The sequence below is a fragment of the Corvus cornix genome, chromosome 1 (genome assembly GCF_000738735.6).
Source record: "Corvus cornix cornix isolate S_Up_H32 chromosome 1, ASM73873v5, whole genome shotgun sequence".
Taxonomy (NCBI): domain Eukaryota; kingdom Metazoa; phylum Chordata; class Aves; order Passeriformes; family Corvidae; genus Corvus; species Corvus cornix.
The window spans coordinates 113,577,800-113,711,548 of record NC_046332.1 but is presented as its reverse complement, the minus strand read 5'-3'; the positions used below and the strand labels follow the sequence as shown (position 1 = coordinate 113,711,548).

General features: G+C 43.7%; 4 protein-coding genes across 7 annotated transcripts; 3 read left to right on the top strand and 1 right to left on the bottom strand.

The window, feature by feature from the left end:
- Positions 1-20,104: 20,104 nt before the first annotated feature.
- On the top strand, positions 20,105-23,611 carry LOC120410369 (mucin-5AC-like; the record flags this gene model as incomplete). Its single annotated transcript, XM_039555755.1, has 2 exons — positions 20,105-20,201; positions 22,014-23,611. Coding segments are annotated over exons 1-2 (1,647 nt in total), but the record flags the coding sequence as incomplete, so codon positions are not given.
- Position 23,612: 1 nt separating this feature from the next.
- On the top strand, positions 23,613-36,396 carry LOC104686364 (uromodulin-like 1). Its single transcript, XM_019282670.3, has 12 exons — positions 23,613-24,222; positions 26,047-26,301; positions 26,670-26,782; positions 27,094-27,313; positions 27,479-27,631; positions 27,935-28,042; positions 28,804-29,046; positions 30,673-30,756; positions 31,361-31,473; positions 33,546-33,744; positions 34,237-34,374; positions 34,611-36,396. Exons 1-12 carry the CDS (start codon positions 24,000-24,002, stop codon positions 34,640-34,642), a joined length of 1,881 nt encoding a protein of 626 aa, XP_019138215.2. The 5' UTR covers positions 23,613-23,999; the 3' UTR covers positions 34,643-36,396.
- A 17,592-nt stretch (positions 36,397-53,988) lies between these two features.
- ABCG1 (ATP binding cassette subfamily G member 1) lies at positions 53,989-106,896 on the top strand. Of its 4 annotated transcripts, none has more exons than XM_039553098.1 (15): positions 54,126-54,235; positions 57,177-57,420; positions 87,128-87,245; positions 87,991-88,123; positions 89,535-89,585; positions 91,633-91,778; positions 92,435-92,558; positions 93,649-93,763; positions 94,466-94,614; positions 94,796-94,897; positions 96,026-96,194; positions 96,960-97,060; positions 97,493-97,651; positions 98,502-98,620; positions 99,965-106,896. In XM_039553098.1, the coding sequence occupies exons 1-15, from the start codon at positions 54,194-54,196 to the stop codon at positions 100,191-100,193; spliced, it is 2,001 nt and encodes a 666-aa protein (XP_039409032.1). In that variant the 5' UTR covers positions 54,126-54,193; the 3' UTR covers positions 100,194-106,896. The 4 variants fall into 4 exon arrangements, with proteins under 4 accessions (XP_039409045.1, XP_039409032.1, XP_039409037.1 ...); XM_039553103.1 differs by lacking the exon at positions 54,126-54,235 and adding an exon at positions 54,601-54,792; XM_039553111.1 differs by lacking the exon at positions 57,177-57,420 and having other exon boundaries at positions 53,989-54,235.
- An 8,984-nt stretch (positions 106,897-115,880) lies between these two features.
- On the bottom strand, positions 115,881-119,180 carry LOC104686363 (trefoil factor 1-like). The gene is made up of 4 exons (XM_019282730.3): positions 119,099-119,180; positions 118,010-118,156; positions 116,513-116,662; positions 115,881-115,888 (listed from the first exon to the last, which is right to left on the bottom strand). The coding sequence occupies exons 1-4, from the start codon at positions 119,178-119,180 to the stop codon at positions 115,881-115,883; spliced, it is 387 nt and encodes a 128-aa protein (XP_019138275.3).
- Positions 119,181-133,749: the final 14,569 nt, after the last annotated feature.

Genomic DNA, 133,749 nt, shown 5'->3' with positions numbered 1-133,749 from the left:
TAAATATAAACAAAGCCCCCAACATTTATTTTATCTATGCTGGTAAGCAACGGGTGTAGTAATGCTTCCTCTCTTTTCGCACTATCACCTGGATTAAGAAATTATCCTCGTTGCATTCCAAGAGTGTCATGGATTGCTTTCAGATCCTGTGCTGCTTTTTCCCCTTTCCAATCTGGCATTGCCCATATTTTGTTCTTTCAACGAAGCACTGGCTCTAAATAATTATTTAAAACAATGGATGAAAAATACGTAGAAATGAAGATTTAGTTTTGACTTCTCACACTGTTTCCTAAGAACCACTTCAGGCCAGTGGTGTGCGTGTCCAATGTCCCCATTGCTCACTGAGAACACAACACTGCTGACACCTGATGCAAAACATCACTATTCCTATCCCCCATATCATAATGCTGCCAAATTCTGGCCCCAGTGGGGTCGGGAAAAAGCTGAGATAATTGGAAAATTTCCTCGTCCATTAAAATATAAACAAGACTGGTTTTTAATGCCTGTTTGGAGAGTTTTCTTGCAGGCTGCGGAAGGAAACAAGTTAAAGGAACTGAGAAAGTTTGGCTGCAAGTGAGCTAAAACCATGATGTTGGCCATGATTTAGTCAAAGCCTAGAGCAGAGAGCCGCCTAATGGCTTCCCTGATCCACAGGTAGAAAATTCCCTTCCCTGCCTCTCCTGCCCTTCTTTCCCCGGTGATTTTCCCTCTGAAATCCACAGAAAGAAGAGTTTCAGAGACCTAACACAAAGATTTATACACTAAAAACAATCATAGCACAAATGTAAAAGAAGAATTGAGAAAAAGCAAGAATATTTGGAGATGGAAAGGAAAAGATCAGAGCAATGAAGTTCAAATTCTGTGTGGAAGTTTCACTAATAAAACACTGGTGTAGTGCTTGCAATGGATCTCAAAACATCCACTCACAATATTCCCTTAAAATCAGCTGGTGCTCCATCCTATCTGTGAGGAAGGCTAAAGGAATTGGGATGGTCAGGGTAAATGAGTGTTTCTGCCTAGAAACTGGATTTGTTGAAATAATAACTGTAAGGGAAAATACCAGTTTTATCAAACTACCTTTTTGTGTGTTTAGGTGTGTGTTAGAGAAAGTTCAGCACATTTAGGAATACTGCAATTTTACAGTGCAGTATTTCCCTTTCCCTCTCCCTGACCTTACAGAGGAAATATTAGTAAAAGTGTTTTTTCCCTAGGTAATTTTCTCACATATAAAAATATTTAATACCTTCTGGAAAATTACAAGTATTTGTAGGAACAGTTGAGGTAATAAACCTTTATTTAAACAGTGATTTTCTGCTTTTCCTGCTTTGCTACAGAAGTAATCAATTTCAAAAGGGACGTGGCATTTCTCTTCCACACTATTTCTGTTTAAGCCCATAAAGAACACAATCATTTGGCAGTGGCTTTTCTTTGAGATATCTGGTGTCTGGTTTTGCTGCAGGTAACTCTGAGGGGGACCAGAACCTGAGGAAAATGAGAAGAGAAAATAAGCTTTGATTAGTTTATTACTGATGCAGTGAATGTTTGGCAAATTGCTGCAGGGGACTTTTTACTCTTTCCTCACCTGGATGGAGCCTTTGGGAAAATCCAAGGAAAAAGTTGATATAAGCATTGAGGAGTTCTTGGGACCTCCAGGTATGGTGGCATTAAGGAGTTACTTTCACTGGTATTTGGAAGCAGATCAGACAGGTTTTGGTAGGATGTGAGGAGCGGCATTCTCAGCAGGCTGGCACAAATCCATCCCAAAAACCTTGCTCCCTCCAGGGCTGTGAAGGTGACTCTGAATTCCAGGAAGAGGCTGCCTTCCTGACAGTCATTTGGGTAGAATTTTCATTTAGGTATAATCATTCCTGCAAACAATATCACCACATCCTTGGGAATGTGCTGGCAGCTAGTAATACTACAGACAGTGTGGATTCCTCATGGCTTATGCTCAGTAATACTGAAATGCTGCAAATCCACTCAGGAAATGTCTGGCTTTGCCTCTCAGAGTGTCTGGAGCTTTGATACAGAACACTGGCCACAAACAGTCCTCTCATTTATTAGCTGCCTTTGGCATCTGGCAATTTGAAAAGATGAAGGAAGGGATTCACAGCAATATTTTGAACAAATACAGCTGTTATTGGTACATGGAGACAGAAGGGTCTTGTGTTTGTTCTAGTGCCAACCTTGAGAGGCTAATTACTGACTGTTACATATGAATAGCATTCTCAGCCTTGTTCCAGCACATTTAGTTGTGCTCTGTATCATACCTGCCCAGTGAGCAAAGTTGTCCACTGGGTTACTCAGCCAGAAAAGTGGAAATATGGAGGAACTGGAATTCAGAACGTCATGTTTACTGAATCCAACTTTAATTTTTACCAAGCAGCTCTGGGGCCACACCTTTGTCTGTGTCTGTAAGGAAACGTCAGGAGTTACAGCTGAACAAGATGCTATTTGCTTCTGGGCATGTTTCTATTGACCCAGCAAGATTTTCAGCTGATAAGTTGTTTGAGATTGTATTTTGAAGCCCATATAAAAATCAGCTTAGTCACAGGAAATGGTAGATACTGCCACAAATTTCCTGAGTTTCTTGGCATTTATTTGACTACCTGTTAGCATTTAATTGACTACCTGCTCTCCTCCTTTTCATTTGTTTGGCTACAGCTGTGACATCAAATTCTTGAACAAGAGAAAGGCACCTCTGTTTTCTGAAAGATCTATGAGAAGCACGATCTTGTAAAGTTTAGCCTCGTCCCTGGAAGGGCATCCAACTCTCACCTGACTTCTAAGAGAGCCAAAGTCAGTATGCCAGCATGTCCAGGCTGTGTTCTTGTCCTGTATCTTGGTTGTCCTGTATCCTCGAATTCTCTTATGAGAGAATACTGCCAAAGATAATGTATTTCTTATGTTCTTATGTACCTCTTCTGGTACTCCCTCTACAGACCACTGGAGGCTGTGTGGCCTCCCTGAGAAAATACATATTTAGCATCTTACAGGTTTGTTATTTCTAGCACTTCCCCCAACATTTTATTTCTTAAACTGATACTGGGATTTTCATGGAATAAAGTCATACACACCAGAGAAAGGAACACCTGGGGTAGCCTAAGCTACTGATTTACTGCCTTCTTTTGTTGTGACCACAAATGGAAGTGTCTTCCCCTTCATATGAGCAACTGATACTTGTGCCATGTCTTGGTGTGGTGGTCCTTTGCTCCTTTGCTTTGAGTTCCCCAGCAAAGCACCAGTGCCACTCAGATCCATTCAGCTGCTGTGAGTGCCTCAGGCACTTGTCACTGAAAGCAAGATGTGACACACATTTGCCTTACAGCAGCCTTCATTCAGGCATGTGCAGGCATCTGCTCAACTTTTTCAAGGAAATTCAAAATTAAGTGTAAGAGATGCAATTTGAGGTTAATGTGATGGTGCCTGGGCTTTTTGAAAGTGGGGTGCTGAGTGAAAATACAACCTCCCTTTGTGCAAGTTACTGATATTTGAGGTTAAGTCTTCATGGCAGCTTCTTACTGGAATTCCTGCTGCGTTTGGCAGATGATGGATGAAGCAGGAGATACCATAAAGGATGAAACAAGGCCTTAACTTGTTTCTGTGATTGTACAGCTTTTGTTTGCTTCAGAACAGGTATTAGTGACTGTCAGCTGAACAAATTGTATCTGTGTTCTAAAGACACTTGCTTGGAGTTTGTTTTCTTTCCCAGTCTCCATAAAGACACAAACAGATCTGTCTCTATTTTAGCACTTCCTCGGGGAGTCAGATGGACCCTGCTAGCCTACATCTGACAGAATCCCTTAGCCACGCTCTGCACATTGAGTGACACAGGTTTACTCACTTGCAAGTGTCTAGTTACACACAAAATCTGCAATTACTGCTGCTGGAGTTAATAAGTGCTTCATGGTGTCCTTGCAAACCAACCTTACATTATTAATATGTCCAAATAAAATCTCATGGAAGGTTTTACTGCATTTTGCCAGCCAACGCAGCCTTGACCAATTCACTCAGCACAACCAGGTGAGTTAATTTTGTGTACCTGTTTCCCAGTGCTCTGAGCTCTCTCCTGGGAACTCAGAGCGGTGCCTTTGGCCTCCGCTTTGCTAGGAGAGGATCTGCAGCCCCCAGAAACAGCCCGTCACAGTTGTAAGCAGCTGTTTTGAATACTCAGAGGGATTTGAACTGGCAGAGACCAGGAATCTGGCAGCTGATAAAACACCTTCCTCTGAGGTCACACCTGATAAAACACACCTTCCTCCTGGAGATGCCCTGGTTGAGGATCAGCCATCCAGCCCCTGACCCCTGGGCTGGCAGTGAGTGGTGAAGGGAGAGGGCAACTCTTCCTCTAACTTTTCACACAGAAAATGTTTTCCCTCCTGCCAACAGGGTTTGGGTTTGGGGTTTTTTTCCCTAACCCTGCCATTGCTTTGCCATGTGCAGGTGCCAGTGGTAGGGGAGCACCCAAGGCAGGCAGAGGATACTGTGAGGGTGGTGAGGCCCTGGCAGAGAATGCCCAGAGAAGCTGTGGCTGCCCCATCCCTGGAAGTGCCCAAGGCCAGGTTGGACAGGGCTCTCAGAAACCTGTCCTAGTGGAAGATGTTCCTGCCCATGGCAGGAGGCTGGAAATAGGTGATTTTTATGGTCTCTTCCAACACAAATCATTTTATGATTCTAAGTCCTAAAACTAATCTCCTATGTTTAATTCTTGCCCTGTTGTGTGACATTGCAAAGTCAATTTCCTCCTTTTCTTTCACAGATTTCATAATCACAAAACCAGGGGCAGGCAGCTGTACTACACATGCCAAGGTGAGCCAGCACTGAGTTACACATGGACAAAGTGCTTTTGTCACATTTCTTCCTTGTCACATGATTTGGCACTGATGAACTTTCCTTCCCAGCAGAAGGTGGAAGCTGCTCAGCATCTGAAACGAAACTGTTGTTTCATTCTCAGTACAGTATTTCATTCTGCAGTGAGAACTCTTTAGCAATCTGGCCAATTATTCCTGTTTATCTACCAAGCAGAAGAAGACATATAAATAACTGTTCAAAGTAGTTTGAAAGCATGTCCCAAGAATACCACAGGTTCCTACATTTTTTTACAGGCAAGCAATAAAAGGTTTGGGTTTTGGTAGGGTTACTTTTTCCTGTTGTGACCATACTTATATTTCACATTCAAACTTCTCAAAATATTATAATTTCTGCCGTATTTTAAAGCTCAATGACTGTCCATGTCTTGGCAGAATGCATTTATTACTGCACACTGTATGTCATATTCTTTTGTACCACAGATATATGTAAATTCTCAATGTGTGGTTTTAGCTGACAAAGAGAGTTATGGAGTCGTGCACAAGAAATGCACGTGTGATCAAGAGATCACACACAAAACATATAAAGAGCATTCTTCCAGAGATGCCTGACCTGTAACTCCCTCCTAAGTCTGTGCAGGTGGTTCTGACCACAGCACAGAATTTTTTTACTCATTCCTCCACACCTTTCTCAAGTGCTCCCTTTAAAACAGCAACATATACAATAATTCAGTTTTTCACAGTTTGTTGCTACTCTCTGTGTACTTTTATCTGGTTAACACACATTGCCTGTGGTTTTCTCTTTCTTTGCCCAGTGGAAAATGACACATTCCCATAGAGATCAAAAGCCATATCACTTTCTTTATAGAACTGGATACTCAGTTATTTCTATGTTTCTTCACGTGGAAATGGCTTTTGTAATACAGATCCTGTTCTGTGGCTTGAGTCACTCAACTGGGCAAATAGACTTTATATAGGAGCATGTAGTGATAGGACAAGGGGGAATGGCTTCAAAGGGAAGGAAAGTTGGTTTAGGTTGGATATTAGGAAGAAATTCTTCCCTGTGAGGGTGGTGAGGCCCTGCCACAGGTTGCCCAGAGAAGCTGTGGATGCCTCATCCCTGGAAGTATTCAAGATGAGGTTGGAGGGGGCTCTGACCAATCTGGGATAGTGGAAGGTGTCCCGGCCCATGGCAGGGAGTTGGAACAAAATGATCTTTAAGGTCCCTTCCAACCAAACCATTCTATGATTCCATGAAATAACTCATCTCTAATTGCAGCCAGTGGTATGATCTGAGAATTCGTGGTCAGATGGGTTGAACTCAAAGAGGAAATGCAGCCCTCTGTAACTCACAGGATGACCTCTGGTAGCAGTGAAGGCCCAAAGCTTGGAGAGAAAGGGTAGTGCAAGTCTTCCTTCCTGTGGCTTTTTCTCTGCTGTGCACTTGAATCTACTCTCAGGAATATACCTGAGTACACTCTCAGGAGACATTCCTGCTCATCTGTCCATGACCTCTCTGGAATGCATCCCATGGCCTAACGAGGATTTGAGACCTGATGCATGTGGGCAATATTTTAGCTCTTCCAACTACTGCATTCACAGAGGTGCATGAGCTTGCACTTTGTACTTTCCCTTATTTATATGCAATGATGAATTTATTTGTAACTGATCCTTAGAGATGACGTAATTACTCTTTTTATAGTTCCAGTTTCTGTTGATAACCATCTGGTGAAGCTGTTGGCTCTCTCCTCACATTGCTGCAGGGAATTTCCCCAGGTTGGGGGGACAAGTCAAGGACAGGCATAAATGAGGTGTGTCATTATTTCTGTCCTTCCCCTCCGCATTTTTTACCCAGTTTTGACCAGCTAGAAGGGCAACAGAAACTTTCTTGATTAGAACTGCATTATAGGTGTGCCTTTTTGAGGTATCTTACTGTGCGATTGCATCACTACTGAAAACTGCTTTTTCATTTCTGCTCATTCAAAACTCTTCCTGTTCACCTCTTTCCCCCTTTCACCTGGGGTAGACTCCTCTCCCTCTTCAGCCAACAACTGTTTGGCTGAAAATACTTTGAAAAACTGTAATACTGGGTTGTCACAAGGCTGAAGTGTAGCTGGTAAATTCACTATCCCAGCAAGATGAACCCACTCATGGTGTCAAGAAGCCAGAGTTTGGGTGGTAAATTTAAACAAAACCAGAACTCTCCTTGGTTTTATTATTTTATATACAGAAAATCAAAGGTATTCTTTACTTGGAGAAAGGAGGAAAAGCTTTGGGATTTTAAGGGAGTTTGAAGAGCCAGCCACGAAGAGCCAGATCTCAGCCTTCATGGGATAAGAGTGAGTCCTTTCTGGAATCCTGCAAGAATATCTTTGCATCAATTGCTTAGTGGAGAGAAGACCAGCCTAGCTTAGAAAATATGTTTTTCCAGTCAGATAATGAACCCCTAACTGCTTCTCCCTCCACCCCCTCTATTTCTGTATTGGCAGCAATAACAATAACTATTAATTTCAAGTGTCATGAGTTTGGGAAAGTGTTGCTTTCCAGTGCTATTATGCAGGAAACAAGCAAAACCACAAGCCTGTCTATAGACAGATAATGAGACTCTTTTTCCAGCCTGACCTCATGGAGACCTGCTGTGCTGTGTACTTTATCCTGGAGATTGTTTTGTCCTGCTTACGAAGAGATCTGCCACTCCTGGCAGCTGATCTGGTTACCTGTCCCCAGGTGACCCAAAACACAGCATCTTGCCTGCATATGAAGCAGTGAGGTGAGGGGTTTTACAAAACCACATTTGGGACAGGGAGAAAAAAGCTTTTAAGTGTCTGCACGTCACAGTACAAACCCAAGTGCTTATAAAGTGACTAGAGCAAAGACAAATTTTAGCACATCACCTGGACATGCCAGTGGGACATGCTCTGTTTCCAGCTGGGATCGACCTTCTGGTGTTTGGAGAGTTGGGCTGTGACTGAGCCATGGTTTCTTTCCAAACCTTCTCTCAGGCAGTGCAGTCCTGGTCCCCTCCTTCATCCCTCACTTTTACCTTACAGTCAGCCACAACGTGCCACCACAGTAATGGACAATGGGAAAAGCCCTTAACAATCCTGCTCTCAAGCTGGGCCATGAGGCACTTACACCCAGGAGCAAGGAGAAAAGAATGTGCTGAAGAAAAAGCAAACACAGATCTGCAGTGATAAGATCAGAAATGGCAACGGTGTTTTTTGTTCTCAAATGAATGGAGGTTCTGACCTTTAGGGGTTAATTTTGGAGACTTGACATTGAATTCCAGGTAGTGTTGCTTGTTTGGAGAGCACCTGTAGTGAAAATTGGTGTCAGGTTTATGAAAATACTTTCACTTCAGCCAACAAATCCCACAGTTGAATATGAAATCTATAGGGAAATATACTTGAAGAGTATTTGAATAATTGCTTTTCATTAAATATCCAGGGTGTACCCTTTTCTTTTACATGTGTATACAAATCTGTCCCCATAAATGTTTTTTTCACCTGCTGTTTGAGGCACTCAGGTTAGAAGGTAGTTCTCACCTGACTATTAACATTGCAAAGTGATGTGTGGATTCAGGATTGCACTATAAAGGAGGGGCTCCTTCCTTGGCTTATCTCCCCCTTCCCTTTCACCTCACCCACCAGTGTAATTTCCCCCATCCCTATTACATAGCAGAGCAGAGCAGAAAGTTGTCATGGAATCAGAGAATCACTGGATGGTTTGGGTTGGAAGGGACCTTAAAGATCATCTCGTTCCAATGCCTGCCATGGGCAGGGATACCTTCCACTATTCCAGGTTGCTCAGAACCTCATCCTACCTGGCCTTGGACACATCCAGGGATGGGGTAGCCCCACCTTCTCTGGGAAACCTGTGCCAGAGCCTCACCACCCTCAAAATAAAGAATTTCTTTTAAATATCTAATTTAAACCTACCCTCTTCCACTCAGAAGCCATTTCCCCTTGCCCCATCACCACCTGCCCTCACAAAGTCTCTCTCCATCTTTCTTGTAAGCTGAATTGTCAGCAGCTTCTTACAAGACTAATTTAGAATTTGTAGCCAGTTTTCACTTCTTGAGACTGAGTTTATGGCTGCTTTTGTGTCTTCAACAGTAACTGGAAGACAAAGGCAGTAGAAATCCCAAGCAAGTGGGTTTAATCATTTGTGTCACAGTAGAGCAGGGGAGGCAGATTGGCAGTGGAGTCACTGTGCTTGGTGCTGACACTTTGTAGGACACGACTGTCCCTTCTCCAAGGAGACCACAGTGCAGTAAGTGACAGTGGAAGAAATAAGCTGTATGCAAAACACCCAGCTACTGATCTAAGGAATATTTATGGGGCTTTTTATGCCATGCAGCAACACGTCTCCCATGCGGTGATATACGTGGCATCACAGAAAAGGAAATTACTTACCAACAGCTAGAGGACTTGGTGGTTTATATTTCACATGTGCATATATTTATGTCTTTTCTCTGTGCTGTACCTGTAAGGACACACATGTCACGAAGACCTCAGCACTGAGGCTTTTTCATTTCAGAGACTTCTGGACCCACCTCCCCTTATGTTCCACACAAAGGGGCCCTTACCACCCTCCACACCCAATCTGTTTTGCACACTGGTTTTCATTCACCTTCAGAAACCTCTTGATCAGACAGACACGTGGTGGAGAATGAGCAATAAATGTGCACATGGACAATGTACCTCAAAGTACTCTAGTTAGCAGCAGATAACCATTTCTTCCCTTCTTGAGGAAATACATTTACATCTTCTCTATTTCTGTCCACCTACATCTCTCCACAACTTACCTTGCTATCATAAAAGTAAATAAATAAAATACATATCCTCACATTGTTTAGTCACTTAAATTTATTTGGATTTTAAGCTTTCTTCAGGGAAATAGAAAATTTTCCAAGTGCTTGCAATTTCAACACACCAGTTCTTCACCTCTTGTGGTACCAACTGATCTGCTGCACTAATTCATGTGAAAGCTTTCCGTGCCAGATGTGGGCAGATTTTTAGTCTCTGAGGAGTGGTATCCATAGTCTGCAGGAAATCTTTGTGGAAGTACTTGAGCCAGCTACTAACCACTAAATTTCTCTGTTAATAAAACCAGGGAAATCCATCTCAGAGAAACCCTTGGGGAAGATGAATTATGAAGTGTAGCCAGATCATGTTTCCAGAAGATTCTGAACATCTCCAATGGCAGCTGCTGTAGAGATGCAAACTTTAAGGTTGTTTCATAATCCTTTGGCCTTGAAATAAAATGACTGCCAATGTCAACACAAGCTTGGAGGACTTGAGTGGATATTTTAAATTATTTTAATATTGTTTTATTTGCTAGTGATCATAGATCCTCTCATTACCCTATGCACTCTGTACTTGAGATACAGAATCACAGAATATCCTAAGGTGAAAAGGACCCACAGGGATCATCCAGTCCAACTCCTGGCCCTGCACGGACACCCCAACAATCCCACCCTGTGCCTGAGAGTGTTGTCCAAACTCCTGGAGCTCTGGCAGCCTTTGGGCCGTAACCATTCTCTGGGGAGCCTCTTCAGTGCTCAATCACCCTCTGGAGGAGGAACTTTTTTCTAATATCCAGCCCAAACCTCTCCTGACACCACTTCATGCCATTCCCTCAAGCCCTGTCACTGATCAGAGAGAGCAGAGATTGGTGCTGCCCCTCCACTGCCGTGGTTTGCACTTTGTCACATTTATTTTCTTTGCAGGGCTCATACAGGAATTTGAAGATTTGTTTTGTGGTGATTCATTTAAAGAACTGGTGCTTTAGAGAAAGATCATTAGTTTAATTGCTTGGGATAAGATCCCTTTGTTTCTGGGTATATTCTTGCTAGATGAATGTGCCAGTTTATCATATGTTTATTTTGAAAGCTATGGACAGATCAGGCTGGTGGAGGAGAAAGTCTCCAAAGTCAGAGTCTAGGCTAGAAAATTATTGAATTAATATCCCTCTGGAAAGCAAACCAGACCAAATTATGGCAAGGAAAGAAAAGAGCATTCTAAGGAACTGAGACAGAAAAAAATAACAGCAGAGGACAAGTCTTAGTCATTGATCTCCAGCTGGAGCCCTCAAAGGAAGACAGCAACAGGGAAACAGAGCCTTCCATTATATTCAGTCCTGAAATGAAACAAAACAAGAATATGGGTCCCACCCTCCTCCCATGAATGCTGGCAGGCCCCAGAAGAATAATTTGCATTCCAGCTAAGGCCTTGTTCTCATGTCTGACTTGCAAAATGGTTTCTCACAAATAATGCTGGAACAGGCACAGAGCTGAGCCCACCTGGCACTTGGATTGACTCAGAAAGGAGCTTGATGTCTTTGAGCTGCCCCAGAGCTGCCCCAAATCACAGGCAAATCCAAAGTCATCTTAAGCTAAAACACCTTTCACAAACTTACGGGGTGGTTGCAAACAAGGCTGTTTAAACTCTCTGTACCCTTTTCACAAATGTCACCAACTTCTTGTTCCCAAAACTGTGTTGTGTAGGGACAATTTTGTGAGGCTTTGGAGCACAAAAAGGGATTGTGCTGCCATGCCAGGTATTCTGAGTGCTCATTACAGGTAATTAATTTTTTTTTTTAAGCACACAGAGGTTGGGACTGTTTTTCATCGGGAGAAAAAAGCAGCTAGAAGCATTTGATAATCCACATATTCATGGAATTAACTTTGTCACTAATTGTAGTAATTGGCACTGACATTCTGTTGTGGTGCTGAGGATAGGCAGAGAGTGGGAGAGTCATGCTGTGTATTTTTAGAGATGGAAATTTCTGTAACTCTATATCCAGGTTGGATGGGGCTCTGAGCAACCTGGTCTAGTGGAAGGTGTCCCTGCCCATGCTAGGGAGTTGGAATGAGATGATCTTTAAGGTCCTTCCCAGCCCAAATCACTCCATGATTCTATGTTGTGCACACCTTCAGGGTAATGTGTGTTATAATGCATGCAATATTCATATTTTTATAATTATATGAGTCACCTATTATCTCATTTTTGTATTTGCTCACTGCTTTGAAATGTTCATTGTGTTGTCATTTACCTGATCCACACCATTTATTTACTGTTTTTAAGGACAAATACCAAGATTTAAAGATATTTGAGTGTTTAAGGATAAATCCCAGGTTTTCCCTGGGACAATTCTACGTAAGGGATACGTGCCTAGAAAAACAGGTTGCAACTGCCTTGCTGCTAGTGAGCAAAAGTCGTAATTCTTTGTGAAAGAAAAACTGAACTAGTGGAAGAAAATTTAAAGTAACTCCCAGTGTGTTCCTCTGCAGGCTGGGCTAGTGAGTGTCAGTCCCTCTGCCAGCTCCATTGCCCTTGTGCTATTTGTGCAGAGGGATTCAACCCAGACTGGATTCCAAGGCTGTTCAAACAGGGAATATTTGGCTACTACACACAGTTGGTTAACTCAAATGTACAGAGTGAATTCTTGGAAGGAAATCACTTATTTAGCACAGCAGTTATGATCAGCATTCAGTCCTCATCCAAAAGAGATCCCCACATACCCTTAGCACAAATACATTTTATTCATGGTGGTCTCACCTCCTAATTCTGATCCTGAACCTTTTAGATCTTGCACCGGTCAGTGAGACAATGGAAAATTTGTGACTGGAGCCTTTCCTTGCAAAAAAACCAGAGAAAAGCTTCCACAAATGTCTTTTCTGAGCAAAAAGAGATAACACATTCTCCCCAGTGACATCTGTTCTTCTAAAAAAACACGGGCCAGGGAGCGAGTTGATGCACAGAACCTCTGATCTCTCACAGTGCTTAACTCTAAGCTCACTCCCTGGTTCTCCCCAAGATAAACCTGCTTTAGAAGCATGAGCTCTAAGAAGTGTAACTTTAGCCAGTTTTTGTCTCTGGCCTGGAGGCCCAGGAGCAGTCCAGAGCTTCTGTTTAGTGATGTTCATGCTGAGAGCGATCTTTTGGCACCTCCTTTCCTTCTTCACTTCCCATTTCTAGAAAAAAACACTTTGTTGTTTTTTTTTTTTTAAACCTCAACCCTTTGAAAAAGGTGGTGGAAGTCTGGAATCCTGATCCTGGCTGTGGAGGTATTTGTTGTGTTGTAGCAAAACCAATGATTTACAATGAAAAGGGTTCAGGGATGAAAAAAGGCAACATGAGATGGAGCAAATTTTCTTGCACAGTCATTGCCTAAATCACATCAAAGAAAATGGTCAGCACAGAGGAGTCACTGGCAAAAAATTGCTCCATTGAAAGGTCTTTAATTACTTTTTTTTTTCCTGAGAGAACAGACTATTGAAAAAACAAAACCTGTTTACATGAAAAGAAAATCTCCTTCAGAAATAGACTGATTTCACTGGAATTATCATGGAAAACTTATCACAACACTTCATCCCAAAATACTGTCAAATAAGTTTTACTTTGCCCTTATAATTGGGTATTTTAGATAAAATTGCCATTTTACATGATTGGGAAATCCAAGTGTTTAAATTAAAGACTTTGGCTGTTTAAACCAAACTGTTCAGCCTTAATGCAACCAGAACTTTCCTTCTGACTGAATTTTTTTTTCAGAACACTTCATTTCAGTGGCTCTTTGGAGAGCAGTGACATTTTGAGTCTTGAGGTTAAGGTTCAGAGTTTTGAAACAACACAGTGATTCCCGTGGCTCTCACACCTACTACTACTTTTGTTAACGCTGAGCCCAAATAATTTTCAAAATTTTGTGGCTCACTTCTGTGGACTAAGGCTGGGAAGAAGAAAAAGTGAATTATAACATACCCTTCATAAAAACATACTTGAAACACCCGTAGCAAAAAGGTGCTTATCGAATGAATTCCAATATCTATAGGTGAAATATAAAAACTGACCACAAGGGTTGATACAGAGCATCAGATTTGTGGTTATTGAAGTTACACTGTTACTGTTGGCAACAATCCCTGGCTCGGTGCTCTTGAATTCTACCCTGGAACCCACAGCTAATTTCTTTTTTTTCATCTGTGGTCTATGATTAATATGGGTATTTGTTCTCTGCCAGTGGGGTATTTTAATATGTTCCTGCAGCAGATGTTGTGTCAGTGATGCTGCTTCACGGAGAGCTGGAATTCCGTCTCTGGAGAAGAATTTTCTCTTCATTTTCCTGTCCAGAGTTAGGGGGACTACACAGCTTTATTCCCTGATAGAGCAAACTACTGCAAATGCACAGGACAAATGCACAGAAGAAAGTTGTAGCGGGTTGAGTTCAAAACCAGGCAGAAACACCAATTGAATGTAGTGGTTTTGGTTCAAAATATTCATTACTTACTTATTTTCCTTCTGTGAGATAAGAATTAGGAGAAAAAGCAAAGCAGGCACAAACCTTAAACAGTTGCAGTACAATGAAAGAGTTTTATTACTAATAGAATTACAGGTAAAGAGAAAATAACAAAACAAAAATAAAGCAAATCCCCCCCCTCCAGCACTTCTCTCCTTTTACCCAGCTCACACAAGGGATAACAGAACATGGGATGTTAGTCAGTGTTCCAGCTCTTGAAAAGTCTCTCTCTTATGCTTAAGGAAAAGGTTTTCCTTCAGTTGCACGTGGTTCCCAAACTGCCACTAACAGCAGATCCACCCGGAAACAATCAATCTGCTGTGTGTAGAACATCTCTCCCATGAAAAATCTCACAGTTCCTTCACACTACAAAACATGGGCCATCACATGGGGTTATTCATCTTTTTAAGGATAAGTTATTTTGGCCTGCTTCACCACAAGTCTCTAACAGCCTCTTACTACTTCTATATAGCCTGGCATAGGCATTCTTCACAATCTTCACAGGCACACGAAGATACTCCATCCCCCCACGTTCTTCAAATGGATTAAAGAGACAAACAGTTTGTGGTATTACAGTTTCTTACCACGGCATGCAAGAAGGTTTCTTTTAAGCTGCGCGCCAGAATCGCGGCACCGCCCTCTTTTCTCCCGTCGCCATGCTCAGCTCCGTCCCACGTGGCTCACTTCTCTTTCTCCCTGACTCTGAAGCTGCCATGTTGAAGGGTGTTCTTGTTCAGGCTTTATGGTGGGGAAAGCCTCGCTCCCTTTGTGCTGCTGGCTGTGTGGTGTCCTCTTCAGTTCAGCACGAAGTGTGCTGGCTGCAGACAGGAGCTCTGCTGGCTCCCGCTGGCTCCGCCGGCTCCGCATGGAGAGGAGAGGGACCCGCCTGTCCCCAGAAGCCGCGCTGGATGGGTTTAGCTGTGAGCAGTCCATGGCTGGTTTTAGCTGCCTGCGGCTCTGGGACAGTCCCCCCCAGCGACCCAGGGTCCGTGCCGCAGCGTTGGGAAAGGGGGAAAGGGGCAGTGGCCCCGGCCCGGCCCGGCGGGGCCGGGAGGCTCGGAGCCCCCCCACCTTCCAGCAGGCCACGTCCGACAAAAAGGGGCAGTCCTGCCTTTCTGTGCAGTTTAAATATGTAAATTGTGAGAAGCGTAATTGGTCTTAAAGACTGTCCATCAACTCAGGGTCAACCCAATACAAAAGTAAAGAAAAGTGGCTAATGAAGTCACAGAAACAGCATGGTGTAATTAGTATAGATCAGGATTACCAGGGTAATTTCTATTCTGGTTCTAGGGCCACCTTGGCTGCTCTTACCTGAGTTATCTCTCTGTGCAGTGCTGCTGGGTGAGGTAGCAACATCCTCTGATGATGTTGTGCTTTTGGTTTGGTGCCCTGCCCAAATGCTGAACACACCTCCCCTCTTCCAAACTCCTCTCCTGCACAGAAAGCTTCTCCCTATTTTTGCTACCCTTATTTCCAGAGCATTCTTACAAATCCATGAGATACTTGTTTGGAAGCCTCAGGGATTCCAAGCTAGACTGTGACCTGTGGGCATTGATTTATTTCAGCTGCATCTCTGATTCTTTACCTGTTCTGTTTGTCCTGGTATTTTGTACTTGATTCCTCTTCCATTTGCTCTTTTCAGGATAATCCAGTGCAAGGCTGGGAAGGAAAATGTGGGTTTTGTTTAATCAGAGCTCGTTAGAGCCCGCTCATCACCTTTGTGGCTCAGCACCATGCCTCATCAGTCCTCCACAAAGGGAACTATGCTTTGCCAACTGTAAACAGCAATGGTTTCTAGGAAACCCACTGTGCCAGCCTGGAGCTTCTTGTTTGATGACACATCGAAGATTTAAACGTATTTAAATCTTTAAGCTCCTGTCTTCAGCATTCCCTGTTCTTCTCTCCAAATTTTCGAGCAATACAACACATCAAAAGGTTTCTCGACATGAACTTCCAGTTCACTAAATCTAGGAGGCAAATAGAGATACCTTTGGATCTTGTTTCTTTCCTTTTTATTTCTCCTTCCCCCCTCCCCCCGTCCCCCCCCCATGAAAAAATAATGACTTTTCTAGCCTGGTTGGGCTGAGCTTTGGATCTTCTTTTAACCAGATCTTCAGTATGGATGATATGGGAGCAGGGACACTGCTGGAACATGATGTGCTGTTTAGGTCTCCAGTCAAGAAAATTTATACTCTTTGAACACCCAGTGCTAATACCATCTGATTTCCCTATATCTGATTAAATTTGAATCAGAAATACTTTTGTTTCCTCTGAAACATTTTAAACCCTCATGACCAATAAGTTTTGAGTGCACATTTAAAGCCAAACACTTTGTATGTTTCGGGGCTTCTGGGATTTATCATATCTGTGCTGTTTGAAATCATACCAAATTAGAAATGCATGAATTGGTTGAAAATAGGAGAGTTGTTGGGAAAAAACCCCACATTCTCTCTGGCACTGAAATTACAAAAGGTAGCTCTTCTGGAAGCAGTTTTGGACAAGGGATAATCTTGTGATTTCTTTTGATTTATTTTGATTATTTATTTATTTATTTATATATAATATTATTTAATATGATTGATGAGAGAGCAAACATAAAATAAAAACCTAAGAGACAGTCCTGAGTTACTATATAATAGGCTGATACAGAAACAAACCCAGTGATTTCTGCTGAATAATGCAGCTGTCCATTGCTCAGGGGGGCTGAGCCCTCTGAAATCAGGATCACACAATGAGGAACTGAAGGGAAAATTCAGTGGTAGGGCACTACTTACACAAGTGTGGTTGTAAATAATGCAGATTGGCAGCTGGAAATGTCACTGACTCACAGCTAGTATTAAAATTATGACAACAATAATAGTAGTACTACTAATAATAGTAATGAAAATAGAGAAAATAACAACAACAACAATAATCTTGAGCAATTTTAGAAGGCAGGAGGGTTTGAGTGTCTGAAATCCATATTGTGACCACACTTTGTGACAGTGCAGGTACATCCTGCTTCTAAGTGAGGCTGTTTCATTCACCAGCATTTCTTTATGGGACCAGGTTGGTTACAGAACCCTTTTGGGTTATTCTGAGATGAAACACATTTTGATTTTTACCAATGACAGTTGTGTGAATTTACAGACATCCTTACACACATGGGAAATACAGTTCCTACCTAAAAACCCCTTTTTCTTTCACTCCCAGCGTCCACAGAACAATGAGCATCCTCACTGACAACACTGACACACTTTTGGAAGTTCTTGGATATTGAAGTTTGGTACTACAGCATGATAAAAGAAGTTAAAACCAGCATTATTCTCTTCCCCCAAACTGTGATTTTTCCAAGAAATTCCATCTCTGACTTACAAAAGGACAAGTGAGAATCTGGAAGTGTTTGGGGATGGTTGGCAGGAGGGAAAATAAGAAAACTGAGTACCTCAGAATGGGTTGTTTATTTTTCAGCTGTCACTAGCTTATCTCCCCAACATTTGATGCTTCTGATTCAAGTTGGCAGAGCGGCTTAGAAGGCCAGAAGAGTTTTGTTTTTCTCCACATTGTATTCTTTGATTTAATAAAAGATACTGCCTTCACCAATTCACCTGACCTCTGTATTTCTTTTAGCTTAATCTTTTTTTTTTTTTTTTTGGTTTGTTTCAGGAAGTTAAACAGAGGCTTTTAAAAATGTATTCTTAAGCAGATGGAAATTAGTATCTAAAGAGGGGTTTTTTTTTAAAGTCCTGAGTCTTTGATCCTCCCAAAAGAATGCCAAGGTTTTTGCAAGTGAACTTTATGTCATTTAATCTGGTTATTTCCCTGTGTACCTTCACCTTCTAACTCCAGGTGAAATCCGAGTTTCCTCAGCATCTTTCAAAAATAAATGTAAGAAGTAAGTGATCACTTAAATCTTGAGTTTATAGATTGGTGAGGTGAGTCACAAGGCACTTAAAATATTTGAGAAGGGTCACCAGTTTCATACTGGGACGTTTCCTAGCTGTAAGGCATGTGGCAAAACTTGTTCTGTGTTTACCAGAAAGCAAGTTTTACTGTGAAGTATATGACAAGCTGAATTAAAAGTTAGTTTGGTTTTGGGGCATTGTCAAGGTGAAAGAGGAAAAACTGTAGAATTGAGGCTGCTTAACAGAGGAGCTTATCTGAACCTCAGCCCTGGTGACAGGCTCCAATGCAACATCCAGCCCCTCTGCTGTATCTATTTCCTGAAAAAAAAAAGAAGAATTTGGGGTTTTTTCTAATGCTATATGTCATTTGCTGTATGTTAGTAAAAATGGGTTTATACTGCTAAATTTAAACTTGATTTCTTCTTTTGCTTCCTAAGAGACTTCTCCCTTTACACAAGTTAAGTGTCATTGCACATTAAAAACCAGTGGTGCTTCTAAGATACTAAAAATTTGACTTAATAGACCTTGCAGACAATTTTCCATGGCTGTCATTTCATAGAAAATCCTGGTTAAGAAAGTAGGGAGTGGCATATCCCACCCTGTCCTCCATAGTTTGCAAGAGCATCAAAGGTTATTTGCATGTGAGTAGGACCTGCAGAGGTCAGGGAAGGGGTTTAGGGTCAAAAACTACTCTGGTATGTGGAATTATACCACCACAATTCCCAGCTGAGTATGAATTAGAAACTGGTTTTGGTCTTATGGCAGTCCAAGACAGAAAACTCTGAAGACACTGGCCTCCTAAGTAGAAGGAAAACATGATTTCCAATTATTTATGCGAGAAGAAATAGCTTGTGGTTATTCTTTAAGAATTCCAGTTAGATCTGTAAACAAGTGATTGCTAAGAAAAGATCTGACTGCATCAGGAGTTTCTACATCAAACAAGGCACAAAGCTGAAATTGCTGCCTCACACCAAATAACAATACCCTTAAGTTCATTTCAAGGAATATTTTTCTTTGTCTTACTTCCCTGTCAGAGTAAAACTGAAATGAAACAAATTTTACAGAACAACTGCTGAAGCAAAATCTGGAATTTATGTAGTTATAAATGGGCCAGGTCTTGCAGATCTATAAAAAAATTGAAAAAGAATTAGGTAAATAATGATCTTCTTTCTTCAGGCTTTACTCTGCCCCACTCCACTCCATCCTGCCCTACTCCAGACAACATTCCTCTCACACAGTATGACTGGAAAAAAAAACCTCACTGAAAATGAGTTAATGAAGACTTTTACCAGTATAAGCCTTAGGCAGGGCAGGGTATGAAAAAATATGACAAAATGTAAGTTGAAGTCATTGATGAGCCCCAGGCACACAGAGGCAGGTTTGACATCACTGAGTTAAAGTTGTGACCCAAATTTGGTGACCAGCAGGGACTGTTCATGGCAGCTGCCTATAGTTAGGAGGAGTTTACCTGCTATAGAAAATGGGGATAAACTCAGCTAAAAATGACAGGCCTGGTCACCCAGTATTTTCCACGTGCTTCAAAGAGGTGAAATAATGGAGGTTTACAACCACTCCAGTATCTTTACAGTATTGCAGAACCAATGACTGGCATCTGTTTGGGGCATTTCTAGCAATTTGTTGTTCCAATACAATAAAAATGCAAGTTAGGACTGAATACTTAAACATTTGCTCCTAAATAATTAATAATACAGGAAAATAAGGAGGAAAAAAAAGTGTATCTACTGATAAGGGCAAGGTTTTTGACCCAAGGCTCCTCAGTTCTGCATCTTAGTCACGCATTGCCCAGACCCAAGGTTGTTAAAATATTTCACTTATTGAATACCCTGAATAAAAGGGTGTTCAGATGTGTTGCACTGCTCACTAAATTCTTCCTGTCTTTGCCTCACCTTTGGATCACACTCAGACCTTGCTCCATTAAAGAAAAGCAAGCATGCTCCACCAGAAAACTTTGGAATTTATTAGGGGACGGGTCAGGTGTGAGATTTTCATTGCATTGGCTGCGCTCCCAGTGTGCAGGAGGGACTTGCAGGGGCTGGGAGGGACGTAACACTTGCAGCCTCGCCCCTGTTTAAATTAGCAAAGTGTTCCATTCAAAATGTTACTCTCACGCACGGGAGGAGCACTGCGAGGAGGAGAAGACTCAACATGGGCACTGGGAATTACCTCTGGCATTTCATCCTCTCTGTTTTTCTCTGTAAGTAAAAATTTATTTGGTTATTCACCGTTGCTATACGTTTAGAGGATGTCCTTGAGAAACATTGGAAATTGTAATCAGGGCAGGGGGGCTGCTAAAAATAAATATAAAATCCAATAACATGAAATATTTACAGGGTTCTGGGTTTTTTCTTCATTTATCCTGAATGCATAGGATTTCAGCAGGTATTTTAGTAGGGATATAAAGCTGTAAGTAGGTAAAAGAATGAGAGCAAAGTGTTTAGAAAACTCATCTAAAAGATTAAATATGCAGTGTCAGACCAAATTATATGACTTTTTTTACCCCTAAGCTTAGTTATGAATGATGCATTTTGCCAATTTTTCTCCTCTGAAAGACTGTTTAGGAAAAAACACATAAAACCCATGGATTAGGTTGTATTGATTGTGCTGTGTTCTCACTGCACCTCAAGAGTTTTTTAAAACAACATGTAGAAATTCAGAGGGCTGCTTTATTTTATTCTTAATGTCTGGTTTCATGCTGTTCAGTGCAGATGAACACAAGTTTCTTGACTGATCAATACCTGCTGTTAAAAAGCTGAGAGATACAAGTACAGGGTCTTAAAATTTAAGCTGTCTTTGGAAGAAAAAAGATATCAGTGTGTGAGAAAAATTTTGCAAAATATGTATTGTTACATTACAAGTTTTTATGTAGACACCAAACGATATGAAAATACCACCTTCATTTTACAGATGAGTAGAGTCAAAAGTAGTTAATAAATGTGGTTCTTAAGAATTTGATAGAGCTACTCCAGTACACCCTGTCTGAGAATCGTCTAAATTTCCTACAGTAAAACCCAAAGATCCAGGATAATAATTTAGAGTTGTTAAGGAGTAAAACTGACATAAGACAGAAGCATATGTCTGTGTTTTTAGCAGGCACAAAGCCACTTCTCAAAATCAAAGTTGAATTACCTGATCAAGTAAATTAAATAAGCCCAAATTAGCCTGACTATTTAATCACAATGGAAAATGGGTTTGATTTTCCTTTTAAAGAAGCTTTGGGAGTGTTAGAAATGTTGTCACCTTCACACTTTGGAACTTGTACAGGAGTTACAATTTATTTGTAGTTAGAAATAGAGGTAAACATGGAAGGCAATGAATTTTCGCCCACGATTATTATGATTTAGAATATCAACAGAAAGATATCCCCAGAAAAATTGTTCTCTCCTGCTTGACAGAAAGTAATTAGGAAAGGAATAAATGCCTTGCTAAATAAAGAAACTGAAACAATTAAATATATGCAAACAGGTAAGGAGAAAATTATGCTGAAAAATGCATTCTGTTAATCTTTAATTTTCCTGTTAATTCTCTAGGAATTTTAGTTTAGAGCAATCATAGGATCATAGAATCATTTAGGATGGAAAAGACCTTTAGGATGATGTAGTCCAACCTTAAACCTAACACTGCTGAGTTCACAACTAAACCCTTTCCTAACTGTAAATGAAATAATATTTACAAGAAGAAAAGAACATAAAAAGTTGAAAAAATATGTAGACTAGGAATAGAAAGGTAAATCTCTACATTTATACAGAAAAGAAGTATCACCAGGAAATCAGTAAGATCTGCTCAAATTTATGCAAATGAAAAAGGAAGTATCAGAGATTCAATGGTAGTTAAGGAATAGCTACAAAAGTGTGAAACTGGAAATGAGGAAGGAAAGGAAAAACAATGAAGATGAGAACATCAAGTGAATGTTTCACACAAGAACCAAGTTACACTTGGTAGACGATTAAAGTACTTCACAGAATTACAGGGCAGCAATCCATAATCCACATTTCTGAAATTCTGACAGGTACCAGGATTGGAATGGCATTAGAGGGAAGAGACACAACGACTACCACCCCTGAGAGCCACATAAATGTCTTGAGGAGCACAGACAACAGAGAACAGAGAACTGGCCCAGATGCAAACAGCTCAGATGCCTCTATGGCAGAGCCCAACACTCAGACAACCTATTCCCTCCTGGGCACAAGCTCGCGGTCTCCCCTCACGATGAGGATGGTGGGTGGAGATGAGAGGATGAACACTACACCCATGACACCAGCACAGAAGGAGGGCTCATCAGGGATGTCTGCCAGGAGCCCAGCACTTACAGCAGGGCCTGGCACCACTGCCTCCAGCCTGGGCACAGAGAGTGGCACTGCTTCCTCCCTGCCTCTCAGCTCAGCAGTGACGAGCCACTCCTCCTCCTCCTCCTCTTCTCCCGAGGGCTCCTCAGCTGTGACTCCCAGCCCCCAGCAAAGCAGCACCAGTGGCACCACTGAGACGCCCTTGGCCGCCACATCCCACCCACCCACAGCACTGGTGCTCTCCTCTCTGTCCTCCCCTGCTGGTATTCCAGGCATTGAGTCGGATACCGTGACAGCAGAGCCCATCATGAGCAGCCCAGCGCCCAGCACACCCAGCACCAACCCAGTGGCTTCCACCTCTGGCACCCCTTCTGAGGGCTCCTCAGCTGTGACTCCCAGCCCACAGCAAAGCAGCACCAGTGGCACCACTGAGAGGTTCTTGGCCAACACATCCCACCCACCCACAGCACTCGTGTTCTCCTCTCTGTCCTCCAGTGCTGGCTCTGCTGTGACAGCAGAGCCCACCATGACACAGGGACCAACTACCCCCAGGCCTGTGGCTTCTACCTCCAGCACCTCTCCTGCCTCAGGTACCATCGAGGACAGGCTTTCATCCACGCTGGGCAGAAGCACAGAGACATGGACAGCTGAGCTCACCTCCACACCCCTCACACATGGACAAGCCATGGTGGAGGTGACGGCCACTTCATCTCCCATGGGGAGCCCCTTACCTTCTGTGAACACAGCCCCTGTAGGCAGCAGTGCCACGATTCCTCCTGGAGAAGGGGGAAGTTCCACCATGAATCAGGGGAGCGGAACGACAACTGACCCCAATGTCCAGACCTCCCATTCCCTCCCAGCCACATCCCTGGTGTCCCCTTCCACGATGAGGACGGTGAGTGAAGAAGGGAGGACGGACACTACACTCACCACACCAGCATGGGAAGGGAGCTCACTCAGGACATCGCCTGGGAGTGGTGCAGTGAGCCCAGCGCTCCCAACAGCAGGGCCTGGCACCACTGCCCCCAGCCTGGGCACAGAGAGTGGCACTGCTTCCTCCCTGCCTCTCAGCTCAGCAGTGACGAGCCACTCCTCCTCCTCCTCCTCTTCTCCCGAGGGCTCCTCAGCTGTGACTCCCAGCCCCCAGCAAAGCAGCACCAGTGGCACCACTGAGACGCCCTTGGCCGCCACATCCCACCCACCCACAGCACTGGTGCTCTCCTCTCTGTCCTCCCCTGCTGGTATTCCAGGCATTGAGTCGGATACCGTGACAGCAGAGCCCATCATGAGCAGCCCAGCGCCCAGCACACCCAGCACCAACCCCAGTGGCTTCCACCTCTGGCACCCCTTCTGAGGGCTCCTCAGCTGTGACTCCCAGCCCACAGCAAAGCAGCACCAGTGGCACCACTGAGACCCCCTTGGCTGCCTCATCCCACCCACCCACAGCACTCGTGTTCTCCAGTGCTGGTGTTACAGGCGTGGAGTCAGGTGCTGTGACAGCAGAGGAGGTGACACCCAGCCCCGCTCTCAGCACAGCCAGCACTAATCCAGTGGCTGCTGCCCCCATCACCTCTCCTGCCTCAGGTATCACTGAGTCCATCCATTCACCCACGCTGAGCAGCAGCACAGAGACACCGGCACCTCGACACACCTCCACGCTCCTCACACAGGGACACACCACAGTGGAGGTGACGGCCACTTCATCTCCCATGGGGAGCCCTTTGTCTTCCATAACCACAGCCCCTGGAGGCAGCAGTGCCACGACTCCTCCTGGAGAAGGGGAAAGTTCCACCATGAACCAGGGGAACAGAACAACAGCTGAGCCCACTGCCAAGACCTCCCATTCCCTCTCTTCCACGACCTTGGGAAGCCCATCCACAACAAACCACAGTCTATCAACATCTGTTAATCCTTCTTTCACTGGAACTTGCTGTGAGTATTTTAACACGTTATACTAAATTTATTTTGCTCTGTGTTTGGAAGAGTTGAGTATAATTTTCTTTTATTATTGTTATATTTGGTTGGAATTTGAGCTTTTTACAATGTCTTTTTTAAGCTGGGAATTTAATCTAGGAATATGAATCCCTGCATCTACATACTTTTCTCAAAAGCTGCAGCTCCTGTCTGCAGTTCTTTTTGAAATGACACACCTTGTCTTAGGCAGTGCCACAGGGGCAAAATGCTATGTAGTTATGCTGCATAGGCCAAGTTATGCCAGTGGAAAGTTTAATTGATTTTTATTTAAGTCTTGAAATTTCCTTTTATGAAATAGTAGAGGCAGTTCCTTCATTGGGACAATCGGGTTGAATTTATTTTTGCTAACTCGATTCTTATTTGTTTCAATACTAATTATTTTCTAGCGTATATTTAAGTTTTTGCCAAAGGGCTGTCTGCCCATATTCAAAGAATATGCAGTAATGAATCTTTCATCATTTTTTAATGGATAAAAAGGTAAAGCAAAGATGGAAAAGAGGAGAATGCAGTCTTTTTGTACTCTGCACCCAAAAAAAAAAAGGCAGCATGACTTCCATTTTTAGTGCATAATAGTATTCTTCAAGATCTACAAGTCCAAGGGATTAATCCTTTCCCTGATCTGGAGTCACAGTGTTCATGGAATGCAGTAGGAGATGTGCCCATGCACAATAAGGTGCAACTTGGTCTTTGACAATGGCTCAATGGCCAAGGACAGCCTGGTGACTGACGAGTGGTTCCTCAGGGGTCACTACTGGGATCGGCGCTGTTTAATGTCTTTGTGGGTGACATGGACAGCGGGATTGAGGGTGCCCTCAGCAAATTGGCTGATGGCACCACACTGTGTGGTGCAGTTGGCATTCTGGAGGGAAGGGATGGCATCCAGAGGGACCTGGACAGGCTTCAGAGGCGGCCCTGTGTGAACCTCATGGAGTCCAACGAGGCCAAGTGCACGGTCCTGCACATGGATCAGGGCAGTGCCAAGCACAAACACAGGCTGGGCACGAATGGACTGAGAGCAGCTCTGAGGAGAAACACTTGGGGGTGTTGGTGGGTGAGAAGGGGCATCACTTGGCCATGTGCCCTCACAGCCCAGAAAGCCAAAAGCACCGTGGTCAGCAGGGAAGGGGGCATTCTGCCTCTCTGCCCCACTCAGGTGAGGCCCCACCTGGAGAGCTGCCTCCAGCCCTGGGGTCCCCAACATGAGAAGGATGTGGAGCTGCTGGAGGAGGTCCAGAGGAGGTCACAAAGGTGCTTTCACCTCTGCAGTGGAGACAGGCTGAAAGTTGGTGTTGTTCAGCCTGGAAAAGGCTCTGGGGAGACCTTAGAACCCCTTCCAGTACCTAGAGAGGACCTACAAGGGGGACTTTGTACAAGGACATGTAGTGACAGGACAAAGGAGAATGGCTTCCAATTGAAAGAGTGTAGGGTTAGAGTAAATAATAGGAAGAAGTTCTTCCCTGTGAGGGTGGGGAGGCCCTGGCACAGGTTGCCCAGAGAGGCTGTGGATGCCCCATCTCTGGAAGTGATCAAGGCCAGGTAGGATGAGGCTCTGAGCAACCTGAAGGTGTCCCTCCCATGGCAAGGGTTGGAACTGGATGATTTTTAATGTTCCTTCCAACCTCTTCTGTGACTCACTGATATGGTTCTATGTTGCATATCTTTAAAAAACATTGCAGAGACTTAATTCTTCCCTTAGGCAGTCAGTTTTTCATTAATACTTTATTCCTTAAAGACACAGACTGTAACTACATGTTTCACAAGAATTTCCTTTTTGCTTTTCAGCTCCTATCACTTTGTCCATCCAGCTGCAGGAAGTGACCAGTACAATGATACAGTTCAGCTGGGAGCCTCAAGGTGGCACAGGAGACAGTCCTTACACAGTGCGACTGCTGGGAAAATCGGGAGACATGAAGAAGAAAATCCTAAATGGAACAAGTACTGTATTTGAAAATCTGCTTTCTGGTTATCAATACCAAATATCCGTGGATGTTTCAACTTGCTCTAAGAATGTCAGCACCTCCTTGACAGTTCAGACAGGTATTTCCTCTGGAATTTTTTCTTTTTCTGTTAGCAAACTAACACATTCATGGCCTGAACATGAAGCCCTTTTACACTGAGCACCTACCTGGACATGAATAAGCCATATACTGAAATGAGTAAGCAAAAGGAGGCCAAACTTTCAGAAATTTAAAGACAGCCTGCAAATTTTCATGGGGCTAAGGTCCAGAGCCCCGCTAGTCCTCCTGCCAAATTCAAAGCTTTACTGAGCTAGAACCACAGCAGTTCAATGTTCTAGTCTCTCCCAGCTCCATACACTTTATTTCCCAAGCCTTACTTAGCTGAAATATAATTTTTAAACAATAACTTCGTTTTTTCTGGTTATTCTATCTTTCATATCTCCACAGCTGCTGAAATCTACAGTGGAACCACCAGGATTACCAGTGAAGATTTCAAGCCTGCATATCAGAACAAATCAAGTAGAGAATTTATGGAGTTTGAAAATAAGTTCATTACGGAGGTACTTTGCTTAGAAATTCTAAACTAAAATTTTATTTTCTGCTGAGCTGTTCCTAGTGTAAATAATCATGAGGATCTGGATATGAATAGCTTAAATGTGGGTGGGAAAGATTGTGTGATGGTTAGAAATGAAGAAGTGCTTACTTTTCATTTATGTTGCTGTCCTCTGAGGCCCTGATTTAAAGGAAATTCTGTCTGGAAGTTATACATATTCCCCTGTTATGAGAGTGGCTTTTAATTGAATTATGGCCAGCATGTTGCTATATATTAAAGAAAAAAAAAAGATAATAACTTAAACCTTTTACTTTGCAGATAACAAAACATCTGCCACAGAAGCTACAAGAATTAAAAAATGGAACAAAAATGCGTATTGTAATTAACAGCATCACGGAAGGAAGTGTGATTGTGCTCTTTGACATTGTGTTGGATGTTGAACAAAATATAACAAAACCAGAGGTTTCAAGTGCTTTTACAGAGGCCCTTAACAGCAGTACAGAATTTGATGTTGATCTTAGAAAGACTGTTGTAGAAGGTATGAATTTGTTCATCCCTGTGAATTCAAGTGTGTTTTTCACTGATGGTAACATCCAGTGAAATGGGATTTGGTTGGGAAAGGCAAATGGTATTTGGTTTATCTCTTTTTCCAATACTGACTTAAATCTTTGTTCTCCTCCTGTTTTGTTTAACTCCACTGTAGCAAGGAATAGCTGTCAGCCAGGTTTAAATGACTGTGGCCAAAATGCAACCTGCACTGCTGAAGGAGCCACTTACTCCTGTGGATGCAACAAAGGATTCACTGATAAGAGTCCCCAGGTTCCAGGGAGAGTTTGTCAGCAGGATCTACCTTCACGTAATTGCTTTATATAAGTTTAAAAACCCAATCCAAACCCAAGCCCAAGCTGAATCTTAAAAAATTTGCATGTTCGGTCTTTTCCCTCCCCTGGCCCTCTTTAGGTAATATCTAATTATGATTATGTACACTGGGCTTGGAGGGATTTGATGTCATGTGGTACCACAGTTAAATATTTCAGCAAACAATAGAAGAATGTTTCCTGGGCTTGTTTTTTGAAAGTTGCTTACAAAAATAAAAAGCATAAACTTGGTGAACTTTCAAATAAATTCTACTCACTGCCTCCAAATTTCTGTTTCACAGAACAGACAACTCCAGTCCCTCCAGACACCAACACCACCAAGACAACTGGATTTACAGGATCTACATCTAATTCAATTTTCACTACCACATTTACGTCAGCACCTTGCAGTAAGTAAATATTTGATACTGAATAGTAGAATGAAAATTATCCAATCAGACACAATATTCTTCTTCATTGGTCATATCAGCTGTGAGGTAAAATCCCGCAGCATAATTTCAGAAAGGAAAGACTGATAAAATCACTGGAAATACATAATTATGTAAATATCAATCGAGGCAGTTTCTACACCTTGGTAAAGCTCTCCTGGACCCAGTAAATGTTCACTGGGTGCCTGCCTGCAGGCATAAACCACTGTGATAGGTGATTTTTCTTAACCCTATTATGAAGCACATTTAATAAATGCCTCTCTACTGCTCTGAATTTAGGATTTCCTGGTGGTATTTTAATAATACATCCTCCTGAGGATATCAGGATGAGTCAAATCTCAGTCCACCTCAGAATGCTCATGTTTTTCTCAACCAGCCACATCAATTCTCCATTGTCTTAAAGCAACATTGTACAATTCTGACCATTTACCACACCTTGCCTGCAATTAGAAAGGCTAGAAGCAAGTAGAATGTCACCCATTTGTGTTTTGGAGCCATCAAACAAATGGCTCCAAACCATTAATGTATGGTTTCTGTCTATAGAGCAAAGGGTTCACCTCTGCTCTGGTGGGAGAATGAGGTGAAAAACTGAAATCAGCTCCAACAAAAGACACAAGAGTTTATATTGCTTTCATTTGTATTTTTTCTTCAGTATTAAATGTGTAGAATTGCAGAAGTGAAATGAACTGCTCTTAGCTGTATGAAACTTTCTCACTTTGCAGTGCCAGTGTCCGTCGAAGTTCAGAACGTCACTGCAGAAGAAATACAACTCAGCTGGACCAGTGGCAGCAAAGGCAGCCTTTACAACATCTCTGTCAGGGATGGAAGCCAGGAAATACACAAAACAACTACAGAAGAGACAAAAGCTGTGTTTAAACACCTGCTTCCTGGCCATGTGTACATCATTTCTGTGGCAGTGTCATCTTGTGCTGAGAAGAATCAGACTTCAGTCACTGTCCAAACAGGTACCTCCTCCATCACCCTGGCATTTCTTTTCAATTACTATAAACTCACAGAGTCTTGTTGCAATATGATCTGGATTGGATCTCACAGACTCTTATTCCTGCAAGTCATTTTTATTTATTTGACTCATCCCCTTACTTGGATAGGACTGTGTGGATTAAAGAGGAGTTTGCAAGAGTAAGAACTCACTCTGTAAAGTTTCTGATCATGTTTTATTATTGAGCCAGATAATTCTGTACAGAAGTCAGGATATTTTGGTTGTAAATTTACCAGAAAATACTCTGGTAGTGTGAAGTTTAGGTTCTACGTGCTCTTGTGGTTGCAAGCAGTCCTTAATTGTCATTGTTACCTTTTTAATTTCATCCTAGGTTACAGACATTAAAACAAATTGTTTAATTGTGTGTCTGTACTAAAACTGATTCTCAAGGGACATGACACATAATATCCCTCTACAGCAAAGTTTCTCCTTTAAAGCTCCCCATTGGCATCTCCCCCTTAGCCAATTCCTTTAGACAAAAATTTTTCCACTAAAAGAATTGCCACTTGGCACAGTATAATATTGCTTTTCTATCATTGGAAGAGATCAAAAATCAGCCTGTCAAAGGAAACCACTGGGTTATTTTGGCCTGATCCACGTTTCATAAAACTGTGCTGCACTTTATCGTTCTTTCCCAGTGGCTGAGAAAGTGTTCACAATTTCTTTTTATATAACTTAAAAGATCTAACTTGACTTTTGGCAATTGTAACTTTCTTCCAGCATTTCTTGACCTCTAAAACATTTGCAATTCTTTCTTGAGTTCTCTAGTGGATTGTCTGATTATTCTCAAAACCCTTCTAGGGCAATTATTCTGGCAGTTGACTGTGGGGGTTCCTTTTAATGGACTTATCCTCTGTCTTAGTCTTTAGGACCACAAAGCCAAGGAATTCTCATCATAATTTCCATTGAAATCTTTTAATTCTTCAGTCCACTGGCTTTCATTTATTAGTTTCTCTATTTAAAAAAAAAAAAAAAAAAAGGTTTCCTTTTGTAACCTGGAGCCATCTGCCCTACCAGAAAAGTGTTTGTAATCTAATTAAAAAGAGCAATAAAGACCAAGTCATCCATATTTCATGTGAAGTTAAAGATTATGTTCAATTCTATGAGGAGAACTGGAGATATAGCCACATAAAACCTGCTATACCACCCTTTAATGGGTTTTGACCCATTATAAATAATTCAGATTAGCCAGTCCAGGCAAGCATACTGAGGTTTTGAGACTCCAGGATGCATATTTTTTCCAAAAGAAATTGCAGGTGACTTTTACTTCTGAAAGCTCCATCTATCTTACCTGAGTTGTACGAGCATGTAGCAGCACAACCTATATCTTTAGCTCTCATAAGAAATCAGAGTTCTCAATGCTACTTCAGTGAGTTCTCACATACCAACTACCCACCCACCACCTGCCTCTCTTTTGATATGCTCCAATTTTATAACTTGCAATTCTAAGTTCTCACTGGGCCATAGGAACTTCTGCTTAGGTGACTCCTTGGCCATAATTAAAGACTTCCACTTATTCCATAATTTTCTTATTAGCAGCAATAATGCATGCACAGAAGTGATTATCTTGACTTTTAAATTTATTTTACAGATTCTGCTTCCTGTTTCGAAATGACTGAGTTTTGTTTAGCAGAAAGTACTGGCTGCTCTGAGTTAAAAGGCATGGCATGCTCCAGTAAGTTTATAGAACCTTAACATTTGTTTATCCATAACTACGGGGTATTATTTCACAATATAGTATCTTCCATGAGTATTTTGCCATCTGCTTTATGATGTCAGTTCACACAGCATCTGAAGTTCACACTGCTTTGGTGAAGAAGCTGCCTCCATCAAACTTCAGTGTCAGCTTCCAGCTCTATTTTAGTCTGGACTTTTCTATGTAAAGCCTTCTTCTTTTGGCTCAGGGCTCATCCACCTACTCGGGAGGATTTAAACACACTCAGAGCCTTGCAGATTCTAACAGACTGATGTTGCTCCTGCTGGAATCAATGGGAGAGTGGCTGTTGAATTAGTGGAGTGGGATGCACCCTGAATAATACAGGAATGGTGAGCAAGTTGTGAGCATTGTGATGGCTGACAAACTTAGAGAGATTCAGCTCTGAAGGTTCCAAAGCCAGGGCATTAGACACATATGACACACTCTATTATCATTATTTGATTAGTTTCTGGTTTTATCAATTCTTATTATAAATACATGAGATAACAAAGTCCAAAGACCAATTATGGAGTGACATCCTGGGAACCATCTCATTGTTTCTTCTTTTTTAATTTTTTTCTAGAAAACCAAGCATTTGCCTGCAGCGTTGTTTTAAAAAGCCAGATATTTAATAATACACTTTACAACTCTGAGAGTGAACACTACAAAACATTGTCTGGAAAGATCACAACAGATGTAAGTTGATGCAATCTTCTTTGTCAACTTGAATGAACCACAGAAAGGCTTGTGATTAGCAGCCTCAGACTCCTACATTCATTGTTAAATCAAGACTGGGACAGGTGAAAAAGAAAAGACAGTATAGGGAGCACAAAATCTGCCAAGGACAGACAGTTTGTTGTTCAATGAGGAGGGTTATATTCCCTAAGCCATCCTCAAATATAAGTTATGTAGTGAAAGGCACTTTAAAATTCTATTTTTGTAAGTTCAAGGAACATCCTGTTCTGCTTACTTTCTCCCACTTCGCTAAACTGATGCCTGTGGAGGCAAAAAAAGAATATTCCTCAAAAACAGCATTTCAACACAGACTTGGAAACATGAAAACTTTGCAAGTGTGTACTGTGAGTCCAGATCATTGGCAATTCACTTCATGGAAGTGGCTGCAGGACTGGACAAAGTATCAAGGGGGTCATCTCAGGGGGAAAATGAGGAGAGAAAGTGGAAGCTTTGAGCTAGCAAAGCTGACAGGCAGAAGCAGCAGTCTGGCACTTCTTTAACAGCATGTTCAAGAAAAGCACTAATAATTTCAACACCTCTCAGGAATCCTGATGTATATAAGTCTGTTGGAAAGGTAAAATTACTGGGAGATTGGGGTAGACTGCTTTAAATAACTAACACAGCTATTTTTAGTGTGATGATCATACCCTTTAGCTAAGAAACCACAGATTTCAAAAGCAGTAATTAATTTGTTCTCACCACGCCAACTCGGAGGTAACCTTGTCTTATGACTGCTAACGTCTCCACTTCATGGATAAAAAATTTACTTTAGTAAATTTAGAAGGTTTCATCCAACCTGACTGAATGCAACAGGAATCCCTTTACTGGCTTTTAAGAAGCTTTTACCTTGTGCAAAGTGTCACCTTTTCTTCAAAAAATGACAAAATCAAAGAGAGGCTGTACTAAAATGATTGGAAATATAGACAATTTATGTACTGGATTTATTTTTTCAATCTGAATGTTGAACTACTTCTTTTATATTCCACAGTACTACCACTTTGTAGTACTAGCTTTGAAATTTTACAGTTTTACCTGCATAAGTCAGGTTTCCTATCCAGACTGCTCATCAAGGTGAGGAAAAGAAAAGCATTTTTGAAGTCTCTGGCCAAAGAACTTAATGTGATGTAAAGTCTGACATTGGGATATATCTCACAGAAAAGATGGAGGCAGAAAACTGAGCAGTGACTCAGAACAAGGTCTGTTATCATCTATGAAAAATAGCAATCTTTCAGACTTTTCAGGTAAAATACCATATTTATCCACAGTGAGAAGATAACTTCTCTTAGTGGGTTGAATCAAACACTTAATTTTCTGAAAAGAACAGTCCTGACAAAAACATATCAACCAGTCTTATCTAAAAAAGGGGACTGCTTGTTCTTGCTCTATATCCTTATGGAAGCACTAAGCAAGACTCTACTTTTGGAGATATCAGTGCAATTGATTTGATTTTGATTGGTGTCATGGGATTACACTCGGTTTATGCCAGAATGATTGAGAGGCAAATCACACCCCTGTCTCTCTTTGCATAGGTATTCTCTAGCATCATGACTTTGAAAATCTGGTGGCAAAAAAAAGTTTTAGACCTCTAACATCAAGTTCTGTGCAGTTAGTGTGTGCTGGTAGTTCAAGGACCATGCTTGAAGTTTAGTTGCACATGTTAAAAAAAGTTAGGGGACACTGAACATAACTTTAGAAATATTGGGTGCTCTTTGTAGATTCCAAGTTTCGTACAGTCGGGGTCCCATATGGGTTTGTGGAGGAGGACAACTTGTTTTAATGCATTATTCATTGATAACTAGCTAAACAGATTGGAGCTTTGGAAGTCAAACTTAGATTTCACATTTTCAACCACAGACAATGCGTTGCTCCGGAATCCTCTTTCAATAAGTTTTTTATTTGTTGTTTCAAACCAATTACCTTGGAAGAATAGTAAGTGAAGAAAATTAATATCCTGATGTGTGCAGGATGTGTGCATTCCTGCTCTGCCTCAGCTGAGTGACAAGTGGAATAAATATCAATTTCACCTTGCACAGGTTGTTAGAGACATGCGCGCTGAACTGAACAATGACCGCTTCGATATCGTCGTGCTTGGGTTCAGACCTGGCAGTGTGGTTGTTGATTTTCTCTCCCTGTTGCCAAAAGAAGAGCCTGTGGATGTTTATTTTATATGGACCAGCCTGACTAAAATTATAAGGAACGAGTTTGGGAACCAAACTAAAGTAATAGTGCAACGTAAGTGATACTGAAACAGCTTCTCTGTAATGGTGTGGGGACTAAAGGGTCAGATCTACTGCTTTTAAGATGATAAATTAACTTCTTTCTTTTAAGAAGTTCAAATAGTTCAAGTAACCTACTTAAACATTCACTGAACACATAGTGATTTCATACAGATTATGGATCTATTTTAAAGAGTGATTGCGTATACCCAATTCCAGATTCAAAGGATGGGTCCTCTTCACACTAAAGGATCTAAAGACTCTCAGATTCCATCAAGAAAATCCTCAGAGCAGCTGTTATGGGTGTCACCAAGAGATCACAAGAACCCTCAGAAAAGATTTCTAGTTAACAAATCTTCACTACATACAAAAACATTTTCAATATTATTCAAAAGTTTCAAAGCTGCCAAGCAGTAAAACACAGCTGTCACTTAGGGCTCCAGGATTTCTTACACCCACTTTTTACTGTTTCGAGCTAACATTTCTAAAATGTGTTTTGAATTTTCAGCTCTGTCTGTTCAGCCATCAACTGACAACTATTCCTCCTGGAGAGTAGCAGTGATTGTCCTTGGAGTTTTACTTGGAGTTGCATTAGTGCTGATTCTCTTGGCAATACTGTTTTACATCTATGTGAGGAGAAGATCAGGTAAATACTTGGTTGAACCCTCAGGACTCATGGGAATGTTTGTCTACAAGCACTTGTAGGACAAGCCATCAGTTTCACTTAAGTATTTTGGGTAAGGCAGAAGATTAATATATTTGTCTTAAAATTCAATGTTAATTGTTTATATTAACTTGGGATAGTTCTACCCTCTCCTTCACAATGTCCATCATCAAACTCCTCAGCTTCTAACAACACCTAATGGATCTTCCTTTAAACAGGTATGGAATTTTTCACATTGTACACGTGGTAGAGTGAGAAACAGAGAAACTTCTCTTCAGCCTATCCCCTATAGGTACTGCAATGCCTCCTAACACTGGAAATCTAAGAGAGACACGATCCAAACTACTCAATACTGTCTTGTATTTAGGTGACACTGAAAACAGGGTGGCTGAGCCTGGTAGCTGTGTCAGGTCACCTGAATGCCCAGCTGAGCCCAGAGTCATCCTGTTGGGCTTTGTGTACTTGGCCAAGGGTGATTCACCTCCCCTGAGACTTTTAGCACCAAATAAAGATGCCTCTTTCTCTCCTGTGACTGCAGAATGGGCCCAGGATAACTAGTGTTCTAGCATATACATCTTGGTTAGGAGCTTGGAGAAAAATGGGATACATCTCAGTTATGTGGGCTAGCTATAGAAGTCCAGTGGACCAGAAATATGATTTGGAGGCTTCTGAATTTGGAGTTTCCTTTAATTGTTGGGCTATGAAGAAATAACTGCTTATAGGTCAAAAGCATAGCATGCTAAACACAGATGTGGCTTCACAGCATAGCCTTAATGTATTATGGGATGGGGGAAGGGAAACAATAGGTTAATTTGAGCCAAAAGTATTTTTCTCACCTGTTTTTGCCTGTTAAAAATGGTTGGCTGAGCAAGGACGTGCCATATAGTGCAATTTTGTCCTGCCCTTGGTAATTCTAAAGTAGAGTCCAGTAGAAGCAGCTCCTGTGGCATTGGAGCAGACCTTGCTTTAGATATCTTAAGCAATTAGAAGAAACGACCTTTACCTTTTCCCACCACTCTTAGCTGCAGTCCTGGTGAAGTTGCAGTCTGTTTCTCCTAGGGTGTAGTTTTTCCTGCTTGGAATGTGCTGAACAGATGACAAAGGGCAGTTTACTGCTGTACATACTTGCAGCAGGATTTATGGGTTTCATTTCAAACCAGCTCTCCCTGTATCTGTGTATTTTGTCAGTCTGCCTACACTCGGAGTTCCTGTTGAGACACTGAGTACCCCGTGATGTTGAGGCCCTGGCTCATGCCCCCTGAGCAGCCCTGGGTTTTGGGGATTATGTTATGGTTATTTGGAACAGGTTAGAGTAAGATGGTGCCAGAACTGCAGCACAGGGTGGGAGCTCAGCAGAGTGGTGGTGCACAAGCAGCTCTGCTCTGCTCCATGTGCAGCCAGTGTTCATTCTTTTTATCCCTCCTTCCCTGTGCTATAGCACAGCTCCCTGCCAAGGACCCTGTCTGGAGTATTAATTTTAGTAGCAGGGACCTATGAAACAGGGTCTTGCATGCCTTGCTCTCCCTTTGCTTCCATGTAGTGTCAATTTGTCTGTCCTGCTTAGGTCTGAGGTGGGGAGTCACGGCCACCTCACTGATGGAAAGAGAGCATGATTAGTATTTGGTAAACATATATTATGTGGCTTTTAAATATAGCTAGCTCTGGTGTTCCATTCACTGAGTAGTCACTCAACAATGTATTCTGTCAGTCAATACAAGTTCCCCAGGGAGCTCTGTTGAAAATACAAATGAGTGCTCTTGCTTATGTTAATACTCTTTTATTTGTTCTTTGAGGGATCTACTTTGAATAGCAAATCCTCATTGCCAGTAAAGCTTTCTGATGTCCTTGTAAATAGTGTTAAATAAAGACCATGTACAGCAGGCTTGTACTATAGAATCCTGGGATTGTTCATGCAAAATGTACTTAACATACCTGGAAAAAAAAAAAAGTGGTATTTTAAACTATTTTCTCAAAGATGCTTTCCAAATAAAATCTTTATTTTTACAATTGTGCATTCTGAAGGAATCTGCTGTTCTTGTTTTGTCATGTAAATTGGAGCCTCTTCTACCTGTGGGGGGGGAGGGTGGCCAGTGCAGTCCACAACAGAGCTAACCTTGGTATGATTAAACAGAGGATGATGTCTTTGAGCTAGATTAAACAAGAGAGAAGATCTACTGAATCTAGTTTTTTTACCTTCTACTTCATTAAAAATCCCCCCTACCACCACAGTGTGGAGTCTAGACTCTGCCAACTCCCTGAAAATGAGAGCAAGAGAAGCCAGATCTGCCCTTTCCACAGAGGATCCCTCCCTCCCTTCCAAACAGCATTGATGGGCTCCTCATGCATATTCCCTTCTCAGAGAGAGGCAGCAAGTGGGACAGAGAAATATATGGCTGAGGATAAGACACTCAAAAGTATCTAGTTATCCCACTCTGAATCTTGATATCAGTGGGATTTAAGCAATTCCTCCATTTTTGTGTGTCAGGATGTCTGTGACTGAGAAAGGGCATTTTGCCTGTATCAAACTCACTTTTTTCCCCCTGGAACTGACTGACACTACGATCCAGAAAAACTTGAGCTACCTACCAATCCCTCCATGCACGCTGTGATCAAGGCCAAGGTCTTAGGAAACAGTGTTCTGTTCCTATTGGAACTGAGGAGATGAGACCCAAGTCTTCAGCTGATTTTTTTTAACAATTGCACCTTTCCACAGTTTATTATTCCAGCTTCTGTCAATAACCAAAAGCTTTTGCTTCATGAGTATGAGAAAATCGTGGTGCTCTGGAGCCAGAACCACACACAGCTGTTGAATGCATTCCCAAGGGCACAGGCAGTTTAAGACTGGATAAAGCCAAGCCTTGGTTGTGCACTTGCCATCTCCTATCTAATTGGGATTATTTAGGCTATGCTAGGGATTTCCCTTAGTGCCCTAGTCATTGGAGATTTGTGATGGAACAACACCTGGAAAGGAAGGAGAAAGCAATAGGACATGATCTCAGTCTTAACAAAACAGGCCTGGGAAACACTGGGAATGCCATGTCTGCCCTGCTGTCCCCCAGCCTGTGACAAGCCAGGTGCCAAAGGAACAGAAGGAACTGGGGATGAATACAGGAGCAGAAGTTCCCTCTGCAGGGAGCTGGCTCTGCCATGTGCTGGAATAAAGACTGGAGTGAGAGACTAAAGGGTCTAGAGACACTCAAGTTACACAAATCAGCAACAAGAGGGGTCAGAGTCACAAATAACATAGCAATGTGCCTTCCCCAAACTTAGCTGCTTGCTTTCCTCTTCTCAAACAGCAAGAAAATGCTGTAGGACTTCAGGTCATCCTAAGTACACGTTGACCTATAGCCTAAGGAGTGCATGGGTGCCCTCAGCATGGCCTGGAAAAAGGAACTGTGGGATTTGGGTCAGGCAGCTGGTGCCAGGAAATGGGCACGAGCTGCTGAGACATCAGCCAGCCCCCTCCCCAGGCCCACATTCCCTGCACAGGATATTGCAGGGCTCTACCACTGGCTGTGGTTAGTCCTCATCATTGACTTGGTAATAAAAAACCTGCTGGCATCAGCTTCCAAGTGTACTAATGTGGAAAAAATCCAGGAATAGAAATATTACTGTTGGTAATCCAACAATTTTGGACACTTTTATGGGAGCTGAGCTGTCCAATGACATCACATTCTGGGGACCCAAATCAATAACATCCCTGTTTAGCTGCCATCAAATGCATCAAGCTGGTGTAGCTGCCTGCTGCAAACCCAGTTTCTCCTTTCTGAGCAGATGCAGGCTGTGCTGCTGCTGAAAAGGAGTAGGATTTAAACATTTTTGGTGTATAAACACACCAATCAGCCATTTGTTTCCAGAGTTAACTGGTTCTTTTAAGGACTCAGTTTCCAAAGAGTCAAAAAATGTAGGGCTGTGTGCAACTTCTGGTCAGAAAGCTTGCAGTGAAAAACTGGGATCTGTCCAGCTCACATCCACTTTGCTGTCACATGGCCCCAGTTAAAAGTCTGCCCTGAGGAAATGAAGTTCTTTTTGTGCTGTAGGTCACATCTCTCTCCAGTTGTCTTGATGTGGGGGACACCTGAACTTTGCATGGTCAAATATATGTGAAATTGGGCTAGAAACTGTAGCAATAATTGATGTTTTAATTCAGGAAAATAGAAGCTGTTGTTGCTGGTGTTGTACACGCCCTGTTCTAAGCCCACCACGATCCTGTACTGGCAGCAACACAACACAGGTTAGGCAGGATTAGAAACGACTCAAAATGATTTTAGGATGGCTTGGTCCTGTCAGGTGTTTGAGGCATTTCCTATACCACCATTTGACTCACAGAAGACAAGTTCAGCTTCTTTTTCTGCACTTCAGGGCTCTCCCGGTTTGGGTGAGTTGTTGCACAGTCAGCACAGCTGTGGGGTCCCACAGCAGATGTGCACAGTCAACCAAAAAATATTTAATGGATTAATTAGAAAAGGGGATGCATGTGTGTGGGCTGACTTCAAAGCCACTTCACTGCTTATTATTCCTTCTTCTCAGCTTCCAGCTTCATAAGCAAACCTTTTTTTCTTTGAAATTATTTTTAAATGTGAGGCTGAATGAATATAACACTACATCTGAGCCTCCATAAATCTTGCCAACACCTTGATTAGACATGGAAAACTCTCCATCCAGGAAGGTGTGGGGTCAGAAAGTCCTGCACTGTGCAGCTGGAGCCACCAGATAGCGCTCCCTGTACCGGCATCAGCTGCTCCAAGACCTGTTTGAACCAAAATCTTCAGTAATTCCCGAATTTTTAGCTCAGAACAGGGCAGCCTGGAAACTCACTTCCTTCCAATGGATTTTACAATGCTTACGTGCACTTCAGTTCTCTCTTCAAGCCGTGCATTCTTTCCCAGCACATAAGATAGCCGGAGAGTTGGGAAATCAATAAGTTTTACTTCTCTGGAGAGGTGACACGGAGCAAGGAGAGGCTGGGCAGACAAGGGGAGCTGCACATCCTGCAGGTCACCTTGGCTGTGCCCTGGCAGCAGCTCTGGGGCCGTGCTGTCACAGGCATGAGGAGCCATGCAGCTCTCTAGTTACACATGCACTTAAGCTCCTGGGGGAATCACAGCCGAAAAAGGCAGGGATAAAGATGTCTGTGGGAATGATCCTACCTGTCTCTCTGAGCACCTAAATACCAGCCCAAAGCAGAGCCCTGAACCCTCCGAAAATACTCAAAAAAAGGGGGTTTTTTGCTCCACAAACTTCTCTTCCACTTGCTTTTTTACATTCTGTGTTGGTACACGGTGAAATGAGGACATCACAACTCAGGGAGTCAGGGAGCCAGGAGCAGTCACCTGCCTGCCCCTGAGGCTCTGATGTGTTTGTTGGACGCTGCCAAAGCCACCTCGTTGTCACTGTGGTCAGGTATTGACAGCATTTCCTAAACTTTTATTTGTCTCATTGCTACAATAAACTACTCAACTCAGTAAAAGGCTAATTGTCTATCAAATACATTTGAAATCTTTATTTGATTTCTCTTCTCATAATCAGAAAGCTTAAGCAGCCTACAGAGTCTTTACTTTTTCAATTGTTCCTTGTGAAGATTTTCACATTGGATTCAGGGAATCAGAAATTTAAGTAAATTAATATTTTTTAAAAAATATAATTTCATGAGCCAAATGGCCAAATTATCTGTGTAAAAAACACCCAATGAATCAAAAGCATAATTAAATATTAGCTTTTGGCTAATTAAAAAATGTGATATTCCAGCTGTCACTTTCCTTCTCTGTCAGTAAGGTAATTTCCCATGTCTAATCATTCCCCTTGTCTAAGGACAGGCATAGCTGCAGAGAGAAGCTATCAGTGAGCTTCCTCTTGAGTATCACATACAAGAGACTGATTATTGTGCCATTAGTTATTAAATCCTAATTTACATTTAAGGAAAAGATCCTTTTTTTCTTCACTTCTGCTGGACAGTGCCTAAATCCGTGCCTGGTACTTGCTGAATTCATGCCTGGAACAAGGAAATAAGAAGATGGGTTGGCAACAGATGGCAACGGGAGGTCATCAAGAACTGCTGTGCTGCTCAGCTTATAGGGCAAGTGATGTGCCATAACCCTACAGCCATGGGCTAGTGAACAGCCCTAAAGTGCCAAAGGGATGAGCAGAATAATCTCTCATCTTTCTTTTCTGTCTTTCCAGAAGAAATGGACTTGGGAATAGCAGCTCATCCTTGGCCTGGGGACTGCCACCAGCAGGGCTGCCCAGGAGGAAGGAACTCCTTCTTGCAGGAATCAGAGCTTTGTCCCTTCCAGGGATGCAGCTGTGTTTGCTGTGTGATGCTGTGACAGGGGTGAGGCATCTGTCTCGCCTCGGGCTGGCCTCTGCTGTCAATAGAGAAAAATGAGCACCACCAGGACATGATTCATGTGCTTTGTGCTGTATGTCTACTTCAGATGAGATGAAATCACCCAGAAATGGCTGTTTCTCTCCCCCTGACTCTGAAGGGAACATAGAGCAACACGAATTCATAGACACCTCCATTATAACACAGGTGTAGGGGCTCAGGAAAAGACCCCCCTTCCCAAATTCCATCAGTTGGAAGAAGGTACCAGCTTTGTCTGTCATGCCAACACCTGATGAGGTGGGTCCTCAAATCTGTGGCATTACAGGCCTGGGCAGGGCATTATTTTGGGTCATGAAGAAAGAGCAGGAGTGTAGCAAGCGTGGGGAGTTGAGCAGCAGCAGCAGTACCTGGCAGGGACAAAGCTGGCACTAGAATCTTTCTCTGTTTTCCAGGTTTTTGCCATAAGAGTCTATTTACCACAGCTCCTTTTATGAGTGGTGTTTCTCCTCTCCTCTTTGCTTTGAGTATCACAGAATCACAGAACCATTTAGGTTGGAAAAGACTTCTAAGGTCATTGAGTCCAATCTGTGCCCAATCCCCACCTTGTCACCCAGCCCAGAACACTGAATGCCATGTCCAGTTGTTCCTTGAACACCTCCAGGGATGTTGACTCAACCACCTCCCTGGGCAGCTCATTCCAGTGCTTAACAATCCTTTCCATGAACAAATTGTGAGCAGCCTGAACCTCCCTTGCTACAGCTTGAGGCAATGTCCTCTAGTTCTGAATAACTGCATAAATGAGATGGGTCTTGCTAACAAGATTTTGGTCCTGTGTGGGATAGGACATAGATCCCTCATGTCTTTCCATCCCATATCCCTCTAACCATGCCTGTTGAATTCATCTTTACCTCAAGACACACACATATTACAGAAAATGCACGCCTGCACGTGCCCTTGTCCCCCCTGCACACAGAGCTGCAGCCCGATCCTGTGTTTTGGCAAAGACTGGGCAACCCAGGAGCTAACAAAGGGAAGGGTGTGTGCAGATTATGCAGGAGGAGAGGGGAAGACAGAAAAAAAGGATTAAAGCAAGGATAAGCTGAAAAATTCTTTAATGCTAAATTAGTGCATGCTGGTCGAGCTAAGAAAACTGAGGAGAGTTGTGAGGGCTTCCATCTTCATGGCAGGTCACTGCCCAGGCTCCTGCAGGGAGCCCTCGGAGCAGAGAGGAAGCAGGGGTGTGTTCTGAGTGTGAAAGCCTGACAGGAGACACCTGCTCTGGTTCCCACTGCCAGCAACCTGCCTGCCTCAGACAAGCAGCTGGCAGCAGCAGGTGGCTCAGCTGATACTGAGATGGAAACCAGATAAACCCCTCCTCCTCCTCCTTTTTTTTTTTTTTTTTTTTTTTAATATATTTTGTCTAGGTACAAAGGTTTGTGGTTGGCCTGTTGGTTACAATGAGCGTGCTCATACTGCTCTGTGAAAAATTTCCTCACTTCTAGCAAAAAGTGCTGAAAAACCTAGTTAGAAAAGAGAATGAATTTGCAGGTTTATGCCATGCTTGAAAATTCCCTTTTCTTTGAGTTGTTCAGTCTCATGCTAGGAACTGGTTCCTGCTTTGCTGTAACACCTCTGTACTCGGGTTGTCCTTAATGCCTTTTGCAACACGAGGGTGCAAAGGCATGTGAGGTATTTACAGTTCTCTCAAAGGAAAATATGGTCTAGGCTGTCACTGCCAAAACAAAAACCCTAGCAAAGGAAGCTCTTGGGTCACTGTAAAGAGGAATCTGATTTTGTTCAGCTTGTGCAATGGTCAGAAGTGACTGATATGCTAAATATGAGGAAACAGCGTTTTCTGCTTTGTCCTACAGCTTGTATTGCAATTGTCTCTGTCTCCTTCTCTTTTATTAAAAGATCTTTCCAAGGGTAGCCAGGAACAGTCGCCCTTTTCATTCTCTACATTGCACAATGCAGTCTGTAATTATTTCATTATGACTTTAATTAGTCTTTCTTTCATTAAAGTTACAATCACCACATATCATGATTGACTTATTTATTTAGTTGACTACTTAGCTCTTAAAAGAGCTGAGAGATTTGAGGGGCTTAAAAGAGAGTGAAATGGCTACTCAGTTTTGGAATTACCTCTGACACAGACTCAGGAGTACAAAACTAGTTCTCATTTTTTTTCAGGCCAAAAACTTTACATTGGAAAACTGCCAAATTCAAAGGGCCCTGTAGGATCCTGCTTGATTTCCTGTCAGTTCAGACTGGCCAGGGAGGCTGCAGGTGCCAGCCTTCAATCTGCTCCAAATAGGCTGGTAGGGAGCTCGACAGTGAAAACTTCCAGCTATGACTTCCCTGAAGGCTCCTTCCTTCCCTATCCACCTTCTCTTCTTCCCCTTCACTTCCCAACAAAAGGCTCTGCAAAAGTGGAAGAGTAACTTGAATAAAATGAAGATGTTTCCATCAGTCAGTGGGGTTGTCATAGTCATCTGGCCTGTCCTCTTCTACTCAAAAAAGTTATCTCAGCCAAGTCTGAGGAATTGCTGTGTAAGGTTGGGATGCTCAGTGTGTGCTCCTGCCCTTAACAACACGCCCTGCTGTCATGGAGCATTTGTTACACCATGAGCACGTACATGACTGGTTGCAAGGAGCTTCTCACCACAGGTGCTACATCTGGAAACTCCAGATGTCCACAGAGCATGCACAGGTGAGGTGGAAAGTCGATCTAAATGGTTCAAAACAGAAAAGGGAAACAGCAGGATGCTTACTGTCCATGTGCTACACAGAGTGCACCTTGGTGGAAATAAAAGTAGAGAGATTTTAGCTGTATTCTGCAGCTGTCAGTGCTGAACCAGTGCTGGGATCTTTAAGAACTATTGACTTGGTAACTTGTAAAAACATTGTGATCAACACAGGGTAGCTGTGTATTTTCTGTCTCACTGGACCAGAAGCCAGTGGCTGCTGAGGGACCACTGATGCTAGTTCTGTTCAGGAAAGAATAGAATAGAATTCTATTTAAATTTATATTCTATTTATTTTATAATTCTCTTCTATATAGATAGAATGGAATGGAATGGGTTGAAAGGGACCTTAAAAATCATCCAGTTCCAACCCCTTGCCATGGGCAGGGATACCTTCCTGTAGACCAGGTTGCTCAGAGCCCCATCCAACCTGGCCTTGATCTCTTCCAGGGACGGGGCTTGCACAACTCAACACGTGATACAGCTACATTCTTGTGAGGTTTGACTTAGTATCCTATCCTAATCTGTCCAACACTGTACAGTATCACAAAATAACATAAATAGTTTAGCAGCAGGTAAACTAACATCCCTCAAGGCATTTATCACTGGGAAAGCTGCTAATGGGCATGTTTTGATTAAGATTGCACTGGAAGTGGTGTTAGGCCTGAAGAGATTAAATATTTGAATCAGTGATTTGGAAGTAAATATAACTCCTCTGCTGATTAAGGTGTGTGACTTAAGCAGAATGGTAAACAAAGAGGCAAGAATGGCTGCAATGCAACGATCTTGACTTCTTGATAAGCTTGACTCACTTAAGGGAAAAGTATTTAAGCAGCTGACTGCCCAAATGCACTTTTAGGAATAAGGAATGAAGCCTCCAGAACAGGAGGCTGTATCCCAGCAGGAATGGATTCAGCAAAGGATTTGGCAGTGGAAGGATAAGCAGGTCAGCCTGAGCTCCCACAGTTACACCGTGGCCAAAAAAGGTTAATGGGATGCTTGGATTAACAGTGCACAAGCAGGGCAGGAGCAGGGTGATGTTAACTCCGAACATGGCATTAGTGGGATCAACACTGAAATGCTACATCAGGTTTTGGCATCAACTGCTCTAAAGAAAGGCTGGGAAGGTGCAAAAAAGGAGCCACAAATGATTGGATGGCAGCAGAAACTGCCACAAAGGGAGCCCTAAAGGGTTCAGTGCATTTAGTTTATACAAAAAAAAAAAAAAGATTGGACAGAACTTTATTATGTCTTTGGTGTTGTTTTGAGGTATTTACCTTCTTGGGACTGGGAGAGGGAAAAGTACCAAGCTGCAAAGGGCTTTTACACCTGGTTAAATACACATGTAAACAAATGGTTGAAAATTGGGGTAGATATACAAATAATTTTACAGCAAATGACAAACTGGTGGGGAAAAACTATCAAAGGTAACCTTGCTCTCCTCTGATTTGATACCGTCAAATAAAGCCAGGAGAGCTGACCAGAAGTGAGCTGACTCCCACAGAGAGTAACTGCTTGGCTGAAGGACTGGTAGGATTCCAGGGACCAGATTAGCAGATATGACCAGATATGTGTGCTAGTTTGAAAACAAACCAGTGGGAGGCACCAAGTCAGAATAACAATTTAATGGAAATTAAAGAAAAGGGGAAAAAAAAAGGTAAAAGAAAACACTGTCAAACTGATAGAGTCAAGGTACAACCTGACACCCTGTTAGGCAGGGTGGTGGTAGCAGTCTGGTAGAATGGTGGCTGCAGTCCTCTGAAGCAGTGATCCTGTAGTAAAACAGTCTGCTCTTCCTCAGGAAGTCCAGTGGTGGCTGTGTAGCTCCTGTCTTCTGGAAATCCAGTGGGAAGCCAGAGTCTCTGGTGTTCAGCCTCAGATTATATCCACGATGGGATGCTTGGTTCCTCCCTCTGGGTGGAGCATCTCACAATGGGGTAAGGAGTCATGAGGCAAAGTGTTGATTAGGCTCATTAACAGAAGATGGTCCGGAGGGAGTTATCTCTGAGTCAGGCGGCAGGACAATGATGGGCAATTAACAGAAAGATAGTCTGGGGGGAGGAGGCAAGGAAACACTGCCCCACCTGATTTCAACGGCTGATGGGGATGGTAATAGAATACACTGCAACCCAGGACATTATGATAGTGACATGTGCCAGCCTATCAGTGGTCAAATGTGCATGAATTAGGAACGGTTCATCATGAAAGGTTTTCATGTCAGGCCTGTGGACTGACTGAGGAAGTCAGACACTACTGAATTCTGGCTGTGAGGTTTGTAATGGTACCAAATAGTTGGCAGGATTCCAAGCTCACCACTCTCAAGCCTGTTTGAGCTGTGCCAGGGACTCCAAGGAGCTCATCTCTCCAAAGTGACAGACTGTCACTCTAATAACCATGACAAATCTGAGTGTAGTGCAGGGCCTGCAGTTTGGCTCCCTTGTGGGTAATGACAGCTCTGCCTCCTTGAGAACCTCCCTGGTGACCAAGCACCTTTTGCAGAGTGCATCACAGTCTAAAATCCCAAATTTTCTGTGCATCTGCTGCCAGTCATGTCCAAACCCACCTGGGGCAGACAGTTTGGGAAAAGGACTCTTTTTCCTCCTGACGTGGATGGTCAGAGTGCCCATCTGCCAGGCACAGTCACTGCTCCACCCAACCTGCAGCAGGTGGGGTTTTTCAGTGTCTCCTGCCCTTTGTAGAAGAGCTGAATATCCTGAGGTGAAACTGTGGATTTCACAAAGCTGTTCTGCTTCATACAGGAAAAAAGAGGAAGGTGGTATTCACATCCCTTCCCCAGCTGGCATCTAGTTGCATTTTCAAAGCAGAACAACTGTGAGGGGAAAGACACACAAAACTTTCCCCACAGAATACTTAACAGCAGTGACTCAGGCCTTGTCCTGTCCCATCAGGCATGTTCAAAACCTTTCTCGAAACAGAGCAGTGACTGAATTTGAAATTTACTTTTTTCAGCTCTGGGATGAGTGCTCAGGGGCAGGGCTGTTGGGTGCTGTGGGATAGGTGCTGTGGGATAGGTGCTGCTTGCAGCTTTCAGTGAGAAAAACATGAGTTTGGGTCATGGCTGAATCATGTTTGGGTCATGTTTCCCTTTGGAAACAGCTTTCAGGTACTAAGTCCAAGCCAAATCCTCCAGGCATGAATCTTTCCCTGGCATTTGCTTCTGCCTAACTTTTCCTGGTGATGCCTGTGTCCCCCTTTCCCAGGTGCTTGACTCTATCCCTTGGCACTGCACAGGGAAGCTGAGCTAAAGAATTTCAGGAGATTGGTGCCATGGCTTATTTTCACGTTGCCCTGCGAATTGAGACCACAGCCTTTTCATCAGACTGCGAGAATATTTTCTTCACCTCATCTGCTCACAACAGGTTTGCTGAAGGTTTTCCCCTTGGCTATCACTGCATGAGTGCTATCACTTGCTTTCCTGTGCCCAGACCCTGAGGCTACACTCTGGGAAGGTGCAGTTTAGGGAGGTATGATGCCTAAAACCCATCTGTGGTTTCCAGTCATTAGTCTGAGCAATGCATACATGTCTGGTTATAACCAGGGCAGTATGATTTGAGGGGGACTGCACTGGAGGAATGCAGAAATATGCCCAAAATAGCCTCTGTGCTGGGCACCTTTTCCCTAGAGCCCTTGTCTTCTTCCAGCATGAAGAAAAAATTGCTCTTTCTTCCTTCATGGTAACTGAGGGAAGGTAAATTCGGTGTGAGCGTGTTCTGTTTACACCAACTGGAAGCAGTGAGTTCATATAAATTATGCCAAATCTCTGACAAAATAACTCTATTTGTTCGAGCAGGAAGCCTGGCAATGTTGTTTATTGCTCTCTCCTAGCACACCTTGGGATCAGCTGGCTACTGAGTGCTACTTAGATCCAGACTAATGAACCTCTGCTCTTGCAGAGGTGAGCTAAGCCATTGCACCTATGATTTGTTCTTCCCGGTGCTACACCCCTTCAGTTTGCTTGATCCAAAAAAAATATAACCCCCTGTACACCTACTGATTGCCATGAGTGCCACAGGGAGCAGCCACAGAAATGAACTGCAGCTAAACTGGTCAGAAAAAGGTTGATGTTGTGCCCTTGAATTTCTTGCCTGTGCATCTCGGGAGAGGGACATTCCAGTACCCAGATGTAAAAATACAGATAAAATCTGGTGAGAAATGAGCATGTGAAACCTCTTGTGTTATTCCTGGAAATGGCAGTTGAAGACAAATGTGGTTTAAGACACAGCTCAGGTGGCATCCATCTCTGTAACACTGGCCATGGCTGTTCCAAGTGAAGTGTCTGGAGCCCTCCCCACCTGACAGAGATGCTGAGATGGACCCAGAATCCCTCCCAAATCAAGGTCAATATTTAAGAAGGAAAGCCTGAATTTTCTTTCGTGGGTGCCCATTTCTCTCCAATTTCTCCAAGATTCTCACTCTTTTGAAAGAGAATCCACATGACTAGCTCAGATACCAATTTTCCAGGCAGCTAAAATTAGACATGAATCCCACCCATTACACAGAGTATACCTAACCTGAAAGGAATGACTGATTATGTTCTTCAATATTAAATAGATCTGAAGGCAGATCTGTTTAAACTGACTGATCGCATTCTTCTCAAATAGAATTATGTGAATGTTTCCAATATGGATAGGGAAGTATTAATGTCATGTACAGAAAGACATGACAAAATTCAGAGGGGTTATGACTGTTGTTCCAATAAATAGGGAAGGGAACCAACAGGAAGGACCACAGCTGTGAAATCAAACCTTCTGGGGAAGGTAACTTTGAAGTCAGAACCGAAGTATTCTCAGGGTAGACAGTGTCTTTGAGCCATTAGAAGATTTTATGAAAAATATGTGAAATTATACCTTCCCCTCCCTTTTTTTTTACACCCTAAAAATCTATAATTTGGCCAAACTGCCTTATTTGGCAAGAGCTGCAAGAGCCACACCCCAGATTATGCCTTAGACAGTTACTCAAATGATGGTTATAAAATATGGGGGGGAAAAATTACAGCTCTCCTTATATTTTGGTCTCCAATATGATTTTACGTTTTTTGCAGATTCTTTCCCTGCAAAACCCGAGAGAGAAAACTTCAGGTCTAGTGGCTGAAGTTGAGCAGGATCCAGGGAGTTTGGATCAGATACAACACAAGCCCTGAGCTTCCATGGGGTCCTGTCTGGATGCCAGGCACCCACCAAAGCCACTCTGTCACTGCCCTCCACAGCAGACAGAGGAGAGAAAATACAATGTTCATGAGTTAAGGCCAGAGAGAAACCACTCACTAAATATCATATCCGTAAAACAGACTCATCTTGGGAATATTAATTGAATTTATTACCAACAAGATCAGAGCAGGATAACGAGAAGTAAAAACAGATCTTAAAACCCCATCCTCCCACCCCTCCCTCCTTCCCAGCTCTGCCTCCTCCCCCAGCGCTGCGGGGAGAGGGGAATGGGGGTTATGGTCAGTCCATCACACGCTGTTCCTGCCCCTCCTCAGGCAGGGGAGTCCTTCCCACGGGACAGGGTTCTCCACGAACTTCTCCAATACGAGTCCCTCCCACGGGAGACAGTTCTCCAGGAATTCCTCCAGCCCGAGTCCATCCCACGGGCAACAGTTCTCCACAAACTGCTGCAGTGTGGGTCACTCTTCCGCGGGGTGCAGTCTCTCAAGGCCAGGCTGCTCCAACCCCGGTCCCCCACGGGGTCACAAGTCCCACCAGGAAACCTGCTCCAGCCTGGGCTCCTCTCTCCACGGGTCCTCTCGGAGCTGCCTGGGGGCCGTGCCACGGCAGCGACCTCCATCTGATGCCTTTTCCTGGTCTTAAAATCAAGAGTCATACACGGTTAGAAGGGGAAAAGGGATTTTACCTTGGTATTTATTTTAAGGATCCTTAGGTGTACACGTCCAGGTCATATGCATCGAGATGCACCCTGCCGAGTCTATCTCCCCAACATCGGGTATAACATTATGGGTTTTACTAATTAGCACATCTATCAAAGATTCCCTAATGAGAGGCTCGAGTGAGCCCCCCTCCCCAAGGAACCTTCCCCTGGATGGTTCTCTCTTGGTTTACAGAATGTGTTCTGGAGAGGACCTTGGGCTCTGGGGCACACTGATCCCTGGCTACCAAGCTTCTAAAATGTTGAGTCTCTCAGCTTGACAAACAAGTCCAAGAATGGAGGCAAAAAGCACTAGGAGTACAGAAGTTGTAAAAAGGTACAACAGGGGTATAAAAGAAAAGGCGAAAAATCTCCATGGCATCACATCCCACACTTCCTTCGTCCCCCAGGTGAAGCTGGGCACGGCTGCCCCGCCCGGAGAGCTGGCGGGACACCGGGGAACATCACACGAACGCACGAACCACGGCAGAGACAGCACACTGGGAACACATCCCCCAAACGCAGGGCCGCCGGGAGAGGCGGCGCCGCGGGAATCACCAGGCGAACGCAGCGGCCAGAAGCGGAGTAGAACGTTTGGCTCAGCGCGTTAGAGCGCTGTGCTGGCAGCGGCTGCAGCGCGGGTTCGATCCCCGCCACCCGCGGCTTCAGCGGCCGGTTCATCTCAGCAGCTCGGCCCTGCGGCGTGGCCGGGCAGCAGCGGCAGTGCTGGCCTGTGGCAGGGCGCGGTGCGGCTCCGCTCCAGCTCCCGTGGTGCCCAGCCTCGGGGAGCGCACGAGCGCGGACCGGACCCTCCGTCGTGTCGTGCAGCTGCCGTGGTGCTCCTTGCTCCGTCCCGCCCAGCGCAAGACTCCGCGTACGGAGCTCCACAAGTGGCGAACCCTGGCGAACCCGCGGCTCCCCCCCGGCACGGGGGCTCTCAGTAGAAGTAGTAGGATTAGAAGTAGTAGTGAGCAACGCAAGACTGCGAAGGAAAAGTGAGTTTCTGCCGGAGGTGGAGGAAGAGAAGGAAAAAAGCCGATCACCTCCTGCTTCGGAAGCACGCCTAACTGCGATACTGGGAGAAAAAAAATCTCCCTTTTCGTGAAAATTAATTATTCTCTCCCACTAAAGCGCTGAATTGTTTTCCCCTTCCCTGTTCTCTCCTTTCCTCTTGGCCCTTTTTCTCCAGTGGAGACTCACAGCTGCCAGAAAGCCAGGGGCTCAGAATCAAACCGTATTTTTTTTCTCAGTCTCACCTTTCGGCTGTTCAAACTTGTATTCTTTCCACTTTTATTTCCCTAAACCTACAGAAATAACTGGGGCAGGGACTAGAAGACAGGAAACATACTCCAGAAGCGATCCAAACCAGTATGTGTTTTCAAATGGCAAAATGATGCTCTGTCCACAGCAGACTGGTGTTGGGGTTTAATTCCAGCAAATAATTGCATGAGCGTTTCACAGTGGGCAGTTTGGTTTTGCTCTCAGCTTGACTCTTTAGGAAGATTTATCCTGAAATATTTTCCAGAAAACTCCTTAAACTCTGCCCTGAGCAGCTTAAATTAACGGCAAACTGCAAATTACTAAAGCTGAGGTATGGTTTTAACGACAATTCCATCTAAAATATTTTGCCTTTTCCCGTTCTAACTTTCCCTTTCTCATCTGCCTCCTCCACACTTCTCGCTGGGCTTTTCCCACATGTTGTATCCCAGCAGTGAAGTCCACAGCGGCCTTTGCATTTCCCGAGGCTGCAGCACTTCTGTAGAGGAACTCGTTCTCGCAGAGACACCAGAGCTGCCAGTGCTGCACTAAAATGCCTCCCGTGCCTCTGCTGTTCCTCTGCCCTCTCTTGCCGTTGGTGCATTTCCACTTTTCCCTGCCTTTCCCAGTGCATTTCTGCTTGCAGTGTTCTTTTTCCTTCCTGTGGGCTGCACCAGTCTACTGTCTGTAATGCTTATCCTGCTGTAAAGCCTGGAAGCTACTACTATTTCCTCATCTATTTTAGGAGTCAGATTTTTGTCCCTGCCTGCCTGTCCTCACCTTCACTTGTAACTTCCCTTTTTTTTTTTTTTGTCCTCGATTTTTTTTTAACACGGTTTTATATCTCTTTTTTTTTTTTTTCCCCCTTCACACACAGTTGTGTTCTTGATCTCTTTTGTCTGCAGGGACCAGGGGATCACCTGGAAAGTTAATGGAAGAGTTAATGAGGGAATGTAGGAATGCAGGAGACAGCTATTTTTAGCGTGCTTCATCTTATGTAATCTTTTTTTTTTCTCCCCTGTGTGGTATCAAAATAGATACCAAAATACCAAATAGAACTTGGTTTCTGATAAACCTGTTTTATGTCTCAGTGTTTTACAAGAAGCCCCTGTAGATACTGATACTGCAGCCACCATGATAAAAATAAATGCTGTGGATCTGGTCATGTACACTTGCTCAGGAAAAACTCTCGTGGAAGGCACCACCTTGGTACCACAAACTTGTTACGGACAGAGCTGAAACTTTGGTTTGTGCAGCAGATTTCAGTTTTTGTACATTTCAGTTTCGCTCCAGCCTTTATGTTGCTTTCCTTGCCTCTCTCTGAGCCTTTAGGAAGTAAAAACAGAGGATAGCAAACATCGTGCTGGGTCTGTGTCACACATTCACTAGGATCAGGGTATGGCTTCCTCTCTCTCTGTGTCTAGTTCCCCTTCAGAGTTAAAATAATGATGTTTTTAAGTATTTTGGTTTACCCTGTAAGTGCCTTAAACATACACATCAGTATTTCACAGCCCTTTTCATGTCCTGTATGGAGATGATGCAGCTTTCACAATGTTCTAAGTGTAAATACAAGAGACAAGCTTGAATAAATTTTGGGTGCTACAGACACATGCTCCAAATCAAGTTAGCTAAAACCCTGGGATCCTCACTGGAAGAATGTGTCATAATTTCTCTTTATTCCTAAAATTAGGAGATAATTGTCTTTAAAATGTCTACTCAAACACAGTTTTAGCCTTCAGTGAGGACTTCTGGATGGGCCCATCCAGGTTTGGTGTGGTATTCTCCAGCAGGTAGCTATTTCTTCCCCAATAAATGAGTTATGAGTAAATAACTTCCTGCAACATCTAAGGACTGAATCCAAGACTGAGCTTAGAGAGTCTCCACACTATTCCTTGACAATGGGTTGCAGTGCATGATAAATTTTGCATGTTTCCAAGGGGGAATCTTTCCTCATGGAAGAGATTCCTACTGAGGGTTGTTACTAGCACATTCAGGAGAGACAATCACATGAGGAAATCCTTGAGCCAAGAACAGCTGTGGGCTGGGAGAGCATCGGGCAGACATTTGGTAGAAGCCAGCCCTGTGCTTAAGCGCTTGTTTGCACATGTAGCATGCATCTCCCTCTTGTCAGGAGGGAGGATACTGCAGGGCAGGGACCCCATCTGACCTGGCACAGATGTTCTGTGCAGCAGTTCCCTCCCTGCAGCGCTGCGCTGCCTGTGGTAAACACCCCTCCACAGCTCTGCAGGGATAAAATACTTACTTGCCTCCCAGGGGCTTTGTGAAGCTTATCCCGTGTCTGTACAATGCTACACGAGTTCCAGCCACGGTGGGAAGCTCCCTGATTAGAAGATTCCTCTCAGATTATGAACTCCTGTATAAATGTTTGGTAGTTGCTTTGAATCCAGTTCTCAGATTCCTGCTATATTTTATCCCCTCTTTCTGCTGCTTCCAGAGGAATTGAGAGGGAGCCTCAGCACACACCTAAAACAGTCCCAGCAGGTATGGGAACGCTCAGATGGCTGGTGGGTTTTTCAGCATCTGGCTTCTTGGCAAACTGGTCAGGCAGAGCTTTCTGTCCCCAGGTAGCACAGGGAATAAATCTAACTCAAAGGCTAGACATGGATCAAGATTGAAGCCAGCAGTGCAGCACAGCCCCAATGCCATGTGAACACCACCCACTGCCTTTCATGTGCAGGACCTCAGTGTCAGCAGGGAGGTGTCAGAGGATGAACCAAGCTCTGCTCCATGGCGCCCAGCAACAGGACAAGAGGAACGGGCAGAAGCTGATGCCCAAGAAGTTCCACCTGAACATGAGGAAGAGCTTCTGTCCTGTGCAGTGACCGAGCACTGAACAGATTGTCCAGAGAGGGTGTGGAGTCTCCCTCTTTGGAGATATTCCAGAACCATCTGGACACAATCCTGTGCCGTGTGCTCTGGGATGGCCCTGCTTGAGCAGGGAGGTGGGACCAGGTGATCCACTGTGGTCTCTTCCAGCCTGACCATTCCGCGATTTAGTGATTGTGTGACCTCGCTGAAATTCAGGTCTTTGCTGTGAGGAGTATGTAACTCAGTGACAAGTTTTCTTTCTCTCCATTCCTGACTACAATGGCTTGCTCATAAATCGGTGGGTAGCAGTCCCAGGGCCAGAAGAGCCGTCTCGTCCTCGTGAAGGCGGGATGGCAAGAGGCGAGATTAGATGGTGCTTCTACTGTCCGTTTCCTCAGGGAATGCCTCCGGAAGCCCATCAGAAAGCCCATCCCTGCCCGGAGCGTGGGGACAGTGCTGGCAGCCCCTCTCATGATGTCCCGGCGAGCGACCTTCGGTGCCCCAGTCCCCGGGACAAGCATCTGCCGCGTGTTTCGGCAGAGCCACAGCCACGGCCACCGGCGTGTTGGGAACACGCTGCCCACCTTCCCCAGTGCCGAGGGGTGCCCCAACCCCGCCGCTCCCCCTATCCCCGGAGGGGTGGGCCGGGGCGGGGGCGGCCCCAGCTGCATCCCTGCCCGCCCGCCTCCCGCAGCCAGTCGGGGCGGAGAGGCGGCACTCGAGGGCTCCTCCGCCAGCAGCCGGGCGGGCAGCGGTGCACATGGCATGTCTGATGGCGGCTTTCTCCCTGGGCAGCGCTTTGGTAAGGAGCGCCCTGCCTTCCCTCCCTGGGGCCGCGGCGAGCGCCGGGCGGGGGGCGAGGTGCGGGGCTGGGGGATGGAGATGGAGCGAGGGCTCCGCGGGGAGCTCCCGAGACGCTTCCCGAGGGAAAAGCAGGGTCGGAGGGTGCGTCCGGGGCTACGTCCCGCCGCGGGGTGCAGGATGGAGGATGAGGGATGCGAGATGCGGGGTGCAGGATGCGGGGTGAAGGATGCGAGTGTGCGAGCGGCCGGCGGCGCACGGCGGGACTTGACCGCTAGTTACCTCTGTCTGTAGCTAAGGCGGGGGGATTATCGCCGAGCATGCTCCCTGCGCCGCTGCGCCCCGCCGGCTTCCCAGCGGATTTGCGGAGGGACCGTAACCTTTGCATAACACCCGGGGCCGGCGGGGGACGGAGCGGGCAGAGCCCGCAGGACCCTCCTGCTGCTGCGACCGCGCGGGCGCTGCCGTCCCCGCCGGGCGCCGGGAGCGGCCCGGCTCCTCAGCGGCTCCATCAAACTACATGGGAAATACCCCAAACTGTCCAAAAGCAGCCGAGAGGTGAGCGCGGTGCTGCGGAGCGGCCGCTCGCGGTGCCCGGCGCGCAGGGCTCGGTGCGGGCACAGCTCGGCGTGCGGGGCTGGGCATCACTGCGGGGCGGCAGCGGAGAAGAGAGGGGGCCGCGGGTGTTGGGGCCTACGGAGGGGGTTCAGGTGTGTCTGTGCCTTACACACGGCTTGGGTAAGTCCGTGGCTGTCGTAGCCACGTGGTTGCCCGGCTTTTTCCAAGCGAAGGTGATCCCAAGACCGGGAGGCGTTTGGAGCGTGCCAGGTGCTCCGGGGGGATCCTCACCCGTAGCAGGTGGTCCCTGGAGGAGGCAGGTGTGTGAACAGGCAGCTCGGTGCACAGAGTGACTGAAATTGTTTAATGTCCCGATAACAAAAGTCGTTGGCTTCATGCTTTCAGATAATTGAGTAGTCAGAGGCAAGGATCTTGTCCAAAGGGTATTTCTTTTTGAATCGATCTAAACTGGAGAAGCTCTGACTGTCACCTGAATAATCAAGGTGACCTGCTCATTGAGAGTTAGAGTTTGGATATTCCCTCCGATGTGTGAAGGTGCTCAGTGGTTCCTCGGAACAAAACAGATTATGAGTGCCATAGTAAGCCTTGGAAACATTCAGGGAAGAATATTGTTAACTCACCTTCTCTTAGGTTTTAGGGAAGTTCCCCTGCCTTAATTGTTGAGTTCTAAGATGTTTCACATTACTCTTGTTATGTTCAAATTACATACCATGGCAGTCAACTATTTAAGAATTTGACAGTAAGTGTTACTGGATACCAGACCTCTAAGTAAGTTGAGAGCACGATTAAAATCTCTTCCCTGAGAAAATGTGGTGAGCAGAGCTGCTTTTTTTCCCAGAACTTGGGGCTTGTGCACAAAGAATGTGAAGACACCAGCTATGGAGTGGTTATGCAGGAGTACTTTTTTTTCATCAGTGATTATGTAGGACTGTGGTTTTCTTTAATGTTTTTGCCAGCATTCATGACAAATGACTGATCTGAGCTGTGCTGCTGTTACAGCAAAGATGGGAAGACCAGGAACCATGAGAGAGAGGATGGAAGTGGCACAGGGAAGAGGGGGCAATGTCACTTCTTATCTGAATTGGACAAATGGAGGGAAACAGTGGCAGGACCCGCAGCTCTGTTTGCATTCATGCATTGAAAAGTAGTGCAGCACATCTGCTTTCCAAGAGATAACTTTGTATATCCTTGGGCAGATGTGTTAGCATGGAAAGCCTGGCACTTAAGCCATCTACAGAAGTCCTTTCCTATATGAATCTGCATTAAAAATACGAAATTTCCTAATAGACAACTGTGCAGATGTTCAGCTCTGCTTATGACATCCACCAAACAGATGACAGCCAACAGCCTCTGAACTGTTCAAAATTCTGTTTAGCTGAAGAAAATTCATTACTGTTTTTTCTTTTGAGCTTACACACATCCTGTTCATATTGGTGCAAGGCACCTGTGCTGGTAAAAGGAGTGGAAAAAAATCCAGATTTTGTATGCATAATTTAAAAAAAGAAGAGGAAGGCTGTTGTCATGGTCAGGGGAGAAGGGGAAGGAGATGTAGTCATGTAGTCCAAAAAGTGCCAAGTGGAATTGCACCGAATGCTGTGATAGGCAAATATAGCAAGAGGTATGGCTGTGAGCACAGAACTTTGACCTTACAGTGTCAGTGGTGCAAGAACTGGAGCAGGGTTTGTATGTTTATGTAGCTGATAAGATTGCCATTAGTTACCACTATTGAGCATGGAAAGAACTCAAGGATTTTGGGTGCAAAGCATTGTGCTTTCCTAAAAGACCTCCAGAAAAACCTTTTTTTTACTTTTACTGTTGTCCCAGGTTGCAAAAGTCTCCAGAACAGTCAGTGCAGAAGAAAGGGAGGCAGGAAACAGTATATTTCAAAATTCTAAGAAATATCATTTCACCTTTACAGAAGCATAGGCTGATCCAGAGGAACGAGAGCTTTTGGACATTCTGAGTGGCTGTCTTTTGAAATGTCTGCACAAGTAATTGTTCAGCCAGCTCCCTTCCCCCTTCAGCTCTGTCCCAAGCTCTGGAATCAGAGTAACGAGAACCAAATTCCTTAAGTGCATGAGAAACCAAATACAATGGGGACTAAACTTATAAATGTATTAATCTGGTGCAAGATCTGAAAGGAAAACTAGTGCTAAAGGGACTGTATGTGCTGCAAGAGCTCTTTAACCTCTTCTGTCAAGGCAGAATGAACAGAAGATTGCTTTATTTTACTCCTCTTCCACCTTTCAGCACATTACGGTGCCAGATTCTTGCATTGTCTACAGAATAATTCCTCTGATGCAGAAGGCTTTGCAACATGTTCCTAAACAAAAGTCTGTGAACTTTCTGCACTTCCCCTGCAGGGTGGCAGCAGTTCTGGTTGCACCATGGCCGAGCCAAAGTCCGTGTGTGTTTCAGTGGACGAGGTGGTCTCCAATGGCACAGACACCCAGGACATTCGACTCATGAATGGACACCTAAAAAAAGTGGACAATGCTCTGACAGAAGCTCACAGGTTCTCCTACCTGCCCCGTAGGCCAGCTGTGAACATTGAGTTTAAAGAACTGTCCTACTCTATCCAGGAAGGGCCGTGGTGGAGAAAGAAAGGTGAGGAAAACAAGGTTTCATCCACGAGAAGCTGTAGATGCAGTAGTTCATACAACTGCTTATTTCTGCCTCCCAATTCTTAAGTATTTGATGTAAATATAGTATTGCTGTGCTGCCAAATATCTGTCCTGTGATCCTGCCTGTCTACAATTTATTGTTGAGGGTGGGTAGAGCATGCAGGAGTTTAAAGATGGGGGTGGGGGAAATGAGGAGGCTTTGTTTTTTACTCCTGCAGTTGGCTGTTTTGTGAAATGGTTGTTTTTTCAGTACTCTTTCAGAACAGCGAGTATCTCAGAATTTCAGAAGGCATTAGACACCAGGATAAAATATTCTTTTCTTTAAAGGCTATGTTTGGAAAGAAGTGCTGTGAGCTACAGGTCTCTCTGCAGCTTGGATGGGTCTCTCTAAGCTTCTAATTTCTTTGATGAAATCACTGGCTCTTGCCAGTGGTGTGGTTTAGTCATCCTGTGGTTTAGTCAAGGACCAGGATGCTCTTTGGGTAGCTCCTTTGCTGATACACACTGCAAAGAGTTCGCAGCCTGCAACACAGGCCATACCAAAAGGTATTGGGCACTTCTTAAGGAAAGAGAAGTGTTGGGAGTAAGAACTCTCAACTCTCTTTTTTATATATTCTTGGCTGATTCCAGTTCTGAAAGGTGGCTCTGTCCTTTCTCCTCTGCTTGGCAACCATTCCTTTAATACCTTCATTTGCTTTGTGTAACCGTGTGTTTCCTAGAGAGTTTTGGGGGGTTTTTTGGGTGTGTGTGACTAGTCCTCTCTGAAAGGAAAACTAGGTCGTGCAGTAAATTCCTGCCAGAGAAAAGAAGTATGCCCAAGGGAAAATATTGAAATCTTCAGGAGGATTCTGTGTACTAAATGATATAATTGCTCTTCCTTGAGGAATTCTCTCTCAGTAATGTACATTTGTATGGTTGTGTGCTTTAGATCTTTTATGAGATAAGGCCCTGCCAGTGCAGCGCTCACCTGAACCGTACTTGATACCTGCACTGGCTCTGAAACTGTAAGTCCACTGGCTTAAAGGTTCCACTTGAAATTGTTTCACCAAGTAGTTGGCTGCTGTCTGTAAATTGTGTTATTATCACAACACCAAGGCTTCAGTAGTCTAAAAATGTGTGGTATGAAAAGAACTGGAGCTGTTGCCATGAAAGTGCTACTGTATGTGGACAGGCTGTGCATACAATTGAAAGATCTGCAGATTTCATGCTTTAATGGGCTTTTCAACATCAAAACTGAATGTGGACACACTGGCCTTCTTTTAATTATTTGCTAGAATTGCATGGAGCCACATTGTCCATAGGAGAACAACTTGGTTTGGCAGCAACTTTGGTACATTCAAAATTATTCTTTATCTTATCAGAACAAACACAAAACATTGAAGGTTTTTTGTCCTCCAAGAAATAGAGCTATGCCAAAATGTCTCATTTAAGATTTAGAAGCTTGAGATTTCTAACTGGATCTTTTTCTCACTGGCCAGAAGTGATTGAGGGGTTCTATACCAAAAACCTCTGTTCACATTTACTGACGTGCCTGGGTGACTTGGCTTGAACAAAACAATGTCCTGGCAAAAATGTCCTGCAGCTGAAAATGACCTGTGGAGGGATTTAGCTCTGGGGTATGGCTATGACTGGCTGTGACATTTGGATTTGAAAGAGGAGACTGAACTTTCCTGGCTGCCTGTTTGCAGGGGTTCAGATCCTCCTCACCTGGTCCCACACCTTGTGTCATTCCTGGGACCACCAAGGACAGCCTTGGAGTGGCTGAGCTGCTGTCTGCCAGCAGCACTTGGCTCTCTTCTGCTTGCCAAGGACCTAAAACAGACCTGGGAGGTCTGCACTCAGTGCCAAGTGAGTGTGAGCCAAAGAGTGCTCTCACAGCCAGGAAGGTGAATCACACCCTGTGATTGAGGCCATGGCCAGCTGGAGGCAAGTCATTATCCTTCTCTTCATCAGTAAGAGCACAGCTGGAATATTAGATCGGTTTTGGGTGCCTCATACCAACAGAGATACTAGGAAGCTGGAAAGGGTCTGACAAAGGGGTAAAAAATTGTTCAAGGGACCTACAAAGAGCAGCTGAGGAGTCTGGGCTCGTTCAGTGTAGTGAGGGGGAAGCTGGGGGATGGTCTCACTCTGGCATACAGCTGCCTAGAGGGTAGTTACCCTCTAGTAGAGGAGCCAAACTCCTGCCAGTGGTGCCAGATGATACCTAACGAGAGCCCATGGCCACACACTGCAGTTCGGGTGGCTTATGGTGGACCCCAGGAAATAAATACCTGTTCCCCAGGTGCAGCTCTGGGATGTGTCAGCCAGGGACAGTGGGGCTTTCTCCATGGCCAGGGAGTGTGGGAGATTTGGCTGAGCAGCTGATCTGATCTGGAGTTGCTGATTGTCTTGCTTTGAGTAGAAGGCTGGCCCAGGTGACCTCTGAAGGTCTTTTGCTTCAGTGTTTCAGTGAGTTGCTGGTCAGATTACGGAAACCAGACTTTCCTCACAGCCACATTCCCTGCCCCAGAGACTGGCTCAATATATTGGTTTTAACAGAAAAGATTTTCCATTAGAGAAATGAAAAACCAAATTGCCTGAATAGTCTCCAATGAAGGCAGGAACCAAACAGTTCAGATTCTTTGAATGTTTTAGCGGTTCTGCAAGTAGAATTTCATTTTGTGTGTAATTTGGGGTATCTCTGTTTAAACCTGATGGATTTGTAGCTGAGTGCATTACATGTAAAACTATTCTGACTGCCTTATACTGGTTTCTGCTCCAGTGGGAAACTGGGACTTTGCAGTGCCCAAGAGAAGGGCAATGTTGTGCCTCCAAACACTGGTGGTGGCTGCAGTTCAGCACTCCTTGTGGATACCCTGTGCTAAAAGTCTCTTTCATTGCTGTAATATGAAATATTGGAATTCACTTTTTATGAGAAGAGTAGCAGAAAACATGCTGGGGAAAAAAAAGAAAGGAGATGTCTCTCAGTTCACGTTGTTCTTGGGTGCTGGTTGTGGTAAGAAGCGATAAGGGATGCTGTTTCAAAAATACGCCTTTTAAATTAATGGTGTTTCTATTCTGAAATGGAGCTTGAAAAAGAAAATCTACTATTTCTACATCATCCTCTACGACTGTAATGAATTAGTTAAAACCTTTCAAGACTGTTAGATCACAAAGGCAGAAAGTATAGTTTCCTTGCAAAGACAATTTGTGCCAGCATGTTGGAGAGGAATTCAACTGAAGAGCAATTCCCTTCAGTTAAAATGGCATTGCAAAGTAATGTTAAGGTTAGGTTGTAAATTAGCAGAAGGAGGAATAATTAGTAGTGCTGCCATTGTGTTCTGTACTTAGCTTGATTGTTCAGACAATGCAACTCATGGTATGTCATGTCTTTTACTTTTCATTAAAAGCCCAAAGAAAGGTGAATTTGTATTGCTTGTCAACAACAAAGAAGCTAAATAAGACATAGTAGACTTCAAATTGGAATTTTTCATTGATTTTTGTCTCAGCCTTAAACTGCCTAATTAAACTATTAAATATAATTTTCTCTTTAAATACAAGGAGGGGCATTTTGATTCTAAGTTTTATATGATAAATGCTTCTCTCCTTATGAGGCTTTATCAAATTTGTAGCAGAGATTGGTGTGACTCTGGATCTGATTAATTCCTGGTGTAATTTCCCCTGAGGTCAGTGGGATTAACAGGGAAGGAATATGGCAGGTCAGTCCTTGATCAAAGCAGCTGTATCTGACCCATTCCATTCCGTGGGAGTTGTTGCCAAAATGGGAATTTTGAAGAGGTTAAAGAGATACAAGTTTCAGAAGGTCTCAGTCGACTTTGGCCTTTTCCCCATAAAGCTTCTAGGGAATTGGTCAACAGGTAGAAACAACTGTTCCTTCAGTTTTGAAGTAAAGAGATTTTTGAGTGACTTGTGAGGTTAAGGATCTTCCAGAACTGAAAATGTGTCTCGGTCTTTGAATCCAGTCTATGTTTGAGCATGTCCTGGGGGTTTTCTGTGGGTCAGCGAGGTTCAAGATTTCAGAAAGCCCCAGGACTCCTGGAGGAACTGTTGCGAGGTTAACATGGACTGGCAAAGCTGGAAAAAGGGAACTTCAGCACACATAGAAATAATAGGGCTGCTTAGCCCCAGGATAGTTCCCCTTTCTTTTAGGATGAAGGACCCAGCTAGCTTGGAGGGAAAGAGAAAGAGGAGAGTCCTGTGTTAGATCCAGTGTGGATCCTTAAATGTGAAAAAGCAAGATCTGCAGAGCTTAGAACAGAACGTGGCCGAAGTTTCACTGCCTTGTCACAAAGCCATTTATCTAAGGTTAGAGAAAGAGATGAAAGTGGGTCTTATCTTGGCTTCTGAGCTGTGTGTTTAAACTGCAGTTTGAAATGCAAATCACAGAAACACAGAGATTGGTTTTACCAGTTCATAGAAAGATTATAGATGTGTAGGTTTTCGTACTAGGACTGCCTGAAAACTGTTTGCAAGAGGATTTGTTAGAAAAGTCAGTGCCTCAGGATTCTGCCATTTCTGTTAAAAGCACCATGAAATAATCTGAATTGTGGTTTGGGGATGAATTATGTATAGTCTCCTATACAAAGGGGGCATGAAAAGTGCTTTGGAGCTTTCTGTCTAGGTCAAAGTCATTCAGCTTTACTTTAAAAAGATATATATACATTCTATATATCCATGAAAAGACATTAGCTCTATTCTTTCTAGGTGGCTTTGCTATAATATAGGATGGAAATAGAAATATTCTGCCTATTTGATGGAGTGCATCCAGCAAGAAAGCAGTGATAAATTTGCTTTCAAAACACAACAACTCAGGGATTGCTTTTGCTTTTTTTTTTTCTTTCCTCTCACACTTCTCAGTATTCATGGTTAATTAGGCAGCGTTTTAGTTGGAAATTTCTCCGTTGTTATTTTTAGGACTGTAATGAGTCATTTGTGCCGCGTTCGAGTGTGAGTTCTGGTAGGATTTGGTCTCTAGTAACCTCTGAGGGAACGTGCTCCGGCCGGGCAGAATGCAGCCGGGGATTTTCGTGGAGTGGCTTAGGAGCAGTACAGAAATTCATGCTCAGCAGAAAACGCGGTATTTCTTGCTATTTTGGGTTTGTTCTGATGGCTCAGACATTTGGAAACAAACCGGAGAGGTGCTGTCTTTGCTGTCAAGGTTGTTGCTCCGCAGCTTTGAGCGGCAGCAGCGGGAGGAGAGGAAGGAAGGACCGGGCTCATTCCGGGGGGCTCCGAGGTGTCCGATGGGGAACATGGAGTCTTTGGCAGGTTCTTTGGTATTCATGAAAGGCGAAAAGTGGCCGTCACAGCCCGAGATAGTGTCATCAGAACAGCGCGATCTCTGCCTTCCAGCTCCGAGGGCTGTATATTATGTTAATACCGTTCTCTGCATAAGATGGAAACTTCAGCCGCTGTCAAACCATCAGCAGAGATTTAAACAGGCTGGGCTTTGCTCATTTGCCTCGGTGCTGTCTTAGGAATTAGTTCTGGTACACACGCTCGCACCGACCCGTTTCCTTTATTCAGTTGGGCGCCCTTTCTTTCTTCCTTTTTTTTTTTTTTGCAGCATCCTTTCTACGACTTCATTTAAAAGATCCCCCCCCCCCTCCCCCTTCTCCCATCCCTTCCGGAGACATCCAGATGAAACAGAGGAGGGAGGATTTGGCCTGAACGCTGTGCTGATCCGTGCTGGGAGCCGGGGCAGGTGCAGTGCGGTGGAGGTGCCGCATGCCCGCCCGGCGCGGTTACTCGCGGCCGATGCACTGCAGTAACCCGGCGGGATGCGCTCCTGCCTGGTTGGCTGCTCCAGGCTCTGTTGCTAAGATGGGAAGGAGGCAGGGAAAGATGCCGAGCAGGAATGAGCAAAACCCACTTTCCGAGAGTTTGCTTTTTTTTTTTTTTTTTTTCCCCCCCCTCGCCTCTCTCTGACAGATGGGTTGTATTGTTCTCGACCATTTTTTGCCTGCTTTGTCTGAGAGCGTGTTTTCATCTCGGAGAGGAGGATGTGTGCAAATTAAGATCCATATGTTAGGAAGAATAAACAAGTTAGGCCGGTTGCAACCAACTGTGATGCTGGTAAAATGTTCTTTTTAGGCAAATATGGTAAAAGGTTCTTTTTAGGCAAGTACTGTGTAGATTCGTTGGCAGCAGCTTAAGATGTTGGCAAAATCAATAAAAATGAGACATGATTTTTTAGCAGAGGGCTTCTAAGCACATGTTTTAACCTTGATAAAATCCGTGCAGTTTTTCTTTCAACACTTCGGCTGTGTCAAGATGGTAAAAATATACTGCGTAGTCACTGTTTCTGGAATAGTTCACAGTGTTTCATTAAGTGATAAATAACTCCCAGTGTCCTTTTGCATGTGTTCCATAAAACAGAGGTTATTGGGTACAGGTCTTGGTCAGCCCCTTTGTCTGATCCTTCTACTGTTTTCCAGCTGAGTATGACCTTGCTTCAGCATTACTTGTTTTTCTTCAAGCAGATCCCATTGTTACTGTGGGTTTGGTTTTGTTGGGGTTTGATTTTTGTTTGCTTGTTTGTTTGGGGGGTTTTTTTGACCTGGAGCTTTTTTAGAAATGAGCCTTGAGTTTGACTCAGTGAGTTTTGGTCACTGAGTCTTTGTGTGAGCAGAACATCACCTTCTTCTTTCTCTTTGCTGTATTGTTCATTAAACCTAAACATTATGATCTCCTCACTATTTTTCATGCTAGCTAATGTTTTGATACAATACATTTTATTAACTGCTGCTGTGAAAACTTGTAACTGAGGAAGGAAGTTTTAGAGAGATACCAATTAAAACATTTTTTAATTTATGTGCCAAGAAGTGGTCACAGTGAGTTGTTGGGAGTCTGAGCTCTGGTCTTTGTTGTTCCATCTCTCAGAGAATGTGTTAGGGTCTGGCTGCAATTCACCCTGACACCCTCCACTAGAACTTTCTGTATGCTGAGTGGGATTTGATGAAATGATTTATCCTCTGCACATACGTGGTCATGTCCTGCTTGGGGTGTTGAGGAGTTAGAGACAACGTGCACCATCTCTGGGTGTACTTCTGTCACATTTCAAAGTAGCTTTGGTTTCAGTGGTCTGAAGATCTGTCTGAAGGCTGAGGGAAGATGAAGCAAGAGGCATTTTGCAATTGGAGGCTTCAGACATCACATGGTTGGTCAGGGTTTTCCACAACTTCACTAAAAGGAAAGAGAAATCACAAGAGCAGCCAAAAGTAGAAGCTAACTCGAGTAAAAGTGCTGTTAAAGTTCATTTTTTTTTTTGTGCACTTACATGCCACTTTGGAGAGTGCCTTCTGGAGTTCCATGGGGTCTGAGCTTACCAGCTCACTCGGGCAGATTTTTGTTATCAGGGATTTTAGTATCTCAGAGTTCGGCTTTGTATTCTCTAAAAAATTATTTGCTTCACTCTTCCCTCTAGCATTGTTCTTGTAGGTAAACTGGGGAGACAGAACATGGTACTACTGAGAATGTGGCAGGTCCTGCCTCAATTGCTTTATAATTCACATCTGCACTGCTTTATGATTTACATCTGCACCCTTTAAACTGGTGGATGCTTTTGTCTTCTTCTAGAAAACAGTGTTCGGTCTTATTATTAAAATTAACATGTCAAGACTTACAAGAAACAACATGCAAGGAGAACCCCAGCAAGATTTACATGGTAGCTTAGCACGTGGGAATGAACTGATTTGAATTTAAAATTAAAGCGGTGCAAACTGAAAGGTGGGTGTTCATTCTCAAAGTGAATGTCCTTGAGGCAAAACCTAAATGCAGCAGCCATGCTTTACTCCTAGAACCTCTGTGACTTGCAGAAGGATATGTGTCTTACATAAGACTGAGTTTTTGTCAGAAGTAAATTGGGAGTTTGGGTCATTGTGCCCAGAGTCCCTTCCTTTGCAGCAGGCAGCTGAGAGAACTGGCCACCTACCTTCTTGTGGGATTATTTTATTTTGGAACTTCAATAAAAGACCCTGCTGAAACATGACATCCATGCCAGATGACAAAATGCCCCTCTTTTCTTTTAGGTATTCCTTCCAAAAGACATCACATACAATTAATGTTGCCAAATCTTTTATCAGAAACTTCTGGACAAGATCTTATCTCTCTTACCAAAAGCATTGGGACAGTAAGAAGCTGAGGTGTTGGTGGTTCAGATTGCCTGACCACTGTGCCAGCTTTGAACCCAGCAGCCACCAATTTTTGGTTAACACCACTGGTACAGGGGACAACAAATCCACAAGCTCTTACCATGTGGAAAATTTAGTTTTCTTCTGTGAAAGAAATTTATAGTCAGAGCTTCAGTCCCTAGGACTGGCAGAGTGTTCCTTCTCAAGCCCAGGACCAAGCTTTAACAGCAGTCTTCTTCCTGATATCAAAGCCTATGTTAATCAGGAGATAGAAAGACTGAGGGTCCCCAAATTGTCCAAATGTAGTCACTTTTTCACCAACTTCGTGAGAAGAACACATAATAAAATATGTATGGGAGAATTACTGCCCTCTTCAACCAGTTCTTGAAATTGTTCATCCCCAAGTGTGATGGAAAAGGGCAACAGCACAGACAGAGAAGGCCGAACAGTTTTGGTTGTTTTCAGTAACTTTGAACCTCAGTAGCTTCCTACAAGTAACTAAGGAGGCCTGCTGAAATATCCCCATGAATGATTGTTTTGAAAGTGTCTCCCTTGTGAATTCTGTGCTTTAGTGCAGACGTTTTGAGTTTAATTTGGCCTTTGGACACTTTGTCTCTTAGAAAAGTAGACTTTGGAGTGAATATTTGATCAGATGTGAGTGGTGGCATAAAATACAGCAGGACTGGTCCTGTGTAGGTGTCTCTGGAACGAGGACAAAGCAATTCTGTCTAGGAAGTGGTGTGGCTGGGGATGTGTGCTGCAGTATGGCTCGAGTCATGCCGTGGGAACCCGTGGGACTGCGTTTCCTTATTGGACCTTCTTGTCACTGCTGGGCTTCTATTCCCATTTACAGCTCATTTAGACTTTGCTGATTTGTGAGGGAAACAGGTGCATTCTGAGGACTTAATTTTCTTCAGAAGGTACAGGGATAAAGCCATCCAGATTCTCACCAGGCAGAACTATGTGGAATTACATAATAGCCAAAGAGATGACCGCTTGTTTGTTCAGGTTTTTTTGTTATGTATCTGTTCCAGATAAAAATAAATGGCAGAGACCTTGGCTTTACAAGCTAATTTCACATCCACCTCTCATCTGGTACGTACAGCCTGCATCTTTTGTGTAAGAATCATATTTCTTCCAGCTTCACATGTTTAGGGTAATGACAAATGTTTATAATTGCAGCTCTTCTGCTGCAAAAGAGAGGAGAAGATAGAATATACAGTGATCAGGTTCCTGGGTGAATGAGAATGGACCCATGCTCTGTCTCTTGCTGAGCTTTAGAGGGTAAGCTTTTATGCCAGACAGAACAAAGAAGTTTCAAATGAAGTGGTGCACCTGGTTAATATGAAATTTAAAGGAAAAGAACCCCAGAAACTGAAGCTTTTAATACTCTTGTTAAGCGATGGAGTTAAATTCTGCCCTGTTGCATCTGTTCTGTGCTTTTGAAGCAGTCAAGTGGATGGGGCTGCACCAGCAGAGCATGGCCACTGTAATTTTTTTTAGTCATGATGTTATTACCTCAAGTGCTTTGAATATTAAGCACTCTAATAACACCAGCATGGCAGGGCTAGAATGGGTAAATGAGTACCCAATTAAAAGAAAGGGGATTGAAGCTAAATATTTGCAATTAGAGGAAGAGCATCTTCTTTTTCTGGGTCAAAAAGCCACAAACTGCAGCCAGCTTATTGCATATGAATATCAAGGCCTGACTGCCTAAAATGCTATTTGAGTCTCATGAAGCTGAAGCCTGTGAGTGGCTGTCTGGAACTGAGTTCCTCTTCCTTCTCCACTTGGAGAGGTGACGGTCTTATGCTGTCACCAGAGAAACGTGAGTCAGAAAGGCGAGGACAGTGCAGAGGGGCACATCTGTGCACAGCTGGCAGTGAAAAGTTACTCCCCTGGGTTTTCATTTTGATCCTGAGTCTTGAAGAATTACTTGAAGAAGAATTTGCCCCAGAGGAACAAATTGACAGTACATAGATACAAAGATGATTGATGGGAGACTTTTTGGAAAACGAGTTGGGTCAGTCTGTTTTGTAACCAGAGCTGCTGTGTCCTTCACAAGGAGTGTGCAAGAGTGTCCAATGATAATGATTGTAAAAATCACACTGTTAGTAGTGGCTGGAGCTGGTGGGGCTTTGAGACGTAAGGGCATTCCTCCTGCCCTGGTGTGTGGCAGCCTTGCTTCTGTAACTCCAAGCCCAGTTAGTGGTGAGGCAGGGCACCCAGCCAGCTCTATGGACCAGCAGGAGGACAGAGGGCTTTTCCAGCACCCTCCTAAACACAGATGGGCAAACCTGAGCAGCCCTGGTGTCTCGCTGACATTCCTCCTGGCTGGGTGATTGTGGATTCCACACACAAGCACACACAAAAGGTTTCTGCCCCAGTGGGTTTTGGACACTGTCCATCCAATCAGGTCCTCAGACTCTGGTCTCCTTCAGTTGTTGTTGGCACCTGGACCTACAACCCCTCAGATTTGCAGCCTCTTGCTCCAGCAGCTGCAAAACTTCTGCTGCTCATGCTGAGACCATCTCTGCACATGAACTCACAGTGGTGAGGGCATTCCCACGTGAGAAATCTGGGAACAGTGCTTATCAGGAGTCCCATTAGGATCCCTGTCAGACAGCTGTAGTTGCCTCCTTACATGCTTCTGGCCCCTTTAATCCCCATTTCCATCTACTTTCTCAGGCCTGTTCCTCCTCAGTCCTTGATCCATTTCTTTCCCTGCCTTTTGCAATTCTCCTAAATGTCCTGTGATGGGTAGTTCTCACTCTGTAATTCCCATAGCCACCCCTTTGGCTGGTTTTACACCATCCCAAATTTCTGTTCCCCCTGCACAACATGGTAAAGTACAGCATTCCAGGGAGAGAATTTCCCTGTGGACACATCTTGGTGGGCTTTCCTCCAGGAACAGTAGTCCTGGCCCTTTCATCTTCACATCTTCAGAGTGGCCAATTCAGGGAGGGGGCTGCGTCCTCTGAGCCTCAGCTCAGTCTCTGTGCTCACTCTGACTGGCCTTTTATCACATAACTGAGCACAGACCATTTTTAGACCTTCTTGGCTGGTTTGATTTTTCTAAGCTTTGTATTTAAAAATAAATGAAATAATATGGCTGGCCAGTTGTTTGTTTAAGCCCATGGAAAGTTTCCCTGTGGTGTAAATCATCACTGAAGTGGAACTCGCATTAGGCACATTTTTACCCTCTCATGTGAAAGTTTCAGGAAAGTTGTGACTGCAAATAGGGAATGGAGTGATTATAATAAATTGTGCACTTGTGATTATAATAAATCAGGTTCTGCTGTCTTAAAGGCTGAGTTATGACAATATGTGTGAGCTGCTATATCACAAACAGTCAGAGGAGCTTGACAGACATCCCTGAAGGAGGTTGACTATTTGATTTCTTGCCTGGGAGAATGATGATGTAAACCTGAAGGAGAAATACATAACCTGAAGTACTCACAAGTCCATAAACCCTGGGGTTACTGTAAGACTTGGTGTTCATGGAGCATGATTGTGTCTTGTGCAGTAGTGTGACATCTGGGGACACCAAAAGAAAGATGAAACTTCAGAATATGCATGATAATACTTAACAGATTTACTCTTTAGTCTCCAAGCAGAGGTATGGGCATCAGTCTCCTGAATCCCATATATTCTATTCACATTATAAAATCAACCAAATACATAAAAATAAAGCAGGCTTTTCCATATAGGGCATGGCTGTGACATTTCAGCACTCATCTTTTGATTCTTATTGACAGGAAGTAAAAATAAACTCCCCAAGCAAACTGAATTGGGACAAAAGGTGGCACATATTTTACAGTAAACAAAAATAACTTCAAAGTCAACCTACAATTCTTCTCAGATGTTCATACTGTTCTGCTCTAAAAGTACAGGCCCAAATGAACCTTGGAATCACTGCAATGACAAATTGGACAGAGTTTAGCCAAGAACAGGTATCAGCATTCTGCCAGGGCTGCTGTCTTAGGATAGAACATTCTGGACCAAATTAACAGAAATTAATAAAGTTTGATGAAGGAAGGGTATGGCCTAATACCCAGAAGAAACTTTTCAACTTATTTGTATGTTTCACTGCTAAAACTGCATTCTAAAAAATACAGAAGCCAATGTAATTAATTTTAAATGTCAGTGTTGAATGTCACCAGTATTCAAGGCCTGTTTATATGGTGGTGGAATGTGTCAGCAGACACCATGCAATATGGGTGTGTCTGAAAGCATCAGAGGATCTCCTTTCAGAGTGCTAAGAGAAATGTGTTACAAGTATATTGTATGTGCATTGTCTTTTTATATATAAATATGTTCAATATATATCCATTTAATATATCTATATAGATACCTGTAAATATTAGTGAGTATATATATACCCAGGCTATATATATATATATAGGTTATATGTAGATATTTATAGGTTATCTCTGTTTCCTTATTTAGATGTATGTATGCACATACACTCAGGTATATTTATTTATGTACAAAAACTGCCTGTGTATCACTGCAACAAACACTTTGAAGATAACATTTTTATTGAGGTGTATATTCCTCCTCCTCCTTTGTAGTGACAAGATGATGTAATTATGGGAAAGCAGCGGCAGCCTGATTTTTTTTTTTTTAAATGAAAAGCAAGAGAGTATCGGTTGCTTAGAAGTGGTTCAGGTCTGTTGCTATTGGATTAACTGCATAACAGGCTAAAATAGCAGGAAAAATGAGTGTAAAATGGAAGCTGTTTTATCTGAGTGCCAGTGGTGTAAAGAATAGCAGGAAGAAAAGGCAGCATTTTGCAGATGCTTTTCAATAGGGACTTATTACTTTGCATAAGTTGAGTAATTTTCTGCTCCCAGTCATTTCTCTTGTAATCAGATTGTTTGTGCTTTGTTCTTGTTTCCTTTAGAAGTTGTAAGAATTGGTTGGAGCTCTCATGTGTAGCAGTGGTGGGTCCAATTCAGACCTGTTTGGGCAATTTTGCTGTTTACAGCTGCCGACGTCATTGTCTGAATTTCCTCATTAGCTGAACATTTTTGCAGCTTGCTTTCCTGCTGGGTGTAAAGGAGAGTATGTTTACGTGCCAGATAAATGTCTGCTACTTCTGTTTGTTTGAACAGTGGTTTGCTGGTGAAAACTGGGGGGAGTTGTGTATCTTGGAGTGCAGAAGGAAAATACGGAGGTTTTAAGTAGAATAATGTGCTTCGATTTGCAAGAGCCACTGAGAGAGGGGTGCAGAGAACAGGGATATGGTAGAGATGTTCTTCTGACTGATTTTTTTGGGGACTAGAAACGTTCCTTAACTGCACCAGGAAGGCAAATAAGAGCACTGCAGGTCCACAGCTGGAGGGCACTTCCCAGGAAGAGCTCTCTGCACATGGTGGGTGTCCACGTTCCCTTGTGGCTGCATTTGCCTTCCCTGAGCACCTCCGATGTGGGAAAGGGAGTGGGCTAGGGAGGCTATTGCCTGCTTGTGGTCAGCCTGGAGGGGATCCACACTGTGTACCCCTTACACATCTCCGAGCTGTGAGCAGGAGTGCTCGGTGGTCTCTTCATCACAGGGGTGAGGCAAGTGAGATAAAGGTGACAAGAGCTGTACTGAGTTGTCTTTTCTGCTGGCCACCCTGGCACTCCCACAGCTCAGGATTTGTGTGAATTGCCCAGTGTCTTTTAAAAGATGGTCCCACCTATCTCCCCTCCTCCAGCTCCCCCATCTCCAGTGGCAGCCATTCTGTGCGGGTGCTGACACTAAAACCAGAGGAAGAAGTGGCTCCAGATGCTTCCAGGGTGTTTACAACTGTACACAAGGAAAGGAGATTGGGGATATAGTCAAGATTAACCCCTCCTTTTGTATTGCAGTATTATTATCTAATGAGATCAGAAGCAAAGCCCAGCAGCTTAGTCAGTATTAGAGCGTAGGCGCCCATTTCAGGAGGAAGCCTTTGAGAAGAGCAATCTTGAGCCGTCCACCTACACCATTTTCTTTGCGGCTTTGCAAGATGGAAAAAGTGACAGATGTAAACCTCCCCAAAGGCAGTGGCATGTTCTCCTTATGCTCATTGCCTCCAGACACTCCTGCACCCCCAGCTCATGGGTGATCTCTGTGGGTGACCCCTGCCTTTGCTGTCCCTGGACTGCTGGGACAGAAACAGCAGCTCTCTTGGATTCATGAGGAGACTGGTTTTGAGTCATCCATCAGCTATTTCCACCAGACCAGGTCCCATTCTTGGGGTTTAAGTACTTTGGGAGTCAAGCCCTATTCTCTGCCCTTGCTTCTTCCTCAGTTCTAAAAGCACTTTCTGGTTTAAGTTCAGCAAACACCCCTCCACACGAGCATGCCTTGTGCAGTTTGCCCAGGCATTATTCTAACATAACAGACAGTGGGATTTTTGTGGGAAAAGCCCGATTTTAATTTTTATTATGTTTTGAATAAACCACTCTGTGTGAAACTAATCCTGGTGTGACCTTCGCTTTACTGACATATGAGGGTCTTAAGAGCAGTGCTGTAGGAACTGTAGCAAACCCTTCAGTTGTATAAGGACAATTTATCAACAGCAAACAAATGGAGAGTGTGGGAGACAGGAATTGAGTGGGTAAGATGCTGTCCCTGCTCCAAGATCTTGAGCTTAATATTTGATGTCAGTAGACTAAGAATATGGGACCAGGGCATGTGGAGGCTGCTGTGCTAACAGTAATACTAGCTGTAAATACACAAGAACTGTTACAAATATTACAAGTACAGAAGTAGAAACTCATCCGCTGGGGGCAGATAGCAGAGCTTAAAAGCAGCGTGTTGGGTTTCACTCAGGTCGTCCTTGGAAGTGGAGCAGTGACTCAGTTTTAACACATACACACAGGAATTTAAAAACATGGCAATATTTTGAAAATGTTGTGATCTGGTAACAGAGCAATGTTCTGTACTTGTGCCATTACCCAGATTGCTGCAGCCCCTGTCAGAATAGGGTAATCTCACCTGTTGGCACAAGGACAAAAAAACACACAGGTGGTGCATTCATCACTTGCACATAATGATCAAAAGCATTTAGCCAGCACTGAAATGAAAACCAACAATATTAGAGGCGCTTATTTTTCCATTTGCACACAGGCTACGGCTGCTATTACTGTGCCTTGTTCTGTCACATACACTTAGAAAAAATTGCTTCAAAACTTTGAACTTGTGCATTGCCCATATGGCACTGAACACGCTGCCCTGAGAACTGTCTGTAGCCTGGCAGACCACAATTGTTTTATCACTGTGTGTAATTCATGTCACAATGAGATTTTAAAATATTTTAAGATACTACTTATTTTTATGGTATTTTTAAAAACATGGATTGCATGAGCTGTTGTACCTAATAGGCAGTAGACCAAATTTTTCCTCAGGTGTTTCACAGCAGTGAGAAACAGGGCTGGACACATTCCTAGAATCATAGAATGGTTTGGGTTGGAAGGGAACTGAGAGATCATCTTGCTCCAATCCCCTGCCATGGGCAGGGACACCTTCCACCAGACCAGGCTGCTCCAAACCCCATCCAGCCTGGCCTTGGACACTTCCAGGGATCCAGGGGCAGCCACAGTTTTTCTGGGCAACCTGTGCCAGGGCCTCCCCACCCTCACAGGGAAGAATTTCTTTCTGGTATCTAATCTGAATCTACTCAGTTTGAAGCCATTCCTCCTTGTCCTGTCACTCCATCCCTTGTAAATAGTCCCTCTCCATCTTTCTTGTCAGCTCCCTTCAGGCACTGGAAGGCCACAGTTAGGTGGCTAAAAGCTTCTCCTTTCCAGGCTGAATAATCCCAATTCTCCAGTCCTTTCCTCATAGCAGAGGTGCTACTCCTTTGAATCCATGTAGGTTCCTACTGTGTAAGAGCATGTGTACAAATTAGTCAGCAACCTCGGCTCCCTTTATTGACAGAAGATTTCACTGATGGTCAGTGGACTGTAAGTTACTATGAATTTCATCAAAAGATGCCAGAAAAGTGAATCTCCACATTCCCACAGGGAAATAGCTGTGGTGGGGTGGCCCTGGCCAGTGGCTGAGCACCCACACAGCCACTCCCTCAGTGTCTCCTCCACGCCCCCAGAACAGGAGAGAGAAGAGCAAAAGCTGAAAACTCGTGGATGAAGATCAGGGCAGTTTAATTAGTGAAGCCAAGCTGCCTGTGCCCCCTCCCAGCTTCTGGCACACCCAGGGCTACTTTAAAAAAAGCAAACCTTGACTTTGTGCAAGCCCTGCCCAGCGTGTTATCAATAGTGCCCCAGAGCTGCTCCATGGGGGCTGCTCGGCAGGAAAATCCTCTCTGTCCCTGCCAGGCCCAGTAGAACAGCTCACATTTAATGTTTACATTATAGATGTTGGCAGCTGGTTAAAATAAGCCCCATATTGAGATTCTGAGTTCCCGATACATCGGTGTTCCGACGTGGAAGGTTTCTGTCTTCCACTCTTTGGAGTCCTGCAGTATTGCCTTGTGTCTAGGCTGTCATGAATCCCTGCTTTTGATCCCTGAGTCTGTGGCAGCTTCTGAACCAACACAAGCCTGTGCCACTGTATTGATTTTAGTGGTGCTGCGTTGTTTGGCAGGAGCTGGGTGTGTTGAGTGCCTGTGAATTTTAGGATCAAAGCATGGTTTGAGGTGACATGGATATTCTTCTAACTGTGTCCCTTCATTATTTCATTTAAAGTGACAGTATTTATGGAGAAAACAGTGTAACACCCTGGACTCTTTATCTCCTCTTTATTTCCTGTGTGTACTGGTGTGTTAATAGGTAGCAGAGATAAATGACTTACAGAAGTAATAAAGTATAGGTAGACCAGTGAAATAAAGTCCTATAATAAGGGAATAAAGAAACCTCACGTGACAGTCAAGTTGAATTTTTGGGTAATGTATCCAAACAACTTGTTTTTGAAATGTTCTTGTCAGTTTAGTTGGTGGACAAGAAGAAATGGAAACATGTTGTCTTGACTTTGGGAGAAAAGATGTGTTGTGGAATATGGTTTACAGAGACATCTAATTAGAAAGTTATGAGAAGACCAACATTTTTTATGTGTGTCTCTCTTACTAATGATATACATGAGTCTTCAGGCCATTAAAATAGCTCATTTCTTTTGATGGACTTCCAGTTTGTGGAGGAAGCAGCTGCTTTTACTACCAAATTTCTCCTGTCTAATTAGACCAGTTGAACCAGCCAGCTTAAATCAGTCCATAGCTTACCCTTTGCCTTTTCACTGAAGAGCTGAATAACCTAATTGTAAAGAAGGACAGAAAACGTCAAAAGAAGTTACAGTTGTTACTGGAAAATGAACCAATGCAGAGTAAAAAATACAAGGGAAAAGGCTGTTAGCACAGAGGGCTTCCTGAAGAGCCTGTAACGAAAATCCCTCTGAAAATCCTTAATATCCTCTCTTTGTTGAAAAATGACAGTGCATCAGAGTAGAAACATGTTGTTTCTTCACTATATTTTCTTCTGACTATATTTTAATGCAGGAGATTTGTTAGGTCGAGGACTTTATAGTTAGGAAGAGGAAAAACCCAGCCAAATGGATGACCAGGGCTCTTGAAACTCTAAGAGACCCAAGCTGGAGTTCTTGATCTGACTGAAGGACTTAAGACTTGGATCATCCTCACCTCAGGAGTTCCACTGGCCTCTGGAGTGACTTGCTGCTGGTTTGCCAAGAACATAACCAAGCAAAAAAATCCACCTCCAAAACTCAAAGTTGAATTTTCTCTCAGAATAAAGTGGAAAACCTGTAGTGGAAGTCATGCTTTTGTGATACGACTTACTGCTTCCCACCTTGCTTCAAAAATAATTCTGCAGATAATTCCAAAAAGACAGGATTTCCAAAATGCAGAGTGACTCTGATGCCTTATTTTAGTATGTCCTGAAAATGTGAATCAAGGTTCATCCTTTTTTTAAAACTTCAAATCATTTTAATGTGTACATTTGAATTTTTTTAGTCTGTGAAATCAAAATTAGTCAAATTGATGATATTTATACTGCAATTAAAATGCATATATCAAATGATTTTTTTTCTGTTTTGTGTGCGAAATGTTGAAGAGTTTTGCTCTTGAAAACTTGATTTTTACGTGGGACATATTATTGATGAAACGTTTAATTGCTTAGGATATGTGGTTAGCAGCAAGACTCCTGCTTTGCTGATGCTACTCTATAAGCTTCAACTAATCCATAACATAAAATGTAGGTCAGCTGGAGCTTTCAAAAACAGATGGAAATTTAGGAGTTTACAGTAGTGCAGTGGATATATGTCCCTGTGAGGCTGCCAACTTCTCCAAATGCAAAAAAAAAGCAGAAATCAGAGTCCTGAAAGGTGCTTGTTCTACCTCATTTCCATTCCAGAAGCAGCAATGCCCTGTGCAGTGGCTTTTGTTTGTAACATATTCAGCACTGACATGCTGCAGAAGATGATAATTATTTCAGTGGTGTTTAGAGGATTGTGTATTTTGCTGACAACTAAAAGTATTTTAATTTGGGCAACTTCATTAGTGTAAATATTCTAGAAGGGAGAGATAAAACCACAGTTGTTCTAAGTAAAATGAGAGAAGTGGAGGTAATGGAGGGTTTATTTCTGCACACACTTCAGGTTTTCCTTTAATTTTGCATTCAGGATCATAGGTTGTATCTTTTACTCGATTAGTGCTGAAATAAATACATTATCCCATGTTTCTACTTCATTAAAGTCTTGACAGTTTGGAGGAGAAGTGATCAGAATCAGCATGGCTATTTCTGAAAATAGAAGTCTCCCAGGACACGTGCTCCAGCTGTCCATATGGCAGGGAGCAGGGATGTCCTGCTGCCATCGGAGCTGCTTCAGCCCCAGCAGCTCTCCTGAACACGACTCCTGTTCCCTCTGACAGCTTTTCCAGGTTTGAAGGCCCATCAGGAAGTTTCTGTCCATGTCTCTGCTCCTGGGTGTGTATAGTAGGGTTAAAGACTCAGTGCATGAGCTTAAAATTGACTTTTTAAAATACCTATTTGCCCCCGAGCGTGTTTCAAAGGGTCCTCTGGGCTCCAAGGGTTCTTCACCTTCTTGTGGGAGAGAATGGGGCAGGAGCAGTGGGAATGTGAGGGGATGGAAGTGTGTCTTGCAGTTTGCAGTGCAGAATTGCTTTGAGAGGGTGGGCAGAGGCAGGGCAGGGATGTGCAGGAGTTGTTCAGAGGGTCGGATGGCCGAGATTGCCTGTTCCTCAGGGAAACTTCCTGTCATCACTAATGCGGCTGAGTTAGACTGATGTGAAGAAATGGAATTTGTTTGGAGTCAAATGTAACATTTGGAGTTTCCAAAGCTGACTAATGAGCTGTGATTTTTTTTCTTGACATCAGACACTCTGGCAGCTTTTAAATTGCAGTGGCCACGACTGGAAACATTTTTCAAAATCCAAGAAATGTCTCTCCTCATGTCTGTAAGGGCTGGGGACAGAGTGTTGTCTTGTGAGCATGTGAACCATGGCAGAAGTCTGTTTTAGACAAAACTCTGTTTCTAGGAGTCTGAGAAAAGGGTTTTTTCCAATGCAGTTTACAGGAGACATGTCATCACATTCCAGTTTAACCTGGAGTTTGGGATGAAGATCACAGAAGGCTTTTCTTTGTGCACCAAGCTCTTCGGACCAGATACTGCCACGAGGCCAAATTTGGAGTAAAGAGATGCTAAATAACTTCAGCTGCTTCTGCTGTAACTCTAGAAAGCCCCAGGGCTCCCTTCTAACCCTCACACAGCTGGGTAGGAGGAAAGAGCCAAAGTTTTACTTTTGCTTTTTTCCCTGCCCACCTTCTTGCTCTGGGTGCGCGTGAGTGGGGAGGCTGGGAGGAGGGAGGGGGAGATTCACAGTGAAGGGGGACTCTGAACATCAGCACAGGAGAGCCAGAGCAGTGTTCTCTGAGGGAGGAAGGTGTTTTCTTTCACTCTGCTGCAGAATGACCCAGCTGGATCCAAGCTTGGCAGGGAAGGCAGATGGGGCAGTTCAGTTCAGAACAGCTGCTGGGATATTTCAGAGTATCTCCTACTTGAAGATTTTTTTTTTTTTTTTTTTGAAAGGAAGGGGCTGTTGGGAAGGGTTCTGGTTTTATTTGTTTGGAAAACTGTGAATAACACTATTTGTACCTTGATGTATGAAGGTACTGCAATTATAAGAAATTGCTTTCTGCCTGATTGTCACACGTAAACAGCTTTCATCTCACAGTGTATCAGGCTCGTGACTTCGGTTTGTCATTCGAGGGAATGTGTCAGCCTTTCATTTCGAATTGGGCTGGCTCTTCTTTTGTCAGGAAAGACCTTTCCTGTGGGCTTAAGTAACAGAAACAAAGGCAATTAAAAAAAAAAAAAAGGCAGCAAAAGCAATTATCAAACAAAGATGAGGCTATGGATATTACTTGGAAAGGACAATTCTACTAGATTCAGAAGAAAGATGAAGCTGTGCGTCATTCATATTTTTTTTCCTCCTTTCATATTTCCTAAGGGTTGAAGATAAATTAGGGTAGCTATTTTCTGTGCAGGCAAAGTACAAGCTATGCCCCAGATCTCCAAAATGCTTCAACATGTAAATACTGCTTCTGGAGGCATCAGGTCCTGCTGCAAGTAGAGATTTATTTGCATTCATGTTTGAAGGTTACTTTCGTTCATTGACCTATTTAATTGTCGTTCTCTATCCCCGGCTGCAGGCATATGGCTCCATGTGCCTGTGGAAGGAAGAGGAGCAGCAGCTTTAACTCTCTCAGGCAGAAACATTCAACAGAAAAAACAACAAGAACTGAATCTTAACATGGATGGAACATGATAATAATAAAATAATAACAATAATAAAAATAGTAACAAGAATGACAACAACAAGAATAAGAATAATACCCCTGGACCCACATGTAATGGTAATCACGCTGTAAACCCCAGTGGAAGGCTGGAACTGTGCTGCAGGACCAAATAAAGGGAGACACAAAAGGTGAATACAAGGAAACACAGGTTACTTAGATGCTTCTGCTCTGGTCATAACCAGAAAAACCACAGAATTAAATGGGGCTGGCACAAACCCAGCATGGCTGGGAGGTGTGACCAGTAGTAGCAGGAGCACGGAGGTTTGCCCCAGTATTGGTGACACTCTGTTCCTCTCTTCTGTTGGAGGAACATGTCTCAAGAAAATCTGTGAATTCTGTGTCCACCTGCAGACACTTCAGTTTTCTGTCCCTTGGAGGTGTGGGTTCTCCAAACAAGGGGAGCGGGGTTGTGTAGTCTGTTAAACCTTCAAACTCGAAATCAGGGGGTTGCAGAGCTTGCAAGCCTAACAGGGTGTCGCATCTAATTAGTTATTCTGAGGAAGAGCAGCATTCAGATACTAAAATAATGTGATGAGCAGCCAGGATAATAGAGAAAGAGCAAGGTGCACATAACTCTTATTGCAGAGTTTCAAAGGAGTGGAATCTCTACTTAGTCAGGGCTTTTTTTGTTTGACTGCACAATGTGAACTGTCACATCCAGTGTCTTGCATAAGTTTAATATCTAGTCCAGGGATCTGAGGGAACAATGAAATTAAAGGACTTTTCAGATTCTGTATAACCTACAGCTTGGTGTAAGATTCTCCCTGTGCTAGAACTCAGTATCTTGCCTGGTGTGTCATCTTCTCATCCTTCTCTTTTATTATACAACATGACCTACAGTTGCTGGGGATTTTGTGTCATGAATCTTGGCTTGGGGGTTTACAGTTGCCCTTTAGGCTCCAATTTGCTGTGTCTTTTTCTGACTTGCCACAGAAGGAAGTTACTGCTCAGCACAAATGAAGTATACTGGTGTCAAACGTTAGGCATTCACACAAACAAAATTCAAAATCTGCTTTTAAGTTTGTCCTCAAACATTTAGTTTTGATTAACATCTCATCTTCCAAAGCACATTTGGATTTTTCAGGCTCTGAGATGGGTTAAGTTTGAACCCAGTGCTACCAGTACTGCACTGTGTACTGGAGCTGGTGGATGGCTTGAAGAAAAAATGTGTGAACTGTCCCCAGTTATCAGAGTGCAAAGTAAGGCATTAAAGACAGAGTTAAAACACAGTATCTGATACCTTTGAACAGCCTGAACATGGCCAGGCTGCTCTTCTTGATGAGTTCCCAGGGAGCATCTGAAGGTGTGGAGTTCCAACCCAGCCTGAAGATTGGGAGTGTGCAGTTGCTGTGCTTAGTTGCTGCAATTGTGCAAGCAAATGAGGGACCATGATCAAACTGACATTTAAACCCACAGAAAAGATCCTAAAGTCAGCCATCATTTCTTTGGCAGTGGATGGGATTTCTCACAGCATCGAGAGGCTGGGTGTCTCAACTAAGCTAATTGTCCTAAACTCCCACTGTAGTTAAGAGAGAGGCTCTTCCAGAGGGTTTTTTATCCCTTCCCAGAACAGGAATTCCAAATGAATGGAATTAATCACCAGTTTGGTGTGCCAGTTCCTATCCACTGATAATTTATGGGCCCTAGAAATGAATTTAGGTTAAGCATCAAACATTTAGATGTGTCAAATTAGGTAGATTGAACACTCCAAGCCTTGCTGTGAGCACGGGCTAAGCCCTGCATCTGAGTTAGGACTAATCCACCCCATGACCACTAAGTGGGAAATCGGCTGTGGATCAAGAGCAAAATGTTTAAGAAGACCTGCCTGTGGGCTATATTAAGAAATGCCATTTAGTCCACTACAAAGAAAGAGCTTTGCTGCCCACAGGGGGTTTTCTTTTTGGTTTTTTTTTCATAAATCTTGAAACACTTATTATTTTAGGTTGTGAGGAATGAATTCCTCATTTCTGAATTGGAGTGAACTGTGAGGCAGAGGAACTCGATTTGGTTACTTCAAGTACTCACTTGGCTTTTCTGCCCTTTCTGTCCTGATGTTTTGGTGCCTGGCATGCTGTTTTATAGACATTTACATAACGAAGGTCGTTTCTCTGAGGCAAGGTACAAGAATACATTACAATTGCAAATTCCCTTAATTGTCCTAAAGCAGGGCTCAGAGCTTAAACAATGGAAAATCCTATTGTTCAGTGTCCCTGAGAGACTGTGAACAGAACAGAAATATGTGGATGTGTTGATTCTAAAACTAGAGTGAGAAAATGACTGGTAAAAAGGCTTATTCACTTGTGATGTACAAGGGATGGCAGAAGTCATGAGCCAATGACATATGAGTTCACATGTAGGTTTTATTTGGTAGGCTTAAACATGTTTATTATTTCTCGTGTGAGTTTGCCCCTCCAGGCTTTACAGAGGTACAGTTCAAGCCAGTATAAAATTAGGAAGGTGCCTGTTATTAAAGCAATATATTTTTTCACTCTGTTTGTCAGGAAGGCTGTTTCTGTCCCCCGGATTTTCTGGGAATTAAAAGATGCCATTTTTCTTCCCAAGTACCTGTACCTGTAATTCACTTTAACTTAAGCTTGTTTGAACTCAGTGTGGAGCTTGGGAAAGAAACCTCCATTTAAATAATCCCCATCAAGAGGGTTTTTAAAATTCAAATTATTTAAATAATCATCAGCTGATACAGATAATCCCTTTCACCTGAGAATTTACAAACTGAAACATCTACAAACCCTGTTGATAGCAGGGAGAGGAAAGTGTTCTGTACTCAAGTAGTGGGTGAGGAACAGGGTGCTCTGGTTGGTTAAAGCAGAATTAGAAATATATGGGAAACATCTCCCATACTGAGATATCTCTGACTGTATTCCGGTTTAAGGAAACACCCTGCCTTTGATCCAACACTGGTTTAGGTGAAAAGCCCCAAATTATTTCATTTTATCATGGGATGAAGCAGATTGGTGTAGTCCGTTCTAGTAAACACAAATATGCTTTTCTGTGAAAATGGCTTCATAGGAGTGAAAAAAGGGCTGAGATGCAGAAAGTGAGTAATAGATTGAGAAGGAGCAGGCAAGAGAATTTTTTTCTGGCGTATTTACGCCTGGGTGTATGGAAAAGGATGATGTAGCAATGATAAAGAAAAATGTTTAGTAGCCAATGTTTTATTACATCTCCAAATGTAAATCTGGCCTTGAGCTGTTTCCTCTTTGTGAGTGTGTTTCTCATCTTGTGCCCCTCTGTAGAGTTTCTGCCAGTATTCCCAGCTGTTCAGTTTTGTGATAGAAATCTAAAGAGTCTACAAATGAAATGTCTGACAGGTCACATGAGGATGTTTTCAACATCTGGGTGGACTTCTGCAAGCTCTTTCTCTCAGCCAGAAGTCACTAACTCTCCCTTCAATATGATATGGGACCAAGTTACCCTGTTCTTCCCTTACTTGTGCAGTTGTTGTCCAGTTCATAATCCAGGGAATGGCCTTTGGCCATCGAGGTGTGACTCTGGTGAATCTCAGAGGCAGAAGCAAAGTCATTAATTTTCGAGGAGCATTTTTCCTTACTCCTGCCTCAAGGGGAAAGATGCAGATGTCACACCTTTATTCCACTTTCCCTTATTTCAGTTTTGGGTTGGAGAATTCCCCTGGACTTCTGCATAAGTTTGGGGATTTCTTAATTGATACAAGAGGAGGTGAGATGAGGGCTGAGCCTATAAACTTTAGAATAGGAAAGTACAATGGGGATTCTTTAATGGGTCAATGTACAGTGCCAAGAAATTGCTGCAGTTTCTCGCCGTGATTTAAGAAACAATTTGGCTGATGGTACAGTAAGAGAACAAATTTGTGTGTTGAAATTTAAACTGCTGTTTAAAAAGTATGTTTCTTGTTGAAAGCATTAAAGTAAGGCATGGTAGCAATACAGTACTTGCCAGAGATGTCTTCTGTATTTCCAACAGGATACTTCTCAGAAGAAATATATCCGATCTTAAAACAGCACCACAAAAAGATGCAGAAATATAGTCCTTGTATAATTATTTTATTTTTGATAAAGGAATGCTTCATTTCTGCCTGGCTGGGAGTGTGGAAAGAGCAGGTTATGATGTCTCTGGTTTTGATTTTTAAGTGCCAAATGCTGATTTCTTTGTGGCTCAGTTTCCAGTTGTTTATAGTTTTGCCAAACTCGTGCTGTTTGAGTTGAAATTTCCTGTGTTACCTTTTACTTCAGTAAATGTTCTGAGAAACCTTTGAGCCATTTCAGACCAGTGGTGCTTGCAGGGCACCAGCAGCGATTTCTTGCCACCAGAAGAGCTTGTGATGAAAGAGAAACAGTTCAAATACATTGGGAAGGGCAAATCTTGCTCTAATTGCCTGCTGTGCTCACCCGGGACCTGAGACGGGGTCTGGGTGCCTATTGATGGGAGGCAGAAGTAGGTTACAACACCTAGAAACTTCCAGGAGTCTGTGTGACATTTCTCTGAGTAACAAATGAGTATTACTGACAACGGAATGCAAATGAATGAAGCATTTCAGTCAAAAACCTAGAGGTGGTATTTACCTGAGGAAATTCACTGTGAGGTAGGAGTGAGTTTTGGTTATGTTTTTATTGGTGCTGATTCAGACACATCCTGAAGCGTGTACTCTTACCCTGAGGATAAGGAGGGGATAGCTTGCTTCTTTCCAGATTAATCGTGATTTCTGTGGGAATGGTAAAACCAGATCACTCCATAAATCTCTGTAAAATCCATGAGGAAGCAGGTAAAACCATCAACACATTTCTCCCATGCTCATTCCAGTAGTAAAAATTTTGTTGGCTTGAGCAAGGAGAGCTCCCTTAGAATCTTCATCAGAGACACAAGGTCACCTCTGTCCACTCACTGGAAAAGGGGCTGCCATGGGCTCTGTGCTGCTTCCAGGCAAGGAGGGAATTCCAGTTCTGGAACGGGGTCTGGTCAGCCCAGGCAGGTGGTTCAGCTGTGAAACTGATCAAGTATCACTGTGCCTCATGTTTGATTGAATAGGAAATCCTAACATGGAAAAACAGAACACATTCTGCTTCTCTGGAGAAGCATTTGTGCTCTGGAATGTAATGTGAGGAGAAATTAAGACCAAGAAGTTTTGTACCGCTAGAATTTTCTGTTTCAGTTTTGATTTCTTTCTGCTGCGTTCTGTTTTTAGGGGGTTGGGCTGAGAAATCTGCTGAGGGGTTGTTCTGGTTCGTTACGGCGTGTTAATGTCAAAGCCCTATTTTAAGTAGTTCTTGAAAACTGATGTTAAGATTCCCACGGGTATCAGCCCTTAAATACATACTTTTAAAGGTTATGTCACGCTAACTTCAGGAGGGGACACTGGAAAACTGAAAGATCCATGCTGATGAAATTGAAACAGTTTCAGGAGAAGTGAAAAATGAGAAAGTCACAATGCTGAACTTGTTCTTGGTGTAAGTCCGGTCCAAAGGGAGAGTGCTGCTGTGGTGCTGGAACTGAGTGGCTCATGATGTGCCTCCACCTTGGGGTGAGTTGGCCTTGAGATCCAGTCTTCCATTAAACTCTGCTGTATCCAAACTCATTGCTGCAGGGACTGAGGAAAACGAGGTGGGCTGGGATTGAAAGTAGTGAGAAATTCCTGATATATGGCAGATGGACGTGAAACAGTCCCTGTACTGTGAGAATACAATCCCCTCCAAATGCATAATCTGTTCCTTGTGAAAGACATGTGGCCCAATATAGAAGTTTTAGGTCAACTGATTCAGTTGAAGATTAGCCTCAATATTCTGAAAGAGAAGACTGTGGTTACTTAGGGACTTTAATTCCTCATAAAGGATTATACTGGGGCACCACACTACTGCCGCGGTGTCAAATCTTTTTGTGGGTTTGCTAAATTAACCTTTGTAATAGAAAAACTTATTATGCACTTCCAGTCAAAGGAAGAGACGGGTTTGAGTTTGTAGCAACTTAAAATGCCAGAGATTGGGATCCTAATCTAAAATTCATAAGTTTGGGGCTTTTATTTCTTCTTAAAGCTATTTCTCTACTGTATTGCAAATGACTTGCTGAGAATTTTAGGAAGAATTTTTTCATGGAAAGGGTGGTCAAGCATTGGAACAGGCTGCCCAGGGAGGTGGTAGAGTCCCCATCCCCGGAGGTGTTCAAGGAACGACTGGATGTGGCACTCAGTGCTCTGTGCTGGTTGGCAGGGTGGTGATCAGTCAAAGCTTGGACTTGACGATCTTGGAGGTCTTTTTCAAGCTGATTCTGTCTCTTTGTGAGGATCCCTGCTCTGGTTTAACACAGTGTGTGGGATACTCAAAATGGAATCCTCCATCAGAGAGGCTGAAACACATGCAGGTCCTGAGGGGGAAGGTACTGCACTTAAAGGTAAACTGATCATCATTCGTGAAACTCTGTTTGGAAAAGTGGCTTTAATGTGTGTAGTGTTAAATCTCGCAGTCATACATAGGGAGGTTTCAGTTTTAGGTAATGATACCTATGTTACCATGTGTTTGCAGCTGCTGAGTTTGTGTTTTAGGTTGCATGTCCCTCGTGGATGGCAGTACACATTTTTTTATCCTCCCTCGAGAGTTCGTGCAACATTTACTGCGTGGGTGCATAATGCAAGTAATTGGTGTTACGTTCTAGTATTGGAGTCCCTTCCAGGGACTTGGGAGGGAGCTGGTTCTCGTTACACCGAAGGGGTAGAATAAAGGACTTTGTCCCTACAGATCCTGTTTGTTAAAATATTGCTGTGTCTGAAGGATCTGATTGTTCCTTGCACTTTCCCTTCAGATGCTGATGTGGGTGGTGGCTTTGGTGTGAAGGACAAGCCGGCTGACCTTGTGGGGGTGCCATGGATTTCTCTCTCCGAAGTCGCTGTTGCTTTTGATGGATTGTCCTTGCTTTTGTTTTCAGGACTTGTGCCATAAACAGGCAACGTGGATACTCTGCTATTTTCATACCCATGTTGCCTCGTGGCTTCAAAACCTGTTGTTTCCTTTAGATCCAGGGCAAGATTTAGAGTGAAAAATTATTGGCCTGTTTAGAAAAAGGTGCTCGAGAAATTGGCTATTTTGATACATTTAGTCAATTCCATTTTCTTGGACATTTGCCACAAAAACAGTAGGATCAGATAATTCTAGAGAGTTTTTGTGGCTGCTGCATTCCCCCTGGGCTGGGGTGTGCTCGGGGAAGAGGGTTTGCTGTGGATTTGGGAGGTCCCACAGCAGCGTGACAATGGTTTTTGGTGCAAAGTTTGCTCTCTTGTGGCATAGGAGGAGTGTGAACCGAGAATGGAGACAAGAAGAAAATTTAAAGAGAGTAAGTGGAGACGAAAACAAATTATCAAGTTAGGAAGAAATAGAAATCAGAAGAAGATAACCCACAATTTTTTTTTTTTTCCTAGGAGCTTGCAGACAATGTGATTTTTTTAGAGCATTTCCATGTTCCAGCTACAGCCTGTGCTGATGATCAGAGGTCTGGCATAGTTTACAAGTGGAATGTACATTCTGCCTGCACTTCCACCAGTGTGGCAAAATGGATTGCCAAATCCTGACTCAGCATGTAAATGGATTTTCTACCCTTCTGTTTTGGTTTTAATTGAACTACATAAACATTGTCAATATATGAGATTGTTTTTTTGGCACCCTACTTAGCATTTTTTATTATTAAATGCTTTAATTAGAAGCACCGATAATTAAAATAAAGTAAGCGAGCAAAAAAACCAAAAGGGAACGATCCTGAAAATTTTAAATGCTGGTCAGGCCTCTCTCCACCTTCCCCACACAGTTTTCATGCCTTTATGTGGAAATCCTGCAGGGCAAGGTGGATGCAACTGGTGCAAGTCTGTAATTCTCATTGGAGCCCAGTTTGCTTACACCTAGAGTAACATGGAGTTTAGGCTTTTAATAAAGGTTTACTGGCAAAGATAATTAACTCAGAAATATGTTGAAATACTTGAAGGAGATGATGATGTCACTCTAGAACATCCTTACCTGAGGATGTAATTACAGTGGCATGATATTTTGAAATGGATTAATCTAAAAAGAGAAAAAAGAAAACCCTGCATGTTCTTAATCTGGAATAAGTATTTCCCTAGAAATTGTTTTTACAGAGTTATTGTGGTCAGTCTCCCTGTCTAGGCAAGCCTTTAGAGTTCGCTTGGTAAGAGAGTCCTTGTGGTAAGAGAATGAAGTAGTTTGTGTGTCTCCTTTTGCTGTCTTTCTTGTCAAACCTCTTTTAGTGGGGAATGGACAAAGGAAAGGGGATTTGAGATCTCAGCTGTTGCTCTTTCTATAAGAAGTTGTTATTTTGGTGAGAGGGCGAATTTTAGCACTTTTAAGTGCAGTGATTGGAGGGCAGCCTGCTCCAGGACTGTGGAGTCATGTTTGCTGTGGAGTATTGGGTATTTTAACAGCATCCTAGTAAAATACTTTGAGAGGACACTTAGAGAATGGTAGCAAGACTTCATAGCCCTGTTCAAAAATCATCCTGCTGTGAAACAAAAGTGTGAGACCCTGTCATCCCACTGTACCATTTGTGTCATGGGAGGAAGCTGCTGTTTCCACTCACAATTTGGCTTCTGATAGTTATTGCATTATTGCAGAGTGCTGATGTTGGCATCAGCCTCCCAGGAGGCTCCTGTTAACGCCTGCTTGTCATCAATGTTCGGTGGAAATGAACTCCCATTGCTCCCCAGATGTGATTGTTAAGAGTTCAGTGAACTTTTCTTTTTTTTTCCAGGCTATAAGACCCTTTTGAAAGGAATTTCAGGGAAGTTCAGCAGTGGAGAACTCGTTGCAATTATGGGTCCTTCAGGAGCTGGGAAGTCAACGCTTATGAATATTCTGGCAGGATACAGGTCAGTACCAATGAAAATCCCAGGTTGAGATAAGATCACCGAGCCTGAGGGCTCCTTGGAGACAACACCAGAAGAAAGTGTAGCCTAGAGTTTGTTGAAAACAGGCACTTCAGAAATTTTGAATTATTCTTATTGCTTTTATTTTTTTCTCTGTGTCATGTTTTGGTCACTTGGGATTTATCTCTTAACAGGTCTGATCCAAAAATAAGAAGCAATTTAAAATCCAAAAAACACACATAAAGAAAATCTCCTTTTTTGGCTGTGTAACAAATCTGACTCAGTGTCTTCTGTTTGTGATATTTTTTAAATCACATAAACACTTGAAAAATCTACTCACCACTTCATAATGTTGATGTCTTCTTGACCAAACTGCAATGACTGAAGTAACTGTGCTTCATCTTTCTAAATCCCCTCTTGTATGGCCAAATACAAAGTGTTTCTGTCTTGCTGTCATTTGGGGCATAAGGAACAGGATAGAGAAACCTAAAAAAACCCCTACTTCAATGTCTTGATATTTTTTCAGATATTTCTACGCGACAGCACACATTTTGAGTAAAAATTTCAGCCACATGGCACGAAGCTTTGTATGAAGGAGAACATAATCATGAAATAAGTTAATTTCTGTCCAGTCTACCAAATCTATTTCGTAGTGGCAATAACAACCTAAGACTTCCACATGCTCAGTCACGTGGCAGCACAAGGGAAGGCAGGGTTCACCTCTGGTTATTTTGTTGTTTGGTTTCAGAGAGACGGGAATGAAAGGAGAAATCCTCATCAACGGGCAGCCCCGTGACCTGCGCTCTTTCCGCAAAGTCTCCTGCTACATCATGCAGGATGACATGCTCCTTCCTCACCTCACTGTCCAGGAAGCCATGATGGTGAGCTTTGTTTCTTACTCTAATTTATCTGAGCAGGGGAAAATGGAAAATGGTTTGTGTTGTGCCCTCGTTCTTAACTCCTGGCAGTGCCACAAGCTGTTATCTCTGTCTGATCCCGCTCAACGAAAGTTCTTGGAATTTGATGATGCCTTGAATTCCATTTCTGGCTCATCCATCTAGGGATTCTTTAGCTCTATAATTTCCAATTTGTGCCCAGCATTATGATTTGGAAGGAGATCTAAGTGTCTGCTCCTTAGATCTCCTAGAGAATGGAACCTGAAATTCTTCACAAACAAGCCTTTGTAGGGACCATCTGTTTGCTTGGGTGGTGGATGAGTAACCTCATCCCTCTCTCTCTTTCTCCCCATCTTTCATGTTCTGACTGAAAACTGTTATTTACGCTTCAATGTGATCTCTCTGCCACTTCTACTCTTTTGTGCCTTTTTTAAAATAAAGTCATTTTATAAAATCTCTTTCATTTCTTCAGGGAAAAAAAGCCAGGAACATAATAAGTGCAAGATGTACAGGGAATGTAAATTGTTCTCACTGGTTTTCATAGCATCAAGAGGTTTATGAATTGCCAACTTGACCAGTTAGTCTGGAAGTGTCTGTAGCTCAGCTTGAGAAATGAGCCAGTTTTTCTCAGAGGTTATTATCAAAATAAGGCTTAGGTTGCTCACACTGTGCCAGCTAAATTCACAAATTTCATGGCAAGAAGAAATCACTCCAGTGTTTATATGGCTAATTTTCTGCAAAGATTCCTTTCTGTGAGGAAGTTTTTCTTCTCTTTTGTTTACTTGAGTGTTTTCGTCAGAATCCCACGGGACCACTTTTGCAGAATTGGGCCCAGATTATAGTTGCTGTCTAAAATTAATCAATCAAGGCTCTGACAAAAAATAACTACTTAACAGTTTAATTGCTTTTAATAAAGGTTAATCATGATGTTTTGTGGGGCCGCCTCTCAGGATAGCAGATGACATCTTTCACAAGATTATTTATTTCTGTGCTCACTTGTTTGCATCCTGGAGAATGGCAGAGCTCAGTTATCCTTATAGTGGGAATGAAGCACAGATAAACTGTGTTTCTAGCATTTCCTGGGAAGTTCTTGGGTGTGCAAATTCTGTCACTGTCCCATCTTCCTCTCAAGCTCTTTGACTTTCATAATGGCCTTTTTTTCTAATACACTTTTTGTCAGGTGCTTTGCCTAAGTCAAATTTGAGTCAGTTATTTACTGTACAGAAAAATGTGATGCTTGTGACTGGAACATTGTAGGTCTACTTCAGATTTTCTGACTGGCTTGAAAGAAGCTGTTTAAATGGTGCCTTGGAGTGTTGTGCCTGAGACATCTGCTGTAACTGGTGGTTGTGCTTCAGACCAGATTAAAATCAAATTCCGTTGTTCTGCATTCCAGGTATCTGCTCATCTGAAACTTCAAGAGAAAGATGAAGGGAGGAGAGAAATGGTATGTACACTGCCCATCAGACTAGAATTTTGGGGGATGCCAAAGAGCTGTGGAGTGAGCTCTGTAAAGCAGACGTATTTTATCTAATACTGAATTGCACTGGACCTGTAATGACAGAATAAATCATAACCTCAAGGTTGACGTGTGTCACTAGGAGGGAATGTTCACTGCAGTCTCCATGAAAGCTGCTTTCACTACGAGACTGCAAAATTGTGAAAGATTTACTGAAATAAATTCACAGGTCTTGCAGGATTCCTGTTAATGCACCTTAGCATCTTGAATTCTCTTCCGTGCGTGTCTGAGGGCTCAGGCATCTCATGTGGGGGGAGATAAATCACCCAGCTGGACCTGCATGAGGAACTGTGCTCCTCTCATCCATCCATGGGGAAAAGTACAACTTCTCCTAAAAGGTGAAAACTATGGCAACTTCCTAGGTAGAGCAGCTGGTTTTGTGATTATCCTTTGTGTTTATTTTGAAATTGAAGCAACTGGCATTTCTTCAGACTCAAAAGAATCCTTGAAAATCAGAAGGGAAGCTTACAGGAATCAACTTGTGTTTGGTAAACACAGGTTGTTTTTTAATTGGAAAATGAATTTATATAGAAACAGCTGTTGATTTAGTTGTACTTTGGAAGCCTTGGTTCATTTACACATTGGTGAAGTTAGGCCAAGCAAGTTAATTCCCTTGTTCACACTGTCACTGTAATTACAAGCAGCTCTTTGAGGAAAATACTGTGCTGTGTTTATTCAACACATGTTAGAAGGATTTTCTGGTTAGTGTTAGAGGCCTGTGCAGGAGAAGATAATTCATTTTATTGTTGTAAATTCCAGTGTAAATGTTTATCACAGATAAATGTTATGAATTTATACACTCATGCTAGCAGGATTACAGACTCTTGTTTAAAGCAGGGGCAAGTGAAAATCCTCCAGTGAACCACAGTTTGTGTTTCTAGTTGACCTTGCTTGTGCTGCCTGGGCCCTGTTTACCCTTCCTAGAGATCAAGGGAATGAGGGAGTCAGGCTCTTTTCTCTGAGAACAAGGGTTAGTGCATTTTTTTTTTTTTTTTTTTTACTCCCTCTTAGTGGGAGAGGGAACTGCTGGAAATCAAAATCAGGACAAGCAAAGGGTCAGGCCCTGGTTGGTCTCACCAGTTTTCACCAGCTCAGACACTCTTTCTGGAAAACTCCCTCCATCCAAGCAGTTGGTACTTTGAGAAATGGTGGGCTCTGTTTCCTGAACTTAGGTGAAGTATTAAATGTCTGGGCTGCTTTCTGCCTTTGAAGTGGTAGATTTTGTTACTTGCATGAGCAGCGTAGCTCATGGATTCACTCATTTTTGTGTCCATGATTTTACTGATGCCAAAAAGCTATTCCCCTTATATAGGGCTACCAGACCAGATCTACAGTCGCTGAAACAGAAAAAATCATAGTGCCTGGGATGGTTCTGCTTTTGCTCCAAAAACCCAGGGACGAGCTGTGCCCTTCCTGAGGCTGTGCCTTGAGGAAATCCCGAACATCTGAGAATACCTGTGACAAATGAACTGACTCTGAGGGGAATGAAAACACTTGAAATCAATGACTGCACTTTAAAGAGGAGACTGTGGAGAACAGATGAGATAAAGGAGGTCACTGCTCTATAGAAACCACTGGTTTTTGTTATAGAGTCCCTTATAGAGACAACCCCAGAGTTCTGTTGAAAGAAGCTTCTTGGTTTCACTGTGCAATTTACCCCTCAAATGCTGCAAAACTCTTCTGATGTCAGTGTCATATCCATAAATATACAGCTATTGAAGAACCCATTTCCACTTCTTTTTCACCTCTTTACTGAGTGAGGTCATGTAGGACAAACAAGCAGAATTTGGGTCGAAACAGTAAGTGGTGGACTCTTAACACTGAGTCTAATAAATGCTACATTAGATGGAAAAAGGCTTTAAGTGTGTGGGTGATGAAACAAAGTCATGAGCTGGTTCACAATCTCCATGAAAATCAGTGAAGAGGCTGGAGGTTTTTTATGTTCTAACAACGTGGAATGTTCTGTTCCCTGCAGGTAAAGGAAATCCTGACAGCCCTTGGTTTGCTGACATGTGCTAACACGAGGACTGGGAGTCTTTCTGGAGGCCAGAGAAAGCGTCTTGCCATTGCTTTGGAGCTGGTGAACAACCCTCCTGTCATGTTCTTCGATGAGCCAACCAGGTACTTCAAGGCCAAAAATTAAAGATAGACAAATATGGTTTTACAAAGTAGAACAGCACTGCAGAAAAGTTATTCACCTCTAACTCCTTGGAAAAGGCTCATTTTGTGTTGCCTGCAAGCACTGAATAAGGCCAAGAAATAATTTGCTTTGGGTACTTAGTGCCTTGGGTCACTGCCGCAACTGCTGGACTGTGGGGCTATAAATAATATTTAAAGCAGACACAAACTGCAGCAGGAAGGAAGAGAGAGAGAAAAATATTGTGGCATGGATTTCTTTTTCAAGCGAAGACAGCTTGAATATAAACATTTTAAAATGTGACTTTTGGTAATGAATGTGATCAGTCTGGGAGGAGGCTGGGAAAGCTATGAATATGTATCTATTCATTAAAGTTAGGAGCATTTACATCTGCAGCCCTAAGATGTAGAAGTCCCTTAAGGCAGCTTTGAGAATATTCTTTTTCATTCTCAGGCATGCTTCCAACATAATTAAAAGCCTGATGGAGAAATACAAGCATAAGGTTGGCATATGATAAAATTAAACTGCTACAGAGAAAAGTTGTAAAAGGACAATAATGAGAGACCAAGTAGCAAATGCATGTGCCAGTTTTGAGTGGTGCCTGTGGATAACAAACTTCTCTTTGGTTTTTTTTTCTCAGTGGCTTGGATAGTGCATCATGTTTTCAGGTGGTGTCTCTGATGAAGGCTTTGGCCCAGGGTGGCAGGTCCATCATCTGCACCATTCACCAGCCCAGTGCAAAACTGTTTGAGCTCTTTGACCAGGTATTGCTCTCAAACTTCCTCTTGATGTGTAGTTTAGGTAGGTTGTGCTTTCAAGGCTACGCTCTTTGATCAAAAACATGAATAATTCCAGTTGGTGGTTACAAATCAGATAAAGAAGTTAAAGAAATAAGAGCAGAACATACTTTTTGATTATGGTTTTCTCCTTCTTATCTGCATGTTTCCTTTATTTACGTGTCGTCTTTGTGAAGAATCTGGCTGTTAGGTTTGTGAAATCGTGATTTTTGCACTGCTGATTATCATGCCTTCACCCAGCACTGCTCCTGTGCACAGGGCTGTCACTGAAGTACCTTAGAGCAATATAAAAGCAGGAGAGCTGCAGTGTCAATGTCTGCAATGTTGCAAGTACATGTTCTCAGCCTAGATACACAGGTGTAGATTGAGAAGAGGTAGTTCACATGAAATAATAATAATAATCGAATTTAGTACTGAAAATTAATTGAAATTAAGTCAGTTGGAGAACTTTTCTCCAACCTAACAATGGGATGTGGACTGTGTGTGTTTAGATTAGATAAAAATGTACTTCAGTCGTGTTGGAGGATTTAGATTAATCCTGTGAGAGCTGAGAGAAAACCTCCACCACCACAGGTGAACAAACTCTTGCAGATTGCCAGTCTGGCAGGGAGGTTTATTTAAAGTCAACAGTGTGGCTAAAAATGAGAGTGATCGAGCTGTTTGCTGTTGCTGTGCTGTCCCAGCTCTCCTTCCATTCCTGCAGTCACCAGCCTCGTCTCCCAGCCCAAAATATCCATAATGTGTGGAAATTAGATGGCTTGGCTCTCCAGCTCCTTGCCTATTTTCAGCGTGTGCCAAAGGCTGGAATTAGTGTGTTTCTGTGCTAATGTGCTCCACGTCCTGGAGGCAACGTGTGCAGAATTCAAACCTCAGGCATTCAGTTTTCCGTTAGTCGTGATTCCATGCAGAGTTAATTTCAAGTGGTGACAGATCTTCCCAAGGTGTTCTTCCCACAGGGACAAGGAGATGTTATTAGGCAACAGGTTCAAATATTTTGGTACTATTTCAGTTTTTTTCTTATTTCTTTTCTTTTTTTTCTTTTCTTCTCGTTTCCCAGCTCTATGTTCTAAGTCAAGGTCAATGCATTTACCGTGGGAAGGTAACAAACCTCGTCCCTTACTTGAGAGATTTGGGGTTGAATTGCCCAACCTACCACAACCCAGCAGATTTTGGTAAGGACAACGTGAATAGTTTATTTCATTTATTTTGTATTTTGTCAGCACCCTCAGGGTAATGGGGACCATGGTGTGATTTATACTTCTGTACATATATTCTTTTGTGTGTGTGTTCATATATGTACCAAAATTCAAAATAAAATTAATCAGATTTTTTTTTTTCCTAAGTAATTTGAATGCCATCTAGTGGTACAGTTCAGTGAATATTTCTGTGTGATGGAAGTCAAAGTTCAGGAAATGAAAGATAAAGCATATTCTTTAGTGCTTCATAGTAACTAATGTTAATGGCTTTTTTAAGTGGGCCCAGTATTCTGCTTGGTTTTTTTTTATCTTGAGCAGTACCACTGTGGTATTGTACAGATAAGAGCATTGAGGGGTTTTCAGTGCTGTTTCTTAATTCCAAAAAAAGCGGAAAGTGCCACAAAAATAGGCTTTTGTCATTTTTTGTTACCTGTATTCACTGCCTTTCCTCTGAAATGCTTCCTTTAACTTCCAGGATGAAGAGACCTCCCTGAAGATTTGTGGAAAGATGTATTTAAATGTTGTTTGTATAGATAAGAATTTGCACGTGGCATTTTTAAAGCCTGTACTGAAAAAACTCTTGTTTTTTTCAGTGCTGCAGCATCAGTGGGATTTAATAACAAGGCTTGTACCTGGTGAGCAGTGCAAAGCAGTAACTTAAACCCTCTGTTTTTGTAGTTATGGAAGTGGCCTCGGGTGAGTACGGGGACCAGAACAGCCGCCTGGTCAGGGCCGTGAGGGAGAGGATTTGTGACACGGACTACAAGAGAGACATGGGTGGGGAGAACGAGCTGAACCCCTTCCTCTGGCACCGGCCCTCTGAAGAGGTATTTTGTGCATCACAGCTCTGGGGCAAGGCTTGGGGCTGCAGGGGGAGGGAGGGAATTCAAATCCCCGGTCAGTGGAGGAGTCTCTGGGCACACTCAGCTGATGTGAGTGGGCTTTTGTGAATGAAAACCAAACGAGATATGCGAAGGAAGGAGTTTATTCTGTGATGTGTTTCTGCAGGACTCCTCCTCCACAGAAGGCTGCCACAGCTTCTCTGCCAGCTGCCTAACCCAGTTCTGCATCCTCTTCAAAAGAACTTTCCTCACCATCATGAGGGACTCGGTAAGAATGGCTTTATAATAACTTTTGTAGCCAAAAGGTCTGTTCAGCTGGGTGTGAGGCAGTGTAATACACTTCAAAGGTCCTGTCCAGCAGCCCATCTGTGAACATTATCACAGAATTTCAAAGGGAAGAGACTGATCTTCCAGTCTTGCTGTTAACTGTATCACCTTCATTGTGAACTACACCTTTCTACACAGCACTCAGAAGCACCTGGCCTAAAAACCTAAAGTTTAAATCCCCTCTGTGCTGGCAGGTCCCTTATACAGTTATTAATCCTACTGAAAAGTGACTGAGAAGTTGTACTGCTGTGTCACAAAACTAGGTTTTCCAGAAAATTCAGGATGGCGGAGATAATAATTTCAGTGTGGTGGAAAGTTACTACTTAAAGTCTTCATTTTTGGAAATAGAAAACTGGTGGATAAAAAGTTTGCTTCTTTGCCATAACTTGTTCTCCCTTGCTGCTTTTTGTAAGTGCATTTGTCAACAAGGACTAATTAAGTTAATGAGTTAAGATCAGGGGAAACCGTAACTGATTTGCTGTTACACAGATTGAAGGCCAATGTTGTTTTCAAGGTATTTTTTTCCTGCTCAGCTCTAAAGGCTTGCAGTTGTTCCCAATGTTATTATTTCTTCTGTTCTTCCAAGCCTCTTGTGGGAATACTGTGTTGTAGAGAAGGCACAGAAAGCTAATTTATTCCTGATGAAGTTACTTTGGTCTACAGAAGCCTGAAATGCCTTTTCTGCTTCTCTTCTGCTCTGGGGAAATTTCTCTTTTAGTCAGGAAGTCTCTTTCCCCTGATGAATAAGAGCCAGCGGCTCCATGATATTGTCAGACAGTGAGATTTCAGGTTGCAGCATTGCAGTTCCTGCCTGTATTTACTGGAAGAAATTTTCGTGGGAAGCTCATAATTTTTCTTAGCCAATAGGAAATTAACATTTCTCACGGCAGGGGGTTGGAACTAGATGATCTTTAAGGTCCCTTCCAACCCAAACCATTCAATGATTTCTATATAAGATTTTCTGGGCATAAGTGCTCCTTTCCTGCAGTCTTTCCATCTGATTTCAGCCACGCTGTCATGGTTTTTGAGCCCAGACTTTCTGATAAATGCTGCTCTTTGCTTGTCACAGGTCCTGACACACTTGCGGATCACCTCACACATTGGCATTGGGCTGCTCATTGGATTGCTCTACCTGGGCATTGGCAATGAGGCCAAGAAAGTGCTCAGCAACTCGGGATTCCTCTTTTTTTCCATGTTGTTCCTCATGTTTGCTGCGCTCATGCCGACTGTCCTCACCTGTGAGTATGGGGCACTGTGTCACAGCACAGGGGAGGGCATTGCAGGGAGGTGGGAGGGTGTTGGGATGTCTCTGGTTTGTATAAGATAACATTTGACTTGTGATTCTACTTCTAAGAGAGGTGGGGGGATGAATCTTGCACCCACAGAAGCACTGCTGTGCAAGCAGAAACAGGCTTGGCCAGAGGCACTTCTCCCTCCCCCGTTTTGCCAGGGTTTTTCAGCACAGACAGTTCAGTGTTACAGTCCTGGACTGGAATTTCTCTTTATCCCAGAGCATCTGAACCATGCCCTGAACTCATGGTTGGACTTAAGGAGGATGTAATAATTTCTCTGGAGCTTCCAAGTCATGACTCCTGCATAAAATCAGCTTATTCATGTGGTATCAGAAGCAAATGCCTGTGGAATAGACTGTTTTGTACTTCCTTTGGGAGTGCTGCTACCTTAAAGTCCCTGTTGGACCAAAAGGAAGAACCAATTTCTTTAAGTTTTCACATCACTTTTAATTGAAAAATCCTCTTCAAGGGAGGTTCATACCATCTGAGTAGACTAGTCCATAGTCTCAACAGTGAGCAGCTCTTGGGGCTGACTTTTTATATTTCATTACAAATCACTGAAACTTTTGCTGCTCTGTCAAAGACCTGAGAGTTCCAGTCCCACCCTGGGACTGCAGCAGTGCAGGATTAGGTATGGACAAACTGTGTTGTTATTATGTGAAGCAACACTGCACCCTGCCAATCTGACTGAACAATCTGTGTTCTCTGCAGTTCCCCTTGAGATGGGAGTGTTTCTCAGAGAGCATCTGAACTACTGGTACAGCCTCAAAGCCTATTACCTCGCCAAAACCATGGCTGATGTTCCTTTTCAGGTAAATGCTCTACTCTTCAATAAAAGAGAATCCTTAAATTCATGAGTGACAAGCCCACTTGCCCAGAAGATAAGTACTGGTATTTTGTCCATTGGAATAGTGGGGAAAATGTCCATATGTGTCTGCTGAAGTTTCAGGGCTGAATCAGCAGCACCCTGAAGAGTGCAGGACTTGACAAAAGCAGAGACCTGACCCAACATTCTTTTAACAAACAGATGACAAGCTTTGCTTATTTGCAGAAGGGGAACTGTGAAGGGCTGTGAGTGGAATCTGTTTTGAAATGCCCAAGCAGAAAGGCAGGTATCACACCTGTCCTGTAATGGAAAGGCTGAGAGCTGTGGATTAATTAGACCCCCATCATGTTTTTGTCTTACTCAGAGTAACAGTCAATGTTCAGCTGTAAGGGATAACCCCCAGTGCCTGTCCTTGCAGATCATGTTCCCTGTGGCTTACTGCAGCATCGTGTACTGGATGACTTCCCAGCCCTCCGACGCTCTCCGCTTCGTCCTCTTCGCAGCCTTGGGGACCATGACATCCCTGGTGGCTCAGTCGCTGGGCCTGCTCATAGGTGCAGCCTCCACATCCCTCCAGGTACTGATGGTGTTTCGTGGTCTCACAGGAGCTCTGCTGTCTCCTAACTCTGCTCCCTGTCACTGCTGCTGTGTCCCCAGGATGTTTGTTGAGAGGTGACAGGCAGAAAGTTGTCCTGGCTGTGATAGAGCTCCTGATGCTCCCCACTCACATCAGTGTAAGGGGCACAGACCTGCCCTGGATGTGAGGCTCTGAAGTTCCTGCCTCACCTGAAGGGGCTGTGCCTGCCCTTGCTTGGGTGGATTGTCACTTGCTGTTCATCCCAGACTGAGCAGGTCCTGTGGACTGCAGGACTGATGCGTTTCTGTGTCCCTACAAACTGGAAATTTTCCACAGTAGCTCAGGAGAAGGTTTTTTTTGGTTTAATAAAGCTGTAGAAGGAAAGGTAGGAAAAGGCTTGTCCAAAAACCAGACTTCTAGAAATGGAGGGAGAGAGGCAGCTGTTGGCATGACTGGAAGCTGGTCAGGTAATTCCTGGCAGGAGATGTGCTGAGGTGACCATTGCACAGCAGAACTGCTCTGTGGTGCTGGTGGTAACTGATGATTCTGACCTCAGTATGCATTGATGCTGTCAAGATTTCTGCAGTAGAACACTTGATTCCCTCTCTGTGCCACCCTGTGGAGACCAGCATAACCTTACTGCGTGATCCCTGTGCTTCTGCTCTTCCCCTCACAAGAAATCTCACCAAAAAAAAAAAAAAAAAAAAAAAAAAGCCAGCAATTTTCTAGTATTTCAAAATGTGATAACTTTCGGGAGTAGAATTACTCTGAAGAATAACAGAAAAGTAAGTCAGTTTTTATTTTTTCTCTGTCTTTCTGACAAGAGACTGTCTATTCCTTGTCTTCACAGGTGGCAACATTTGTGGGCCCAGTTACTGCCATCCCAGTCCTTCTGTTCTCTGGGTTTTTTGTCAGCTTTGATACCATCCCAACATACCTCCAGTGGATGTCCTACATTTCCTATGTCAGGTACTGCTGTGAAAGCCTTCAGCTTCCCATCTGGAAATGCTGTTTGTTTGCCTTTGCTTGCTTGGTTATTTTGGGTGCCAAAGAGACTGTTCACAGCATGTTCTTTAGTAATATAAACATATGTGTGATGTAAACCACATTATCTCACTGCATTTTAAGTTGTTATGTGTTGTGAAATAAACAGGAACAGGTTACAGGCCACAAGACCATGCCAGTCCCTTTGAATTCAGTGGGATTGCACAGCATGAAAATCCTCCTGGATTTTGCAATATAAATAGGGATTTCTGAAATAACAGTGACATCCCCAGCTGAGAAATTGATGCCAGCACCTCATTTTGGAAGAAAAAGTAGTGTAATTCACTGCTGTATGCTAGATAGGTTTGTTGGATAAAGGCCTGTTTTTAAGTTTTCCAGGCGCACTGCCACAAGAGGCACGGGATTTGTGTCACCTCTAATTTAAACTGCTGCTTTAAGATCCATAGGCACCTTATATGCTGTCTGTGTCTGACACAGCTGTCTTAAGATGGGACAACTCCCATCAGGAAATCTCTGGAGGGATAGTTTAGACTAGACACTGAAATGTTTATAGCTGAAATTAGGAGAGGTGAATTTTCCCGTTCCCCATTTCCCTACCCTGCCCAAGCTGCACTGTTACTGAGAAACCCCAGGCAAAAAAAATCCTCTTTGCTTCCAAGTGAGGTCTTACACAGATTCCTATCAAAGATAACGAGACTGCACCCTCTGAATTAATACCTGGAATTCAAGGTGAGGCCTTAAACCATTGGCAGGCCCGTGTGGGGTCTCCTGAAGCCAGAGAAAGCTGTCCTATGCATGGGATATCCCATGTGCATGGGACCCATGATGTTTATCTGCTTGCAAAATCAAATGCCTGGGAGCATTGTCAGTGAAACCATTAGTACACAGAGGGAAGGAGAAGGGATGTTCTAGGTTGATGCTGGTTTTAATATATTTCTGACTTCAAGCCATAATTGCATCCCTGCTGCTTATTAAAAAAAAAAAAAAAAAAGCAAAATTATGTTGTCACTTTTAAATGGGGAATTCCTGCATATGAGCTGAAATGATGCTGCTTTCTGATTTAATGTTTTTCTGTGCACTAACTGGAAGCAGTCAAAGGCAGAACTCCTGCCCTTGTTCCCTCTTACGCAAAATGCCCGTGACATGTGATGAGCCTGATTGTAACAGGGACAGAACTGTGCCCCGAGACAGATGTGTCAGAACAATATTGAACCCCTCAGAGTTTCAGCTGAGCTCTCACAGGGATTGTATTGCACTTCTGACCAGATCATCAGGATTTTCCTTGTAATCCCTCCTTCTTCTTCCCAGGTATGGGTTCGAAGGGGTCATCCTCTCCATCTATGGACTGGATCGAGAAGATCTGCATTGTGACAAAGACGACACCTGCCATTTTCAAAAATCAGAGGCCATCCTGAGAGAACTGGATGTAGAAAATGCCAAACTTTACCTGGACTTCATTGTTCTTGGGATTTTCTTCTTCTCTCTGCGCCTGATTGCCTATTTTGTCCTCAGATACAAAATCCGAGCGGAGAGGTAAAGGAAGAGCAGCTAAACCAATGCAGTAGGAGAACTTTAGACATGCAATAGAGGGCACTTGACATTGTCTCACTGTGGCAGGCTGGTCCCCAGTGCCCAGCCCGATGCTGTCCTGACCGAGCCCATGGAGAGCCACAATGGGATAGTGGACATACAGTGTTAAGCCAATCAGTCCAGTTGGGTTGGGTCATGTTTTCATTACACTTTCTAGCTTTAACTAGGAAGAAGAACTAGAAGGGAATTTTGCACCACAGAATATCAATACTGAGGCAGTGTAGCTGTAACAAGAAACCTGGCTGCAGGAGCTTTCCTTTTGAAAACCAATTTTGGGATAAGGTCACCAGGATCAGTTCTGGTAGCCAGAACAGTGTAATGTCATCTCTAGTTGACAAGGTAATGAGATGCAAAATGAGGAATGCAAAGAAAATAGGATTCTCTCATATTTTTAAATTCAGAATTTCATCTTTGCAGTTTTCTATGTATTATTTTGCAATTCTTTTCCACAGAATTACCCCTTCTGGCTAAAAGCCTGTAAATGTATTAACAAGGTAAAGACATCTTTTTAATATGGATACTTTTTAAAAAGAAACCTGAAGTGATTCAAGTAATTATTTTTGTTTCTGTCTGAATTTAGAATTCTGGTGCTTTACTTGTCGAGCTGGTCTCATATCTGAAAACTGTAATGATAGGAGGAAAAGGCAGATTCTGAATCTGCACTAAACCTCTGATCCTATTTGGAAGCAGCACTGGATAGCACATGCAGTTAGACATGGTCAAGCTGTCACTGAATGGTTGAAAAAAATATTCTTTTGCAGTGTCTTTAAATCCTTAGTATTTGTAATATTTTGAGGTACTAACTCTGCTCATTATCTGTTTGATCTACCTCCTGCGAATGAAAAAAATCAAGGCACTCCAAGGCTCATTTTTAATTAAATTGTGAAAGCAGGATCTATCCCTAAAGTGGTTGTTAAAGGAGTGCAAGAGCTGTCCACAGATCAAAGCTTGGGCTACTGTGTTAAAACACCTGTGACTGCCTCATCCAGAGGTGTTCATTCTATCTGCAACACACTCTGTGTAGGACTCCCCTCCAAATACACAAATGACCTTGTAAGGCTGCAGGTCTAATTATGCCAGGCAGTTTTGTTCTCATCCCTAAGTCTACATGCACAACATAGGAATCAATTGATCTGAACATCAGTGAAACTGTTACTTTGAGTTACTTTGTAAATTTGGCAGGGGGAATTTGGGTTCCAAGTTGATGTGAATTTTGTCACTGATTTTCATGGGTTTGGATTTTCAACCCAAAATGAATCCACCATACTCACGCTGGACGCCTTGGCGAGCTTTGGTGCAAACTGCACAACCTTCTGCCATGGCTGTGAATTTATCTTGGTATCCCAGACCCCCTGAGTGAGGCCTGCAGGTTCTGTAAATGCATTATTCCCATCAGGATGCTGAAGTCTTGTAGGTTGGAAGCAGCTCAATGTCAGCAGACCCTTGAGGAGCCCAACAGCTCATGGCAGCAGAGCAGATAAGAGAGACCTGGTGCATCTGCTGGCCCCCAGCAGTCAAAAATTCACAAACTTCTGAGACTCATTTATTTCCTAGTGAAATAAATAGTGCCAGGGCCAGCTCTGTTAGTCCTCAGACACCTGGGGCTATTAGGAATGGCCCCTGTACTGACTTCTAAACAGCCCAAACACTGTCTGGAAAAGCTCTGGCTGTGCTGGGATGAAGGTCTGCCATTTAGCAGGGAAGACAATTCTTTCCCAGTTTTCCTGGCCCGTGCCCAGGCTCTGTTTGATTTACCAATACAGACATAGACTGTGTGTATCTGTTAAACTCAGGACATTTGAACTAAGCCTGTGGTCTGGAAGGCTTTAAATCAAGTCACATATTTTAGGAAAGCTAGCTGAACTTTCCCTGAAAATAAGGTTGACCTGTGAAAGTAAAAAATCAATCTTTACTGGAGAAGAAAAAACAAATTCCTTGGATAGCCTCTTTGCATAATTTTTGTTGCTGTTTTTTCTCAAAAAGCTTTTGTACATCTCTGCAACTTTTCCAGGCATAATCACGAGCAGGTACAAACCCATATGGCTGTCAGATTTGAGAAATTAAGAATTTGAGCTATTCTAAATAATACTTGCGGCTATGAACAGTTTTTAAATAAGGCACAAGCTGAAATCCCTTTGGCACAACGTGCCTTGATTATTTCATGACTCTCAAAGTATTTGTGAATATTACAGGCAGTTCAAACACGTTTTGCAAGCAGACAAAGGACTACACTTGCCAAATTACTCTTGGGTTGCAGACATCTGCTCCAAGCTGAGGTCGAAGAGTGTGACATCCCTGGCATTGAATACCTTCAGGGTTCATGTTTTGTGTTTACCAACACCATTTACCAAATACCACCCTGACAATCCCTTGCAGAGTTCCAGATGAGGTGACTTTGCTGGCACTTCAACACTGGTAACTTACAGGATGCTGTTCTCTCCCATCTAGACCAGTTTTGCAGTGTGAGTTCCTTGGATACTGTCTTGTTATCTGTGCCTGCTCCTCTGTTTTTAGACTTTCTCATTTTATGTTTTCAGCCTGCAGCATGTCCTCCTGTACTGTAACTTTGTGTTGTGTTATAGAAGCCAAAAATCTGGTCCTCTACGGGTGTTCCTGAGAAAATTCCTGCTCTGGGATAATTTTTGTCACTCTTTTTTTAAGATATGCTTTTTCCAGCCTTCTGCTGGCAGCATTTAGCTGGAAGTTACTATTCTAAGGAATGCTTCCAGACTGTAGTATCCCAGTAAAGAAGTAATTCTCTGGAAACTCAGTGATACACATAGATGAGATAATAATATTTTCCCTCCCTAGCTCACAAATTAACTAATGATCTCTCTTTTGTCACTGCTCTGGGACAGAAGCATTTAAAATCCATCCCAGTTATGTTTTCATGTACTGCAAAGATTTTTAATGTAGTCTCAGGTTGGCTTTTTTTCTCTTTATGATAAATTCTAACAGGCTGGTATAAATCACATTCCCAGGTTAATGGGCTGAGCATTCATGTGCTGTTGTGTTGAGCAGCACTTTGTGAAGCTCTGGAGGCTTCACTTGAAGGAATAACAAGGCCAGCAAGATTCTGAAGACTTCAAATCCCCAATTTTCAAATCCTCAATTTTATAGCCATATATGAAGAGCCATAACCTGTTTGAAATCAATGCCACTGTTACCATTTGAACCACTCACAGTCTGGCTAAAAGTTGTGTAAGAGGCTAGAGGTTTCTAAAGGTCACTTTAAAACTGAATGTATGATTTTTGTTGGGATTGTAGGAAGACTTTAGTGTCCTGTTGGCCTCCTTGTTATATTTTGACTTGTTTTGACACTTTGCTTTGGTTACTGTGTGCATTAGTTAAGACTGTAGGTCCTTCACCCTTCTTTTGTTGTTTTTCTTCGTGGAAACTTGCTATAATCTGAAAAACCCTGAAGGTTGTTAAAAATAACTTGAAGCATCATTATTTACAATTAAATAAAAGATTTGGAAAGCAGATTCTACTCACAGGAAATTGAGAAGATTCCATTGTTACAGGCCAAAGGGAGTAATAGAAGACTGACTGGTGCTGAGATGCTCTTCAGCTCTTAGCATTTAGAGCACAAAGTCCCTATTTTCATTAAAAGAGAGGAATATGTGCACATGTAACAGGGAGAGCTGGTTATGTAAGTGGGAGATAATGAACTTGAGTCCAAGTACTGGATGTCTCAGGTGATTGACAGTTCCATCCACACTTTTGTGTCAAAGTCTGTGTTCTCAGCAGAAAGGAATGTTTTATTAAACCCTTGTTCCTGCAAGGACATGTGGTACATACTGACCTGTGCCACCCCAGTGATCCTCACAGAGGATCTTACCTGTCCTAATTACACAATGCTGGGTGGATTTTTGGGTTCTAAGAATCAGGGGGAAGGCCAGCAAAGCAGCTATCCTGGTGGGAGTCTGTTACAGACCACCCAACCAGGATGAAGAGGCAGATGAAATATTCCATGGGAAGTCTTGTGATCCATCCCCCTTGTTCCTGTGGGAGAGTTTAACTTGCCAAATGTCTGCTGGAGATACAACACAGCAGTGAGGAAACAGTCCAAGAGGTTCCTTGGGTGTGTGGGAGGTAATTCCTGACACAGCTGGTGAGGGAACCAACCAGGGGTGGTGCCCACTGGACCTGTTGGGGACAGAGGGCTGGTGGGTGATGTGATAGTTGGAGCTCCTCTTGGGCACAGTGGTCATGAAATGGTGGAGTTTTTGGTTCTCAGGCAGATGGAGGGGTGGCAGCAGAACTGCTGCCTTGGACTTCCAGAGGGCAGACTGTGTTTGGGAGCTGGGTTGGCAGAGTCCCTTGGGAGGCAGCCCTGAAGGGCTGAAAAGTCCAGGAAGGCTGGGGTTCCTTGAGAAGGAAATCCTAAAGGCACAGCAGGAGCAGCCCATCCATCCCCATGTGCCAAAGGATGAGCCACGGGGGGAAGAAGGACCAACCTGGTTAAGCAGAGAGCTTTGGCTGGAACTCAGGGAACAAAACAGGGTGTATGACCTTTGGAAGAAGGGGCAGGCAACCCAGCAGGACTACAAGGATGTTGTGAGGTTATGTAAGGAGAAATTAGAAGGTCCAAAGCCCAACTAGAACCTAATCTGGCTAGTGCTATAAGAGACAATAAAAAATAGCTCTGTAAATACAGTGCTAAGGAGAGTATCCATCCTTCATTGGATACCATCCTTTATTTCCTACCAGAACAGCCCCATAGGGTGCAATTGCTCAGGAATTTGTGTGTGGAGATCCATTTATAAAGCATGATCATGTGAAAAGCTGTTGGGAACTAGAAGCAGGCAGAAAATGACACCTTGTCATGTCCTCTATGACAGCTTGTGGCAGGCTGATCACTGCAGTGCCACACAGCACTGGTGAGTGCATAAATTAAGTGCTGAGTGCCACTGGAGTTAATCAGGAGCTCTGCCATTAATGAGCAGGGGCAGTAGCATTTTTAGGGATCAACTCCTACTGCCCTCCTCTTGAATACCTGTTTCCATAATACACCAAGAGGTGGTTGTGGTGTATCCCACTGAGTGACTTCTATAAACCCACATATCACTCTTCATATTACACGTCTAAAAGTTTCAGGCTGAGCCTGCATGCATAGCAAGTTTCATTTTAATTCTGTTTAATGCTTTATTTCTGTTTCTGTACTTATTTCACGTGGAGTTTCTGAAGGAGTAATTGTACCACAGAGCACAAATCCAGCTTCAGTCTTTTTGTTATTTTGAAATCTTTCAATGAATGATAACTTTATGCAGTTGTCAGCTGTAGAACCTTCTTTTAAGAGATTTAGATTTCTGTTAAGACCTGTTGCCAGCACAGTAAAACAGAGGGTGACCACTCAAGGTGTGTCTCCTTTGGCACAAAACACGTTCACAGCCCAGCCTGCATTCTCTGCACGGGTTATGCCTCCAAGACACATCCAGCTTTTGCTGATCCATTTTTTTTTTCTGGGGGCTTCCATGCAGCTCAGCCCATGCTTGTGTCCCTTTTTTCTGGGTATTTGTGACTGCTGTCCCCGTGAGGTGTGAAAATGAACTGCTTGGGAGCAGTGCAGGATGGTTAAAGTTGGAGGGATGACTTTGAGACTCCTTTGAGCTACCAAAAGCCCAAAGTGCTGGATCTCTGGGTGTGCTTTAATCTTTCAAGAAGAAAAAAAACTCAAAAATGTCTTTTTAAGCAGATTGCAAGGCAACATGGAAGCTTCTGCTTTTAAAGGTTGAAGAGGTTTTCTACTTCAGTGGCATCTGTGATGTCTTTTTTTCTGACCCCATGGTAGTTTATTTTAGTGGCCCATTTAGGGTAATCATTATACAAATTCCTTTCTGTTACTTCCAGAAACCAGCTTTCCTGGCCTCAGTGATCATTATACCAACCTTTACAAATGTGAATGAGTTGCTGAGCAATTTTTTTTTTTTTTTTAATTGAGAAAATTCTTTTAAATTATGTCGAAAGAAAATTAAATTTGAGAAGATTACACTGATACATCTTTTAAAAAGAAGATAGCAAGCCCTGCAGTGGAGCCAAGCCTTTACCTGTGTCAGTATGGATTTATCAAATACCTTACCTGAGTCAGCTGACCTTATTGTGAGATACTGCCCTTGAACCTGTTTCTGAATTACTTAACATTCGGTTCTTTTGTTTTTCAAAGCAAGAGTCAATGCAAGGTATGATTTTAAATCAGCGTGCTCAAATGTGCATATTCTGTGTATCTAATCTGTCATTGTTGTTTCTGTAATGCATTTGCATTACTAGGAATCAGTTCTATTCTGCTTCTCTAGAGACCCTCGCTGCCTGCACGCTGTGATATATTTGCACTGTTGTAGATATATATACATATAATGTAATTATATTATACAAACCATGTCTTTTTCAGGTTGCTTGTTACCTTTGTAGTTTATGCTTCCTGGTACAGTGGACCTGAGTAAAAATGTGGGATGTGGGGCATTCTGATGATATATTACAGTAATAGAGAAATCTTTGTATATTTCTGTATACTTAATACCTGTAAGAAAAGATTTGTATGTGCATTATTTTCCAAGCTTAGGGCTTTGTTTTCTGAGACTAGAGAACATTTATGATAATGTAACACACACAAAAAAAAAAATCAAATAAAGTGTTATTATTTTCAGACATTTGCCTTTGTCTCTGTTCTCACTCCGAGGGAGGTGGAAGGTGTGTTGGTAGTGATACAGTTTCACTGCCCGCTCCTTGGTTCTGGCAGCCAGCAAGGACACAGAATTTCCCATTTATGATTGTGGTGGTTTCAGAACTCCCACTACAGGTGGGTTACAGAAATATCCAGTAAAAATCCGTAAAAACATCACCTGGGGGTTGGGACCAGATGCTGTTTAAGGTTCCTTCCAACCCAAACAGAGCAAGTATCAGGGAGTGCTTCTCTGAGAAGCCCTACACAACTGAAGGACTTCCTGAACCAGTGGAATGAGTTACCTTTGTATTTCCATGCAGTTTGGGTGGATTTTTCTTCCACAGACTGATCTTCTGTTCATCTTGTCCTTGCTACCTGCAAGTGGTAGCAGATGTTCCCCTGTGCTGTTTCATGGCAAGAGGTGGGAAAGGATCATTCCCTGTTTGCCTTTACTTGGCACTCTGGAATGTGTGGCTTCCTTCCTCCCTTCTCCCCAGCTGAAGAGAAGCTCTGTTTTATCCTGCCAGTCAGCCCTGTCCATTTCCCATTTTACCAAACACCTTTCTCCCTCATTCTGCCTCAGCACCTGTGCAATGTTCTGCAGCCCTCTGTGCATTTCTGTCACCAGGAAATCCTTCAGCTGGTTTAGGAGACAGTATTTTAATTTCTTGTGTTTCTCCTGAAGATGCACATTGGCCAAGAACAATATGCTTTACTGTTTCTGCTGGACTGCTGCTTCCTACTGCACTGGCAGGGAAACTCCTGGGCAGAAATCCTGACCTGTGGGAGGCCCCAAGAACAGTGTCAGTGCCAGGAGGAGGGTTCAGTGTTGGTGTCCTGTGCATTGGCAAATACTCACTTGCCTGGGTGGCTTTTCATGCAGCTTTAAGGCTGTTTCATGGTGTTTGTGTGTTGGACTTAAGGCCAAGCCTAAAAAACATCACTGTCCTTGTGCCATCCCTCCTGACCTCCACAGCAACAAAATTACCTGCCTTGCTCACCACAGTTCAAAGAAAACTGCCCTAACTTTTACAAGTACCCACTCAGAAATAACACGAGCAGCGATGCTTAAAGCATGAATTGCCCTAAGGATGCAATAGGATTGCATTTTCAAGACAGTTTTCTCATGATGACAGAGATCATACTTTATGTTATTATAGCCCTGGATATAATACTAGATTGAAGGAATTATGTTCCCAAAAACTAAATGCCTCCTTGTGCCAACTGGTGTCCATAAATCAGGAAGGGAAGAGGAGGAACAGAAGTCTTTCATAGCCTGAGTGGCAACAGAAATTACTTTAAGCATTTTATATGGCAGTTAATGCTATTAAATAACTCAACCATAAACTTCTCATTAGCAACACTGTAAAAATTAATACACCTCACATGCAATTACCATCCACTGTGCACTGGAAATGGATTCATAAAATAAAGAGCCTTTGAAAATAAAGGAAACTTTCTTTTCCAGTAGCTATCCATTTAAAGCCTGCTTTGGAATGCAGGTTGAAAGGCACAGGAAGCCAAGGAAGTGGGTAGAGTAAGAGAGATGGGCTTGTTGAGCATGGGAGGGTGCAGGGATCTGAGCAGTGCCCAGGTGAGCAGGTGCTGTGCTGTCAGCCACCAGCACAGACATCTTCCCTTGGGACAGCCTTCATGAAGGGCTTGGTGGGAAGTGTTGCCAGCCCCATTTAGGGCAGAAAACTGTCAAAGGCTGGATTAGTCAAACTGATACTAAGTGCATCCATTTCTATTGTTTAGTGCATTTTAAATTTCACAGCCTTGTTTGGTTTTGTGTCCTTTTTTTTTTTTTCTCCTGTGCCTTGTAGATTTTTTCAAGATCTGTGAATTTTATTATGCACTGTTAACTCTGTGTGATGGCTTTGCTGGATTCCTGACATTCCCATTCCGAGCCTGTGCCTGCACACACATGGGAAGGCTGAGAAAAAAGTCAGTGCTATCTCTTCCACAAACAGAAGACGTTATCAAAACATGAAGCTGATCCATTGTCAGCCTCTGACAGCAAGAACACCCCTCACAGTTGCACTGTTTCCCCCAGTTATTTCTAGCAGAGTCATTCTCTTGTCCTACTGCCTGTTTTGCTGTGCTGGGCAGGTGAAATAAAGCTCCACCTGTTCCTAGGATCTTCTTGCTCATCCCCATGGCACCTGTGGAGTCAAATATGAAGTAGCTTTTATGGCTTTATCAAGAGTCTTCCAGGTGCTTGTTGTCTTTCTCCTGTGTAAGAATCAGATAGTAACCCCAAAGTCCTTAGAACAGGAACAAAAGGGACAGTAAACCTTTTTACTTTGCTCCTTCTGTTTGTTGAAGCTCATATTCTGTGTCTTGGTGCAGCATCCCTTAGATGGAGCATATTGCCAAGTCTCAAAAAGTGTAAGAAGCAGGGGAAATCTCATTTTGTGGCAGGAAGGAGCTGGATTTTACTTACCAAATTTACTTTTCATGAATCTTTCTGGGAACGCCACAGGCTGGAGTGTCAGTCTGCTCTGGTGGTAAGTCAGACCCCTGGGAATTTCATAGAATTCCTGCAACATTTTTAGCAGTTAAGATATTTGGCTCAGCTGCAGTGATATATTTTGATTCAAGACTTCCAGATTCTCATATAATTGTGGTGTTTTAGTATTGAATCCCTAAAAATTGCTGTTTACCAAAACAACCTTCTGTTATGCTCTGAGACAGAGGCACATGTTGAAGGAAGCCTGAGAGACCTAACTCAGAGACAGATGGGAACAGCACCCTACAGGGGCCTCTCTTTGTCCAGTGGCTTCTCCAAGGGGGATTTCTGGGTGCCACAGTGGGTGTGCAAAAGGAGACCACAAAGCAGAAGAAGTTATCATAGCTGGGTGAATAGAAACACTGGTCTCCAGCAGAAAAGTACTTTGTTTTCTTACCCTGCCCACCTCTGGTAAGGGGAAGTTATATGAAATGGAACTTCATGAAGTGAAAAATGGAAATTTTACCATTCACTGGTGGGGGAAGGAGCACCCAAGGACAGCAAACTGTAACAAAGCTGCATCCTCTTCTACAGCACCTGTGAGTGCTACCCAGCTGGTTCTAGAACATGAGTGCATTCTGCATTGCAGCACAAATATTTTACAGCAAAGTCTGTTTGTCTGGCTATTTTCATCTAGTACTGAGAACATGTTTGTTGTCCCACTGTGGACCTGGTGGAGTGCAGGAACTCATGCCTTCTGATCAATGAATCACTATGATTCTTATTGTTTAAAATACACTCCACTCACATATCTCACAACTTTGACATCGTGCCCTATTTACACACTTTGCTACTTACACATTCTACCTACTTATATATTTTACAACTTTTACATAATACTCTACTTATACATTTCACTTATTTATACATTTTATAACTTATAACTTCCACATATCACACTACTTATACATAATACACTAGTTATACATTTTACTTGCTTATACATACTTACACATGTTACTTTACTTATACACCTTAAAACCCTTACTTGATATTCTACTTACACATTTTACAACTCATCCATAATACAGTACATACACATTTTGCAACTGCTGTGTATGAGATCTCACATTGCTTGATTGGTTTCTCTATTTTGTCCAACGAGCTCTGCACACCCTTTTCTGACAATATGATTGGTTTTAATCCAGTGCAGCACAGCCCTTTTTTATCTATTCCTTGCTTTCTTGGTATTTAGTTTTTCAGCTTATTCTTTCCCAATTTAGCACAGTTTACCTTTCAGTCCTTGATGAATTCCTGAGGGCTCTAACAGGTGGGGCTCCTAATCCAGAGTCAAGATGATGACAGCAGCAAAACCCACCCAGTGATCAGCAGCCAAATTAGTCCAGGAAATCCAAACAGCAAAAGACAAGAAACATATAGAAACCTGTCCCACCTCTCTCCTCAAACCTTCAGACTGGAGCTTAAAAACCTTCTTGGGGCTGATGTGCTGCAGCTGAAGGTGGAAAGGCCAGGTGAAGCCAGTGAGGGTAATTCCAGCCTGGTCCCACTCTGAGGGCACTGGTAAAAATCACTAAAAATGGTTTGGCTGGGGCTCACAATCAAGGTTCAAATACTTTACAACAGTGGGGTGTGCTGGGACAGGGGCCATCCATGCTCTCTAAGATAGCTGGGCAGTTCACGTTCATATACCAACACTGGCAGCTTTCAAATGCTTTAGAAGAAGGTTCAGATGAGGAAAAAGAAACCTGAAGAGTAATAATGGACTCTTCTGCCCAAAGAGGACTTTTGTTTCTGGCAGAGTGCTGCTTGGAAAACTCACCTGAGAGCTTCTGAAACTCTCACCTGAACTTTGCTCCTAAGGAAGGTTTAGCAGCCTGCACCTCAGAGCAAGATTTCCTTCTTGGACTCAGTCTGGCAGTGAGTGCAACCTCTTGGAAACTGAGTCTGGGTCCGGAGATCATCATTCTGCCTGGGTTTAACACAGGGAGCCAGGTTTGGTTGTTGTGTTTTATTTTCAGTTCTCTGAGCTGTTTAATGGCATCGTGGTCAAGTTTTCAAGCTTTAGTAAAGCAGAGACCTGTGGCAGCACTGTGTGATTTAGCTGCTCTCAAGAGAGGAAGATTTCAGTTTCCATATTCTTTTTCACTTCAGTTTAGCACCTTGTCTGAAATCTTTCTTTTGAACACAAGCTTTGCCAGAGGAGGTGTGTGACACTGTAGCAGGATCCATACCCTTCCCAGAGTCATTTGGGAACGGCACCTGAAGGAAGTGACACATTAAAAAAACCACTTTTTTGGAAGTGTTTGCAGTTAAATCCCTTGTTCACATGGCTACAGGTTTGTTCTTCATTGCTAGCACCCATCTGCTCTGAGCTTGTCCTAGTTTTCTCCCATTACTTCTCCATGTCAGCCAAACACAGCTTTCCTGCATTGCTTCAAAATGAACAATTTCCAAGACCTTTTCCTTGGTGACAATTGCTTTAAAAGCCGGTAGAACATCTTCACTCACTGAAGCACCATTGCAATCAATCTGCAATGTCAAACATGCTCTATTCAGCCCTTATTAGAAGCTGGAGCTTTGGTGGCACTCAGCTGCCATGGTTGCAGTTTAGGACTATTGGGTGTTTGGGATTTTAAATGTCATTCACTGTGTAATGGCCTCATCAGCACAAAGCCTTTGTGTCACAAATTGACACAAATGGGTTCCTGTAGCACCTTTGCTGACGAAAATCACATCGCTGACCTACTTTTTTCCCCCTTTAGTGTTGGTTTAACACAGCCTGGTTTTTGGTGGGAGAAAAGCTGCTCAAAACTTCTATGTCGGGCACAGAGCCAGTTGCTGAAGGCTCTGACAATGGGCAGGTTACTAGCCCAATTGGACAAGTTGGTAACGCCTCTGTGATGACAAACTGAAGAAAGGAAAAACCGCGGGAAGTTCTCTTTCTTCTCCCAAGGGGTGGTGAGGCAGCTGTGGGGGTCCATCCCCACAGGGGCCGCGTGGCCAGAGCCCTCCCGAGGCCAGGACTGTGTGGCCAGGGCCCTCCCGAGGCCAGAGCCACCCGTGAGGTGCCGGTGAGGACAACGTGGCCAGCAGCGAGAGACAGAGCGAGTGATTCCCTGAAGCAGAGCCCAGACGAGATCAACCTCTCAATTGCATCTTACAGACACCAACTTTCTTCCAAGTCAGAGGAAAAGGAAAAGTGAGGACACGTGAGGAGAACCAACATGGCAGCACCGAGGTCAGTGAAGAAATAGGAGAGGGAGGAGGTGCTCCAAGCGCTGGAGCTGAGATTCTCCTGCAAGCCGTGGTGAGGACTGCAATACAACAAACCCTTTCATGAGGTGCATGGGGGGGTGCAGAGATCCACGCACAGCCCGTGAAGAAATGCATTCATGCTGGAGCATGTGGATGCTGAAAAGCTGTAATCTAGCAAGGAACTTGAACAGAGAGAGAAGACCCTTGCTTTTAGAGAGAGAGGAAGAGAGCCTTCGCTTCCAGACTAGAGCAGCTCATCCTTAAAAGATGAAACCTCATGAACTACAGTGACCCACACTAGGCAGTTGTGGGAAGACTGCTTGGCCCGTGGGAGGGGCTCACATTGCAACAGGTTCAGGCGGGACTGCTGCTTGTGGAAGTTAAAACCACGCTAGAAAAGTTCGCAGAGAACTATCTCCCGTGGGAAGGATCCCATGGCACAGCAAAAGAAACTCTTTTCCTTAAGCATACTGAAGAAAGATTTTTAAGAAGTGAAATACTGACCAAAACCCCATGTTTTGTTTCCTTGCGTGGTCGGTGGAAAGAGGGAGGGACTGGGGAAGAGAGGTGTTCTGAAGGTTTGCTTTGGTTCTTGTTACCCTTTTTACTTTTAATTCTGTTAATAATAAATTTCCTTTATACTGTTTAAGTTTTAACCTGTTTTGCCTTAAAGCATTTTTTCTTTCAATAATCCTTATCTCAACTCATGGAAATGAAGTTTTCAATTTCCCCTCCTCTGCCCAGCTATAGCAGAGGAAAAGAAGTAGATGGTTTTTTCATGGGTGCCTGGCACTTAGCCAGCATCAGACCACAACAACCTTCCAGAAAAAATATACAGAACTTTGTTTACTTATTTAGCACTCACTGCATGGCAACGCAGGTGTGCAGAGCTGCAGATACAAAGGATGAGTCTTCATTCAAGTCTTTTTCTCTCTGAGGCTGTAAATGACGCCCATGAACACTGCCTCAGGTGAGGGAAGCCTTCAGAGTGACCCTGAAGGGGAGGAGAGGAAGGTCCCTCGTTTTGTAGCCACATCTCTGCAGGTCTTGCACACTTCTCTTTGGTGTGCACTCCTGTTTTGGGATCTCACTTTACTCTGCCATGCCTCTTCCTGTCATCTTCAAATCCGTAGCAGCTGTGGCTTTCACTCTGTTTCTGCCAGCTTTATTTTGTCACCAGAAATGTTAATTTTTAGAATTCTAGGCAGTTTTTTCTGGTTCATTTGTGTAGGTGTGGATAACAGTCTACCTAGAGAGACCTCGAGCACTTACCTACTGTAAATTCACAGAAATTCATCCCCTTGGACTTAGTGATGATGGCAGATCCTTAGGTAATAATTATTTGTGATGTGAGCAACTAACTCTGATTTATAACCCCAAATGTCTGGAACAGCTGCGTGACCCTGTGGTGGCTTAGCTCTTGGGAATACTTGGCCTCAGCACAGCAGTTCATGGTGTTTGCAGGTGACATCATGCCCAGGGATGATGCTGAGGGCACTTGGTCTGTTCAGCCTGGAGAAGGGGAGACTGAGGGGAGACCTCACTGCAGTCACAACTTCCTCATGAGGGGAAGAGAAGGGGCAGGCACTGATCTCTGCTCTGTGGTGACAGTGACAGGACCCAAGGGAATGGCCTGAGGTTGTGTCAGGGCAGGTTTAGGTTGGATACCAGGAAAAGGTTCTTTCCCCAGAGGGTGGCTGGGCACTGAACAGCTCCCCAGGGCAGTGGTCACAGCATCAGCCTGACAGAGCTCAAAGAATGTTTGAACAACCCCCTCAGGCACAGGAATTCTTGGGGTTGTGCAGGGCCAGGAGTTGGACTTGATGATTCTTATGGGTCCCCCCAACTCAGCATTTTCTGTGATTCTGTGAAACACCTCCAAAGACCTGCAGTACACTGCTCAGTTTATTTCTCATACTACAACCAGTATCCAACCATATTCAAATCACATTATTGAGCCTGTTGGAAGTGGTTCATGAATGACTACTTTTTTACCTGCCTGGATAAACTTACTCATCACTAAAGTGTACTGGGATAAAACAAACCACCAAGGAGGCATGTTAAGGAGGAAGTTTTTTACAATGAGGGTGGAGAAAGGCTGCAACAAATTGCTCAGAGAGGTGAAAAGTCCCTGGAAATCCCTGGAAAAGTTCAAGGAGAGATTGGATGGGGTTTGGAACAACCTGATCGAGTTGAAAATGTCCCTGTTCATTGCAGGGTGGTTGGACTGGATGACCTTTAAATGTCCCTCCAAACCATTCTGTGATTCTGTGTCTCCATCCCTCTCTCTCCTTGCAGTACAGCCTTGCACAACAGTTCTCCCCTGCTGAGCCCTGAGCACAGTTTGCTGCTGCAGCAGTCTCAGGTCACCCATTTTATTCCCAACAGGGGACTCAGAGGTTCTTTACTGGGCTCTTTACTGAGCTGGCACTCAGCTGAAGCAGGGAAGCATTCGAGCTGCTGTGCTGAGCATTCAAGACTCCCAGGAGACAGCAGCCACACTCGACACCAGAAGATTCTCCTGTGTCTGGTGAGACACAGCAGCTCCATTTCAGGTTTAGGCCAGGGCTGGGAGAGCCCATGTGCTGCTTTTAGTGTTGCAGAGACATTTTCTGAGCGTGATCCATGGGACCGACTTGTGGTGAGCACCAGAGACAGGGTGATGCAGAGAGCAGGAGGTGTTTGAGTGAGACCAGCTCGGTGATCAGCTAACAAAGGTACCCTTCCCTATGTCTCAAGGGGAAAAAAAAGCCCAAACCCACAGCTATATCTATATAAAGGCAAACACTGAATATTTCCAGCACTCAGAAAGACGAGTGGCCCATGTGATGCCAGCTAACAAATTCAAGCAGTCACTTGCAAGTGTGAAGTGTAACTAACACAAAAAGCTGAGTGCTGTGTTCCTTTTGGAAGCACTGGTGGCTGCTCCCTCATCAGCAGGTTGCTGACATGCCAAATTTCCTGAGAAACAGAGAAATACACAGCTTTAAAATAAAGACAGCCAAAAAAGCCTGACAAGTTGTGGTGTACTTCTTTTATTACAGTGAAAACCTGTGCAGTGCTAGGCTACGGAGAGAATAAAAGCTACCAGTAACTTTTCATCAGAAAGGAGTCAATCCCAGATAAAAAACAGTCTAGAAATCATGACTGTTGCAAAATATAAAGTCTGAGTTGGGAGCTCCGTCTGTTGTTCCATTGGAGTAGATCCAAAGATTGTAAAGTTCTCGATGGAAGTTTCTCCTTTAACAAGCTGGGGAGGTAAAGAGGAGAAGCAGATTAAGGGATATGTTTTTCTCCATAAATCACACAAGATGCTAGGAAGTGTTTTGCCTAGATATAGGACAACCAAAAGGCAATTTTTTAGTGATTTCAACCAACCCCCCTATGTAGATGTTTTTCCTAACTATGACTCAGATCAGTAAAACCAAATTATGGTGAATTGCATGTAGTACAAAACACAATGTGGCTGAGGCTATTGGTTATTAAATATGCCGAAAGGTCAATCCTAACTAAAACGAAGTTAGCAGGGGATCAGAAATTTCTGTAACTTTCATTCCACATTTCTAAAGCAAAGCCTTTTATCTCTCATGCTGATAAGGTGGATGTGAACTGGGTGGCTGCACTCTGCTGTGGCATTAGCTGAGGGCTTGAGCTCACACCTGAGCCCAGACTACCACACTGCCCACAAATCCTCAGATGCACCAGCAACACCGCACTCTCTGTACAAGAAGCTGTTTTTTTAGAGTTTGGCCACCTTTTCCTGCTCCCACCCTTAGGAACCTCTGGCTGGCACAGCACACCAAGCCCGGGCAGAGCAGGGACCCTACCAGGAGCATCCACAGGGACACAGGAGACATCTCCTGCAGGACATTACCTTCCTCCATGACGCGGTGGTAGAAGCACCAGGGGACACCGGCGGGGTGTGCCCTGAAGCAGCAGCCTTTCTTTGTGCACTCCCAGGGCTTGATGCCGGGGTGGCCGCAGTTTATCCTGGTGTAAGGATTGTTGGGACACATTTTCTTCACTGTGTAAAGCAAAAAAGAACAACAAAGGAAGGAAGGAGAATGTGTTACTTCATGCTCCGTCTGCCTGGTGATGTAATTCACAAATAAAGGCAGGACACAAAGGTGAGGTCCCTGAGTACGTCCCTGACGACCTCTGAACCAATTTCAGGCACCAGATTGACCCAAATCCTCACCCAGCCTCCTAGGCAAAACTAAATACCAAAGGGTGATGAACTGCTGCTGTGGCCCAGGGACCACAGGAGGCAAAATTCACCCCTGGAAGTGTCTGGCAGCAACACATCTTTACCTATCCTAAATCCAGCAATGGGGTGAGAAGTCCTGTGCCTCCCACAGTGGTAACACATGCACTGGCCTCACACCAGGGTTTTATTCATGACCTGACCCCTTGCTCACCCCAGAGCAGCCTGGCTAACATAGGGAGAGGACCACCCAACCCTCTCTGCCAGCTTAAGTTACAGAAAGGAAATAAGGAAATAAGTCTTTTAGGAGGAAATCACAGCTCTGCCAGGCACTTAAAACTGAAATCCCAAGGAAAGAGATTATACCACCCAGCTTGACTACTTCAGTTTTCCTCTGATGGAACAGTTCTGTCCTATGAAAATGGCCCTGTAAGTTCCTGCTGCTCATTTTTCAAGGTTTACAAGAATGAGCAAAATTGCTCAAAAGCAAAACTGTTTTTTCCTACGCTAATTCTGATCCCTGTTGACTAATCTCGATTTATATCAGGTTCTCCTGTTGGGTAACATTGCCTTTGCACCTTCACTTCCTTTCATGTTGCCTGTGCAGCTGCTGAGGCTGCCCTGAAGTTCTCCTAAGGAGGAGTTGTGCTGTCAGCCCAGCAAACGTAGCTTACACTGAGTTAATTAACACAGGTAATTACAGTCAGTTACTTAACACAGTTATGTAAAATATACTGCTAATCCTTGTAAGACTGGGAGAGCAGCTGTTATCCTCTCTGAGAAAATAATGGTAAAAAATAGAAGCAAGATGCTGACAGATGTCAAACAAGTAGCCACACAGCAAACCCACTTTGATAAGTGCTGAGGATCCCTTGCGCTACCCATGGACAAGACCACAAATGAAATTGAAATGTCTCTAAACAATCAGCACAGGTTGTTTGATAACTAGAAGCCTAAATGAAGAGGAAATACATCGTGTGAAGAGGATGAAGCAGAAATCTGATGGCTAAGCAAGGCTTGACTTTGCGTTTTCCTACCACCGGTCTCCTAACAGAGGTTTGTGCCCACTTTCCTTGCCTAAGGAGAAAAGCAGAACTGCTCCCTGGTTGTAGACATTTCTGGATAATCAAACACAAGGTAAAGCAGTGTTTCTGGCAGAGATATTACCTTTCTTTGGTTTAGGACTGTAGCACCAGGGGACACTGGGGACTGAAGCGTTGAAGCAGCACCCGATTTTCTTGCATTCTGCTGCTGAGATCCCCGGGTAGCCACAGTTTGTCCTCTCCCTGGCGACCACTTTACACTGGCATTTTGCTGTTCAGGACAGAAGGAGCAAGTTACAGGGTGTCAGTTTGCACACTTGTTAGAGGGGTGTTTATCAGATGCTCACTGGGAATGATGCTCTTTCCCTAGATGCTTTCCATCTTTTCTGTTCCCTGCCAAGACCACAACCTGAGTGGTTTAAAAGCTGCTTTTAAACTCCTACTGGTTTTGGTCAGGGCTGTACATCACCCTTTGAGAGTCTCTGGTCCCACTTGCAGCCCAGCCAGCCCAGCACAGTGTGGTCTGTGGGCTTCGAATCAACCACACCGAATGGGAAATCCCAAGAACTTCAAATATTATGCTATTAAATGTTTGCTGCTTTGCCCATCTCATGTGAAGAGAAAAAGAGTTAAGGGGTCCAGTGGATATTCAAACAGGTGTAAAGATACAAAATCTTTGCATTCTTGTCAGGTGATTATAAAATATAGGATGGGGTGAAAATAGCTGCAGCTATGCTTCTAACATTTTAAGTCTATTGCACAGTCAACCACAACCAAGAATTTCTGGAGCTGTCCTCCAGCTGTCATTGCTTTCCACTCCTGGAGTTGTCTAAATTACTTTTCTTTTAATGAGGAGGCAGATAGGCTCCTTTAAAACTGTATTCACGTGGCAAAGCAGCATAAACCAAATGCCAGAAGACAATTTAGACAAAGCTGGCTCCTGTTCCAGCCCTGGTCCTGTTCTAGCAACCTCCTCTGCCTTTGCAGTGGGTTCCTGGTTATTCCACCAACACAAGAGTTCACCTGCAGTCTTTCACATTTTGCTATAGATCTCTCTGAAAAACATTTAAAAGTAGGCTCCACTTTGGGAATAAAGAGCAGCACAGAAAGCCATTTGCTGTCTGGTCTGTTAAAGCTGCCAGGCTCTGGCTGCAGTCGGTGGGATGAGGGTCCCACACGTACCTGGAAGGCAGCAGGAGGTGGATGTACTTACTTGGAGGTGCAATTCCCTCTGCCAGGGTGCTGAGGGCTATGACGAGGATGATGGAGAGTGCACAGACCACCTTGAGATCCATGGCTCTTGGAAGAGGAGCGCTGCTGCTTCCCCTTGAAGCCGCGGGTTTTATGCGCTCCTTGTGTTTGCCCAGCGAGGTCTGATAACATTGTTCCATCTGGTGCTTCACCCAGAAGGTTGGGTTTTCTTTTGTTTGGTTAGGAAGTGTTGCCATGCATATTTTGATACCCCGGAGACAAATTTCTGGGCTCCCGTGAGCCATTGATCACGTATCTATTAGGTACCTATAGATACATATCTATTATGTGATCCCACAGTCTATCAAATGGATGCTGCTGGGTGCCTCTGGGTGCCAGAGGAACCTCTGGGTGCTCTGATTTCATTAGAGTATTTCAGACCTCTGGGCAGTTTTTATTTTCCAGTCACTACTGAAAAATATGTGAAATATTTCCTATCCAGGTGTATGTTTTCTGCCTTAATTTTTCCCTGGCCTTAAGATTTTGGTTATGCTTACTCTGAAACAGGTATGGGAGGAGGGCTGGAGCTGTGACACCTCCAAGCTTCAGGAGACCACTGTGCACCTGAAAAAATACATAAACACAGAAAGTGGCAGGTGTGACTGTGAAATACTGAGCCCAGCTAAGGCCACTGCTGGTTTCCACACAAGAGGATTTAGCAAAAGAAGGTAAGATCAGGGGAAAAAAAAGCCCAAGAGGATCAACAGCATAGAGACACAAGAGAAGAAATGAGAGTTTCTGTATGATCTCATCCTGCCCCACAGATGCTGTGCTTGTTCAGGCATCAGTCCTGAGGGTCCCGGTGTTATTTTGGAGTTGCTGCCCTGTGCAAGGTCCTGTTCCAGGGGTGCCACAGCAGGAGCTGTCCCCACTCCCTCTGCCTGATCCCCAAAGCAGAGCAGCACTTCCCAACCCATCCAACACCACCTGCATGTGTTTTGCCAAAACCAAACTTCTGAAGCACCATGTTTGACCAATTAATTCCCTGAGTGGTTTTCTCCTGGTTTAAAGGTAGCCTCCAAGGCAGCCTTTGGGCTGTTTTGGGACAACAGGCCTTGGGACTTGGACTGCTGAAGGCTTTATTCTTCCTTCTGGACAATTTTCTACCATTTACTGTAACATTTCTTCTAGCTACTTCTCAACTCTTAAACACAACCAGAGCAGTACCAGGGAGTGGGAGAGAAGCAGTGGGCTGGTGAGACCATCTCTGCACCCTCCTCACAGGAGGCATCTGCAGAGCAGGCAGGGCTGGCTGCAGCCCCTTGGGTGCTCTGCTGCATCACTTTTCCGATGGGAAATCCACCAGGTAACTCTTCCTGTTCATCAGCAAAATAAAGAGATTCAATGCACTTTGTTGGTCTTTGACAGAATTGTGTCTCCTTGCTTTTGAATATTACGTATGAGTTTGTTTTGTGCATCTTTCCATTACAAAGTTTAAAGTGAGAACTTTCAGCTTCTACAGCTGTGTTTTGGAGGAAGTTTATTTGTTGCAAGGTATTTCCAACAAAGTGGGAGGGATTTTGTTCTAGAAGGGAAAAAAATAATAGGGTTCTTTTTCCTAAAGGTTAACTTATTTAATGCTTTATGGGCTTTTTTTATATCCATCCCTATTTAAGACATGGGTGGCATTTCTCACAGAAAGCCACAATTCATAAATTAGATATTTTGTGTATCCTCCATTTCACAAGATACCAGGCTGCAGGCAGACAAGGGCTGTGCTCCATCACTCAGCAGCTCATATCACATTTTTTACCTCCATCACTTAGAGAAAATGTTGGACTAAAAACTTTAATATCCAGTTTTCTCCTTATGTACAAAGGTCCACCATGATGCCTGTCCAGAGTAGTTTTTCCACCAGCTTTCTCCTCAGAAAGGAGGTGAGGTTGGCTGAAACACTGCCTGTGCGCGAGGGGAAAGCAGCGATCCCGAGGTGGACCGCACTGCTTTCGGACTTCCACGGAATTCTCAATAGATTATCAGCCCATCGTGTGAGTCAGCTGAAACTGCAGATAACATTTGTCACTCCTGCTCCTTTCTGGACATTAATTTAGCCCTTATCTGCTGGCTGTCACCTCTTGGGCCCGATCCCAGTTGCGGGCACAAAGGCAAATCTACCCCCGAGCTCTCGCTGCGGAAAGAGCGTTTGATTGGCATCGTAAAGCAAACACAGGGCAATAAATGAGCTGCCTGCTTTCTGCCAGGGGATTACTTAAAGATCTTTAATATGTTTATATAGCAAAGCCTTGAAAATTATCTGGGGTTTCCCTGTAAATGTGTTTCCTTCTGTGAGGCCGGTGCCTACCTAAACCTTTTGGTAGCTCTGTAAAGGATCTCAGGCTCTGCAAGTGCCCATGGTCAGAAGGGGCTTGGAGGGCTCCTTCCTCCTCTCCAGGCTCCGTGTCCTCCCTCACCACCCTCCCCTGGTCCCTTTTAGCTGCACTGTGGTGCTCTCATTTCCTCCCCAGCAAGCACATGGAGAAATCACCACGGCTGGTATTGGATCTTGCTGTGGATCAGTGCCAGGCTGCAACTCTTTATTTTGCTAATCCAGAACTTTTGAAGGATAAGGGTAATTTTTTTATATCTCTTTTCACTTAAAATAACCAGCAAGCAGAACAACTTTGATTTTCATCCTAAGGGGAGTGTTTTTTCCTGAAGGGAATTTCCTTTTTGTGGTAACTGGTGGCTTGAATGCTGACATGAAGAAATCTGTCACTGGGCCAACAGCACTGCATGTGAGCCCACAGAGTAAATCCCAAGTTTTGAGTGCTCTCTAAAGTAAATCACCATAACAGAGAAAAAAAAAAACAGTGGCAAAGGAGAGGGATGTCTACAATTTGCTCCTTCCAGCCCTGCGGGGCACACAAAGGCTTGAGCTGGCACATAAAATTCCTTAAACCAGGACAATATCTGTCTGTCCACCAGATAACACCACGGGGTCAAAATACAAACAGAGAAACCCCTGCATCTTAATTCTGGGAATGGACAGCTCAAAATAACCCCTGACATCCATGGCTTTGATAAAGATCCTTACCAGAGATGTCTAACGCAGTTGTCAAAATCAACTTGAACTTTGTGAGTTCAAAGTCCTTCAGGGGAATTTTGTCAAAGAATATGTCATTTTTACAAACCACAGACAGTGCTGGAATGGGACTTTTGTTACATTTCTGTGGCAAACATCCTCGCCCAAGGTGAAAAGAAAGATTTAATTACTGAAATTAATCAAATATGTAACTCAGAGCTGAGTCAGATCTAAAAGCCTGAATTTCAGCATCCAATACACTACAAAAACGTTTGGTTGTGATGCAAAGCCCAGTGCCAGTTTAGAAATACAGATCTGAGCCTGTAATTTTCCCTAATGCTTCTGGGATCTCCAAGCAGTCCATGATCTCAGCATTGCCATCATTTTTTGTAAGCACCAAAATAACACCAGAAAATCCTTGCTGTTCCTGAAATGAGGTGGGGACCAGCCTGTGGAGAAGAGGACGCGCTGGCTGGAGCCAGCAAAGCAGGGAAATATGTATTTTGTTTCTCTTCTAGACCCCATCAGATTTGTAGTGACCCAGAGAGGGGAAGAAACTCCTGAGAAATGCAGAAGATCTGATTCCAGACGTGACCATTGAAAGGTCTTGTTATGAAAATGCTTGTGATGCATTCCAGTTTACCATGCCCCAGGCAATGAGGGAGTCCAAATCCTGACCTATTACCTTCTAAAAAGGGAAACATAAACCAAGAAGACTTATTAAATTGAGCTTAAAGGAAGAGTAAAGTGTGTGAAATGTTGGCAAACAGCAGGGTGCTATTGAAAGACACAGTATGAAAAACTCAGTAAATATTTACCATCGAACAAAAAATATGAAAAGGATGTCCTCAGGCACACATATAGACCCAGAATAATTAAATGAAGGAGTAAAGGAAGCCACTAGAAGAAAAAAGACCTTTATTTCCAAAGTCAAATAAAGAAAATAGAAAAAAAAGTACTGCAGGAAAATAAAATCACAAAGAGATAAACAAATAACTTCAGACAGGAGACAAAGGTCAGCAATCAGAAGGGAGAGGAGAGGATTTTTGTTCAACATCCTCATAAATGATCAGGAAAGCTTGGTGAACAATGAGGTGATGAATATGCTTATGACTCAGAATTATTTTTCATATTTTTTAAAAAGTGCAGCTAGCTCAACAATCTTACAAGATTGACTGGGTGATAAATGGCAAATGAAGTACAAGGTAAAGTGCACGGAGGAAGAGTAACCTAAGTATATCATCACCAAGATGGGCTGCAAATTAGCTACTGTCACTCACACAGCTTCCCATCACTGTGGATGTGCCAGCTGACTATTCAAAGTGACAAAAAGGCAAATTGGTTTCAGTAGTTAATAGGAAAGGAGTACAAAGGAGAAAACATAATTCTGGTAAGGCCCCAGTCCCTGCTGCTCCCATGCCCACGTCCCTTTGTGACGTTCTGGCTGCCCCGAGTTAAAAAGGAGACTTGTAATTAGAAGAGATGCTGAGAAAAGCCCTCTGGCTCATGAGAGCAATGAGCTATGGAAAAATGTTTTGAAGAGTGTAGGGATCTTAGAAACTAAGTTGTCACAGGACAGACGGGGAAATTTTCTCCCGGATAAAAACAGGGCAACAAGCAGAGGGCAGGATGGTGCTCGCTGTGGGGAGAGGTCATAGGGGGCTCCTGCAGAGAGTTATGCTGGGACCTTTGCAGCTTAACAGGCTCACAAACAGTCTGAAAGAGGAGGTGAGAGGATAAAATCTGTTGGCGACACAGAATTTCTGTGGTAGTGAAAATATGAAGCAGTTGCTCCAATGGGTTGTGCAAAATGGAATGGCTGCCGAGTTGGATGGCACGTGAGGCTCCATGTCTGGAAATATGGAGTGATGCACACCTGGGAAAGGAGCAATCCTACCTTTCCAGTTGCCATAAAGGACCCTGAGCTGACTGTGATCACTCAGGTTACTGTGAGTGCAGTGTGAGGATGACAGGAGCATATGGAGGACAACAGTTTTGTGAAAACACCAGCTCAGTACTTAGCAACCGTGAGAAAAGAGAGTGACAGATTAAAAATTCTTAGGCAAGGAATAGAGAATCACAGATTTACAAAGTTTTTCCATTTTATAAACCCACCCTCTGTCTACATTTTCATGCCGTGTTCTCAGTCTCCAGCCTGTAAAAGGTCCTGTGGTGGGGATGGTGGTGTGGGACAGCATCCACACCAGGAATATTTATGTACACCAAGTCTCTCCAGATCCATACAGGTCACAGGAGGCACAGCTCGTGGTCTTATCTAACACAAAAATTTCAATGGTAGGTTAGAAGCTCATGAAGGAAGATGGTTCATCACCAAGCAAAGGGATATGATGCAATTCATCTGCGGATGCTAAAATTTCCCACAGGTCTGAAAAGCAACTGGATGAACTCATTGAAGAAAAATTGTTTGGGGCTGTTGAATCCCCAAACCACACATCTATCTCAGGAAATGTCTAAGCTGCAAATCCTTGGAGGTTGGAAGGGTATTCTGTGAAAGTATCAGTGTCTGTGGCTGGATGGACTTGAGCAAAAGTTACTCATCATTTCTCAGAATAGAACAACCAGAAAGCATTCAATAAAGTGATGGGGCAGGAGTGGGAAATGAGAATAATGTAGGGTATGAGTGGATTATCTTTGCTCCTTGTTGAAGTTTTTCTGTAAGCATCTGTAACTGGCACAGGGAACTGGGCTGGGGATGGATTAACTTAGTCTGGCTGATCCCACAATTTTATCATTGCATCTTTTGATTTTCATCATTTCTCAGGGACATCTTTTCAAATCATCTAGTGCAAGTTTCAAGCTCAAAACCAAGATAATCTAGTCTGGGGTTAATACTGAATCTGGTAAATACGTCCTGGTCTGGAGAATGGAAAATGCTGTGATGGGTGGAGCTTCTGAAACTCACCAAAACCTGAAGCAAACTCACGCCAGTGGATTGGTTGTGATTCCCAGAAGGAAGAGCCAAATCCAGCACCACTCATGATGCAGGGAGGGTTTTTGGGTCTGTTCCCTTCCACAGTGACTGGTGGGAGGGAGGGATTCTTGCAGGTGCAGTGAAAGAGCATCACCTGCAAGGGGTATGAGCCAACATCTCTCACCTGCACACAGGGACAGGGAGTCACTGAGATCACCCAGCAGCTCCAAACACTGATGTTCTGAGGGCAATGGCATGGAACAGCTGATATACACTGCCCGTATTGTATCACTTCAGCATAATTCATTCATTAATGTCAGAGCAATTGGCAATGTAAATAGGAGCAGGCAGGGGTCAGAAGCCATTTCCCCTGCAAGCTAAAAGGAAATGTTCCCCCTTTAGTTTTCTGGTGGTTTCTTAGAGCAGATCGAGAGCTCTGGGTTTCACCTCATGTGTCGAGGACTATTATTTGGCACATGAGATATGAAAAAAAAATCAATGGTTCTCATTTGCTGCTAGGGGAACAGTGATCAAAACTTTGAAAACCAGGCAATGCAGGCAAAGGGCTGCAAGGTTATTTCTGACACAAATAGCTAAAGAGATAAATACAAATGAGAAATGCCTGAAATAGGAGAAGCAGGAGTCCTAGGAAATGATAAGTGAACCTAAGACCTTGTGTGGGAGGAAAAGGTCATTTCAGAGAAGTTTTGCCCTAGTGCTTTCAAAAGTGGGGAGTGAAAAAATATTGCCTGAACTGTCTCCAGCTGATGGTGAGGACTGGAAAGGCTCAGAGAGATGTACAGTGTGACAGGGTCTGTAAAAGAATTGAGGTTAGAAAGTGACCTGGGCTGGCTCAGCTGAGCTGATAGCAAAAATCACCTACAGAGCTGGCAGAGTGGAGTCAAGATTGTTGCTGGTTTTAGCAAGTTTCAGTTATTGCTCTTTTCACTGATGACTGTGAGGGGAGGAAATGTTGGCCAGGAAGTGTTTCTTCTGCACCAATTAAATGTGGTTAAAAACAGAGGGAGAAATATTAAGCTCCAATGTTAGCAAGAGTTGATATATGGGGATTAGTGGGAGAGCTACTTCAGGGGACAACTGTGTCTCTGTAGAGTTCAATTCTTCAAGGGATTTAATAAAATAATGGTAGAAAAATGTAGAAAGAAAAGAAGTAGACATTTCAACAGAATAAAAAAAGACTAGCTATGAAATTCCTTTGAAATCTTCCCTTTAAAAATTTTAAAGAGACTGGACATAGAAAGTGAACTATAAAGTTCTGCCAAGAATCAGAGAAGAAAAAAAATTCTCTTGAGATAGGAAAATCTTAACAAGAACATCTTATTTTACTGTGTTTTTTTATAATAAGTTACTGCAGGTGAGAGCTTTGCAGAAGCCAGAGCTCAGGCCTAGAGGAGCATGTTGGAGGCTTCCAGCTGGGATGAAGGATGCCATGGCAGAGGAAATGACACCTGAGGCTGCCCTTGCTGTGTCCTGCTTACCTGGGGTAACCCCACAGAAAAGGATGCAACCACTCACTGATCTACAGCTGAGGTGCAAGAACTGGATCAAATGCACCCAGCAGGATTAAAATAAGGCTGTGAGAGCTGGCTGGGATCTCTCCATCATAGAGTTTTGTCAGGATGAGTAGATTGGAACAGAAACTTGATGCCTGCAAGGATTGCACTGGCACAACAGTGCTGTGACAGCTCTTCCCGACCTGAAGGTGTTCTGGGATGGGGCAGACAGCAAGGAAGGGGGGTCCCTGTCACCTCAACAAAAAGCCATTTGCAACAGTTCCTGGAAGGGAAATCCATCTGGGCTTTTAAAAACACCAAAAATACCACACCTGGCTCATGAATTCCCTGAGTCTGGAACACCCAGCAGCTGGGACAACACTTGAAGTGGACACTTGCCCTCTTGTTGTGGCCAAGTGTGTCCAGGGCCCGAGGCAGCACAAATTTGCCCTTCCACCCTGCCAAGGAGGTGGCACTGGCTCAATCTACCCCACTTTCATCTGAAGTCCTATCTCGGATCTTCAGGGCAAAGTGAGAGCTGAAGCCAGAAAACCCCTTTGATAGTGGGAACATGAAGCCAGTTTGGAGCAAATAGCAAAGCAATCAAATTGTGATGATGAAAGATTTTGTTCACATATTCTGTGTATGTCACACAGACAGTGCTGTAGCCCAAGAGGGTTCTCACATTGGATCACTGGTTTAAATCTGTCATTTGTAGCACAATAAAGTGAATTGTCAAACATATTTCTGTCCACAGTAGCAAAACAGCAATTAATCCATGCCCATAAATACAGGGGGGGAAATGCTAATACTGCAGTAAATCAAGCAGCTTCCCTCTCTAACATATTTTGCTTTTCATAAATGAGACCTGAATTCTCAATGTCTCTCTGCTAATGGGAAAATTCTTAAAACCTAATTAAAAAGTCTCTATTCAATGGGCTGTGGAGAATTTATAGCAGTGAAACTGCCTGTGTCAGACTGATATGCTACTGATAGTCCTGTGGGAGCTAATGATGAAGGGACTGCAAATAAGAGTGGAGAGGAAAAGGAACTAGGAGAGAAGAAAGAACTGGGCAGCAGGCTGGGCATTGTTTCAGACAGCTGTGGTGGTGTGCAGGGAGGCAGGGGAAGGGACAGGGCCGGGGACATGCTGGTGTCAGCCCTAAAAAAGTGCTGGTGAGATCCAGTGACTGTGGTAAAAGCCACTGGGGCTTCTGGAAGGGCAACAGGAACAGCATCTGTGAGGAAAAACATGTGTGCTGAGAGCAGGCTTTGCCATTGATGAACTTCATGCAAACCTGATGGATTCAGGGGGAGTTCACAGCATTTCTCATTTCACCACCCACAGAACAAACACTGCTTTTCTCCCAAAGTAAAACCAGTTTGCCCAAAGCAGGAACAGGCTCTTGCCCAGCATTACGGGCATGTTCATGCCAGGCAGATAAATAAAGGAAAGCAGCCCAGCTCTCTCACCAGCCCTGCCCCCAGAAAATGCTTAACTGGGGGCTAATGTCCCCCTCCTGCACCTTTAGAGACCACTGTGTTATATCCTGAGCTGGTCACCAGTGCAGAGCACAGGCACACAGCACTTTGCAGCCAAGGATCTCTCACTGGAGGTATTCCAGAGCCATCTGGACACAATCCTGCACCATGTGCTGTGGGATGCCCCTGCTTGAGCAGGGAGGTGGGACCAGATGAGCCACTGTGGTCCCTTCCAGCCTGACCCATCCTAGGATTCTGTGAAGGGCTTTGCAGTGGCAGCACCCATTGCTGATGGGAGGCCAGTGGGGTTAAATTGCTTGTAAACCAAACTATGACTTTCTGGTTGTTGGAACCCGCTGTTCCTCTGTTCTACAAATGCTTTTTCTGGGTTTTAGTCCCAGCTTGGTTGGACTTTGTTTGGAGTGGTTCAAAATCTCTTTATTCACCTCCTTGATAACAAAGGAGAGGTTTGGAAATGTGGAGAACATGAGGCCCCTGTAAAAAAGGGGACTGATTCCTGAAGAACCCAGGCACCCTCCCTGCCTGCCAAATGTCCTCCTCATTAGGCAATAGGAGCAGCCACTTTCACCTAATGCCCATTTAATTGTTTGCATTAAGAAGGGCCACCTGCAAGGGGAGAAGCTGAGAGGGGAATTATGTGAGTCAGAACGAAGCCTTGGAAGTTGAGAGCCCCAGCCAGCTGCTCTCATCTGAGGGCTTCAGGACTGGGGCTTTTCCCCTCATTCTCTCCTCTAGCCTGGACTGGAAGTAAACCTCTGGCTCAGTCCCTTTGCCCCCTTTTACTTAGTGAAATTGTGTCTGCCAATAATTTAATTTAAATTATTTGTTGCCACCTCTTCCAGCCCTGCTGTCTGTGCTGGGTTCTATTCAGAGTAACTGTTATTTAGTAAATGCTTTGTTTGCTATTCCTAAGAGTAGTTTTATACAAACTCTGATTAGACTGTTCCCTACCAGTTATGGGAGTGAACACACTGGTCAGGAATTTTCAGTCAGAGGTTTTCTTCCCATGCTGGAACTAAACTTGGCCATTGTAACTGCATGAGGCAACAAAATGATTGCTACTGCAAGGCCTAATTTGGTGAATTTTTCGGTATTACATTAATCTCAGAGATCTGCAATGTTCAAAGCAAATGATGCTTAATCCTGGCCTTTGGGAAACACAGACCTGCAGAGTGTATGAAATGATGAGATACCCTCAGCTGAAATACTCCTGAAAAACAGCTCCCAAACAGATTTCAGGTGAGAGCACAGCTGGGAAGTTCTTTAGAGGGCAACCTTGGCAATGAGGCTTTCTCCCTTTTTGAAGAAGCCAGTCCAGACACAGGAAGGTGAAATTCATTTGCTTTAGATGTCACCAGGGTCAGGGCTTCAGCCTGGCATGAGCATTTGGCTCCCATTCACACTAGGTGGCTCATCCTAGTGCCAACAGGACTTTCTGGGACTTTCCTGACCTCATTCACTTCACCAGGAAAATGAACAGCAACCCCAGACTGAGATGAGCAGTCCTCTTTTCACCTGCCTTCACACCCCAGGAGGCAGCAGGGCTGTCTTGAGCCCCTCCATTCGTGCTGGGTCAGTGCTTGCTTCTGAAGGAACAGTGCTGGAAGTGCTGGATCAGCCTCTTTCCCAGGTTTTGGGAGCCAGCCTTTCGCTCCAAGCTCTTGCCTACCTCATTTTCCTCACAGGACAGAGTCAGCAATCCCTCTTCTCAGGAAAGCAGCAGGATGAAAGCAGATTTTGGCAGGTTCTCTGCTTCACCCCCTTGCCATCCAGCTAAACTTAGAAGGTGTCTTTCCTCTCTAGTCCTCCATAACAAGCATCCTGGACCTAAAAGTTAGCAAAACTGGTTTTGAAATCATGAACTAATTAGGTTGGAAAAGACCTCTGAAATCATGGAGTCCAAAAAATTCTCTTCCACGTGCTGTGGGGTGTGGTTAATTATTCAGAGTTGAAGTCATGGGAGTAAAACCCATCTGAAATGCAAGATCCCTACAGGAGATGGGGAGGGATGAAGTCAGAGCCCAGCACTTTTTACTTCACTTTCCCTGAAACCACAAGTGTCCAGGGATAAAGCAACAAGAGTTCAGCTTTAACTGGGCCACAGGGAGGGCAGAAGCTGCACCAACCATGGCTGGACCCTGCCTGTGCCTGGATCTGGGGCCATCTCTGACCTGAAGGAGATGCACCTCTGGAGCCAGTCCTGAGGGCTGCATGGGAAGGGCTGATAATTGCAAACTCCATGTTTTCCTCCAGCTTTTCTCTTCTTCAGCAATATCGGGACAGGAAATATGAAGGGATTAATTACTGGAGATGGCAGTCTTTATTTTTTCTTTACAGATTGAGCACGTTTGGGTATTCCCAAGTCCCTGAGTGCTCTCCCTCAGGGCTCGGTTTGGTTGTCTGCACCCTTAGTCCCACCTGCAATAGCCCATGGCATCTGCAGCACTCCTGGGAGCTGGGCAGCACCACACAGGACCTGTGGAATTTGCTTTGGGGCACTGAACCCCCCTGTGTGAGCATCCCAGTCCATCCCTCAGCCTCTCTTCCCTGTCATGGTTCCTGTGCACAAGGCTGCTTGTTTAAAAGATTCCCGTAATCCAGGAGTTCTGAGGGGTCCTGTTTCCCCCTTCCCCTCCCTCCCTTCACCAGCTGCTGAGCACATCCATGCCTGAGCTTGCTGCAGGAGAAAGGAATCAATTGTTTCTGGTTAATTTGTGTACTTAATGACCTCAAGAGTTGTTTTCCTCTGGCTTGGGCCAGCACCAGGATTACCCTGAGCTCCTCCTAGCCCTTGTTCTTGCTCCCCAGTCGAGCTCAGAGGAAGAGATCTCCGCTATCAGCACACAGTGGCACTTCCAAGTGCCTCCTGCCATGCCACAGCCCTGGAAGATCAGGCACCACACCACAGGCTGTCCCCTGAAGGCTGCATGTCACAGAATCATAGATTGGTTTGGGTTGGAAAGGACCTTAAAGACCATCCATCTCCAACCCCCTGCCATGTCACAGGGTCCTGCTGTCAGCCTCTCCTTGGTCCCTCTATTCATGTCAGGGCCACACCTGCCCTTGCTGCCACTGGTGGGGAGCCAGCCACGCATCAAAAATAGCCATGAACTCAGGGCTGCACTGCCTTCCACTATAAATAGACCTGACACAGGTCAATCCTCTAAGCAAAGGGCTGCTTAGTGAAGTAGGTTATGGTCCTGGCCTGCTGGCAGAAGCAGAATATGTTAACCTTCACAGTTTATTGCGAAGCTGTTTATTGTGGAGCTTTTTCCACTCATATCAGTCCCTGGCCCCTCTCTGTGCCTGCAGCCAAAACGTTGCTGTGCAGGCTGGTGTGGCCCTGAACATCACCCTGAGGAGCCTCTGAGGGGGTGACACTGCCTTTCCCTGTGGAAGCAGAGTGCTGGCAGTGCTGGAAGCTGCAAACATGAGCTGTTCAAAGGTGTAAACACAGGGGACGACCTCGGTGCGGTACGAGAGTGATGCCATGAGACTGTGGGCAGTGCCATGGTCCATGTGACAAGGGATGGTCCAAGTGACAAGGGATGGTCCAAGTGACAAGCAAAGGGCTTGAGCAAAACCCCTCAGCTCCAGTGGGGCAGCGATGATGGGTTTGGTCAGTGGAGTGGCTGCCTTCAGCCTGCTCTGAGGCAAAACCAGGCCTTTTCCCTCCATCCCCTGGGAATGCTGTGCCACAGCCAGCACACTGAGGATGCCCCAGGGGCCAGAGGTCCAGCCAGAAGGTCAGAGGCATCACAGCTTGTCCCACCCTGGCTGGGCACTAACAGCCCCAGCACAAATCCTTTTACCCTATTTTATCCCTTTTATCCAGAGAGTATTGCCCAAACAACACCTGAGAGACTCTGAGAGGCCCTGTGTCTCTCCTACTCCTCCTTTTCCAGGGCAGTTAAAGGCACCTCCACAAGGAACCTTTCTGAGCTGTGTACAGCAAGGATTATACAGGATGATGCCACAGAAACTGATTTAAATAAATCTTACACTATTAGCAGATTAACTAAACATTCAGAAAATCTCTTTTCCCTTCTGAATATTCACTTGTTTTTTGAGTTCATTCATCCTGGAGAATGAAAATTGATTTGATCTTTTGTAACACAGTCCTTGAGGTACTTTCTCAACACCACTTTATTTTTCCCGTTGTCACATACACAACAGAGTGAGAGGCACCCATACAAAATTTGAAAGCAGCAACACAGTTTTGCTCCCTGATTCTCTGCTGGTAGAATGGGGCTGTTCCCTTTGAGCTGCTGAATGGTTTAAGTGCAAAATTAAATCAGCTTTTCACCAACTCAAGAAGGAAAGAAAGAAGCTGCAATAATTCCTGATCTGATTCAGAAAAAAGTTATTTTTGAACTGCTCAAAAAGCAGCACTGCTGGGAAAGCAGATCTGTGTGTGACTGTGCTACCACAGCTAGAAGAAACACAAATCATCAGTATCCCAACCTTTACCCTCAGTCCTTTTCACAGGAACAATACTGAAATTGGCTTCATTTGTTGTGTCCATCATGATCCTGATTTTACCTCTGCACGTGACTTTACAGCTATAAGCATAGTATTCACCTAATGTTTAGTATTTCTTGAAGGTGAAGCAAGCTCCCTGTGAAGTGTTATGTACCAGCCCAGGCTAATTTCAGATGCTGGACTTTACAGTTTCTGGTTGCTGATAGAGAAACCCCTGAGCTTTGTCTCTGGGTCACTGCTGCTCCACAGCCAGGGAGGTGGTGAGGACTCAGGATAATGCCCATCTGCAGGCTTTGGGCAGGATGTGTATCCAAAGGAAGCAGTCCCTTTTGAGGCTTTTATTTTACATTGGTTGTGTTTTTTCAAACACACTAATTTATATTGTGGAGCTTTTTTACAGTTTTAGTTATTTTAGTCCCTTTTGATTAACACGTTTTTAGCACATTTAAAGCAGGCAGGTGGCTGGTGCTGGGCAAAGGAAGTTCAACTATCAAACTGGGCATTCTCACCAGCCTGGCTCTTGTTTAGCACTGGATGTGTGTTCTGCCAGTTGCTAAATAAGTTATCTTCAACACGGTGAATCACCAAATCAATGCTTTTATATGTGTGTGGAGCAGTATTTTCTATTTACTTCTTAAATTATGCAAGTAATTGGGAGCCTTCAAACAGTGCTCAGTCCAAGGGACAAAATGAAGAGGGGCTGCAAGTGCTGGAGAAAAAAGGAAAAAATGTTTTTTTTCTTTAGTGAAGCAAATAGGTGCAGACCCAAATGAGACAGGATTTGCAGAGGGGCTTGTTATTATTCCTCCTTTCTTTTATCAGTGTTTGGTAGGTCTGGTACCTGTGCTTCCAGGAAAAAGGCAGAGCAGTGGTTCAGTCCCTCCACTCCAGGCTCTCCCTGCCTTGCTGGATAATGTGCACAGGTTGTAGCACTGGGGAAATTGGGATTATGGGTCTGGTGGAGCTGCACTTCTTCCAGCTGCAAAACCACCGTTGGCAAAAAAAGTCTGGAAGAAGCCCCGTTCCCGTGTGCGTGCCTGTGGTTTCTGGTGCTTCCAAGGCACTTCCACAGGGCCTAAAGAGAGGTCATTAAATGCTACACTCACTTCAGTAATTGCTATCCGTGGGGACTGATAAAGGCTCAGTCAACATTGCAGAGC

Bases quoted from the DNA above. Each gene is read 5' to 3' on its own strand.
- ABCG1 (XM_039553098.1), top strand. From the start codon at position 54,194: ATGGCATGTCTGATGGCGGCTTTCTCCCTGGGCAGCGCTTTG. The intron at 92,559-93,648 runs GTATTGCTCTCA...CTCGTTTCCCAG, and splicing joins TGTTTGAGCTCTTTGACCAG to CTCTATGTTCTAAGTCAAGG. The intron at 98,621-99,964 runs GTACTGCTGTGA...TCTTCTTCCCAG, and splicing joins TCCTACATTTCCTATGTCAG to GTATGGGTTCGAAGGGGTCA.
- LOC104686364 (XM_019282670.3), top strand. From the start codon at position 24,000: ATGGGGAGCCCTTTGTCTTCCATAACCACAGCCCCTGGAGGCAGCAGT. The intron at 28,043-28,803 runs GTAAGTAAATAT...CTCACTTTGCAG, and splicing joins ATTTACGTCAGCACCTTGCA to TGCCAGTGTCCGTCGAAGTT. The intron at 31,474-33,545 runs GTAAGTTGATGC...CACCTTGCACAG, and splicing joins CTGGAAAGATCACAACAGAT to GTTGTTAGAGACATGCGCGC.
- LOC104686363 (XM_019282730.3), bottom strand. From the start codon at position 119,180: ATGGATCTCAAGGTGGTCTGTGCACTCTCCATCATCCTCGTCATAGCC. The intron at 118,157-119,098 runs GTAAGTACATCC...TGTCCTGAACAG, and splicing joins AGAGGGAATTGCACCTCCAA to CAAAATGCCAGTGTAAAGTG. The intron at 116,663-118,009 runs GTAATATCTCTG...TGCTTTACACAG, and splicing joins CAGTCCTAAACCAAAGAAAG to TGAAGAAAATGTGTCCCAAC.